Source organism: Salvia miltiorrhiza, chromosome 3 (assembly GCF_028751815.1).
Source record: "Salvia miltiorrhiza cultivar Shanhuang (shh) chromosome 3, IMPLAD_Smil_shh, whole genome shotgun sequence".
Classification (NCBI taxonomy): domain Eukaryota; kingdom Viridiplantae; phylum Streptophyta; class Magnoliopsida; order Lamiales; family Lamiaceae; genus Salvia; species Salvia miltiorrhiza.
In genome coordinates this window covers 57,834,236-57,955,759 of record NC_080389.1, presented here as the reverse complement: position 1 = coordinate 57,955,759, position 121,524 = coordinate 57,834,236, and the positions used below count along the sequence as shown (strand labels likewise).

The 121,524-nt window shown below is 33.7% G+C and overlaps 14 protein-coding genes and 1 long non-coding RNA gene across 28 annotated transcripts; 9 read left to right on the top strand and 6 right to left on the bottom strand.

The window, feature by feature from the left end:
- Positions 1–1,883: 1,883 nt before the first annotated feature.
- Positions 1,884–3,402, top strand: LOC131014745 (probable 6-phosphogluconolactonase 4, chloroplastic). Its single transcript, XM_057942827.1, has 3 exons — positions 1,884–2,170; positions 2,299–2,434; positions 2,763–3,402. Exons 1-3 carry the CDS (start codon positions 1,914–1,916, stop codon positions 3,225–3,227), a joined length of 858 nt encoding a protein of 285 aa, XP_057798810.1. The 5' UTR covers positions 1,884–1,913; the 3' UTR covers positions 3,228–3,402.
- Positions 3,403–20,165: 16,763 nt separating this feature from the next.
- Positions 20,166–27,692, top strand: LOC131014742 (rab GTPase-activating protein 22-like). 3 transcript variants are annotated; one of them, XM_057942821.1, is made up of 6 exons: positions 20,166–20,685; positions 22,865–23,000; positions 23,147–23,196; positions 23,661–23,714; positions 24,029–25,271; positions 27,115–27,692. In XM_057942821.1, the coding sequence occupies exons 1-5, from the start codon at positions 20,426–20,428 to the stop codon at positions 25,269–25,271; spliced, it is 1,743 nt and encodes a 580-aa protein (XP_057798804.1). In that variant the 5' UTR covers positions 20,166–20,425; the 3' UTR covers positions 27,115–27,692. The 3 variants fall into 3 exon arrangements, with proteins under 3 accessions (XP_057798804.1, XP_057798803.1, XP_057798805.1); XM_057942822.1 differs by having other exon boundaries at positions 20,180–20,995; XM_057942820.1 differs by lacking the exon at positions 27,115–27,692 and having other exon boundaries at positions 24,029–25,529.
- On the bottom strand, positions 26,967–28,623 carry LOC131014743 (cytochrome b5-like). Of its 4 annotated transcripts, none has more exons than XM_057942826.1 (4): positions 28,430–28,623; positions 28,182–28,283; positions 27,413–27,479; positions 26,967–27,347 (listed from the first exon to the last, which is right to left on the bottom strand). In XM_057942826.1, exons 2-4 carry the CDS (start codon positions 28,266–28,268, stop codon positions 27,091–27,093), a joined length of 411 nt encoding a protein of 136 aa, XP_057798809.1. In that variant the 5' UTR covers positions 28,269–28,283; positions 28,430–28,623; the 3' UTR covers positions 26,967–27,090. The 4 variants fall into 4 exon arrangements, with proteins under 4 accessions (XP_057798809.1, XP_057798806.1, XP_057798808.1 ...); XM_057942823.1 differs by having other exon boundaries at positions 28,412–28,619; XM_057942825.1 differs by having other exon boundaries at positions 28,425–28,612.
- A 6,488-nt stretch (positions 28,624–35,111) lies between these two features.
- Positions 35,112–35,723, top strand: LOC131019058 (protein S40-6-like). Its single transcript, XM_057947738.1, has one exon. The coding sequence runs from the start codon at positions 35,112–35,114 to the stop codon at positions 35,721–35,723; it is 612 nt and encodes a 203-aa protein (XP_057803721.1).
- A 3,357-nt stretch (positions 35,724–39,080) lies between these two features.
- On the bottom strand, positions 39,081–42,756 carry LOC131014741 (metal-nicotianamine transporter YSL3-like). Of its 2 annotated transcripts, none has more exons than XM_057942818.1 (8): positions 42,444–42,756; positions 41,673–42,070; positions 41,134–41,306; positions 40,947–41,044; positions 40,713–40,847; positions 40,444–40,633; positions 40,248–40,362; positions 39,081–40,162 (listed from the first exon to the last, which is right to left on the bottom strand). In XM_057942818.1, exons 2-8 carry the CDS (start codon positions 42,028–42,030, stop codon positions 39,228–39,230), a joined length of 2,004 nt encoding a protein of 667 aa, XP_057798801.1. In that variant the 5' UTR covers positions 42,031–42,070; positions 42,444–42,756; the 3' UTR covers positions 39,081–39,227. The 2 variants fall into 2 exon arrangements, with proteins under 2 accessions (XP_057798801.1, XP_057798802.1); XM_057942819.1 differs by having other exon boundaries at positions 41,673–42,059; positions 42,444–42,710.
- A 6,071-nt stretch (positions 42,757–48,827) lies between these two features.
- On the bottom strand, positions 48,828–52,427 carry LOC131014698 (2-hydroxyacyl-CoA lyase). The gene is made up of 2 exons (XM_057942752.1): positions 50,844–52,427; positions 48,828–49,426 (listed from the first exon to the last, which is right to left on the bottom strand). Exons 1-2 carry the CDS (start codon positions 52,254–52,256, stop codon positions 49,112–49,114), a joined length of 1,728 nt encoding a protein of 575 aa, XP_057798735.1. The 5' UTR covers positions 52,257–52,427; the 3' UTR covers positions 48,828–49,111.
- Positions 52,428–53,016: 589 nt separating this feature from the next.
- On the top strand, positions 53,017–55,226 carry LOC131019057 (LIM domain-containing protein PLIM2c-like). The gene is made up of 2 exons (XM_057947737.1): positions 53,017–53,060; positions 54,594–55,226. The coding sequence occupies exons 1-2, from the start codon at positions 53,017–53,019 to the stop codon at positions 54,946–54,948; spliced, it is 399 nt and encodes a 132-aa protein (XP_057803720.1). The 3' UTR covers positions 54,949–55,226.
- A 1,852-nt stretch (positions 55,227–57,078) lies between these two features.
- On the top strand, positions 57,079–60,806 carry LOC131014706 (uncharacterized). 4 transcript variants are annotated; one of them, XM_057942764.1, is made up of 7 exons: positions 57,087–57,430; positions 58,044–58,344; positions 59,099–59,257; positions 59,461–59,756; positions 60,118–60,258; positions 60,382–60,429; positions 60,525–60,806. In XM_057942764.1, the coding sequence occupies exons 1-6, from the start codon at positions 57,230–57,232 to the stop codon at positions 60,385–60,387; spliced, it is 1,104 nt and encodes a 367-aa protein (XP_057798747.1). In that variant the 5' UTR covers positions 57,087–57,229; the 3' UTR covers positions 60,388–60,429; positions 60,525–60,806. The 4 variants fall into 4 exon arrangements, 3 of the variants coding, with proteins under 3 accessions (XP_057798746.1, XP_057798747.1, XP_057798745.1); XM_057942763.1 differs by lacking the exon at positions 60,382–60,429 and having other exon boundaries at positions 57,079–57,430; XR_009098304.1 differs by having other exon boundaries at positions 60,118–60,429.
- A 1,417-nt stretch (positions 60,807–62,223) lies between these two features.
- LOC131014719 (vacuolar protein sorting-associated protein 26A-like) lies at positions 62,224–66,707 on the top strand. 3 transcript variants are annotated; one of them, XM_057942788.1, is made up of 12 exons: positions 62,224–62,580; positions 62,756–62,828; positions 62,946–63,020; positions 63,373–63,447; positions 63,563–63,635; positions 63,890–63,934; positions 64,115–64,226; positions 64,611–64,677; positions 65,116–65,160; positions 65,377–65,432; positions 65,676–65,851; positions 66,174–66,707. In XM_057942788.1, exons 2-12 carry the CDS (start codon positions 62,826–62,828, stop codon positions 66,350–66,352), a joined length of 906 nt encoding a protein of 301 aa, XP_057798771.1. In that variant the 5' UTR covers positions 62,224–62,580; positions 62,756–62,825; the 3' UTR covers positions 66,353–66,707. The 3 variants fall into 3 exon arrangements, with proteins under 3 accessions (XP_057798771.1, XP_057798772.1, XP_057798773.1); XM_057942789.1 differs by having other exon boundaries at positions 62,372–62,580; positions 62,731–62,828; XM_057942790.1 differs by having other exon boundaries at positions 62,430–62,580; positions 62,657–62,828.
- A 1,495-nt stretch (positions 66,708–68,202) lies between these two features.
- Positions 68,203–71,992, top strand: LOC131014714 (uncharacterized). Of its 2 annotated transcripts, none has more exons than XM_057942781.1 (7): positions 68,203–68,625; positions 68,717–68,863; positions 69,410–69,508; positions 70,193–70,384; positions 70,504–70,623; positions 70,782–70,853; positions 71,356–71,992. In XM_057942781.1, the coding sequence occupies exons 1-7, from the start codon at positions 68,395–68,397 to the stop codon at positions 71,581–71,583; spliced, it is 1,089 nt and encodes a 362-aa protein (XP_057798764.1). In that variant the 5' UTR covers positions 68,203–68,394; the 3' UTR covers positions 71,584–71,992. The 2 variants fall into 2 exon arrangements, with proteins under 2 accessions (XP_057798764.1, XP_057798763.1); XM_057942780.1 differs by having other exon boundaries at positions 68,267–68,625; positions 70,190–70,384.
- A 359-nt stretch (positions 71,993–72,351) lies between these two features.
- On the bottom strand, positions 72,352–74,744 carry LOC131014722 (rhodanese-like domain-containing protein 14, chloroplastic). Of its 2 annotated transcripts, XM_057942796.1 has the most exons (6): positions 74,198–74,744; positions 74,054–74,100; positions 73,514–73,606; positions 73,251–73,389; positions 73,016–73,118; positions 72,352–72,604 (listed from the first exon to the last, which is right to left on the bottom strand). In XM_057942796.1, the coding sequence occupies exons 1-6, from the start codon at positions 74,391–74,393 to the stop codon at positions 72,490–72,492; spliced, it is 693 nt and encodes a 230-aa protein (XP_057798779.1). In that variant the 5' UTR covers positions 74,394–74,744; the 3' UTR covers positions 72,352–72,489. The 2 variants fall into 2 exon arrangements, with proteins under 2 accessions (XP_057798779.1, XP_057798778.1); XM_057942795.1 differs by having other exon boundaries at positions 73,016–73,389; positions 74,198–74,646.
- Positions 74,745–78,258: 3,514 nt separating this feature from the next.
- Positions 78,259–82,408, top strand: LOC131014703 (uncharacterized). The gene is made up of 8 exons (XM_057942758.1): positions 78,259–78,587; positions 79,752–79,896; positions 79,976–80,144; positions 80,423–80,693; positions 80,944–81,209; positions 81,291–81,509; positions 81,744–81,846; positions 81,954–82,408. Exons 1-8 carry the CDS (start codon positions 78,437–78,439, stop codon positions 82,016–82,018), a joined length of 1,389 nt encoding a protein of 462 aa, XP_057798741.1. The 5' UTR covers positions 78,259–78,436; the 3' UTR covers positions 82,019–82,408.
- Positions 82,409–83,132: 724 nt separating this feature from the next.
- Positions 83,133–84,585, bottom strand: LOC131014731 (uncharacterized). The gene is made up of 3 exons (XM_057942813.1): positions 84,167–84,585; positions 83,636–83,813; positions 83,133–83,517 (listed from the first exon to the last, which is right to left on the bottom strand). Exons 1-3 carry the CDS (start codon positions 84,243–84,245, stop codon positions 83,328–83,330), a joined length of 447 nt encoding a protein of 148 aa, XP_057798796.1. The 5' UTR covers positions 84,246–84,585; the 3' UTR covers positions 83,133–83,327.
- A 405-nt stretch (positions 84,586–84,990) lies between these two features.
- Positions 84,991–97,357, bottom strand: LOC131014682 (MAG2-interacting protein 2). Its single transcript, XM_057942733.1, has 12 exons — positions 97,060–97,357; positions 96,898–96,946; positions 96,360–96,536; positions 95,617–95,818; positions 95,292–95,512; positions 93,751–94,687; positions 92,298–93,265; positions 91,113–91,195; positions 89,865–90,224; positions 88,269–89,466; positions 87,832–88,097; positions 84,991–87,753 (listed from the first exon to the last, which is right to left on the bottom strand). Exons 1-12 carry the CDS (start codon positions 97,144–97,146, stop codon positions 85,138–85,140), a joined length of 7,164 nt encoding a protein of 2,387 aa, XP_057798716.1. The 5' UTR covers positions 97,147–97,357; the 3' UTR covers positions 84,991–85,137.
- Positions 97,358–116,244: 18,887 nt separating this feature from the next.
- LOC131014738 (uncharacterized) lies at positions 116,245–116,818 on the top strand. Its single transcript, XR_009098309.1, has 2 exons — positions 116,245–116,462; positions 116,606–116,818. It is a non-coding gene; the product is annotated as an uncharacterized LOC131014738 (long non-coding RNA).
- The last annotated feature ends 4,706 nt before the right edge of the window (positions 116,819–121,524 follow it).

Below are 121,524 nucleotides of genomic sequence, written 5' to 3'. Positions count from 1 at the left end.
CATGGATTTCAATTCTCGTGGTTCTTGGCCGGATTTCGTCGTGTGTATTTTTTGGATAAAATCCATGAAAGTCATTTCGGATTTTAAGTCAATGGAATAACGAATACACCTAGATTTGTATGGATTTTAAAAAGTCTGAAACGAATACACCCACATTTATATGGACTTTTAAAAGTCTTGAACGAATACACCCAAATTTCTGCAGACTTTTAAAAGTCTTGAACGAATACACCCAGACTTTTAAAATCCATAGAAATCCATTAAATTCCACAACGAATACACCCCTAAGACACTACAATCTACGACAATAAATATTTTCTCTAATATACATTAGGCAATGCTCATTACCTATTAGCTTTTCTATAGTAGTGATGAGATGAGATCGGCTACATCAATTTAAACGGGGGCGTTATTTTATTTTCAAACAAATTTAAATTCAATAAAGAAGGGCATCTAATCATATCTTAATATGCGTGAAAGTATTTGAGAATGGGTGTATGTTATCGGCTTTAGGTCTATCAAAATACAATTCAACCAAATGGTAAAGAAACACGTGAATTCAGTCGTGAAAAGATAAGTCGGCTTTAACATATATTTTGCCATTAAAGGACATTTTTTGTTTTCAATAGATAATAGTTGATTTTAGTCAAAAAAATAAATAATATTTTCATTGATTGTATCTTGAAAAAGAAAAAATTTAAAGGTTTGCCACAAGAGAATCTCACGCTCGGCCACTCAAGATCTCTCCGCCAAATCATTGAAGATTTGAATTAAATCATTTATTATTATCTTTAAAATTTAATCACAATTCTAAAGAAATGATTCTACAAAAAGAAAATGTTCACACACAATTAATCTTGAAAAACAGCTGACTTCATTTTAAATAATAAAAGAATAAATTTAATCTACCAAATCTTAATAAATAGTAAATTACTTTATCCTGAAAAACTCGGGGAATTATTTTTAGTTTACATGGTCAATCTCAATGTTTTTTGTTGCGATGCACAAAAAATAAAATAAATGTGTAAAAAATTGGAATCAATTATATTTGATAGTGACACGTGAAGGTTATTTTAGTACTTTAAAGCATGAAGTGCCTAAGTTTATAAATGAACGCACTTTTCATATTAAACTTAAAGAAAATGACATTTAAAATTTTCACTCAATTAATAAATTATTGGCATGGATCACCTTTCTATCAAAGAATAAAAGATCAGTACAAAAGAGATTTAGTTTGCTTACTCATTTGGCAACAACATTGCTTGCTCGCATCGAAAGCAAACTCTCTAATGTAAAAAGTGTGATTTATAAATGGAAATCAAAGATTTAATTTTCTTCACTAAGTGCGAACAAGGGTGTTAATTTCATCGGAGTTTGGACAATTTTACAAAAATATTATATATATGCTTTAGAAAGTTATAATAGAGTACCAAATGTTCCGAGTAATTCTCAAATCTAATATTTTACGAAAAACTTGACAATAATTGTTTATTCATTTAGGTGTATGAATTATGTGTGGTAATTAGCAAATGAATTTGTAATTTGGAGAAGAAAATTCCACATGAGTCAAGACAACGATTTGAAATTTTCAACCACGTGAAAATTAGTAAGTTAAGTAAACAATTACATGTCGATTTTTTCATTGTATGCTAAGAGAAAATAATGGAAATTGGTTTTTTAATTTGTGACTTCTTAAAGCATACGATATTTTTTCTAAAATGACTTACACATCAAGATATTAAATTATACTTTGCCAAAAATGACTTAGCGAAAGATTCCCATAAAAATTACAATCATTAACAAAATATCAAATTTTAAAATTGTTACACAATCCATAAAAATATAGTATTTGGGCCTATAAATAATGGGCCAATGGCAATTAACATCCAAAATCCGTGAATTTTTGCAAGGCCATGGATTTGAAATGGTATGTAATGATATTGGCCTCCACAATCTTTTCAATCGTTGTGGCTAAACTCATCACTCCAATCGCCAAAATGGCTTTCGCCACTCCGCAAAAAGGCAAAACCAAAGTGCTCAAATTCGACTCCGAGGAAGACGTCGCCGCCGCTCTCGCCAAATACACCGCCGATCTGTCCGACAACTTCGTCAAAGAAAAGGGGTCCTTCTCCGTCGTTCTCTCCGGCGGCTCTCTCATCGACACGCTCAGGTAAGATTTCTTCGTCGCGCGCGCGCCAACTGTTTGAGAAAATGACGCTGTGAGGATTTTTGGATGACATCATTATTATGTGTTGCAAATTAGTTTGATTGATTTTTTTATGTTGTTGTATGGTGTAGAAAGCTGGTGGAATCTCCGTATAAGGAATCTGTGGATTGGTCGAAATGGCTGATATTTTGGGTTGATGAGAGAGTGGTTCCTCTTGATCATCAAGACAGCAATTATCTACTTGCTTCGCGGGGTTTTCTGTCAAAGGTAGAATCAGTTTTTCAAGATTGATTTTGTATTTTTTTATGTGAGATTGTAGATTTATATACTGGTTTCAAACTTCTTAAAAATCAAGAATTTCAGCTCCCCTGTTCGAGCAGAATTAGTATATTTAATGGTAGTCAGGTGTTCAAGAAAAGGCAATTAAAACAAACTGAATTTCCAAATTTTGGTGATTTTGATCTTTGATCATCCCACATCACTAGTTTTGGCTGTTACTTGTTAATATTTTTGTTACGACATAAGCACAAAACAAAGAAAAAACACATGAATTGTTGAATACTTTGAAGCTCCATAACTGAAGAAACAATTGCAGGTACCAATTCCTCCTAGCAACATCTACGCCATCAACGACAAGCTGTCCCCGGAGGGTGCAGCAGACGACTATGAGGAGCGCCTGAAACGCCTCGTCTCAAGCAAGGTCCTGCCCGTTTCAAGCATCACAGGCTTCCCCAAGTTCGACCTAATGCTGCTCGGGATGGGGCCGGATGGGCACGTGGCGTCTCTGTTCCCTTCACGGCAGCAGCGCTATGAGAAGAAGCGTTGGGTGACCTTCATCACGGACTCCCCGAAACCACCTCCACCGCGGATCACCTTCACATTCCCAGTGATCAACTCGGCTTCAGAAATCGCAATGGTGATCACTGGGGCCGAGCTGGCTGATACCACCAAGGCAGCATTGGGCGGCGAGCAGAGCTCGCCTCCGCTGCCTTGCACTGAGGTGTCAGCTGAAGGAGAGCTCACGTGGTTCCTTGACAAAGATGCTGCTTCGAAACTGTGAGTCTGTGTGTGCACTTTGATGAATAAAACATGAGCATGTATAGAGAAAGTGTGTTGTTGTGTTAATGCTAGACTTCTTACTGATTTCAAATACTAGATGTTTGTGTTTTCTCTACTTCCACTTATTGCTTGTGAATCTACATATATGACAAATTATCACATATATTTGTATTTTCTCTCCGCTTTGCAATGACCTTTATTATTTATTTTTATTTTTTGAGGGGTCACTTTGCAATTAATTTTTACTTACCTCAAAAACAAAAAGATGTGCAAACCGGTTGATCTAGACCCACTCCTTTGCTAATAATAATAATAATAAGAGAAAGAAAAAATAATGTATTAGTGGTTCAACTAACACAAGTTATTATGCTGCATCCTATCTATATGTACTAAATTCTAAATGCTTCATTACTTTTACGTACTAATCAAACTTTGTGAAATAGTTGATTAGATCCACCAACAATGCTGCATTATTACAAAAAAACAAAAAACAAAAATACTGCATGATTTAGGTGCAAAGCCACCATATATGCATCATGTATCTACAGTTTCTTGCCAGTATTAATATTCAATGTTTCGATAATGAGATATAAATAAAGTAAAATTAGCTCAAACGGAGTATAAATTATCAAGGATTCATTTTAGGAAATCCAAAATTTCAATTTATCTTATCAAATAAGGGATTAATCTTATTGTTTTTATCTATTAATATTAATCCTCAAAAGTAAAGGCATCTAGGTTAATGTTATTAATAAATCCAAAATCTTAAAGTTTTGTATTATTCCGATCTTGCATTCTCAATTTTAAAGTATTTGATTATTCTCTTTTTTCTGCATATTGACCGTACAATCACATGTATTTGATTTGATTAAAATATACACTATTAGTTCATTAGTATATGTGAATGGAAACAATTTTAGTGAAAAAATCCACTTCAAAAAGAGTTTATGCTACAAACATAACTGTTTTTAATTTACTGTATTAACAATGTAACAATGCATTAACTGATGAACTGTTACATAAAGCAAAAAACTAATTCGTATCTTAAATGATAATCAGCATAACATAGTTTCATAACTTTTGAAAATTGAAATCAAGAAATTAAAATTGCGTCACACCTCCACACATCAAAATACAACCAAATAGCAATAAATTATATGACTCTACGAGCTTGGATTCGGACATGAGTTTCGTCTCACGAATTTTAATTTTGTCAATAGTATTATTTTTCTTTTAACCATTAGCTGCACTTAAATAGGAATTGAAGCATACTAAACTTTTGTGACTGAACTTCACTGTTTCTCTTTGTCTTATTGATATTCTTTGTTCGCTCCCTCTTCCATTTTGTTTATGACGTGGAGTAAGTCATGCATCAGCGCTGAAGAATAATTATTTATTTCAATTAAAATAAATATCGATTATCACCAACTAAGGCAAAAAATGGTCAAAAAGATATTTTGACTTGTTGCGATCAGAATTGACAACATTGCGAGAATTGATTGTTTAATGACAGAGTTATTATAAAAAAGAACGATGGTCTCAGTACTAACTGGACATCAGAAGCAGCGCTGATAAATAATTATTTGGACAAAATATCGGACCTCATAAACAAGGTTATTGGGACATTGCCCTCAGCCCTGGACCTCGCACCGTTGTAATAATACACAGGAACGCATGGATATATAATGCTTGCCAGCTTTGACGGAAGTACAGACAAAATTGTTAGTTAAATAAACGAATTCAGTTAGATTGATAGTTATAACAGAAAATCGATACATTGTATTTGAATATAGGTTTTCTTTTATATATATAAAAAAAAAATAGTAGAACTTAATCAGCCAAAAAACATACATAGATGTAACCGAAAAGTACCGGAATACGGGCTATCATTTCTCCTTTTAACTTATAGATATCTAAGAAATCTTTGGTTATGGACTCACCAATTTATATTATTTTTTTTATATTATTATTATTTTTTGAGTTGATCATTACTATTATTATTATTATTTGTTTCATTCAATTCTCCCGTTCAAAATACTAACCACCGCCCCAATATTCTTCTGAATTTGTAAGCATGTCATCTGCCACGTGTTGTTCACATGGAGTATGAATAATTAATTTTCTTCAATGTCGTTAGCCCTTTCAAATAAATGTTTAATTTATAACCTAACCACCCACCATCAGGTACATCACAAATTCAGTCCTTGTATATATACATATATAACGACTGTGCCTAATAATATATTTATTCCGACAATATATGAATAAAGAAAGATTAACCAATATCAACGCTATACCATGCACGTGTATAATTTATTTGGTATCTCTGTTTGCTTTATTCAAACTATTAATATGAACACTTCATATTTCTTCTTAGTTTTGTTTAATTACTTGATTACGATCAGGTATCTTAGCAACTATATACTTCACACGATAACTAAAACGCATTATAAATAGAACATATGTAAACACACAGATTTAAAATAAAACTAATATGACAAGGATGGACAAAATAAAAATTTATTTTAACCATTTTAAATTATTAGATTATGAAGATTTGCAATAGATTCAATATTTTGTTGAATAAATTCATGGTCCTGAGTTTGAATACTATAGAATCGAAAATTTTTAGTTCGTTTTTTTTTTTTTTTTCAAATTCATCACTTTCCACAACGAATTTATATTTTTACACATAAAATTTATCATATTTTCATAATTCATAGTTTATATATATAAGTATTTTTCAAAAAACATATCTGTTAAAACACGCTAGTTATAAATTGTATTGACTGGTTAGTAAAGAGAGGCGCAGTTATTACAAAGTTGGCCTATTGAATAAGATTTTGAATATTCATCTTATAAGCACCTAGTTAGGTAATCACAAATAAAGTCGAACTACATATATACATACTATTGCGTAGTTTTGTTCGGATTTTAATCAGGCCCTCAACATTACTATATATGAACGGCTATGATCTACTCATTTTATCAGGACGTACATATGTTTCGAAATTAAGTCGAATCGATCAAGTCAATGGTACATATACATGGATGGAGCTAGGGTTTTAAAAATATAGACGATTGAGATTATATATATATTTTTTATTTAGGAACAAATTTGAACTGACAAAATTATAATTTTATTTATAAAAAATCAAAACAAAATACAATTTATATATAATAATTAAAAAAAGTTATTCGAACGATCACCGAGTCGAGCTTTGTATGTAGCTCTATCCATGTACATATAGCTTAATTTTCTTTCGCACAAAAGTGAATTTCAATAACTTAATTCTCTTTATATATACTATAATGGAACGCTCCATTATTAATTCTTTAATTATTTAATTTCCTTTCTAGAAAGAAGTGTACCTAAAATTGTGCATATATAGCTCCCTCCCACTTCTTGTGTAGATGCATCTTCCGCTTCTACTTTATCAACTTTCCATCCCACAACTTGTTCTAAATTTTATAGTTTTAGTTGGACACTTCAAAATTCATGCATTTTTATTAAAGTTCTCGATTGTCTCATTTGGGTAATACTTTATTTGTTTTTATCTTAGGCTGCAGCGGGTACCTAAATTTAGTATTCAATTCCACATTTCACTAATATTTGAAGCAATTGGTGACTCCTATATTAGGACATTTTTTTGTGCCCAAGATATTCTGTGTCCCTTTATCAATAAAATATAATTAAAAATATCCATTGTTTATGTCCACCTTCAGCAATAGTCTTGAAATATGTTGTTTTGGTTGTCATTGTTGTTTATAATCCAAATGTGTATTTTTAAGGGTAACTCGTGACGCAGTCAGATTGAGTGCATAAAAATTTGTATCATGATCGTTTGTTGAGGGGTTAAGGTTTGACGGTATTCATATCTAGATTTATATCTATGTTTTAAGATAATTTTATTAGTATATATTTTAGTTTGATTCAGATCAAAATGATAATACTACATAGGGGTTGTTCAGTGTGGAAAATTATATAGGATTAATCTTATGATATCCTATTTGATTGGATAGAAACGATTCGATACTTAATCTCGAAATAATGTCATGTAGGATTAGTCATGACTTATAAATGAATGAATCTTGATCTTGGCCTGCCCTTATAATTACATTAATCTTGAATAATTCTGGATCAATTTAATATCTGAGTAATTTCGGAATAATTCGATTTCGAGCAACCGATTCTAATACAGAACTTCCTTGTTTTGAATACATTCTCAGTAATAACCTACTAGCAACATATTCACGATTTCACAAAAAAAAAAAACATTATTTACAATTTTAATTAATTTTTCAAATCTAAATTGCATAATTAGCTGCAATTCTACTACGATAATATTTATATTAATTTTGTTTGAAGAAAATCATTTTTTTATCATGTAAAATTGTAATATAATCAATTATAATTTCTCATTTTTTTCACATAATGACCTGAACTCTAAATTAGTCAGGGAGAAATATTTTACCAATTGAATTACACTTCGTTATCGTGGCAGCTAATTTTGATACACACATTACAATTATTGGATTTTATTTATAAGAGATAAAAAAGAAATATGTCACCGACATATGCATTTGATTTATGTTGCAAAGTTGGATCGAGTTTTAAAGGGTGCAACTGTGCAAGTACGATGCAATCAAATACCAAACCTTCCGAAATAGTACTATGTTATAAAATAAAATAAAATAAAAGATGATGTGGAATTTGAAAGTTACAATGTACAAATGAATTATTCTTTCATCTTCTAGTCAATTTCTAAATGTTTTCTGATTTATCTTTTCGCGATCGAGTGTGGAAATTTATCATTATATTAAGATACAATTATATTAATTACACTGTTATTTTGAGATAAATATTTCAAAGCATGAGCGCGCGATAGAGCATTAGTATATGGAGACGTATAATTGTAGAACTTTTTTGTGTCATTAGTATATATATTAATACAATCTTTTATTGAATCAAACTCTAATGATTGTGTTTGCCGGTATCTAATTAAATTTATTATGAAAAAAAATATCAATCAGTATGTATTTTAATGTTTATCAAACAGGAATTATGCAAAATCACAATTATATACTATGTTAGTGACAGCATAAACATCCCCACATTTCTGGCCTTTTAAGCTGGTGATCCACCACATAATTAAGTAAATTGTCATCATTCATGTTGTTTGGCCACATTGCATAAATTCATAATTCCAAAAACAGGGGTCCGTTTTTATTAGTTATAATTAGTTCAAGCAAACTTTTGTTCAACCAATTAAATGCAGACAAATATAGCAACATATCTCTCTCTCTCAGTATTATTATCAACTCTTTTTTCTCTAAGAAGATTTTTACTTTGAATGATTAGTATTGATAGATAAAAATAGTAAGGATTAATTTCTTGTTTACATTGTTGGATTGAAACTTTGGGATATCTCAAGGCCCTTGATTTTTTTTATCATTTAAACTTATTTTACTTTATTCTTATCCCATCAAAATGGTGGAATTGGAATAGTTCTACTTTTGAGGATAAAAATACTCAATTCTCCATTTTATCAATCATGCAAAGTAAACGACCCCTAAAAGTTTCATTATATTACTCGGACAATAGGAGTATAATTTTGATATTTTCTCAGGGTGTTTACTTTAAAAAATTAGCTTTGATAGATAAACATAATAAGATTAATTTTTTTATTTATTTTAATGGATTGAAATTTTGAAATATCCCAAGGTTTTTTATTATTCTATCATTTAAGTTAGTTTCGCTTAATTCATATTCCACTGAAAATGTGGAATTGAAAAAACAATACTCTTAAAATAAAAATACTCAATTATATTTTATCAATCATGCAAAATAAATGTTGCATTAGATTGATAAATTAGGGCTTTGTTGACTACCGCGAGTTGGTTTGAGTTTGTAAAATAATACTGTGGTCTCCTGTATATATTCATATTCATCTGCGCTATGCAAACGATCAACATTGCCCAGATCCGTTGACTTGATTCAACACATTTTTTTCGCCTGATTTTTTTTTTCGCTCAATTTTTTTCCAACATAAATGATATTTTTATTAACAATAAATGACACTTTACAGATGAATTTTTTTTAAAGCAAATGATACATTGACGCTTTTAATAATTAAAAAATTATATTACTTTTAATGTATGCAAATAATACTTTGTAAATGATAATTTTTATAAAATCAAATGATATTTTGTATAAAATTAAATAATAAGTATATTACAAATTATACTTTAATGCATACAAGTGATATTTTTGAACGAGTCAAGAAGGATCAAGGCATAAAAAAGAGAAAGAGATCAGACGAATCGAACCATACTGAATCGGTCTAAACCAAATCATCCACACCCTATATGGGGATGTACGTGAGAATTTGTGAAATAATAACTCATACAAGTTGGTTTGTGTAAATTCCATATTGGTGTATGTTAGAGGCCATCCATTATATTATCGTCTAAAATTTGAAGTCCTATTTTAGTCAAATCAAATTTACCCCACGTTACCCCTCAAACCCCTCTCAAAATAAAAATTACGCCACGTTCTATCATTTCAAATAAATGGAGACCATTTGCAATAAATGTATGTACTACATATACATTCAATCGTGCAGGTTATATATTGTTATTAATCAAGTCTTAAAAAGGATATGAAAAGTCGTATTAGGTTGTTTCACTTATCAATATTTATAAGAGAAGTTAGTATTCAGATCTTAATGCATATGCGATGTATTCAAGTTTCCCAGTATCTAAATTTGGGTGAAAACTATTCAAGAATCTTGAGTTGTCAAACAATTTCACACAATACTCATGAATTTGTGGACCATTTACCTCACATTCATTTCATTAATTACAAATCGACCCCTAGTTTAATTGTTATACCTAATCAGTTTCCCTCTTAGTTTGTTTAGATCTAATTTCGCACATATACAGTAATTTGTTATCAGGAAAATATCTCCAACTAAAAATTTGTATAATGACTTTATATTAGTAATTCACAATACATTTTAAATAAATCAATATATAAATCCTAGCTAATTTTGTCTGAGTAAAATATTCAATTTAAGATATTATCAAAATATGCCAAATGTAACTCTCGTGCCTGTATTTTAATTAATATATTCTTACGATGCTAATTATGCTAATGAATTTTCAATTTATCACATAGGTTGAATAAATATAAATCCTCCTAATCATAATTTAATAGTCTATAGAGGTTTCTTGAAATTTTCTACAAGTCTACCATGCAACAGCATTTTGCAATTTATTGGAATTCGTGGAGAGTTGGAGGACTGATCAGCAAAAAAACACAAAAAAGTTGGGAGAGTAGTAGAAAAGCCAAGAACAATCATCAAATCTCAGAATTTGATGAGAGTGGTCAACTAAATTAGGCGCATTCGAAAAAGGAAAGGTGAAACAAAAAAGAAATAGTAGTAATACGAATAAAGAGAGTTTAGATAAGAAGACTTTTGATTTTGGAGGCGGTGGTCCCTTTCTTCAAATAAATAAAGAATAAATAGATAAGAACAATATTATTAGCATTTCTTCGATATCTAGAAATGGACTTATTAATAAACTAAAATAAATAATAATATAAAATGAATAGTAAATAATTATTGTACCATTAAAATTAAAGTTAGCTTAATGGTGAGGCGAGGTTGTTTTCCAAAGAAAAATAGTGAAATAAGAGATGACCTTAATTTTATCTCGAGCTCTCAGATTATTTTTTATGTAAAATTTAATAAATCACGCACGATGGGTGCAATTCATCAATGATACACGAGGGCAAGTGATAAACACAGAAAGGCGCACTATCCTAGCACGCCTGGACACAAAGAAAGATTGTGAATTCAATCGTCTAAACTATAACAAAAAATACTAGCTAGGAGAAAGATTATAAATTCAAAATTAGAATCTAACATTAATAATCTCGATCAAGTCATCGTTGCCACAAGATGAGCTCTTGAAAATCACCCTATTTCTTTGAATCCACAAATTTCACACTTTTTGATTAATAGTATATAATTTGAAATACAAACGCATAAATAATCTCAAATTATTTAACTATGCAACTTATAAAGTCTACCAAACATGCACTTATAACCGGTTACCGCATCAATGTTTTATCATATACGATTCTAAATGTATTTGTCATACATCAACATAGACAGTACTTAACTTACATGTCTATTAGAAATAGTAGCTGCATTCTTTTATAAGTCAGCTGAGATTATAGTTAGCTTAAGTGTTAGTTTTAGATTAGTTAGTCTTGATGATGTGGTTAGTTACAGACGGTTTATGTAACTTAATCTTCATGTAAACTGCTCTATAAATAGAGCTTCAATATTGAAATGAAATAATCTTTTCCCTCACAATTCTTGTTGGAAATATGGTTTTATGCCAAATCTGAAAATTATTATTTAATTAAATATTTATTATTTAATTAAAATAATAATTGGATGTTAATCTACATCTCGAGTAGATCAACGTGATATACTTGAAGTCTCAAAACCGATTTCCGGTGAGTGAGATATTGTATGTCAAAGTTTGGATGTTGAAGAGGGAAAATCAGTTTCAACTTCTGCGTTCAACGATTGCGGCCACCTACCGCAGCCGCCGGAATTGACTGTTTCAACTTCTGCGTTCAACGATTGCGGCCACCTACCGCAGCCGCCGGAGTTGACTGCCGATCCGTTCACACTCGGTTTAACACCTATAAATATGGGTGTGTGGTGAGCTTTAGAATTCACTCTGAAAACTCACAACTCACAACTCACAAAATAGTCTGCATTCTGCATTCCACCTCTAGCTCAGTTTTCGATCCTTATTCAGTTCGCCGGAGCTCGCCGGATTGTGGTGCTACATCCGACGAGACGAAGTCGTTTTACCTTTGGGGAAGATACGCCTAAACCGAAGAGCACTACCGGGGCGATAATCTTCTTGCGGGAAGAGATTCATCTCGACTCGACTTAGTTTATACGTATAATTTATTTATACAGTATATTTCTGTTGTATACATTTATTTGAGTTGTAATTTCTCAAATTATTTTCTTTGTAATATTTTCAATTATTTTGAGTTGTATTATCTCAAAATATTCATTTTGTAATATCTCGATCGTGTACCCGGTTCTAACAATCGCAAGAAGATTATTTCTCTGCCGTTGATACACGTTCGAGAAATGGCTCACACCGACGTCAATATGGACGGCGCCACCACCTCTGCAACCATCGGTTCAACCACGTCGTCAATGTTTTCCTCGTTTGCATCAATGGGCGCTTCAACGTCAACCATGGCCCCATTGCAAACATCCAGAAATATTGGTCTTGCCGAGAAACCATCAATGTTCTCGGGCAAGAATTTTAAATATTGGCAAGAAAAGATGCTATTCTACCTCACAACCGTGGGGTTTGCCGGATTCTTGATGGAGGATAAACCTCCAACCCCGAGTGAAGGGGAGACGAGCCAAGAAATTCGTGCCGGATATTTGAACTGGTGCCGCGGCGACTACTTGTGCCGTAACACCGTTCTCATGTCTCTGGATGAACGGCTCTACCGTGTTTTCAAGGTTCATGAAACCGCGAAACAATTGTGGGAGGCCCTTGATTTAAAATATCAAGTGGACAAGGCAAATACTACCAAGTATATTGTCGCCAAATGGTTGGAATACAAAATGGTCGACTCTCGGCCATTGATGGACCAAGTGGAAGAATTCCAAAATCTTTCACATGAGGTTCAAGCCGAAGGGATGCCCTTGGCGGATGCATTGCTCGTTGCAATCATCATAGAGAAATTACCTCCTAGTTGGAGGAAATTTCAAAACCTTTTGAAGCATGAGCGCTCGGAGATGTCCGTGCCGATATTGTTATCCAAGCTTCAAATGGAGGATCACGTGAGAAGTCGTGATCAAAAGGGAAAAGCTCCGATGGAGGCAAAGGCCAATCTCGCCGAGAAAGGCGGTCCCTCCAATAAACGTGGTCGCCCTAACCCTAATAATAAGGGTAAAGGGAAGCAAGGCGGACATCAACCATCAAAGTTTGATGGTGTATGTTATAATTGTGACAAAAAAGGTCACATGGCTAAGGATTGCCGCAAGCCAAAGCGGAAGAAAGCAAATGGCAACGTGAACAACGTCGAGAAGGACTTCGACGATTGGAACCACGATGACTTTGCTGCCATGATCTCCGAGGTGAATCATGTAGACAATCCTAACGCTTGGTTCGTGGATACCGGCGCTACCGTCCATATATGTATAAATCGTGAGTTGTTCCACAACTACAAGGAAGTGGAAAACAAAACGATAATGGAGGCTAGCGAGCGGACATCCCAAGTCCTTGGCATGGGAGATGTGATTCTTCAACTCACGTCGGGCGTGGAGATCACATTAAAAGACGTATTACACGTTCCAACTGTCCGAAAGAATTTAATTTCGGGCTTTAGGCTTACGAATAAGGATTTTGAATTGTTTTTCAAATCTGATTATGTTGTAATACGCAAGTGGGGAAAGTTCCTAGGGAAAGGCTATGCCTCCGAAGGACTTTTCAAACTTGGAGTAAGAGCTTGTAAGCCTGCCAAGGCTAAGATCAAAAAAGATGCATCAACTTCTTCTGCTTACTTGATTGAGTGTTCTGATTTATGGCATTGTAGACTTGGACATGTTAATCTAAATGCTATAAAGAGATTAGTAAAAATGAATTTACTAAAAGTTGATGAATACAACTCACAAGAAAAATGTGAAGTTTGTGTTGAAGCCAAGATGGCTAAGTTACCGTTTAAATCGGTAAAAAGGAGCACTCAACCTTTGGAACTTATTCACACCGATGTTTGTGATTTAAAGTTCGTGCAAACTAGAGGTGGCAAGAAGTACTTTATCACCTTTATAGACGATTGCACAAAGTATTGTTACCTTTACTTATTGAAAAGTAAAGATGAGGCTATTGAAGCTTTTAGAAACTTCAAAAATGAAGCCGAGAATCAACTTGGATGTCGAATTAAGATGGTTCGAAGTGATAGAGGTGGAGAGTATGTAGCTCCGTTTGCTGAATTATGCAACGAAAGTGGTATAATACATCAAACGACAGCTCCTTATTCACCACAATCTAACGGCGTTGCTGAACGCAAGAATCGAACTCTTAAGGAGATGATGAATGCCTTGTTGATTAGTTCGGGATTACCCCAGAACATGTGGGGGGAAGCTGTCTTAACGGCCAACTATATCTTGAACAAGATTCCACTCAAAGGGAAAGAAGTAACTCCCTATGAGCTATGGAAAGGAAGGAAACCTTCGTATAAATACCTCAAAGTGTGGGGGTGTTTAGCCAAGGTAGAAGTGCCTTTACCAAAGCAAGTTACAATAGGACCTAAAACGGTGGATTGTATCTTCATTGGTCATGCACTTAATAGCAGTGCCTATCGTTTTATAGTGCACAGATCGGAGATACCTGATATACATGTTGGGACAACGATAGAATCAAGGAATGCTATATTCTTTGAAAATATCTATCCTAACAAGGATAAAGGTACATCGAACTCTAATGATGGAGTTGATGGTGATGCTACAGGTTCTAAACCTATGGAAGTAGCTAGTAATTCTACTCAAGTAGATGATGCCACGGGTTCTAATCATGTACCACCTAATAGGAAAAGACCAAGGTCTAAACCTATGGATGTAGAACCGAGACGTGGGGAACGAGTTAGAAAAGCTAATGTCTATGGACCGGATTATGTTGTCTTGATGCTAGATGGCGAACCGGTGACGATTAAAGAAGCTATGTCTGGCTCAGATGCAGCTCTCTGGAAAGAAGCCATCGATATTGAGATTGATTCCATTATGCAGAATCATACTTGGGTGTTAGTGGATCTACCACCTGGAAGTAAAGCTTTAGGATGCAAATGGATCCTAAAGAAGAAGTACAAATCTGATGGTACTATAGATAAGTACAAAGCCCGACTTGTCGTTCAAGGTTTCAGGCAGAAAGAAGGATACGATTTCTTCGATACCTATTCACCTGTGACCAGACTAACATCTATTCGGATGCTTCTCGCTATTGCTGCCTTGCACAATCTTGAGATTCACCAAATGGATGTGAAAACTGCGTTCTTGTATGGCGAGTTGGAAGATGAAATATATATGAAGCAACCTGTAGGGTTTGTAGTACCTGGGCAAGAGCACAAAGTATGCAAACTTCAAAGGTCTTTATATGGGTTGAAGCAAGCACCGCTTCAATGGCATTTAAAATTTGACAGTGTAATGTTGTCAAATGGATTCAGAATCAATGAGTGCGATAAATGTGTCTACATTAAGAATTCTAATAACGGATATGTTATTGTTTGTCTTTATGTAGATGACATGCTCATCATGGGAAATAATTCCCGAGTGATTCAAGAAACCAAAGGCATGCTAAGTAAAAATTTTAGCATGAAAGATATGGGCTTAGCTGATGTTATCCTTGGAATTAAAATTCTAAGAAGACCTGATGGTATTACTATAACACAATCTCACTACGTTGAGAAAGTGTTAAAGAAATTCAACGCTTTTGACAAGCCAATAGCTAAGACACCATGGGAACCTAATGTGCATTTGAGTGTACACAAGGGAGAACCTGTTGACGCGATAGAATATGCGAAGATTATTGGGAGCTTGTTGTATCTAACAAATTGCACTCGTCCCGATATAGCATGCTCGGTCAACAAGTTGGGCAGCTTTACAGCTAACCCTAGTAATGAACATTGGAAAGCTCTTGAAAGGGTTTTGAGATATTTGAAATATACTCAAAACTATGCGATTCATTATACTAGGGAACCCTCTGTACTTGAAGGGTACTGTGATGCAAATTGGATATCTGATGCCAAAGACTCGTTTTCAACGAGCGGTTATGTATTCACTGTGGGGGGTGGTGCTGTGTCTTGGAAATCCAAGAAGCAAACATGTATTGCTAGATCGACCATGGAATCAGAATTCATAGCTTTGGATAAAGCTGGTGAAGAAGCCGAGTGGCTTAAAAATTTCCTCGAGGATATTCCATGTTGGTCAAAACCTGTGTCGTCCGTGATAATTCATTGTGATAGTCAAGCTGCTATCGGACGAGCACAAAACCATTTGTATAACGGTAAGTCGAGACATATTCGTCGACGTCATAATACCGTGAGACATTTGATCACTAGTGGAGTTATCTCAATTGATTATATAAGATCAATTGATAACATAGCGGATCCTTTGACAAAAAGTATCCATCGAGATCAAATGTATAAACTGTTAGGGGGAATGGGTTTGAAGTCCACAAATTAAGGATAATCATAGTGGCAACCCAACCATGATGACTGGAGGATCCCAAGAACTTGGTTCAATGGGACAACTAAGTTATGAAAATCCGTGTGTTGAACACTCGAATTGCCTATTCCTTGTAGAACAGTGAGTGTTCGGAAACCTGCACGTGGTGAGGTTAAGTCTTTGACTTTTAATGACTCTAGAACTCCTCGAAGAGGACAAGTATAGCAGGATACTTGAGTTAAGAGTCACCTATGTAAGTGTGAAGTGGGGCCGCTTCGATTGAAACACTTATGAATCCAAAGAGGTGTTCCAAGGCCTGTAATGGACACAAACGTGAGAACGAATAAGGATTGAAGCAATATTGTGTCAATATTGTTGACTAAGTATACACCAAGGAGGACTAGTTCAAGGAACACAATCCACTAGGCCGCCGGTATACTCGATAATATTGACTATGGCAGGTTCAAAGCCACAAGCTACCTTTCCAAAAGCAATGTTGTTTCTTAAGAAGACTGAGCTAAATGTCTGCATACATACGCATACTGATTTCTCACTCATGTGGGGGATTGTTGGAAATATGGTTTTATGCCAAATCTGAAAATTATTATTTAATTAAATATTTATTATTTAATTAAAATAATAATTGGATGTTAATCTACATCTCGAGTAGATCAACGTGATATACTTGAAGTCTCAAAACCGATTTCCGGTGAGTGAGATATTGTATGTCAAAGTTTGGATGTTGAAGAGGGAAAATCAGTTTCAACTTCTGCGTTCAACGATTGCGGCCACCTACCGCAGCCGCCGGAATTGACTGTTTCAACTTCTGCGTTCAACGATTGCGGCCACCTACCGCAGCCGCCGGAGTTGACTGCCGATCCGTTCACACTCGGTTTAACACCTATAAATATGGGTGTGTGGTGAGCTTTAGAATTCACTCTGAAAACTCACAACTCACAACTCACAAAATAGTCTGCATTCTGCATTCCACCTCTAGCTCAGTTTTCGATCCTTATTCAGTTCGCCGGAGCTCGCCGGATTGTGGTGCTACATCCGACGAGACGAAGTCGTTTTACCTTTGGGGAAGATACGCCTAAACCGAAGAGCACTACCGGGGCGATAATCTTCTTGCGGGAAGAGATTCATCTCGACTCGACTTAGTTTATACGTATAATTTATTTATACAGTATATTTCTGTTGTATACATTTATTTGAGTTGTAATTTCTCAAATTATTTTCTTTGTAATATTTTCAATTATTTTGAGTTGTATTATCTCAAAATATTCATTTTGTAATATCTCGATCGTGTACCCGGTTCTAACAATTCTTACTCCAGTTTATATCTTCAAAAATGTCGATTTATTAGTAAAAGAGGAATGCTTTTTTTTCTCTCTCTCTCTGATAGGTAGTAAAGGGGAATGTTCATTGTTCAATTTGGTTGGTCTTGATAAATTACCATTAATTTATTCTATGATGTTAAATTGTTTTTAAATTTTTCAACATACGACCAAATAAAAAATTGTACATTGTATCCAAGCCAAACTATTACTCCCTCTGTTAAATTTAGTAGGGTTATTTAGTTATTTTGAATTGTTCTATTACAAATGATCAATTTCAAAAAAGAAAAGTCTCTATCTCACAAAAATTATGGATTTCATCACTTTTATCATTTTAATTTATATTTTAATCACTTTTTTTTAATAAATGTACCCAAAAATAAGTGGTCATGTTTAGTGGGACGACAAATATATAATTCTATTTGGATAGGCTGTTTTGATGTAAATTCGATAGATAAATCAATGACCAAATAAGATTTGTGAAAATAGCCAAATTCAATAAAAAATTATTGTTGGTAAACTTAACACAATATATGTAACGACTTTATTAAAAATGGAACCACCAATATAATTAAAGTACTAGTAGCTAGTTATGAACCTTGAAGCCACAAACATCCACTACATCCGTAATTAAAAAAGAGTGCAAGTATATTTCTGACTCTTGTGAACAAGAGAAATAAAAATAAAGATATCATTTAGTATAAGTTGCAAATAGGAGCATTATACAAAATATTATTTTTCTCAAAATTTTAAGTAGATATTGTAAAAAGCGTTTCAAATCTCAATAACTTGAAAGCTTTTAAAAAGGATTAGGAGTGCTCTCCTAAAAATCATCATCAATACATCCTCTAATTATTTAGCACTTGCGTCAATACCAAGTCATTAAATGAGTGTGGTAGAACATTTGCAAATTTATCCAAATGATTTTGTCTCATAAAGTAATATACAAATTAGTCAACACTAACTTAATGTTTTCATATTTCAATAACTCCCATAAATTGGCAATTCTTTTAATTTAAGCATATTGTTTTTAATGCTAGATGAATTTGATGGGAAAATGGGAATTGCGTTCTTGAAGCTATCTAAACTAACTTGGTTATGCGGCATGCAATAACGAAATGAAATATAAAAGATAAAATATTAATATAATATAATGATAATAGTTTGAATATCCAAACTCGTGAAACTTGTGCATGCTGACTTGTGGTGCGAATAAGGAATAACTTGTGGACCATGCCAATCTTGCCGTATTTTTTAAACAAAAAATATTATTTTTATTTTGAATTACAAAAGAATGAGAAATGTCCTTCACGGTATTTATGGATTTTTATTCAACTATTTTGAATGTATCAATAACCTACTTTACCATTTAATTTTCTCAATCTCACATTTTCGATACACCTATTAATACTAAAAGTGTGTTTACTTTTGATGAAAAATGAGAGAAAAAATATATTTTCACTCATTTTTCACCATTTTTACTTGTTTGCTATAATGAAAAATTTTCCTCAGATAAGGTGAAATATATTATCGGACAACTCATTTTGTCTTTCAATGTTGGATAATGTTATCATATGATAAGAGTGTGAGAATATTTTCTAATATTTTTTTTTATCTTTTTATCTCTATTAAAAGATAAGATTTTTTCATCTTTTCTTATTCATCATTTTTTAATAAAAAATATACAACCAAAGTAGACGCGCCCTAATAATTTACCCGAATATTTGAAAATTAAACTACACATATCATTACATTTTTTAAAAGTGTGAATGTTTGTAAATATTTAATCATACTTTGACTAAAACTTGCGTGCAGGCTTCTGCAAAGCATGTTTTATTCACTAATTATTTATTAAGTAAAGTTTAATAGTAATTCATAATTACGATTTAACAATCTTATTTGGAAATATATTAATCAACGCTTCGGTTTGATGATAGTTTTTGTGGCGCATGGTGCGGGTGTGTACGAGAGTGTCTTTCTTATATTTATAAATAGAATAAAAAGATAGTCACCTAAGGAAAATAATTTATCTGTAATTAAATAATTTTGATATTTCCTTATTTATAAAACTCAACACAACAATAATCTATGCTTTTTCCTTATTTTCACGTTAAATCTTTTAATTAATTAAGAAACGAAATAAAATCAAATTCGAAAAGTTGTTTAACTGAATGGTTAAAAAAGTGAATATTATTGGTCAAAAATCAAGTTAAATAAAATGACAGTCACAGTCACACAAAGTTCGTCACAGCGCGACGGCGTCGTTTCATGCTTCGAAAACCAAGCTTAATAATATCCAAAACCCTATATTACTTTCGTCGCAACTGATAAGGGAGAAAAGCATTGTTTATAGAGGAGAGATTCAGTTTACTCCAAAACTCTAGAGAGAGAAAATAATACATAGATCGCAGAGATAGAGAGAGAAAAGACGAGAGGAAGAAAAAAAAGAAAAATTAAAGAAAAAGAGAGGAGAAAAACAATAAATAGGCCAAACAAAAAAGTGGAAAAAGGAAAGCAAAGTGAAAGAAGGGGAGAGAGGAGAGGGGAAGCATTAAAGCAGTTGCTGTGTATTCAGTTGGTTGATGGTGGAAAATCAACGAGGCGTGTTGCTTCTTCCCAAGGGCAGATTCGTCATTCCGGGCATCCACCCCATGCTTGCCGGCGGCGCCGCGGCGGTCGAAGCCATCGGGAGCAGAATCGGCGAGCTGAGCAGGGTCGTGTTTGTTGGAGGTGGCAGCGGTGGAGGATTCTGGAGGGATGCGGCGGCGAACGGCGGCGTGACCCTCGCCTTCACGGCGTTTGCTGGCCTCGCGTTAGCCGCCGCAGTGTTCTACACTACTAGGTAAAGAGCTAGCAAAGAAATCTGTGACGGAAATTTTCTGAATCCGGTGTTGTAACCCTAGGGAGAGTTAATTTAATTAGTTAGGGAAAAAAAATTTGGGGAGAATTTAGGAGTGATAACTGATAAAGTGTTCATAGATGAGAGCTCTAAGACGAAGTCAGACTTCGTCAAAATCTTCGCCACCGTCATCGTCTTCAAATACGTCGTCGTCTCCACCGTCTTCGTCGTGGATTCATTTGAGATCGGTTCTGTACATAGTAGCTTCCTCCAACTCCTCACCAGCCTCTTGTTCTTCTTCCTCATCTGATCGGTGAGTCTCTTCTTTCTCTCTATAAGTTAATCTCTCTGAAATTGTTTCCTACTTAGTTGTTTTTTCTAATCTTTAACTTCAGATCTTGATTTTATAGTTCCCAAAAATGAGCTTTCTTCAATCTCATATGACTTCCCCTACCATTTGAGTCCAATCTGCCGCTTCTTTGCAGCTCGGCGCATAACTGTCCATTTCGTCGTGTTGCTTGTAGCTGCCCTAGGTGTACGCTTCAGTTAGTTTAGTTAGGGATCGATGTCTACAGAGTAATATTGATTTGACTTAGTAATATGAAATAATATCTTTTATTTTTCAGTCAAAATAGGCTTTATATTTTGAAAGATCGCCTGGTGTTGAATATTTAGTACCCGATTAATGAAAAGACTCATTCTTGCCCTTATATTGGATTTTGTGTATTAAAGTGTAATCTATTCAAGGTTACCAACGCTGTGGACTTCTGGAATCAGCAAATTTGAGATCCTTTAAGAATGAGTAACTATGTTTACATTTGTAGTCTAGTCCAGCTAGGGAAAGGATATAGATGGGATAAGAAATACAATCTCGCTCGAAGTGGAAATTGTTGATTGACCTGCTTTTGCTGAGACTAATCAATTTTCTCTGAACCTTCCTTGAACAAGACGGATAATCATATATATGTTTTCTGTCAAGTCATGCTTTATAGACCTGGAAAGTTTGGTGGGAGATTTAGTATGCAGCCAAATCATTGTGCGATACCCTACCTCAACCTCATGCTTTAGGTCAGAAGTTGAATCCTGTTTATGTTTCAAGATTTAAACGTCCAGTAGCTGCCCTAACATATTCATAGATTGTCCGACATCACAGTTAACATGATAGGATCTTCAATGGGAGCGTATGTGCTCTCATTGTGGCTATAGACTATAGAGTTGTTTAACATTATGCATTTTAGATGAAATTTTGTTTCCTGCAGAGAACTCCGTTTTACTTATGTAGTTATGTTAATCTGTTTATTGATTTATAGTTTTTTGAACTTTTGCATTAGCAGTCAGTGACAAGTTATACAATCTCAATCAATAAGTTGGCGAGTCAAACTTCCTGATACCTAACACTTGCTGTCTTGTTCATTTGTGTTATGACCTTAGCAGCAGTGAATATTCTGCTACCTCAACTTTTAGTTCGACACTGCTGATCTCGTTCAGTAGCTATATTTTCTATAAATTCCTTTCTTTGATGACAACATAATACATCTTCTTTTGGATATTCCACAGAATTAGGACACGCACACTTCAAAATAGTATAACTATGCAAATATAAGAACTTATTGATATTTAATTAGACTCTTCCATGCCTTAATGTGAACTTATTGACCATTGTATTAGTTGTGTTAGAAGTATTTCAGTTTATAAATCTAGGATGCAAGATGAATGAAGCTTTCTCGTGACTTTACCAGCTATTCAGAACCTAGCAATAGCCTCTTATATACTTTCAAGTTGCTACTTGAAAAAAAACCGCTCTCTACTCTGCAGTTACTTGTATTACTGCACAACTAGGATCTGCTTTGAATATAAACCTCTAAACAGTCTTGTGGAATTTGAATGAGTTTTTTGTTTTGGTTCCTTGAGTTATCATGTTTGTTCAAATATCAGCTGGTTGTCATTGAAACTATTAAGTTAAGGAACTTGATATTGATGCATGTTCCCGTTTTGCTTTTCATCTCAAAAACTTTCTCCATTGTAATATGCAATCAGTGATAATTAGTAAGTTTTGAACTTATGCTACCAAACATGATTGTGCCTAATAATCTTGTGACATGAGAATGTGGTACTCTTTCGATTTTGTTAACATAGCCTCCCGTTTATCAAATGAATAATTAGCGCTATTGCTCATTTTCAGTGGTCGCCTAAAATCCCCATGGTCCCGGAGAAAAAGGAAACATATACTCTCACCTCAGCAGTGGAGAAGTTTGTTCACTCCAGATGGAAAGCTCCGTGACAATGGAGTTAAATTCCTGAAGAAAGTTCGAAGTGGAGTGAGTTGTGCTTTCATATAGCTTCAAGTTCCCATTTTTCTTCTTTTACTCAGAAGACTCCTTTTTCAGTTGTTGCTCGCCTTTTATAAATTAATTGTTGTACTTGGGAACTGCTTGAATTTGTTTTGATACCTTGCTTTATGCAGGGTGTTGATCCTAGTATTAGGGGAGAGGTTTGGCCATTTCTTCTTGGAGTGTAAGTTGACTCACCTCTGGAATATGATATCCGAATTTCAAGTTTTCTCGTTTTCTGACTTGTGTATGAGTATCCCATCAATGGTTAAATTTCTTCTTTTTCTGAGACATTGCTAGGAAATTCTTATGATGTAAATAAATGAAGATTAAGGATAGGTCAGGTTACAGCCAGTGTTTCACGAAACCCATTTGCTTCTTGATGTTTGTGTTTGCTTGTAATAAACCCAATGTTGATTATTCACGTCTCTGAATATAGTTTTCATCATCCTCCTTTGCCAACAAAAGTTTCCCTCATCCAGTCCTTAACTTTAATATTTAAAGATGTCCTGACCTCACTTCCTTTTGTTGAGGGTTGGTGCTGTCTCTGTCATCAACCTGCCATTGTTTTCGCTTTCAAGCTTATTTCTGTACTTCAAGAATATGCATATCGCTTAGTCGTATAATGATCTTGAATTCTTTTTGCAGCTATGACCTGAGAAGTACCAAAGAAGAAAGAGATACTACTAAAGCCCAGAACAGGTACAGTCACAAACATGAGTTCACATTTCTTAACCCTTAAAATCATCACTATTACCTTGGCATAAACTCGCACATGCTAGTGAAATCAGACAAGAACGATAAGAAGTGCCTTGTTAACTTAGCATGCTCTTTTTATTTTATTTTATTTTTCTTATGTCTCAAATCTCATTTTGTATTAATGTAGTGGACTATTTTCTCTCTTCTTCTTTAAATCTCCTCCCCTGCATTTATTTGTTTGATTGAATATTAATTTACTTAAGTTTGGCTTCACATTTATTTCGAAATAACATAACCGTATGTGTTAATATATGCAGAAAGGAATATGAGAAACTGCGGAGGCAATGTCGCCGACTCCTTAAACATATCAGTGAACCTTGTAAGTTAAGTGAAAATGGTGAAACAAGTAATGCAGGTAGCGGAAGTATCACTGAAGGCATGGATTCTCCTGGCTCTGAAGAGGTGGTGAGTGCCAGAGAATCCCTTTCGAGTGAGGAAACATTCGATAATAATTTCGATGATTGCCGTACCACCAGCTCCATTATGGATGAATATGAGGGTTCAAAGAGAATTACAGATTCCAACGTCGCCTTTGACTCAGAATCCTCAGACTCTGAATCCTCAGATGATCCTGAACTGAGTCAAACTTTCGACTTTACAGAAAGCACACAGGACCAGGACCCTGAAAATGACCTGTCCTCAAAGGAGGATTCGTCTCCTTCAAGCACGGATGTTCAGTCTCAACCCTTCAGTAGGGAGGATTTTGCCACCTGGCAGCGAATTATCCGTCTAGATGCTATTCGGGCCAATGAGGATTGGATCTCATACTCCCCAACGCAGGCTACGGTGACAGATGCAAAAGCCCAACGTGCTGCTGAGGCAGTGAGGCTGAAGGATTATGAACACCTAATTCCTAGCAGGATCTACCACGCTGCTCGTTTGGTAGCCATTCTTGAAGCCTATGCACTTTACGACCCTGAAATTGGGTATTGCCAGGGGATGAGTGATCTACTTTCTCCCATAATAGCTGTGATGACAGAGGACCACGAAGCTTTCTGGTGCTTCGTGGGTTTCATGAAGAAGGCTCGTCACAATTTCCGGCTTGATGAAGTGGGAATCAGAAGGCAGCTGAACATCGTCTCAAAAATCATCAAGTACAAGGACTCACACCTCTACAGGCATCTAGAGGAACTCCAGGCGGAGGATTGCTTCTTTGTATACAGGATGGTGGTCGTACTCTTTAGAAGGGAACTAACTTTCGAGCAAACTCTATGCCTCTGGGAAGTCGTGTGGGCCGATCAGGCTGCAATTAGGGCTGGTATAGGGAAGTCTGCTTGGAGCAGGATTAGGCAGCGGGCCCCTCCAACCGACGATCTTTTGCTTTATGCTATTGCAGCTTCTGTCCTGCAAAGGAGGAAACAAATCGTAGAAAAGTACAACAGCATGGACGAGATTCTAAGGGAGTGCAACTCGATGGCCGGGCATCTCGACGTGTGGAAGCTTCTGGATGATGCGCACCACTTGGTTGTCAACCTCCATGACAAGATCGAGACTTCTTGAGTATGTCATTTATTCCCTCTAATCATTGTTAAGTCTATCGTGGAAGAATTTCTCCGTTAGTCGTTTATTGGGAGGCAGCAAAATTGGGGCTTGAGTTTTGGGGAAGTAGCAGAAGCTCCGATGCAACGGGGCTGCTACAAATTTTCCTTGTAGAGGTCTTTGGTTACATCACATCTGTATCTCTACACTTGAAAATTTTCTGCTGGGGACTCCATGCTGCCTATTTCAAGTATTAAATTTCTAACATTGTGAACTTAACTCTGCTTGCTTGTTTGGCCTCTCCTACTACTTTCCACCTCTAATTCAATAATAAGAGGATGTTTAGTACTCCCTCCGTCCCGGCTTTTGGTATCCAGTTGAGAACGGCACGGGTTTTAATAAAGTGATTGGTGTGTTGTGAGTGGAATAAGGGTCCCACATTTTATGTGAGAGTTAAAATAATTAAAGTGGAGTAAGGGCCCCACCTACTTTTATTAAAAATAGAAATGGATACTAAAATGTGGGACGGCCAAAAAAGGAAAGTTGGATACTAAAAGGTAGGACGGAGGGAGTATAACTTATAAGTTCCTTTAAAGTGTTTGACAAAATAAACTCCTAAAGAGCCTTATAAGATGTAAAAATAAGCTCTAAAAACTTATAAGTTCTCCAAAAATAAGTTCTTCTATCCCAATTTATTTTCTCATGGAGTATCTTATAAGCAATTCTTATTTTACGAAAGTACTTTAACTATAATTTTGTATTTTCATTATATATTATTCTAATTTTATTTTTCTTTGATTTTTTCTCGCTAATTAAAATTTCTCTCTTTAAGCTCAATTATCCAAATGCTTTGATAACTTATAAGCTCTTTAAAATAAGTTTAGCCGAACACCCTCTGAGTCACACCTAATGTTGGAATGATTTTGATTGTGATTTATGTTTAAATCGTACTTATAAGCTCTTTGACGATGAAGCACAGTCTGTTGGTAAGACGCTTCCCCTCTAACCAATAGGTCAGGGGTTCGAGTCACCCTGGGAGCTAGAGTGTGAGTGGGTTTTTTCCTTTCTTTGGTTGTAACAATTTTTTTTAAAAAAAAAAATACTTATAAGCTCTTTAAAATAAGTTTAGCCGAACATCCTCTGAGTCACACCTAATGTTGGAATGATTTTGATTGTGATTTATGTTTGAATCATACTTATAAGCTCTTAATAATAACTTATAAGAGAGCTCTTAATAATAACTTATAAGAGTCTATAAGCTCTACAAAAATGTTCGCCAAATAACTTAATAAGATCTATAATAAGTTAAAACAATTTATAAGCTAAAAAATTATAAAAGTCTACCAACACTATTTATTGTTTTATGATCTTATAAACAAAGAATAATTATAAAATAATTTCACTACTATATCTTTCTCTATCAATTCTTTCTGTATCTTTATGATTATGATTCTTTTTCCTCTCTTAACTCGCAATTCTCTTTTTAACTTTTAAAATCAATCATCTAATTATTTTAACAATTTATAAGTTCTTAAGAGGTTACATAATCTAAGCTCCCGAAATATCTTACAAAATATTTGGACTTACAGGATGTTTAGAATACAAAAGTTGATCCGAAGCTCTAGCTAATTTGGCAATGGAGTGTAATGATCTTGAAGTGAATAAACGTTTAGGACAGCAAAGGATAGGAACTTCCCAAAAGGATTAAAGTGGTACAGAAACTTATTACTTATTTATTTATGTTTTTGAGAGGGGGAAACTTATTACTTATAAATCAACACATCCGATTCAACATAGCTCAAAAATATTCAACTGACAGAGAAGTTGCAAACTAAGGAGCCTATATGACTTTGGTGTACTGCAGGACAGCAAAGGCCGACCCCAAAATGAAGAGAGGCACCAGGACCTGCAAGTTCTTCATCATAAAATCCGAGGCCTTCGTGGCGTTGGAAGTGGAACCATCACGTGGCGGAGGGTTGTAGATGCGCTTCAAGGGAACTGTTGCCGGATCTATCTCCCCGATGTAATACTTGTCCCTCATTTCGCGAGCAGAGTCGCTGTGCCCGGTATCCTCGAAGTCACCGGTTGCATCCTTTCCTGTGATGTGCCAACAATTTCAAAAACCTATATTTGTCTTTGATGATGACGACTGGACATATTACCTGTTGTTGCTAGTAAAACATCATCACCTCCAGGATGATCGTCCATGAATGGAGTCACATCATAAACCTGCGAGTCAGATCAGCATTGCCTAATCCTGTGTTTATGGAAGTATATGCTATCTTTTGCAAATTTACAAGAATCTTAAAATGTACATGCAACCAAACACTAAACGTTTGATCAGATTTCAGGAGACTGTAACATAGTTGCACCAACTTAAGATTGTAAAATTGGAATTCTTGTATACAATGGCAGTCTGGCAAAGAAGCCTCATTTACTTTATTTGCATATGCTAACTCCCCAATCTCTCTCTCTCACACACACACACACACACGAGTTTGACGTTTTTATGATGAAAGCTTCATAGTAGCAACAGCACATATTTCCAAATCATCCATAAGAAAATTGAGCATCTGTATCGTACAAGCGATAAATTTTTCACTCCTTTACCAACATGACTTGCACTGATTATAAAAAATCACCAAAACAACAGAAATACAGAGCTTAAAAACTTCGCATATCAGCTCGAGTAAAGTAAAATGAGGTTGATCAATTTTTCCACTGGGATACGTAGTTAAACTCAATAGCATGTTAACCGTATAAGTCAAAACTCAAAATATTCAGGAAACAGATTATCATAAAATTATTAAAATGAAATTCATAGCAAGAAGGAACTGCAGCACGGAGTAACATCAATTCTAATTCCTTTGCAACAGAAAAAAGGAATCAAATACTTTATTTTATCTTTCTGAAAAAACAAAGATATCGAACCTTTCCACTGATAACGATCCAACAATCCTTTGCCTTATTATGCTTCTCAACTTCCTCAAACAAGTAAACTTTCGGATCTGACGCCATTATTCCGTCACACAACTGCACAAAATTCTCACAATCAAAATCAAAATCAAAATTCTCCACGATCAACACACAGCAGAGAAGGAAAACCAACGATCCAAAGCAATTATGCAGAGAAAGAGTGGAATCTCAGAAAGAAATCGAACGAGAAGAGTTTACTATACTAGAGAGAGAACAGTTGACTCTCTCTCTCTCTCTTTAGTTGAAGCGAATATGGAGTATTGAAATCATCGATGGTTATATAGTTGTTGTGCAGACAATTGGTCCTAAAACTTGTTCAAAATTCACATTTGCCGGCGTTGGGCCCACCCCTCCCCAGAGGCTGGACTGTAGACAGTTCTATATTTATTTCAACTTCCAAATTGGCTTTCTGCGTGGTAGTTTAAATATAAGAATAAATATTTTTTTTAATTTAATTAGTTATTAAATATGATTTTAAAATTATTGTATTAATATTGGTCGAAAATCAATAATTTATTATCCCATAATTTTGGTCAAAAATCAATCATGTGCCAGTTCTATCGGATTGATTCATTTTATTTGAAATTCGGATGATATACTTGTTAAGAACGTTTATTTATTTTACATGGTTGAGTATTTTTTATCTTCAAGATTATGATTTCTTCAATTTCACTATTTTTAATGAAATTAGTATGTTCTCCCGTGCTATACATAAATTACGATATATTTTTAAAATTTTAAATTATGTAAAAAGTTTCAAAATGTCATTATTTATGAATTAAATTAATTGGTATAATAAAATTGTGTTAATTTAAATATTTTTATTTGATTTAAGATAGTTGTATAATAACAATAGAATATTATTAACTTTTTTTGATAAAGAATATTATTAACTTAATGAGTATAATACTAAATTTAATGAATAATTAAACTTATAGATTATAAAGTAAATAATTTAAGTAAATTTCTTTTTAAGCAAATAATAGTAAATTATCAATAAAAAAATTAATAACAATTATTTAATATAATAATTTTGGGCTCTTCATATATAGTCAAAATTGTGTGGGTGTGAGTGTGACTTGTGAGCGTGCGTTTTTTATGGTGAAAGCAGGGAAGTTATATTATTATTATTATTATTATTTTGACTAAGGAAGTTATATTACTATTAATGGACCAAACTAATGCCGGTCCTCGTTTGATTAGTTTGACTAATTGAATTGAATGGTCAAAGTTAGGAATTACTATTGTCATTTACTTAACAATATACATATGCATATAGAGTTTGGCATAAATAAAAACCAATATTAATATGAAATTAATAATCAATCCTAAACCAATATTTTTTATATATAGATATGGTTCAAACGATTTTAGGTGTATGCGTATAAGATGGGAATAATTTTTACTCGTAGTTTTTATATTATGAATATCTGATTTATCACATGAATAAATTCTTGGTTCAGACTTCAGAGTTTGAAATTTAAAGGTGCTGTTTTTTTTTTTTAGTTTATAATTTTTACAATGAATCCATAATGTTTCATGTAAATCATTGAGACCCTCGCTCTTTTAAACCATTAGTATTATATATATAGAGAGGAGATCAAATGAGAATGGACAAATGTGGTGAGAATGGAGAAGAATTACATAAGTCAGTATATATGTTGCATAAAATGCTTGTAATTTGCATAAGTTGCTTGTAATGATTGCATAACGAAATCCAGTTAATTAGATAAAATTTTCGTTTCCTCCAAGATTCCAACTCAGATAAAATTTTTATACAGTATTATACTGCAGCTTATGTAACACTATATACTGACTTATGCAATGATTCTCATTTCTCACGAAAGATGATATTCTCAATATAACTCATCTATATATAGGGTTGGTTATAGTGAAAACCGCAATTTAAAATGAGAACTGCGAATGCTGGCATGTAAAGTTACTGCTTTTGTTGTGTTATTAACTGCACTTGAACAAAATGAGAAAAAAAAAACATTTTCACCAGGATTCGAACTCAGGTGTTGCATTCATCCATCAAGATGATGCATCCATCGTAGATCTTCATGATCGAAGGGTTGAGATTTGATTTTTAACATGATTTTTTAATAGTAGTACAAAAACATGTAATTTATACATAAGATGCATAATCGAGTATTTTTATTCTTAATCATATTATTAGGATATTGTCAATACCACTTTTTCAATAAGATATAAATCAAACAAAATTAACTTAAATAATAAAAATTATCAAAAACTTCAAAATATTTCAAAATTTCAATCTATCTTTATAATAAATAATGAACTAATTCTCAAAAGTATCGCCTCCTATATATCTACTTTACTTTTTGGAATTTCTTTTCTTGCATAAAGAATTCGTTAGGTTTGACAAATTTATTCGGCAGATGCATTGACATGTGAAAATTACTACGTTGCCATTTGCCAAGAAAATAGACATCGTTAATTTTATGCGAAAATAAATTTTATACCTAACGGATCTGCAAATAATATAAGGGAAAATAGAAATGTTAGTGCTTTAAAACTTGGTAATAAATAAAACTCAATACTGCATGTATTCCACCACATTTATGTAATGTATTGGTGGGAAAAGAATAATATTGAAAAGATTATAGTAGCCTGTGATGATTGTAAGCATGCAATGAGGCTTTCAGTATAAAATAACAGAAACATAGACGGCATTTAAGAGGGCTTTATTTATAATTTTCATTTATATATGCATCGTATTCGTATGTTATATATTTAATTATAATTAGTTTTTTTTTTTTTTGAAGGAAATTATAATTAGTTGGTGTCCGAGTTGCGAGACGAAACCATCCTATTTAATGTCAACCTCCAGAAATGGTCTTATACAAAATTAAAAGGGACAGTTTGATTTATTGAAAACCTTCAAACCCCATTGATGAATGATGATTCTGGGTTGATTATATTTTCAAATCCATCCCTAGATTAAATTTTTGACGTTAGATTGATGACATGGTATATGCCAGAGGACAATACGTAAAAAAAAGTTAGAAATTTTTTGACGCTAGATTGGTGACATGGTATACTAGAAAATAATACGTAAATTTTATTTCAGAAAAGCTAACAATTACGTGTCTCTAGTATTTTTCAGACAAGCCATATTATCAATTTGGCACCAAAATTTAGTTCCAAGATAGATTTGAAAATATTTTCAAAAATTAGATATAAAATTAATATTTTGTAAAGGTCGATATAGAATCATAGATATGAAAAAAAAAAAAAAACTATGAAACTCGGTGTTTCCATTATGGGCTTAATATCGGGTGGAACGGTTAAACGGAGCAATATTTTAGTTGGGCCGAGTGTTCTTATTAGCTTTCGATTGTGGGCTTAGTTTTGTAATAATGGGCCGACCCAATAAACGGTGCAAAACCTCTTAAATTTTACAGCCTCTTTCTCCCATTCTCGATCTTCTCCAGAAAAAGTAGTACAACAAATTTTTGCTCACTCGGTTTCATCTTAATTGACTTAATTCCTTTCGATCTAATTATTTTAAAAAGTAAAACTACAGTGTAAAATTACATGTTCTAATTAAGTACTTAAAAATAATGAGACATTATAAGAAACGGAGAGAGTAATTTTTAGGGTTAATTACATATAATATCACGAACTTTGCTCGAAATTCATTTTCCTTACTATCTTTAAAAATTTCATTTTTTATCAAATACTTTGACATTTGTTCAATTTTCCCACGATTTTTTTTACCCTCAAATTGAAATCGATGTGGTGTTGATGTGGCTCGCCGGCACACGCCATTCCAATAAATTAAACGACGCGTTTCAGTTTAAACATTAAAACCCTCGTTTTAGCAACCAGCGACACCAATGGGCGAAGCACCAACGCCAACAATCGATGCCAGCAATCGGCGCACTGGTATGGAAGACTGGAAACACGAAGCAATCGGCACCACTGGTTTGGAAGACCTCGACACGAAGACTTCCACACTGGTCTGGAGAGAAACCCTTCGACATAGGTGGTGGAAAGGAAAGCAATTGTTTTTTTCTAGCGCCAAAAGCAATATTTGATTTCCTTTTGCCCAATAAAAATGAGAAATTAAAAGAAATTAGGACTTTTTTTATGATTTAATATTATATGTGTAATTTAAAATTTATATATAGTCCACGTCTGTGTTACGTGTAAAATTAAATCCACGTCACTGCTATGTGATTTTTTCGATCATCGAAAAAAAAAGTCGTGGAGAAATTGAACAATATCAAAGTATTTGATAAAAAAAATGAAAATTTTAAAGATCATGAATAAAATGAATTTCGGACAAAGTTCGTGATATTATATGCAATTAACTCTAATTTTTACACAAAATGAAAACAACTCAAGAAGAAATACATGTCAAAACAAATGGGACGGATACCTCATCTCACCAATAATTCAAGAAACAAATCTCTCCCACTTTTCTCTTCTCGATTTTTCAGCTGTGAGTTTGTGAAGCTCAAATTCCCAATTTTGAAAATAACTCCAAATATGTGAGCAGTACTTTTCATGGTGGAACCCTTTTGTTTGCTGGACCTGTTTTTGATTAGGAATAATACAAGAGAGAGAGAAATAAACATACAAACTTATTTCTTTATTTTGCATATTTCTTCTCATCTCACATGCCCAAGCCCAACATTTTTGCTGGGGGGAAACCAAATATGCCATCTCACACCAAAAACCTTCATTTTCTTCTTTGAATTTAACTTTGAGAAATAAAATAACTTTTAGTTCAACTTATCTCCTGGGAATCTGGGGCTATTCAGCTTATTTTGTTCATGTTTTTCGAAATGTGGGGTTAATACTTATGAGGATAAAATAGTATATTTATTAGTAATATTTTAATAAAATAGGTATTAAAAGTAAAATGAAGACTGAATAAAATCACACCAGTTCTATTTATGTCCATCTCCGTCTTTATTTCTCAAAGCCGCCAATATAATAGACTTTTTACTTATATAACTCGCGATGCTTTAAACCTAACAAATAATTAAACCAAATGCGATTGTTTTAAATTTGTCAAAATTTATCATATTTTTGTCGATTGAATAAGTTATTGATAAATTATTGGTGAAAATTATGTTATATGACGAACCAATGCTGATTTGGTTTGCCCCCCTCCACCTCGAGCAAGCTCATGCTAAGTTCTAATCGTGCATAATACCATATATTATCACAACATTCTAACTTCTTTTTCGTTAGTGTAAGAATTTTTAAATTTTACTATTTGCACAATATTTCAATATTTTTGCAATAATGTCACAATGTCTGAATTCCAGCACCATAAAATTAATATGTCACATCGAATTTGATATAGTCCGTAATTACGTATCGTACTTATATATGTTTTTTTTTTTTTTTTTTTTTTGATCGGGCAAAGTCATGTTAGATGTTAGTAATTAGTTCCCCCATTCACTCCAAGAACCACCTTATCTCTCCATTCACCAAATCCACCTTATATCTCCAATCTCCAATTCGCTCCCAAGAGGGATCGAACCCGGGTCACTTCACTTAAGTGACGTATAAAGTAAAATATAAAATATTTTTTCCAAATCAATTTTGTTGTAGTATACGTGCATGCGCTCCATATGCTTGTTCTACAAATCCAAAATCTACCGGTATTATTTATCAAGTTGGTACTAATACATGATAACGATTTATTTTTATTTTTATTTTTATTTTTAAAAAAGGATATGAAAAGACAGGAGGGAAGGTTGAGGTGGTCGAAAACAAATACCTCACATCCCTTTCATATTCCCCAATTTCAATCACAGCCTCATATACTAGCATTATTGTAAGATTAAAATATTATGGACACACAACAACTATCTTATTATTATATTATTTGGCAGCAATAAAATATACGTACAAATATTCACTAGATTAATTATATAACGTCACAACAATAAGTGCAGATATCACTTTATAATAAAATCTACTTTTTTTGAGACGGATAATAAAAAAAAATAGGTATGCATGTGTTGGCCGAATGATTAATATCTAAAATTAAAAGTCTTAAATTCAAATTTATTGTGATGTAGTGATTTTTATTTCTTTTATTTAATAGTATTAATTTATTAAAAAAAACTACTTCCACTGCCCATATTGACGTTGCTTTGCCTATTTCTTTTATACACGATATTAAAAGAGTAGAATTATGAGTAAAGATGTAGGAATTTATATTTAATCCGAATGTTGGCCGAATGATTAATATCTTAAATTAAAAGTCTTAAATTCAAATTTATTGTGATGTAGTGATTTTTATTTTTTTTATTTAATAGTATTAATTTATTAAAAAAAAAATACTTCCACTGCCCATATTGACGTTGCTTAGCCTATTTCTTTTATGAGTAAAGATGTACTCCCTCCGTCCCAAACGAAATGTCCTATTTTCCTTTTTGGGTTGTCCCAAACGAAATGTCTTGTTTCTTTTTTTGGCAATACACTCTCTCTCTATACTTAATATTTAATAATTTTCACCAATCCACTTTATACACATTTTTTAATCTTCGTGCCGAAAAGAAATAGACAATTTCGTTTGGGACAGAGGGAGTAGGAATTTATATTTAATCGAACAATCCGACAGTTTTATTCAATTATTATTAGGTCAGAATTTGAATCATTATGGAAAAATGAACATTCACTATTCATTCTCTTAAAAAAACTTGTAAACATAATTATTTATAAGAAAAAACATGCAAGATTCCGCAAGCTGGGCATACCATTCGATTATATTTTTTTTACTATGATTTTGGTAATAATATTAGTCGTTACTTAAAAATCATGGACCAAAATGAAAATGAAATAACAGAAAGAGAGGAGAGGAGAGGGAGAGAGAGAAATATTGTAGAGGCAGTAATGGAGGAGTTGTTGGAAGACAGACGGTCAACCGCCATGTCCACCAGCAACCCCTCTTCTTCCCACACTCTCCGCTTCCTCGGCTTCACCAAACAACCCGAATCCGCTCCCACACTGATCCACGACCCGCTCGAGCTCCACGAGAGCGACGTCGTCTGGTCCTTCGCCGTCTCCACCGCCCCGCCGCCGCGCCACCACCACCAGCACCTATTCAATCCCGCGAACTCCGGCCTCTCCGCCGCCCTCTCCGACGACCACCGCCACCTCATCCGCCGCAAATCCACCGTCAGCCACGCGATGCTCGCTCCGGCGGCCAGGCAGGAAGAGGTTCCTCCGCCGAGGTTCCACCAATCGGCGCCGATGAACGTCCCGCGGTGGCCGAAGGAGCTCCACCGGAGATGCGGAAACGGCAATTTGGACGGCCTCGACGAGGAGGAGGACGACGGCGCCGCTGAAGAGGAGGAGGAGGAGGAGATAGTGCCGCCGCACGTGATCGTCGCGAGGTCGCACGTGACGTTCTCGGTGTTCGAAGGCGCCGGGAGGACGCTGAAGGGCCGCGATCTGCGCCGCGTCCGCAACGCCGTGTTTCAGAAAACAGGTTTTATCGATTGATTTCAGGAAAATTTAAGAAAAAAGCTAAATAAATATAATTAGCTACGATTTTGACGATGAATTTGTGTTGTAAACTCTTTTATTTTTTTCTCTATACATAATTTATTTTGTATTGTTTTAGTATGTTTTGAATATGTACGTCTCTGGAAAATAATAGCAGTCACTTTTTAGCTAATACAATTGTTGAGAGATTATTATTATATTGGATTTTTGTTTATCTTGTTGTTGTACTGATTTATGGTTTAAATATTGATTACTTGAGAGTTTTCCTGTGTATAATTCTGGTGAATAGTTTAGAGTTATAGAGATTGTAATTTTGTAGGATTGCAGGAATGTTTTAGAGCCATTAAACATTAGTTTGATGTTTAACAAGTTAGCCTTCAAATTGATGATTCATATATATTAGGGAATTCTTGAAAGTTGCTCTAGCAGTAACGTTTGGTGCTTTGTAATTCATGGAAAATTCTTGTATCATGAAAATTGATGAACTAAGAGATTGAAGGTTTGAGCCTTTTGAATGTGTTCTATCCATGAATATTTGCATCTGTGATGCGAAACACCCAAGCTGTATTCTTGAAAAATAATGCCTAGTTTAGTTAGTTACTGATGAATGCATACATAGTTAGAGCTATGGCTGTGCTGATGTTTTATGGCGTATTTGTCGTGGCAAGAAGAGCATAAATCGTGATGGTAAAGTTCACAAGCTCACTTTGAGATTAGTAGATTTATATTTATAGCTTTTGATTTCTCACAACGAGGTAGAATAAGAAATTGGCTGTGGTTTCTGTTTGAATAGGATCACTAACCAATTTCTCATTGAAGATCAAGCTGTGATCATTATGGTATGGTGTTGAGCCTCTCTAACATATCTCCATATATCAAAGATGGCCGATGAAAGTATTTAACATGACTTAGTGTTGGATGAAGATTGAAGGCATGATTTTCTGTTTGTTTCAGTAACATCCTTGATTGGATAAAGAAATGCACATTACAGTCTCATCTCATTATATAGCATATACTGTTTATGTTTATCGTAGTCGTGCTATGCATTTCCTAGCAAGAGCAGAAGTCCGCGCCTGCTTTGGTGCAAGTCCAGACATATGAGGTGCAGATCATCAACTCTGCCTTAACGGTATCTCAAAATTCTGTCTCTTCTGGATTTATGGATAACTGAAATTGGATTGTGAAGTTTACTTGTCCGTTGCTGCTTATATCTTGGTAGTGTGTTTTTCTATCAAGAATCAGATTCTATCTTGTATATCCTTGCTTCAATTTTAGAAAAAACTGAATGAAAAACAGACTATGAATATCCTTGCTTCAGATTTAATATGTACTTATATTTCATGATCTTATTTAATGCAAGGAAAAGATGTTTCTCATTTGCTTGGGGCTATCTCACACTTTGGCCTTTCATTGTCTTCTTGTCATCATCTACGCGTATAGGAATATTATGCTGAAAACGACATTTATGGATATGCATGAATCTGAGTGGTATACTGGATGGAACTGAACTATCGATCTTTTTGAAGCATGGTGGTGAGTTGGTACCACAACGTGTCGTCGGTGGGGGTTCGAGTCTTCTAGATGCTATATTCAGTGTATCGTCCATCATCCATCGACACATTTAGTATGTGTCGGTGGATGATGTATTTTAATTACACTAGGTATATTTCGATATACTAGTGTCCCACAATTTTATGTACCGCTATTTTTCACTCTTATATCTATTATTTTAATAATATTTTTTTTATAAAAACAAAACTTTTAATAATACTATGAATTATATTTAATTTTTATTTCAAAAAATTATAAACAAAAAATTTTAATTTATCAACCTATTATTGGTTAATATAAGTGAAATTAAATGAAAGAATAATTATATACTGTAATTAGATGGGATAAATTCTAATTAATAATCACAAAATTAAACTAAAGCATACACAGTTGAAACTAAAGAAAACATATAGTATAAGAAAATAAATAAAATTAAAAAAAGGACACAAAGTGAAACATTAAATGTGATACATTGCATCTCAATTTGTATATTCCACCTAGTGAAACTGTTATAAATAAAACCCATGCCATACTCATAATATTTTATTTCAAATTGCATTATATTTTCTTATGCATGCTATATTTTAAGGGATGAGATCCAGTGTCTCACAATTCTATGTGTGCCACTGTGTCCCATGCTTATATATATTATTTTAAAAATATTTTTTATAAAAATAAAATTTATTATAATATTATGAATTATAATTAATTTTTATTTCAAAAAAGTAATTTTTTTAAAAAGTATATACCATGACTTTGAATTTATCAACCTATTATTAGCTAATAAAAATGAAATTAAATAATAAAAAATAATTATATACCCTTAATTGATGGAATAAATCCTAATTAATAATCACAAAATTAAACTAAAGCATACAAAATTAAAATTGAAGAAAAAATATATAAGAAACTAAACAAAATTAAAAGTGGGACACACAGTGAGACATGAAGTGTGGTACACTGAATCTCATTCCATATTTTAAGACATCCTTATTCATATGTGTTATCTTCTGATATTGTTTGAGTTTTGATAATATTGAAAATAAAAGATTCTCTCTGTCTGAGAATTGTTGCTTCACTGCTTGCACATGGTTGTGGGTGCTCTCCCTCCACCCTCGATAGTGCGCTTTATTTCTAATATAAATCTTCCACTTTGCATCATGGAATATGTTATATACTAATGTGCTATATATGCTTAAATCAAATAAATGGAGCTCTTGTTTCTGATATCAACTTTTTTGAAAATCGGGGAGATCCATTATGAATTTATGATTACAGATTCAATACACAAACACGTGCTAAATTAAAATTCTCGTTTGACAAAGTTGACTAAGAACACTGATTATGTGAAATTCTAGTTGACAAAGTTAACTACGAGTACGAGCAAGTAAATCAACGAATAGTTAGCCTCCACGTGGCGAGGCAATACGCAATTCTGCTACACCTTTTCTCTAGACTTTAGCAACACCATATCTTTTTTGTTTGTGCGCGTTATTTTCCTCTAAAATGATTTGCACTATTCTCCCTCAAAATAAATAAATGAATTTCTTTCACTATTAATCAAGACCACAAAAAAAACTTTTATTGAGGGTCAACAAATCTCCCGATTACAAATACCATCATCCACTTAAATTGACTTATGCAATAATTTTTTTGTCTCCTATGTAGAATTTTAATTAGAAATCATTAAACCTTTATTATTTTATTTTTAAAATTTTCAATTGAAATTATTAACCATAATTATAATTATAATTTAATTAAGAAGGAGGCACCTAATTAAGCGCGGCTAGTCTAATCGAGATCTGATAAAACTGCAACGTTATTTTATATAATATGAAACTATGTCAAAATTAAAGCTTGTATCATCATCGCCAAAACTCTGGTAATTCCATATCTGATAACACTCTGCATTTTTGAACTAGAAACTATCATCTAAGAAGCCTAAATGAGTCATGATGTTTTCCCAGGTAAGAAATTCATGCAAATTGGAGGATTGATCTTTGCCAATGCTAGAATGCAAGAAGGCAAAATCCACAGCCCATCACCACATATCAACCCAGATGCAACTGCAGGAACCATCAAACCAGCTTCCTTCCTATTTATTCTACTCCAAACATACACACCCAAGCTCCCAATGCACATGTCGATGGCGAACGACGCCCCGACCAGGAACGGCACCGCCATGGCCATCGGGAGAGGGACGAGCCTCCCCACCCTCTCCGGTGCCATGTCCCTCAACAGGTTCGCCAAGATGGCGAACCCGAAGAACCCGTAGCAGAGCTGCAAGCAATGGAGAGGCAGAGAGGAGAAGCCCTCCACACCAAGAATGGCCATGTTCCTATATATGAGTGCATAGGGTGCCTTGTAGCTGCCATCAGGGTTCCCGAGGTCGAACGCCTTGTAGAAGAGAAAGAACGTGAGAGGCGCCACCACGCACCCGATGGCCGTCCCGATCGCCTGGCTGAGGAGCATCGAACGTGGGGAGGTTAGGGTTAGGTGCCCGGTCTTCATGTCGTGCATTAGGTCCGACGATATGGAGACCATCGACTTCACGAGACCGCACCCGATCAGCCCGGCCACGACGCCGTTCTCTTTCCCGCCCAGAGCCGCCAGGATGAAGAGGGCGACTTTGCCATAGTTGTACGACATGTTCATGTCCGTTAGGCCGGCCCCGTAGGCGTTGCAGAAGCTCAATGACGGCGCGAAGATGTACACGACGACGACGTAGTACCACTTGAGCTGAGGGAACATCATTGGGATGATTATGATTGAGATGATGGAGAATAACAAGTAGCCAGCACAAGATACCCACAGAGGAATGCTCTCCCTCTTGAACACCTCGTTCCTTCGAATATCGGCCACGGATTGATCCTTGTCGTCCGATTCTGTCGTCACAAACACACAAGTGATCATGGATTCTTGAATATCAAGATTAAAATGCTTCCAAATAGAGAGAATTTGATTGATCACCTGATATCTGATTCTTCTTGTTGAACGTGGTTCGCATGCTTCGGAATGTAAAGAGCAATGTCTTGAGAAAGTTGTATAGGCCATCACCAAGAATGAGAGAGATTGAAATGAAAACCTGCATATGAATGTGAAACATATAGTTTAAGTTGGAAAATAATTGAAAATTGACAAGATATACAATTTTTTAGATACATACTTTGTAACCATTGAGACTCTTCATGCTGCTTTCTTTGATATCTTTGGGGAACCATTCCCCCTTCCGTTGCTCTATCAGCGGCCACATGATTCCCCACGAGAGCACGGCTCCGAGAAGCAGAGACACGTTCACTAGGTGTGAGCAGATCATTCCTGCTCCCACATAGGTCATGCTAAAGTCGAAGAAAAATCTGTGGAATTTTGATGTTTCACATCAGTTGCTATGCAAAAGTCATGAAACTGAAAAGCTATATATAGTTTGCAGCGTACGTTTGCTTCCAAGCTTTCAATCCGAATGTGGGGAAATTAGAAAATCCGCATTGATCTCCACCGGAATAGAACCATTGGAAGAAACTCCATAGGAAGCTGAACGAGAAGAACTTCATGAATCCACGAACCTGTTTCCTGAAATCGGGATAGTGTGAAATCCGAGGCCATCAATCTAAACACATACGGCTAAAAACTATCTCGATCTATCATAGCAAAGAAGGAAAGAATGCCTACTTGGCCATCTTATCTCCTTTGGAAGTGTGGAATCCATTGATGAGAACAGCAGTTGCAGTTCCACTCGGGTAAGGTAATTTGTAGTCAATGATCATGATCTGTCACAACATGAAAACGACAATATTCAGACCGAAGCCAAGGTATCCTTATTTCTTCGTACGAAAAGGGCTTGAAACTGTCAGCATACCTTTCTAAGAGGAACCAATGCCAACAACCCAACAAAGCTAACAACAAACAGAAATCCAGTCATCCAATCAAACCCCGGTTCTTTATGGCTCGTAGGCGAATTCCCCTCTGTATCGACCCCCGCCTGCTCATATGTCTTCTTATTCAATGCTAAAAGAAAGGATGCAAACCCACCTAATGCCACAATATTCAACCAAGAATAGCTAACCATATCAATCAAATGTTCAAGAAATAAGCAAAATATATGAATCAAAACCAAATCAATTTAATACAACCAAGAAAAGCTAACCAAAACCATCAAAACCAAATCAAATGCACAAAGAAGAAGCATAACATATGAATCAAAACCAAATTAAATGTTCAAAGAAGAAGCAAAATATATGATACAAAACCAAATGAAATATTCAAAGAAGAAGCATAACATATGAATTAAAACCAACTCAATGTTGAAGAAAAAAGCAAAGCATATGAACCAAAACAAAGGCAAATGTTGAAGAAGATAGAGGCTATATACACAAAGCATGCTTCCAAGATGCTGACCTCCATAAGAGAGACCATAGCAAGCGACTGCACACGTCTGGATCACCGTGTTCTCCTGTCTAGTAAACGGGGTAGTCATAACATTGGACTTTTCGAGCAGTTTAGTCCATGTTCGAATGAACACAAATGCAAGCAGGGCAGCTGATACATTGAGGTTTGGCACTAGCCCAGTTGAGAGATTGAGCTTCATCAACACAACACTGTAAATCATTCCAATAAATAAACCAGCAATCATTCCTCGAATAGTTATCTGTTTTTCCCATGGAGGAATCCTCTTCATATCATCTGGTAGCTCACTATTTTCCCCCAAATTCTGACTCTCAATTTCTGTGTTTTCCCCTCTTTCATGACTCTCCATTTTCCTTTCAGTTCAAACAAGTTTTCTCCCTGATTCAATTCTACCAAAATCACAATGACAATTGCACAATCAAAAACTGAAAGATCATTTGCGAGAAAATGACAAGTAATCTCCTATCATAATCACAAAAAAGAAATTCATATCAATAAATGAAAAAGGGAAAAAAAGCTACATGCAAAAAAAGGACAAGTTTTTTTTGTCTAACATAATCACAAATGGCAATTAACATTAAATGAAAGATATATATATAAAAAAGATGGTTTTGCAAGAAAAAGACTGGTTTTTTTTCTTCTATCGTAATCAAAAAGGCAATTCAACACAATCAAGAACTGAAAGAAATCAATATAAATAATAATAATAATTAAAAAAAAAATGATCATTTGCAGGCAAAAATTTGTACAAAATTTTCTTACCAGTATAGGTGATTTCTTCCACTGAACAAGATGAAGATGGGATTTACTGCAAAACCCACAAAAACATGAATTCCACACACAACCTCCCACGTGATTTTTCTTCCCACCAACTTTAGGAATTTGAAATTTCAATGAGATTATGCAAAACCCAAAATTCGAGGTTTTTACCCCAATGCAGTAAGATCTGTGATCGGCAAAAAACAACCTGAATTTAAAGCTATCAATAAAACAGTTGAAATAGCGTACTAGTACAACCGGAGTAGTACAAATTCAGGCATTAGTATTCATTAAACGTTTTTGTGTGTACTACAAAATAACAGAAATTAAGCAAATCCCACTTTTGATTTTTGAACAAATGGTAGGCAGGAAATTTGCCATATCATCACCATTTACTACCTTTTTAATGTCACTTTCTCATTTTAAAATACAAGCATTAAAATGTGCTCATTTTCTTCAGCTCTCCTTGAATTTTCTTTCTTTTATCTTAGAAAAAAAGAAAAGAAAATGAATTTTGCAGCAGAAATAGTTGTAGGTAGACTAGACTTAGGTATAAATGAAGAGAACTGTGTGCTTGATGCACTATTGTTGGTGTTAGTTCTCTCTCATGTTGTGTGGTTGCGAAATTTATGATCTCTATTTTAAGGATTATGTTGCAATACTAACATCTAAATGATGTTATTTCTAAGAGATTTTTGAGGATCATGTGTATAAAATGATGTCATGATTATTGTTCGAGAATACCGAAAATTGAGTTATGAGAAAATCTATTGCAAATAGTATTTTATTGTATTTTCCAAAATTAGCAAATGCACGTTATTTTGTGGTTTCCAATCCCTATATTGTTGGATGACATGCGAAATTGTTGTTAATCACCATGGCACGTGCAAAACACTTTTCTGTTCATTGTAGGCACGCGTTAAATGTATTCAATGTTGATGTGGCAATATTACGTGGAAATAAAAATCAACTTATCTGATCATTAGTTTCGAATATAAAATATTTTTTAATCAAAGAAATTAAGTATATAGGGTATGTTTAATTAGGTCACAATTAACGATTCTTATATACTATAATTTGTTTATTCAATTAGGAAACTATACAATTCACAAAAATAACTTTTCTTTGTGTGAAAGTTAAGTTAACTATGTTTTATAAATGTAACATTTGGTACTAACTAGTACGCACTCCCGTGCGATGCACAGATCACGATATGTTTTATTATTTTTAATTTTTTAAAATATATAAAAATGTCAAAATATCATCATTTATGAGTTAAATTAATTAATGATCAAAAATATTTTTTGTTAACTTAAATATTAGTATTTGATTTGAAATAGTGTATAACAATATTATCAATTCAATGAGTATAATATTAAATTTACTAACAATCGTATAATAATAGTAATTAAATTTACAAATTATAAAGAGAATAATTCAAATAAATCTCATTTTAAGAAAATTACAATGAATAAATAAATTTATATAATATTTTGCATTCAAGTTTTTTTATATATATGACTAATTTTTCATCTATCTATATTAAAATTGTTATAAATTTCACTTTATAAAATTAAAAGTTCTAAAATAAATCAATATAATCTTCTTCTCATTAATTGGATTTATTTTTTTAATATATGTAAATTCAAAATAATTATAATTAAACAATCATGTTTTTTTTGAAAAAAATGACATGCACTTATTTTTTCCATCAAAAAATAAAAATAATCTTAAAAAAGTGTATAATCTTCAACATTAAAGGTAGATGACAGGAGAACAAAATAATTTTAACATTATAAACGATGCTAACTTATTCGTTTTGAATTATTTGCTATGTATATTTGTTTCTACTACTATTAAGTATGCAGATTTGTTTGTATTTAGAATTATATCAAATCTACCCTAAAAAGGTTATATCAAATCTATAATCTATAAATTAATTTATCAAACATGCATATTTACAAATACTTTAGTCACATATTTTTAAAAAATATTTATGAATTGTCACTATTTTCTTAAAAATTTGTATATAACAAATATTAATAAATGTGTCAATATGTGTTGGCCAGTGGATGAGTGGCAAACACACTGAAGAAACATATGGGGCAACAATAATTGTTGTTGCACTTGACATTTTTCACAATTAAATTTTACGTGAAAAATATAAATTTTGTGTGTGGATAAAAGGATAAGTGGTGAACTAAAAAGGAACTAAAATGAAAGAACGTGGGATTGTAGCATATTTTTTGTAAATTCAAAAGAACGTGCATCTTCATTTTGTAGACGTTTTTTAAGATTTTTGCCGGGAAAGAACCGGTCATAAAACTGTGCTTTTATATATAATATAGATATAGATTTTTATGGGTGCTAGAAAATGTTTCACTGTATATAATAGATAGATTCACGGCTTGCCATCTCCCCCAACCTAAAAGGATTGCTTTAGGTATTTTGTGTTGTATATGCAAAAGAATTAATTTTATTAAAAATATGAAAGTTTGTAAGTAGAGATATAATTAATAAAACACAAAATTTCCTGTACATCCGAGCGTACGGTACACCCGGGTCGTACCGACCCGGATCCTGACCCGAATCTAATCCAACTGGACTGTTCTATCCGAATGTCAAGTGTTAGTGTCATTTCGATATAATGTTAGTGTTAATTCACACATAGTGTTAGTGTCATTTCAATATAGTGTGAATGTCATTTTCGAAATAGTGTCATTTGTAAAACAAAATAGTGTTAATGTTATTTTTGAAATAGTGTCATTTGTGAAACAAAATAGTGTTAGTGTCATTCTAAGATCATGTTAGTGTTAGTGTCATTTCGTATTAGTGTAAGTGTCATTTCAAGAAAAAATAGGTCAGGATAGTCCAACTAGATCAGGATCCAGGTCGGGTAGAGGAGATCACCTCTTAATAAAATTGTCTTTCCAAAGAAACAATCCAATATATTCAAATTTATAGTTGTAAATCAAAATGCTGCAAGTCTATAACTGAAAATTTCAAATCATCAAATCTGCATCACAAACTGAAGTATCTATTGGATTCATTAAATCCATAAAGAACAAAAATCACTCAAAATTGTGGAATATAGGTATAGCACTTATTAGAAAATATAAACCGAGAAAAATCAAAGAAAAGTATACTCGGTGGGGGAAAAGGAAGAAGCTGGTGCGTTTCGGTTTAGTTGAAAAAGGCAAGAATACTTTACTCGAGTCTAGACTCAGTCATGAGTGGGGGAAAGATATTTTTCACTTTATGATTTTTTTATTTTAAATAGTTACATGAATTAACTTATGATTATGCAAAGTTAAGATCATTCATATACATGTCGGTCTAGAAAGTTAAGATCATTCGGTCTCGAATCCGATCACTATCAAAATAAACATCAATAAAATCATAAATACATTATCGTCCTGTATATAATTTGAACTAACATTTGCACCATGTGCAATTGAGAGAAATATTTTTATCTTTTTATATTTATATAAAATTAATACCAACTTAATTATCATAATTTATAAACATAATAAAAAATTAATTTTAATGTACACATTTAAGCTGAATATTGAAAAAAAAGACTTCACAACAATAAATATTAATATTATGAAGAAATAAAAAATTAAAAAAGAAATAAAAAATTAAAAATAAATTTATTTAAAACAAGATGAGAGAGGAGAGAGAATTTTTTAAATTTTAATATTTAAATAAATATAACTTTTACATTTTAAATCAAATATTCTCTCTGTCTCATTAATAATAGTCAATTCCAAAAAAATATACTATATTATCTCTCACAAAAAGCTGTGGGCTGACTCCACCACTATCTATCACTTTTATTTTTAATTTTTTTTTCTTAATAACCGTGCCTAAAAGTAGGGAGTTATACTTCGTGGGACGGAGGATGTATTTACATAAAATATATCAAATTAAAACTCTAATCGTGATATTTAATTTGATATGCATATTAAATATTTTATAGTTAGTCGACTTTTACAATTTTAGAAAGAAATAATATTAAAATAAAAAAAGGAAAAAAATATAATTTAAAATTAAAACCTTTAATTTTATTATAACTATAAAATTATTATTTAATTTTAAAATTAATTCAAAATTAATTTTAAATTAAAATCTTGACTTTTTAGCTTAGTATAAATATGAGTATCGTAACAAATTTTAATAAGTTTTCCTCAAAAAAAACAAAAAAAACAAATTTTAATAAGTTGGGCCCTTTTTTTTCAATATGTGGCGTAATCTAAATCAACAAAAGGAAATCCATATCCAATTTATTATTGGGCTTGTTTCCACTTTGACCACTATCACTATTATCCCTTACGGTCGCTTAAGCCCATTAGTATATCGCCATAAACAATCCAAAATATATAAGGATTAAGGAGGCTTCGACTTAATTGTGTAAAAAAACAATTTGTTTAGCGAGGTTCGTTAATAATTTGGAGTATAAAAAAGGAGCAAAATGATATATATTTTGATGGGTAAATATCACTTTAAATCTAGAATTATTTTCGTCCTATCAATTATATTTTGAAGTTTTGAACTATTGAAAATAATTTGTTAAATTTTGAGCTATTAATTTTGTATCAATTGTACCTTCGATCATTTTTTTTTTCTCCAAGAATTTTACGTGGCTCGCTGAATGCCACACTTTAGTTAGAATTATTCTTGACCTACATTATATAAAATGACATGATTATATGTCTTATTAATTAAAAACTAAGGATAAAAAAATAGGTGAAGGATGCAATTGATACAAAATTGATAGTTCAAGGTTTAAAAAATCATTTCCAATAGTTTAGGAAATAATTGATAATGCGAAAATAGTTTGAGGTTTAAAATGATATTTACCCTATTTTGAAAGATAAAACCTAAAAAATACCCATATTTTATAAAACATATAAATATATTCATTTAGAACATTTTTACTCTTATGTCGAGCATTAGCGTAATTTGCACTGATGCTCGACTACCGATGCTCGACTTGTAAATGAAAAATGTTGAGCATTAGTGTATTTTCTAAGAATGCTCGATTGCTCAAATCGCAATAGTTGAACATGTCGAGCATTGGTGTATTTACTATTATTGCTCGACTCGCAGAAGTCGAGCATATAGAGCATTAATACATTTATCATAAGTACGCTAATGCTCGATATACTCGATTCGCAATGGTCGAGCATTAGTGTATTTATCACACATGCTCGACATGCATTAATCGAGCAAAGTTCACGATTTCAACAAATTTTATAAATTAAGTAAGGCTAATTTTGTCATTTCAAGCTCAAAATGGGCAGTTTTTATAATTTTCTTTTATAATAGGTAGTATTTTTTATTTTTTGTCTTTGAGAATGGATAAAAACAACCGATGAAAAAATTTAGTTAGAATTTGACCCTACATGACCCACTTGTTAACAAATTCTCCCCAAAAGAACTTGTTTAACTTAAATTCAAAATTATTCAACTATACTTACAGTCTTATAACCCTAAGAACATCTTTAAATCTTGATTAACCACTAATATCACGTTGCTAATTGCTACCAATGCCAACTCGCAAAATCTCGTAACTGTCAAGTCTGTCATTTTAGATCGTACCTAGATTGCACAGGTGCGGGGGGCGGGTGCGGGAGCGATATGATTCGGGTGCGGGGATACGGATTTTCAAAAATTGTAGGGTGCGATTCGTGAAGGATACGTCTATTATATTTATATATTTTATTACATATATCCAATCAAATATATATATATTTATATATAGGTATATATATTGAAATAATAGAGCTCTGCCAAATACACTATCTTGATAATAGTGCCTAGAACTTAATAGCTAGCCTTTTGTTGAGTTAGTCAAAAGTGCTCTGCCAAAAGAAAAAAAAGGCTCCGCAAGCTTTCGACTTCCAGTTTTGAGTCGGTTGCTTCGTGCTGCCAAAGAAAAGCCATATGCCCTCACTGCCTCTCTCTCTCTCTCTCTCTCATCTGTAATCCCTTCCCCAAACACTCTCTCTCTCTCATCCAACAGCTCGAGCAGCACCACCTTCGTCCAGGCCTCTGCGTTTCAGGGATGGCGGGGATGAAGGACATGAGGCCGGCACTCGCCGTCGTTTGAAGGCCGAACAACGGCAGGAGGTCGCCGCCCCTACCGCCGCCGCCCTCTGAAATCCGACGACCGCAGCTTCTACGAAGCCAACCACCGGAAACCACCGGATTCGCGAGATTGGCGCACCCGATTCGCGAATCCAATTTTTTTTTTTTTGATTTTTGGGGGGATTCGCCAGGTGCGAATCCCACGCGAATCGCGCCCGCACCCGCCCCCCGCGCGAATCGGATACTGCACGGGTATGATTTTGCGCGAATCCGTGCAATATAGGATCGTACATATAATAAAAGACATCAATATATAAATAAAAAACAAACAAAAATATATGCAAATGCATAATAGTTGGTCGGAACCACATAGTTGGCAAGTTATTTTCTAAGGGATTCATGCACAAGGATTAAAATATCATGCTACAAACCAAGTTGTTGAATGTTTCTCAAACAAGAGCAACTCCAATAACACATTCAAAACAACAACAATACATCTTTATATATACCGCCGAAGCAATATAACTGGAGCTGACAACTACAACAAGCTCAAGAACAATGAAATCAATTGAACCACCTCAGTTCTTGTGCTGCATTCTCCCACTCTCCGCACCGGCATACGGGTCAATCGTGACGTTTATAACCGCCGGCTTCCTTGCCTCGAAGGATTCAGCAAGTGCAGCTTTCAGCTCATCAGGAGTTCCAGCGAGATAACCCTTTCCCCTGAATGCTTCGAGGAGAATGTGATATGCTGCACCAGGGACAAAAGATGTCGGAGCAGGATCATCCTTGTAAGGTCCTGTTATCTCATCTGGGTTTCTCCGGTCACCGCCATAAACTCCACCGTTGTTGAAGACAATGACCACCACGGGCAATTGATATCGAACGAGTGTCTAGAAAAGCCAATAAAAGCATGTATTGCATTAGTACCAGAGAAACATATCATAAAAAACTGAACTTATCAAAGTTTCCAGTAGTTAAGTTGCTTTAGTTTTGGGGCGTGTTATCTACCAATGTCCAGAAACATAAACAGATATGTAAATTCAACAAATATATGCAAATGTGTCTGGAAATTTCTGTGTGGGAGCTAAAAGCACCCCTTTGTCAAATTTCATGGCTAGAAATCTTCATCAACTAATATGATCTGTCAAAGCACTTCACAGCATATATTTCCACTTAATAGTTCTTTACTGCTAATTCTCAAAAAAAAAAAAAAGTTCTTTACTGCTAGAGTGCAATTAATGAGATTATGAACACCTTATGATCGTAAGCTTAATGCAAATTGCTAGAACAGCAAAAATTTGCTCCTCCACGAACCTATATGCAGCTGCAGTGTGTTAAGTAATTTCAGGAACATTAAAGGGTAAAAAAAAGCATTTTGCTTCAAGATTTAAATTTGACAAAATTACTTGGAAACTTACTTTAGTGGTATCAAATGGCAGTTAAGCTCTCTACTTTTCTAATGGATTTTCATTATTTCAAATAAAAGGGGAGACAATGTAGCATGTTATGATCCTGAAAAACCAATTTTACGAATGAGGCTTAGGGAATAGGTCATACACATATAATCAACTAATATCCATTAACGCTCCAATTGGTAACTCGGAATCATAAACGTAGGAACAACACGGTTAAAACTCTAACCACCAGAAGAATGTGTCACAAAATTATTATGTCCAGTCTAAACTCAAGAATGATCGGCTTACAATTCAAGACGACAATGTTGGATTAAATTCTTAATTAATCCAATTAGTGGACAAATATATATATATATAATTAATGTAAATAAATACTATCATATTATGCATATATTAAATGTTATATTTATTATTTGTTGATGGACCAAATAATAAATATAGATAACTTGAGAAGTTATAAATATGGGGTCTGGTCCCCGGGAAACTGTACCGTTCTGTATTCTTTTTTCCCATCAAAAGAAATATGCTAAAGAAGATACTGTATTCCTGGAAGACCAAATCTTCATACAGAATTCATCATGGCTTCAGGTTAGTGATTATGGTTTAATTAATCTCAGTTTATCATCATAGATTTTGTGGTAATTACTTGAATTACTTCTAACAGACAAGAGCTAGAAACAAATCAACTCTACTATCCCCTTTCCATTCCTCTACCAAAAACACAGCATCACTAATTCTAACAAGTTAAGCATTCAGAAGAGTGAAATGCATATAGTAGCACCTCATTACTTCACTCAATATCAATGTTCTCTAGTTCTCAATTCTCAATATAAGAAACAATAAGATATTTGAAACACGATTCAACATTAAGAGCCATGAAAAAGAAATGTACCTCAACTTCCATAGCACTGAATCCAAATCCAGAGTCCCCTTCAACGGCCACCACTAAGCGATCAGGCGAAGCCACTGCAGCAGCAATGCAATACCCAAGACCAACACCCATCGTCCCCCACGTCCCAGCATCCAACCTAGTCCTCGGCTCTGTCTGCACGAGCACAGACCGCCCTACATCCATAGTATTAGCCCCTTCGGAAACCACCACAGGCGCAGGACTCCCCACCCCCAAAATCGCGTCTCTGATAATCTTCATCGGTGTCAAGAAATTGAACGGCACCACAACCTTCGATAACTGCACCTCCATCTTCGCCACATTTTCATTGGCCTTGTTCCTCACAGCCTCAACCCATGGATGAGTCTTCCCCAAACAGAAGGGATCGTCCTTGATTTCTTTATGAATCATTCCCACCGCTTCTTTGGCATCTCCCAATATCCCTAAAAATGGCTTCCTCAGCTCAATTTCCTCCTCACACACATCTACAATAATGAATTTCACGTCTTTCGACCACTTCGGCGGCTCCCCGAAGTGAAGCAGCCAGTTCAGCCGCGCGCCGACCACCAATGCGACGTCGCATTTCCCGATTGCTAGTGATCTGGCGGCCGTGGCCGCCAGCTCGTGCTTATCCGACAGCAGTCCCTTCCCCATCGGAGTCGGTAGAAAAGGAATTCCAGTGCTCTCTACCAGCTTAGTTAGCTCGTTTTCCGATTTAGCGTAAGCTGCTCCCTTTCCAAACACGATCAATGGCCTCTGCGCCGTCCTCAGCAGCTCCACCGCCTTTTTAATTTTGGAACTGTCGATTCTCGGCTTCTCAATTAGAGCTTTATTTCGAGATTTTAGGGCTTCGGTAATCAATCTCTCCGCCTCCGACTCGTCAACAGTCTGGTGAAGCACATCGGTAGGGAGGTCCAGATACGTCCCGCCGGGGCGGCCCGCAACGGCCCAATCGACGACGCTGAAGACGGATTTGGGGATTTCGGTTATGTCGGTGGCCTTGGCGGAGAATTTGGCAAAGGGTTTAACGGCGGCGATCTGATCGAGCTCCTGGAAATCGCCGCGGCCGGCGAGGCTCTGATCGGAGGAGCCGGAGATGAGAACCATCGGCCAGGCGTTGGCGGCAGCGTTGGAGAGTCCGGCGAGGCCGTGGACGCAGCCGGGGCCGGAGACGGTGAGGAGGATGCCGGGGCGGCCGGTGAGGTAGCCGTAGGCGGAGGCGGCGTAGCCCGCGGATTGCTCGTTGTGGAAGGCGATGAAGCGGACGCCGAGGGCTACGGCGCGGTTGGCGAGTGAGGTGACGGGGATTCCGACGACTCCGAACATCCTGTCGATGCCGGCGCGTGACAGGCACATGGAGACGAGGGCGTTTCCGTCGATCGTTGGTGGCGGCTTGTTGCTGTGGGCGTCCGCCATTGGAGAGTGGTGACTGATGAGTGAGAATTTGGGTAAAGTAGAGTAGTTTGATTTTGGGAAATTTATAGTTTTGGAGCTTGAAGGTGTAGAAGAAAACGCCTGCCCTGGATACTATACTTCAAAATGTGATGGAGGTAGGTACCAAAATGGAAATTACATTCCACTATCATAATAATATCATCGCGTAATTGTCTACATATTTAATTTCAAAATAGATTCATTAATGGTTTTTTTTTTTTATTCATTAATGGTTGAGTTCAAATATTTTAAGTTTGAACAAACAATTCATTAGATTTTAAGCTATTTTTGATTTGGCCAATTGAGCTTATTTTTTTCAAGCTAAGAGTTATCGATTACTAGGGGTGGTAAAACGGTTTCGGTTATTCGGTTATAACTGTAACCGAACCGGAAAATCGGTTAATCGATTACCCGATAATAGGAATTTTCGGTTCGATTTGATTATTGGTTATCACTTCCGGTGTTAACCGGTTAATCGGTTTAACCGGTAACCGACCGATTAAAACTGAATTAACCGATTTATATAATTAAATAATATATAAATATATGTATTAGCTGAGTTTTGGACTGAAAAAGTGTGTTTCGGGCTGAAAACTTATGGCCCAAATGTATTTCAGCTCAGCCCAGCCGAGTCCTTTTGACAAAACATTTATTCACTTCCCAAATTGTAACTAAAAGAATAGTGCTCCGCCGACCGCTTTCCCAAATTGCTCATGCCTACGTTAAACAATTCTTTACGGAGATGGAGTTTTGGAGAGTTGAAGTTAAGGTTGGGAAATTCTTAAGGTTCAACATCAACCTAAGCCTCGAAAATTGATTCCCATCTCACAGGCGGCAATGGGTGAAGAATAGTGCTCTGCCAAATAAAAAGGAATAGTGTTCCACTTCGTGCTTCCAGTTCCAGTTGCTTCTTCTCCCTTCCCTTCTTCTCTCTCAGCCGTCTGCAACCACCATCTCCGACGAAATTGCTGCCGGCGTGTCGCCTCCGCCCCTCGCCTCTCACCCCTTCTCTGTCTCCTCGTCGTAGCACATGCAGCGGCGACCGGCGGCGCCTCCGCCATTTCTCAGTCCCGGCGTCGGCTCCTTCTCCTCCTACCCTGACTCGAAACACCAAAAACCCCAAAATTTCTCCAATATCAAAAAACCCCTCTCCTTAAATCAAATCCCTAATTTTCTCCTTATTCTACCCTCGCTGTGAACAGCCACCGACCCCTCTTCTATCTTTCCCCTCCCCTTCTCACTCGGCCGGACAACAGCTATCCATCAGCCACTGCCGCCGCCGTGATTCTCACCCCCAAATCACTCAACCGAGACAACAATCACCATGCTTAAGGCTAAGTTATGCTCAACCATGTAATTAACCGGTTAATTTGGTATCGGACCAGTTAATCGGTTAACCGAACTAAAAACCGGTTCGGTTTTCGATTAGTATTTTTGTTATTAATCAGTTCCAATTAACCGGCAAACCAGTTTGTTTATAACCGAACCAGACCGATTACCATCCCTATTGATTACTCCCTCCGTCACATAAGCATGACTCCTTACTTTTGACACAGTTATTAAAAAAAAGTGATTAAAAAAGAAAAGTAATAAAAAGTGGTGGAACCCACAACTTTTTACGAGATAAATGATTTTTTTTTTTTTAGAAATGACCATTATAAATAGAACAATCCAAAATGATAAGGGGACATAAATGAGTGTCATTTCAACATTAACTTACATAAGTAACTTCACAATAATTGAGAATTGGATAAATATTTGGCATAAATGGCTCATGTGGTAAAGTTTTATTAAGCTTTGGTGAAAATCAAAATACATTTTCATAAGTATCAAAACTAAATAACTAAGTTTGATAATCACGTGATAGGAAAAAATTGAAGTAAATTAGATTAATCCACTCAATTTTTAGACTAGTCTTATCGAAATCGAGATATTTTCAGTTCAATCCAATCAGGACTAAAAAGTTTCGAGCTCGACGATTGTATAAAAAATGGAGTATAATCCAAGTCCTTCCATATTAAAAAGATATAGGAGTACTATTATTCATTCAAAAAGCAAAATATTAGGAGGTAATATATAAATATGGCCACTTTCATATAGTAAAATTAAAATTTGGCCTATGAAATAAAAACATTAAAATTTGGCCAATTTTTGTGTAAAAGTACAAAATTACCCCTTACATTAAAATTTAAAAAAATGGCCACTTTTCTCACCCTCTCTCTTCTCTCTCTATTGTACACTCATTTTCTCTCTCTTCTATCTCTCTTCTCTCCCTCTCCGGCTCTCCCTCTCTCTCTCGTCCTCGCCACCGCTCCACAGTCGCCGGCCACCGCCTCCGCCGCGAACCACCACCACCGCGACGCACAGCGGCAGAGGATCTCTGGAGGCGGTGGAGGATTTCGAATGCGCCCATGGCGGCTGCGCGCTGACGCACTCTTCCTACGCTGCTCTCGACGGGATCCTCTACTGCAAGCACCACTTCCAGCAGCTTTTCATGGAGAAAGGCAACTACCAGCATGTTATCGAGGCTGCGAGGAAAAGCACCGTCGAGAACGACGCCAACGTCGCTGCCGCCGCCGCCGCCGCCGAGGAAGGGGAGGCGGCGGGTGAAGAGGATGGGGAGGCCAAGGCGGATCCGGATGAGCCGGAGTCTGAGGCCAAGGCGGAAGACTAGTCCTAGAGAGAGAAACAGAGAGAGAGATAGAGGTGATCTCTCTCTTCTATTAATTAATTTTTGGTTAAGTAATTATACAGCAAGATTTTGATTTTCCGAGTTGCTTGGCATTGGTTTTCGACATTTTGGTTTAGGTTTTCAAGCTATAATTATGTTGTTTGTTTTGTTGTAATTCGAATTAACACACATTTTGTGTGGGGATTTTTCCAAGTTTTTGCAGGAATATAAATTGTGTATGCCTTATTCATAAGGAATTATAGTACTCTTTGTATAACTTTTTTTTAAAATAATTAAGTGAGTGACAAGTATATATATATGTTGTTTGCTGCTGCTGAAGTAGAAATTTATTGTATTTTGATTGTTGATTTAGAGGAATTGATGTATTTTGATGGTAGATTGAGTTGTTGTATTTTGGTGTTGTACAACAATTTTTTTAATGTTCTTAAATTCACAACCAAATTTATGAATTCACAATTTAATGTTCTTGAATTCACGACCACAATTATGAATTCACAACTAGATTTAAGAATACATTTATGAATTCACAACTAGATTTAAGAATTCACAACCAGGTCGATGAATTCACAACTTAATGTTCTTGAATTCACAACTAGCTCGATGAATTCACAACTTAATATTCTTAAATTTACAACCAAATCTATAAATTCACAATCAAAATAAATTACAGTTTTAATTGTGAATTCAAACTTTAAAAACTCAAATTCACAACTACTTGAATTCACAACCAAAATAAATTCTAGTTGTGAATTAAATTCAGGTTGTGAATTCGACTGATTGTGAATTCTCAACCAACATAAATCTGGTTGTAAATTAAATTTTGGTTGTGAATTCGTTTGGTTGTGAATTCACAACCAAAAAATTCTAGTTGTGAATTAAATTTTGGTTGTGAATTCGACTGGTTGTGAATTAAATTTTGGCTGTGAATTCGACTAATTGTGAATTCACAAACAAAAAATTCTGGTTGTGAATTCGACAGGTTGTGAATTCTCAATTCACAACCAGTGTGAATTCACAACCAAAAAAATTTGGTTGTGAATTCACACTGGTTGTGAATTGCGGGATTTTTTAAAGGGGTGATGTAAAGTGAACATTTTTTTAATTTTTAATGTGGAAGGGTATTTTGGTAACAGTGGCCATTTTTTTATGTTTTTATCTTAGTGGACAATTTTTAAGTTTACTATTTCAAAGTGGCTATTTTCAAAATCCACTCAAATATTAGTAGTAGACAGTGAAGCAAAATTCAATTTTTTTTTTTCTTTTGAGAGAAAGCAAAATTCATTTTTGGTTCCCGAATGTGATTTGCAAGCTGACAGCTCCGAATTCTAAAAGACAAATGCAGATTTGCCACGTTTTCTCGAAGAAACATATACTCCCTCCGTCCGCCAAAATTATGTAAAATTGCTTGGGCACGAGATTTAATAAAATTGATGATGATTTTGATGTAGTGGAGAAAATGTCCCACCACTTTATGAGATGTGTGGTTGAGATTGAATTTTGAGTGAGTTTTTTTGTAAATAAAGAGTGTTAGTAAAGATAAAATAATAAAGAGGATGTTGGGACCATTGTCATAAAAGGAAAGTGACATAATCTTGGCGGACGCCAAATATAGTAATTTTTACATAATCTTGGCGGACGGAGGGAGTACTTAATTAGAAACAAAAGTTGCGCACTGCCATGCAACATGCATCTATACATATATTTATGGACTGTATTTGAACATATTTTCTAGCTTCACACTACCGATTTTATAAACTATTTGAAGAATTTGAAAGATGATTTTCCAATTTCGAAATTAATATTATAGATTTTTTGGTGACTTGTTTAATTTAATTATTTGATTTTTAGGATGAGTTTACAAAAAATACAAATTTTTTAGTATGATTTCTAGGATGAGCTTACAGAAAAATTTGATTAACCTCTTTTAATTGAGTGAACTAATTATAAATTTTCCAACACTAGATTCGACTTGTTTGTTTGCATTGAGAACCCGATTCATTTACCCGACTGACATAGACGTATTGTTGGGCTGGGCAAGCCCATTATTTGAAAATTGGCCCATTTTCAAACTAACGGATACAGAGTGACAGTGGCACAGTTAAATCCGAAATGCTCGAGTCGGGGGTAATTCAGTAATTTTGGCGACGATCAAAGACGAGATCTTCCCTCGCCTACAATTTTCCTCTTCAAATTCTCTTCTCCAAAAACAAGCCAAGAATTTTAGCTTTTACTCCGAAATTAGGCCGAGAATTGTTGAGCAGGAATGAAGGGCGGTTCGTCAGAGACGAGATTCGTGCAGGAATTGCTTCTTTACGCGGCGAGCGCAGCTCTGAGCTGTTTGGTGTTGTTCATGGGGCTTCGGAATTTGGACCCTAATCGCGACGCTTCGAAGAAAGCCCTAGAGCATAAGAAGGAAATTGCAAGGCGTCTTGGGCGACCTCTCATTGAAACCAATCAGTACGAGGTTACGGTTTCCCTCTCACTGTGTGTTTGTATGCGTGTTTGTTCGTTTCTTTTTGTGGTATATGCCGGTTGTATTCTGTAGATGTATTTGCTTCGTCGTAGCTGATAGCTAGCTATGTGTTTGTGTGGTTGATTTTTTAGGTCTAATTGGGACATGCTTCGTGTTTTTGGAAAGCTTTGTTTGATGACTATGTGAGTTCAAATCCAGAAGGTTGTTTTCTATATAGTTTGGAGCAATTACACTTTACAATTACAAGACTTCTTTTTTTAAAAAAAGAATCTTATATTTTCTCATTTTGATAATGACTATGTTTACAGAGAACGCAACAAGTATGGTATTTTTATGAATAGGGGAAATCATTCTTGAGAAACCAAATAGTACGAGCTTCATTCGAGAGTTCTGGAATTAGTTGGCAATAGAATTATAGTATTGCATGAATTCATTTTAGATTGCGGGTTTGAATGAAGTCAAAGAAATCTTTCGGTTGTAATGAGCTTTGAGCCTTTGAGACACTCTGTTATGTGTTTAAAGCTTTGGACCATTCAGCTTACTTACCAGCTAGAAGTGATATGTAATGCTTACTATCATCAGTTTCGATCCTTTTCTTTTCTAGGATGTTATAGCCTGTGATGTTGTGAACCCTGATCATATCGACGTCACCTTTGACTCTATTGGAGGATTGGATTCTATTAAGCAAGCATTATATGAATTAGTTATTCTTCCCTTAAGAAGACCCGATCTTTTTTCTCATGGGAAGCTTCTTTGTCCTCAAAAAGGTGTTTTGCTATATGGACCGCCTGGCACTGGGAAGACAATGCTCGCCAAAGCAATTGCAAAAGAATCGGGAGCTGTTTTTATTAATGTGAGAATATCAAACTTGATGAGCAAATGGTTTGGGGATGCACAAAAACTGGGTAATGTATATTGTACTTTCATAGCTCAAAAGTTATTTGTTCCTATTACATATTCTTAGTATTGTTAATTTTGAGATGGAATGTTTTCCTCTGCTTTTGGTGCTTCCTCTTTGCACTTCAAAGTTAGCATCCTTAAAAAAATTTAATGAGAGCTAATATAAACAGAATTTAAGGCCAGGGTGCTTTGGCCTGGTGCAAATTTAGAGGAATAGGAGTACTGCTATCCTCTTCTTGTGTCGACTTCTTTAATTTTCTGCACTTTTCAAGAACTCAATCCAATTGAAGTTATCAAAATATGCCAAAGTGGAAATAACAGTGTTTAGAGATAGGAATGTAGGTTTTATCACTCGAGTCAGGAATTGGAGGGTTGTATTTAGTATGAACTTCTTTGATCAGAGCGAATCAGTGATTGGCCTCCAAGATAATGGGTATTATCAATTATGGCTTTGAGAGATCATCGTTCACCTTCTCTGTTAAATTTGTTTATTCATGTCTGATACCAATTCTCGCAATTTCTCATTTCCTTCTGAAAGGAAAATGAATGGTAGTGGAGGTTTTGTGACATTCTTCATTTGCTGTATCTGTCGGATGTTTTTGCTCATATGTCCAACATTTGGCTGCAACTAACTTGGATGTCCTATGGTGTAATCTGCTGATAAGCTTTGGATGTAGAAACTTTGGATATGCATTAAATATTTTTTGAGCTTTATCCTTTTCCTTGTTTAAAAAATATTCTAACTATATTTCTCTGCAGTGACTGCTATATTCACCTTGGCATACAAAATTCAGCCAGCTATTATATTTATCGACGAAGTGGATAGTTTTTTGGGTCAACGCAAGAGTTCAGACCACGAAGCTTTGATTAACATGAAGACTGAATTTATGGCTTTGTGGGATGGATTCACCACAGACCGTACGTATTCTTTTAGAATCCCCGCAGGATAGATTTTTTTGTACCATGTTTATCTCTCTTGAGGTGGATTCTTCCTGCGCCATGATTTGTGTTTTTGTCTCCCTTAACTGATGGTTTGCAGTGAGGCGAATGTAGTCACATTTGGAGGCGTATTGTACTTAAGAAGGTCTAACATCTGAATTGGCTCGATTGTTTTCATGTAGAAAATGCTCAGGTGATGGTTCTTGCTGCGACCAATCGTCCATCCGAACTTGATGAAGCAATTCTTAGACGTTTACCACAGGCATTCGAAGTTGGGAGACCTAATCTTAAGGAGAGAGTTGCAATATTGAAGGTGATACTGAAGGATGAGAATGTTGAAGATGGTATCAATTATGACTACATAGCCGGTCTCTGTGATGGATGCACAGGTTCAGATCTTCTTGAGATCTGCAAAAAGGCCGCCTACTATCCAATTAGGGACCTACTCAATGATGAGAAAAATGGAAATTCTTCTAGGGTCAGTACTCCTTTCTTTATGTCAATATACGCCTTTGTTGTGTGCGTGTGTTGGCTTATTGGTAGAGTGGTGAATGCCTAAAGCCAAAGGTCTTGGGTTCACCGTTCCGCAGTCTTTAAATTTACTCATTTAATTGTTAATTTATCAAAAAAACATACGCCCTTGTTGTGGTTTGATTGCTGTCAGCCAAAGTACATTTGTTGCACGAACACTATTTGTGAATGTTGCTACAGCTTTAGGAAAAATAATGTTTTAGGTGAAGTTGATCGGTCATCACGAAGGCATCCCACTTTTTGGCATGATATAACTTGGAGAATTATCAATATTCAACTTTATTCATTTTTATGTGCAATAATTTCAGGATCCGAGGCCATTGTCCCAGTCAGATTTGGAGAGGGTTCTTGCTACCACAACAAGAACAACCATTGCAGCAAGCGAATACAGCAGATTAAGCCCACAATCATCAGGATGGCCGTGGCATAGAGAATCCGGTGACTATCAGGTCCAAAATGCCATTAATGAGCTATAAAATTTTGTACTTTCAGAAATCTTGAGCATTCTAGTCAGTTGAGCAAGATCGTTATGCTTATACAATTTAACCTTAAATTTGTTCTCTGTGTATCAGAGTTAATAAACACATCTGATATGATCTAATGAGGTTTTTACCCTACTGGTAGTCCCACTCAAGACTACTTGCTTTTAGTTGTCCTCTTTACTGATCTTTCCTCTTTTTCTGAGTTTTGTCTTCTTCGTCTCCGTCTTTCCCAGGACTAAACACCAGAGAAACTCATCTTTGCGCTATCGGGCAGGTTTTGCCACCTTAACCCATAACCGGCTAAAGTCAGCATAGATCTCACTGAAAATTCGCCAGTTTCCCATGGCATGTGGTGTGTTATCGTGCAATGAGGGAGTAGGGAACTGGCTTATCGCGGCCGAGCCGGTTGTTCACCGTTGCCGGAAACTGCTTTACCATTTTATTTGTACTCATTCAACCAATTTGTACTGATAATCTATTTATTTAGTGAAATAAAATGTTAATTCTGTGGGTAAGTTAATGCATCCTCTTTTATTGTTTCAGTATACTATATTCCAATTTCCAGGCTTCAGCTCCAACCACCTCTTTCAAATAAAAGGATGTTTGAGCTTGCCCCATTTTTTGGGGGTTGATTTAGCATATCTGGTTTCTTTCCTGATAGTGTTTGGTTTGTAGATAAAATTGCAATATCGGTTAATATGTACAATTTTAAGTAATTTATGTCAGTTAATTAACAATTTTAATAATCCATGAAATAAGTATTTTAAATGAGAGTGATTTCAATGAAAATTTGTTAGTTAATAATGAATCACTCTACTTTAAGTAACCCAGTTATTGATTTGTTGATTAGAACGGAAGCGTCTTGGGCACGGAGATTAAGAATAAAGGGTTGAGTGTGTAAAGTGGGTGGGGACATAAAGTGTTGAGTGTGTAAAATGGGTGAGGACCATTTGTTTAATGTGTATAGAGAAGGTAGGGACCACATGCTATTTTTGAAAAGTATCAATTAAAGTGGGACAAACAAAAAAGACAAGTATGCTAATTGAAGTGGGGCGGGGGGAGTAGATGATTCGATTACTGATTTGTTGATTAGAATGGAAGCGTCTTATCAATTAGATGATTCCTCGATTTACTAATAAAATTGAAAGCGTTGTATTACTATACTTAGAGGGTGTTTGGCTGAGCTTATAAGCTCCTCAAAACAGCTTATAAGTTCCTTCAAAGTGTTTGATAAAATAAGCTTCTAAACAGCTTATAAGCTCTAAAAAAAAAATAAGTTCATCTACCCTAACTTATTTTTTTATAATCTTATATGCAACAATCATTTTACAAATATTTTTCAACTATAATTTATTATTTTCATCATATATCATATAAATTCATTTCTCTTCGATTTTCTCTCTCTAACTTATAAGCTCAATTATCCAAACACTTTGACAACTTATAAGCTCTTAAAAATTATACTCTTATAAGCTTTTTAAATATCTTATAAGCTCCAAGAGCTTATAAGTTCTTTAAAATAAGCTTAGCCAAACACCCTCTTAATAGGTCTTGGAATTTGGGGCAACTTAAAAGTGATTATTCTATGAATATGAGGAGGGTAAAAATATTTTCACATCCAAAATTTTATAATTTTTTAACCTATATTGTAAAAAAATATTCTTTTTCATGGAAGTTTTTTATTTGAATATTAATTAATTGAGGTGCCTTCATATGCAATATTTTAATAAAATGAATGATTTTAAAATATATTTTCTAGAGTATTTAAGCAGTTTAAAGAAACGACCAATTTTTCCAAGAGATAAATGAAAAGAAACGAAGTTAAAAATTATTGAATGAATTAAAACTTGCTTGCCTTTCTCTGTTTGGTTGAGTGATGTGTCAAATGGTTTATTAATACTAATAATTTTGATAAATAAATAGCAATAATGAGAATTATAGTGGGTTGTACATGGATATATTTATTAAAGTTAAAAATAGAGATGAATTTCGTAGATGGACGGAAATGAAAATATGAAGATGTTTTTGATGGATGGAAGGAGCATTATATAGATGTTTGGATTTTGTATTTGACAACAAGGATTATTTCATATTTCTATTACCTTAGTTCCCTCCATCCAAACACAGTCTAACATAGAGACTTGCTCAGTTGCTTAGTTGGCGTTTGGAGTCTTCTCACAGTAGAAAAATATTTTCCCTCTCTCTCTCTCTCTCTCTCTCTCCCTCCTCTCGCATTTCTCGTAGACATCTCAGAGTCCTACTCTCTGATTGTTGGCATAATCCTCTTTAGTAAGTTAACCATCTTCCATTTCATGCTTAGATCATTTTCTCGATTTGGAACTAAAAAGAAATATGATCATTTTAGGGTTTCGAGTGGGTGACACCTGTTTGCGGACATAATATATTGATGAAGTATCTTTTTTGTTTATTTATGGTTAGATCTGCCCTAATTTTCTGCGTGCAGTTGTTGTAGCTTGAACTGCGAGTAGATTGCTGATCAGGGATTTGGATTAAGCAAGTGTTGAATTTTAGCAATGGTAAAGTCGCTGTGTCTGCTTTAGCTGTGCTTATTATTTACTACTTTTTTTCCCCTACTGTTATTTGTCCTCTGGGTTAATGGTTTTCAGTATGGAATGTGAATTTCTATTTTTCAGAATTTTATAGTTGGAGCTTTCAAACCAGCATGCCACATTTCAGTTGCATTCTCAGATGGAAAAAACCGAAAGCAGGTATCTTTGTTTATTGTTCCTAATTTGAATTTCAAGAATTCCTCTGCAGTTGAAGTGTTCATGTAATTTGCTCGGAGTGCCTTGAGTTACATATTCTAATTGAGGATTAAAACTTGAATCTTGGGACTTTATACACGTACTTATTATGTGGTAGAACTTTATATATGCACTTATTTTGTTCTGCATCAAACACTAATGTTCTATGGTTATGTTGTTGATCCAGCAGTTCATGTAAATGTTGAGTTTTTCTTTCTTTTTCTTAAAAAGGAGGATCAATAAATATTGAGTTTTCATTGTTAATTTGATATATCAGTTAATTATTATCTTAGCATTCATCTTATTTTCACTGTAGGTTCCATATAAGAAGGAGAATGGTCAAGCGATAACAGTCCCACTCTTCCAAAGTCAAGATAACATAACAGGCACGGTACGATATCTTCACATAGCTGATATCATCTTTACCAATTTTACTCCCGAGATTACTGTTGCTTCTGAGTTGGTTATTTACCTTGAGGGTCAGTATTCATTTGTCTTCTTTTCAGATTACTGTTGAACCAGTTTCAGGGAAGAAGGTGGAACACAATGGGATCAAAGTTGAGCTTCTTGGTCAGATAGGTATTTTTCTTCTTGGTATCCTGGATGTTATTCTGGGCTTGTAGATTGAGTTCTCCTTTATTGTGTGTTCTAGTTATGTGTTTTCTTTGTTGTCTGATGTCCGCACTAAATCTGAAATCAAGACTGTCAAATTTCTTTTCTAGGTACCCAAAATGTACAAATATCATGAAGGATTACTAAAAGATTGAAACATAATACACTAGTTGACTTATTATCCAACGAGCTTCTTCTCAGTACCTTTTTTTCGTTTGCAGAAATGTATTTCGACAAAGGCAACTTTTATGACTTTACATCTTTGGGTAAGTTTCATTGGGTTCTATATTTTATGGAAGCTACAAAACAGCTAAATGTGTTCTACACGTTCAGCCTTTCTGGTCATTGTAACATATACTGAAGAAAATTGCGACATTCACTATTTATCTCAGTTTAAAACATCATCCTTTTTTGGTAACTCTAACAGTCTCACTGTGTTTATATAGTTCGTGAGCTGGATGTTCCCGGAGAAATATATGAGAGGAAAACGTTTCAATTTGAATTTTCAACCGTGGAAATGCCATATGAGACATACAATGGGGTAAATGTGCGGCTAAGGTGAGTTGCAAATCTCTTTAATGCTTCAATGCACTGCACTTATTTGTTTGCAGACTTTGATATGGGCTATGCATTCTATTTTGCTACATTTTGGCAAAGCAGGAAATGACATTGGTCAGACTGGCCATTAGTATTTCTAGGGATTTGATTTGTTGATGTTGTGCTTGTGAACTGTCAGTTTAGATAGTTGTTTGAAGCTGTGAAAACTCCCATCTTCTTTTTGCATTTAATGGTCTATATATTTTTAGGTGTGCTGAAGTCTGAGAGATTGCATCCTATTAATTGCATTTTTGCCTGGTTTGGCATCAGTTTTACTCCTGTTCTTTCCAGTGTCATTTGTCAATTTTGTGGGCCAACTTCATCAAATTTTTGTGCTTGTTTCAGGTATGTCCTAAAAATAACAATAAGCCGGGGTTATGGTGGAAGCATTACACACTTTCAAGACTTTGTGGTAACATACCAACTTCTTATTTGCACTACTCCTAATTTGTTTTCCAAATTCAGACAGCATATATTATTAAGATATGAGATGAGTTGGTAGTATGACACTGTTGCAGTAATTGCCACGATTTAATTAGCCTAGTTTGTAAATTTGTTACTTAATAGAAAATTAATGCACTTTTAGAAGTGAGCTTTAATTGGTTATTGCTATGTAGTTGTGAGAAAGTTTTATGTCTCTGCTTCATTTGTATGATCTCTTATTCCTTTTTATGCTAACTGGATGGATCTTTCTAATGCCCTTTTTTTGGTGAAATAAATGCTATCACTCATTCCAGAGTGTACTAGCTTGGCCACTTTCTTGAAGGCTTTTTCTTCTTACTTTCTTTAAATCATAAGTCTTTGTTGCTATACATGTTGTACTCAAATACTGTCCATTTTCTGATGTCAGGTCTGGAATTATACCCCCCCTCCATCAATCAACAATAGCATCAAGGTATTCTCATATGTTCTGAGTTGTACATAAGTCTGAAGTTTATTGTTGTGCGACTTTGTACATGGAAACACCAAGAAGGGTGTTTGTAATGCAGTTTCCATATAATATCAGATATGTGATACAGATATTGAGTGTAAATTGCTTATTCTCCCACTCATTCTTCACAAGAGTATGCCTATAATCTTTTTCTTTCCTTTTTTCTATTTGAACTTGTAGATGGAAGTTGGAATTGAGGACTGCCTTCATATCGAGTTTGAGTACAATAAGAGCAAGTATGCAATGCTAACTCTCAACTCTGTTTTACCAGTCCATTTGAGACAGAACTGAATTTCAATTCTTGGTGCTGCTTAGGTCATGTAGGTGAAGTATTATATGATTATGTGATTGGGGATCATTAAAAAGACCTCGATTGAGTGGTTCTGTTACTTGGATCTAGTAATTTTTTTCTCAAATTTTGAAGCTCGTTAGAGGTTGATTGTGATGCCAATATTGATCTGGAATGCTGATTTATCCAGGTATCATCTGAAAGATGTTATTATAGGCAAAATATACTTTCTTCTCGTAAGAATCAAAATAAAAAATATGGATCTGGAGATTAGGCGACGGGAATCAACAGGTTCAGGGTCCAACACCCATGTTGAGACCGAGACTCTTGCAAAGTTTGAACTGATGGATGGTGCTCCAGTCAGAGGTATGCTGATTGCTATCCTTTATCTGTTGCTTGCGTGAACTGGCGACTAAAACTTGATGCAAGTGTCTTCTTTATTTGGTTGTATTAAATTTTCCTCCACAATTTTGTTATTTCCTTATTAACTCTTCTTTTGGACCGTGTTCTTCTTGCTTGTCAGTTTTTATTTAATTGATTAGTCTATCGTTCTTGTTATTTATTTATCTCTCCATTATTATTAATATGATGCAAATCTGCTTATTTATTTATATATTTATCTTAATGAATTGATAATAGTTGTTTTACTAGATCCATGATATATACTCAATAATCACTTGGATGACAGGTGAATCAATTCCAATTAGATTGTTCCTCAGTCCGTATGAGCTGACTCCCACTTGTCGAAACATCAACAATAAATTTAGTGTAAAGTACTACTTAAACCTTGTACTTGTTGATGAAGAGGACCGTCGATATTTCAAGCAACAAGAGATCACAATATACCGGATTGGAGAAACATCATGATTTAAGTTACTCAAGTATTGAAGGTTGGATGCTTCCAACCCCAGGGTCTCATGATTTGAGACGTTTATCGAAAAGTAAGAACTGTGTCTTATTAGTTATTGCTGTACAACCCATCTATTATACAAAATGCATACTGTACAGAGGAAAAGTATGTACGTTGTTGGCTGTCCAGATTGATATTTTTGGCAGGTTTGTGGATACAATTAGTTAAAAACATTTGACTGTAAGGCGAGGCCATATCGACTTTCTAAAAACAGGCTCTTGTACTCTACTTTCCCAGGATTGATTCTTGTGTATTTTCCATGTTAAGTTACTGTGCGCTTTGAGCTCTAAATAATACTAAAAGTTTCCTTCATATTTGTGTTTCTAAAAGGGGTAATTGCTGCATAGTCTGATGTTATTTATGTTTAATTTTTGTATGCGTGTTTTAGGGGGCGTTTGAGTTGAATGATAATGCATGAATTGATAAAATAATTAAATGTTCAATTTTCATAATTCGATCTGTGAATGGAGGACTTGGCTCGCTTTCTTATCACTCAATTGGTGAATTATTTATTATCCTAAAGATAAATTATTTAATCATCCTTTCATCCTCCTTTGTTCTATCAATCTATTATTATTTCATTTACCAAATCAAATGCCCCTTAATTGTACAGTCTGAGTTGAGCTAGACAGAATTCGATAGAGCTTCTCTTTGGCTTAATGTATGGTCTCATTCCTAAAAAAATATTATGGTTTCATTCGAATTTTAAAATTAAAATCTGTCTTCTTGATTAAATTAAAAAAAATTGAGATCACAATGGCTCTAAGCACTATCGCTAGATTAATATATCTAGCTTACTATTACAACAAAACAAACACAGATTTAATATTTTATGTGAAGAAAAAAGCTCAAAACTAATACTCCCTCCGTCCCCGAAATGGCTTCCTCTTTGGGGACGGCACGGGTTTTAATAAAAAGTTGTAAAGTGTATTGATAGTGGAGAAAAAGTGATATAATTATTATTGGAAGTTGTGAAAAGTGTTATAATTAGTATTGGAAGTGGTGAAAAGTGAAAAGAAAGAATAAATAAAGTATTGTTAGTGGTGGGGTAGGTTTCCAAAAATGGAAAGAAAGAAAGAGGAAGTTATTTGGGGGACGTCCCAAAATGGAAAAAGAGGAAGTTATTTTAGGGACGGAGGGAGTATAGTATAATGTTTTATCACGTACTATCATCGAACAAATGAAGAATCAATGAAATGTTATTTAATTGATATTTACCTTTTAATTGGATAAATATCATGAAAACCCCTTAAACTTTCGAAATGTTGTCTAAACCCTCAAACTATTAGGTGTTTATCAAATATATCCTGCATCTATTTTTCGGTTACCAGAAATGTGATGTGACTCGCCGGATGTCACAAATGTAATTTATATTCTATTTTTTTAAATGACATGGAAAAAACGACTTCGTTTCGTACCATATTCTATCGTGTTTATCCCTAATTCTAGGTTATTAGCGTGAATTTCAAACACGATAGGAGTGAATTTTAAATTTCAGAGTGAATTTTTTTTTAATGGTATGGTACGAAACGACGTCATTTTTGTCATTGCATTTAAAAAAAATAGAATATAAATTATATTGTGGTATCCGGCGAGCCACATCACATTTTTGGTGACCGAAAAATAAATGCGGGATATATTTGATAAAAACCTGATAATTTGAGGGTTTAAAGAACATTTTGAAAGTTTTTTGATATTTTTAATAAAGCGGGTATACTTCAGAAATTTTCATGATATTTACCCTTTAATTAATATAGGAGACTATAGTAATGAGGATTCCCTTGGAAACAAAAGCTTTATATGCCAATTGGAAAACAAATATATACTGATAAAAATAAAATACTAGTAGTAGTCAATAATACTAGAATCGAGTTTAAATAATTTCATAATTATGTAGACTTATACGTATTGTCGCACGAAAAATGCAAACATTTCACATTTGAAAACACTCAGAAAGCGCGCCACGGTCTGAGCTCACAGCAGCAACCAGAAGCCTACGATGAAATTTGTGTCCATTTCATCCGGCGTCGCGTTACAACGACGCGCCGCCACGGCAGTTTCAAACTATATCCTCAGCTGCGGGTGGCGCAGCCTATCCTCGTCCGCCGCCCCAAAGAGAGTCGGCACCCATGACGGCAAATTCCACTGCGATGAAGCGCTTGGCTGCTTCATGATCCGTCGCACCACTAAATTCTACAACGCCGACATCGTGCGCTCTCGCGATCCCATGGTATGAGAAAATCCGTGCTCTTCGTTTGCTTCTGATTGCGGCCGCGTATAATTTGGTGGAAACTGTGTTGTTTTTCTTGAAACATTTGTAGGTTTTGGATAAGCTCGACGCCGTGCTGGATGTTGGAGGCGTTTACGATCCGAGCAGAGACAGATACGATCACCATCAGAAAGGTTTTGAGGAGGTTTTTGGTTTCGGGTATTTGACTAAGCTCAGCAGTGCTGGCCTTGTCTATAAGGTGTTGTCTCTAATGCCTAACAGAAATGTTTGGATTTTTTCACTCCTTATAGTTCAATTATGATAATCGACCGCGTCTTTAGTTTTTGAAATGGTTCCTACCCTTTGGCTGAGATGAAATTCTCGATAGAATTAAGTTAGTGGGGTTTTGTTTGTCTCAATGCATATGGTCCAAATATTTTACGTTTGAAATTTACAAGTATTCGTGTGAAACTATTGTTGATGTAGTTGACTAATTTTAGGAAATCGTTGATATGCATTGATTGGAATACTAATGGTAGTATATATGAGAAGCAATGCCTTTGTGTTTCCATTTGATTAACTCTTGAATTAGTGGTGTTTTTATTCAACCCCTAAATGCAGATATAGAAGCTGATTTTTTATTACTAGTTTGTATTTGTAGTTCTTTAGTTTTCTTCACTTTATTTTCGTATCTATTGCTTGTTTGGTCTGTAAAGTTGTCCTTTCATTTAGTATTTTATTCTAAAGCATAATAATAGGCATGCATATTCTATTTATGATAGTTTTGATTCCTTCCTCATCCCAGCATTACGGCAAAGAAATAATTGCGAAGGAGGTTCAGTTGGACTCAGATCATCCTGATGTGCATCGCTTATTTTTTACAGTGTACAAGAACTTTATAGAGGTACAAGATTTGCATTCTTGCACATTTACCTTTGCTTGTAGGTCTTGATTTATCGCCATTATATTATATGTCTCATCCATTGGAGTGAGCAGATTAAACTAATGAACACATAAGCTTCGTTTTAATTACTATTTTATACACCCTAATATCATGAAATCTTCTATTTAGTGTACTGTACCCATTTAGCCTTCTATATTGCTCAAGACTGTGGCTGTTGAAAGAGGTTCTTAGGCGATGCTTTCCGATATGCTTATTGGATGGTGTGTGCTATAATTTATATGAGTGTGGGTGGTAACTGGAATCATGGTTTTCTGTTATCTTGTACTTTTTTTACGAGTTATGCTTGGCCATTGGTGTGGTGGCACTAAACATTCTTGAATGCATTAAGCACCCATGCATAAGCGGGTGATGAGATCTCCTGCGAGAAATTCTAGTAACTCAAAGATAAAACCCCTTGAATTAACCTAGTTCATAAAAGAACGTTCATAATAATCCTAAAACATACGCTGACAAGGTTTATAAACCTTACAAAACTAATAGAGTCCTACTTGAATAAGTAAACAATAATAATAGGAAATATACTAAAACTAAATAACTCTAAGAATATGCGGCCTTCTTCTGCACCGCTACTTCTGCTTTTCTCTTTGTCCTAACATTAACCTTGGCAACTGTTCCCGACAGCAGGCTGTTGATGCTGTAGACAATGGAATCAGTCAATACAACACCACTCAGCTTCCAAGGTTTGTAAATAATACAAGCTTGTCGTCAAGAGTGGAAAGACTTAATCTTGACTGGATAAATCAGAACCAATCCCCTGCAGAAGAGGATGCATCTTTTCAACAAGCAATGGAAGTAGCTGGCAAAGAGTTTCTAGAGGTTCTCTTTTGGAAATTCTATATTTTATGGAGCCTAGTAATTTTAATTTTTTTAATAATGACAGTTGAGACGTTTGGCAAGATATACTTACAACTGAACATTCTATACATCTTTCCCAGTGCATCAATTTTCATGCTAAATCATGGTTGCCAGCTCGATCGGTTGTCATGAATAGTCTCTTGGCGAGGAAAAGTATAGATTCAAGTGGTGAAATTATTGTGCTAACCAATTCAGTACCTGTAAGTTGCAACGCACTTAAACTTAAAAGTCTGCGATCCTGTCCCACATTTTTCCTGCAAGGCCCTACCTTTAAGTCTCTTCCTGAATTTCTTTTAGTCGGTAAGTTGTTCGATAATGGAGAATATAATCATTACTGATGAACCTAATGTTTTGTCAGTGGAAGCTTCACATTTTTGAACTTGAGAAGGAACTGAAGATCACTCCTAGCATCAAATATGTTATCTATGCGGTACTCCTTAAATCTCTCTGTCTTTCTTTCTGGATGTGAATAAACATGTGAAAGCAGTGGTCTGCAGAGAACTCTATTCTTCTACCAAGTTCTGATTGAATCGTTTAGACTTTTTAACAACATATGAGGAAGTAGAGTCGTCACAAGTTTGATAACTTTTAACTGTAATCTACCTCAGTATGCAATTTCTCTCTCTTCCCCAAATCCTATAGATAAATGTTCCCATGGTCTAAGCAGATACATAGTAAAGCAACTATTCGATGGAGTGATTTAGCTGAAATGGAAGTTTGAGATAGCTAAAGCTATCTTCAGCCATTTGGTGTTGTGAGTGTTCAATTGGGAAGCAACAATCAGCCAACACTGCTCCCCCCCCCCCCCCCTCTCTCGCCAGATATGGATAACTTTTCTTTTTGAACTAGCAGAATAAGAAAACTGAGGTCTCATAATACTTTTGCTGTTCAAGTAGTTTACAAACTGATGATTCTCCCTGTGCTATTTTCAGGATGACAGGAGTGAAAAGTGGCGCCTGCAAGCTGTTGCAGTTGGACCTGATAAATTTGATAGTCGCAAACCTCTCCCACCTTCTTGGAGGGGCTTGAATGATGATGACCTTTCCCAAGTTTCAGGAATTAGTGGCTGCACCTTTGTGCATATAAGTGGATTTATTGGTGGAAATAAATCTTATGATGGTGCTCTTGCAATGGCAAGAACATCTTTGATGCTAGCATGATAGAGAATACAACTCAACTTAGGAACTTGTTTTGGAAGAATTGTCACATTGGTTTAATTGGGATGTAGTGCGAAAGTTATTTCCCCTCCCAACTGCACTCGGGCACTTTATATGTAGGCTGTAAGAAAAATTTCTCCCAATTTTCTGCTGATTTTCTTCCATTAGCTAATATAGTGTATATCACTATCAAGCTCTTTCAAAATATATTTTGCTATGTTGGGGTTTAGAAATGGGACATGAAGAGGATTAATAATAGATGGTTCTTCGTGAGAGGCAAGTCTGAATAATTTTAATCTTAAGTTCAACGTGTTCTCAGGTTTGCTTCTTGTAAAGTGACCTTATTATCGACCAAGCATCGAGTCTATCCAAATACAAGTGTGAGCTTGACATATGACTCACTTCTATTTTATTCTTCTTATGTTATGTGATTTTATTCTGACTTAAGCTATCACGGTCAACTTCATATTCATGTGAGACCATTGTTTTTCCTTAAAACTTTTGAAGGAAAAGAAGTAAGAAATACTGATAAATGGAGCCACTCAAATGAGATATTACTTGCTGCATGCTCAAACAGGTCACTGTATCTACTGCACTAAGCAGATTCGATCAAATTTCTACCACAGAGAGGTTTTAAATGTGATATAGCCTTCGTTTCATGTTCATGAATTCCTTGGGGTAACTTCTAGTTTCCTTTTTTTAATGCAACATTTGTATTATTTATAATAGTGCTAGGTGCTGATGCATGCTTTCACGTGAGCATCAGGAGGCTTTTAGAAAATAAAAAAGTTGAGGACTTGCAGGCAATTGATTTCTGAAACCATTTACATTGCAGTTCTGTTAAGGAGACAGTGTACTGTTCATTAAATCTACCTTGATGTTATCCAAAAGCATCTCTACAACTGAACTTCACTCTTCAGATTCTGATGGCAGGCCTTCTTTAAACCACTGGTAGATTCCTCCATCCAAGTGATAAACATTCTTATAGCCATTGAGCACCAACAAGTAAGCAGCTATAAATGACCTGCAGTGAGTATTATGAAGGAAAGGATATCAGCTTATTTCTGTTATTTACCTTGGATGATCGCATGTATGGTGTTCAATTTATGTTGGGTGTTTGTGGTTATATAGCGAATTTCAGACTCCTGATTTCTGCAATAGGTTATATGTATTGCTATTTGGGGGTTATCATGAGACAAAAAAACCTTAGCTATGCATTTACTTTCATGTGTCTTTCTTCTGATAAAATCCAAGACTATCTCAAGTTCAAAAATACCAAAGGTATGAATGTGATCATATTCTATTTTACGTGTTTAACTATGTTGAAAATTTTACTTCCTTTGGATTGCCTAGTCTAATCTTCTTCTTCTTCTTCTTCTTTTCTCAGTAAATTATTAAATGCAGGATAGGGAAGTGAATAAACAAGTGTGAGAACCTCGACTGCTGTCCTTCTGGAAGATTTTGTGTTGGCCTTGTTGTTCCTCCAGCTGAACAAGCTACTATAATCTTAGCATCCTTATCTAGTTTTGACTCTACACCTGATTGTGCAAGTTGTCGACTTAGTAAATGATTTTGTGGTTGGCAAGAAAAAGAACAAGAACAAGAACCAAGACAGAGAGAGAGATTTAGTGGAACCAGGGTAGAGGAATACAACATCCTACATATCTTACTTTGTATAAACTCAGGGTTCTCTTCTGTTCCTTGGAAGATGCCAAAGAACGCAAATGCAGCCCTCCTAGCAATGTCCCACGCTGTCCATTCCTTTATAAGCCTGTATATTTGCACATTAATAGCACCTGCTGGATGAGCCTAAACAAGAAACAATTAGAGAGTGAGGCCAGAAAGTTCAAAGTGAAAATGACCATAAGAAGACAAAGATCTGCTTAACTTTAGACCTCTGAAATAAGTACATGTTTGGCCTACTGTAATTTACCTCCTTGAACTCTGCCTCTGGACGTACATCAAGAATGACGAAGTTATTTTCTTTTTGAAGTCGCAATGCTTCCTTTACATCAACACTTCTTACCTGCAGAAGTTCTAGTTATCACTGTCCACTTCACACTAGGCGGCCTACATTGGTTTCACTTATAAATTTATACTTCCCTGATCATATGACAAACATGCTCTCTTCTAATTGAATCTAATTTTGAATTCATGATTACTTTTAAGGTCTACTGTGAAAGAGTTTCCACTATGGTTTAGTATTTTGACATACATGAGGCCTTGCATGTTCTTGAAATTTCCATCTATTCTCAATGCAGATTGAGCTTCAATTGACAATCGATATGCAACTGGTTCAGATCTCAGTTCTGGAAACAGGATCACCATCGCATGGTAAAGCTCTATTGATGTTTACATGAATTTGAGGCCTTAAATTTTATCCTAATTTTGTGATGTAGCACATTCATGTTTATTCAATAATATCATGCATTTTTTGCTTGCACTCTAGCATGCCCAAATAGAACTCTTTTACCTTTTTCTCCAGCAGAACTTGCCGTTTTGTCTTCCAGTCTTCTTCAGCTGATTCCTCCAAAGAAAGAATTGAAACATTCAGATATATCATTCTTTCATGCATTTTCGATGATTGATCTACATAAATATTACTAACTACACTTACCTGGCGACTTTGCCGGCTTGGTTGCTGCATTTTGAATTCTCAAGGGTCCATAGGTGCTTGAGTTTCTCCCTCTGTTGGATAAGTTAGTAGATTCAATGCTTGAGTTCAAACTATAGGCTAGAAGAGAAGGGTGAAACTTGTGATATAGAGACGAAAATGATGGGTGTGGGCTGATGGAAGTAAATGCAGCAACCATTTTCCTAGCCCAAAACTGGATATTGGTGCTGTAATTTGCAGAAGATTTTTATTTGCTTTCCTAAGGTTTAGATGATATCTGTCTCTTTGGTTGATATTAAAGTCGCTTGATTCATTGATTTGATCTGGATTTTCTATGTTTAAATGCTTGAAACATTTGAAATAGAGGAAATTGGTGGGCCAATTAATGGGAAACGCTAGATATTATAGCGTGCTCACAATCTACATTTGTGGTGGTAGTGCGAAGATTTCCTTCTACTTGGGATTTTCTAAATCTCTTATCATTTGTTGTTTTCCTGCTTTAGGATAATAAGTCGCCATTCTCTCTCTCTCTCTCTCTCCTATACGTGTGAGACTAATTAGGTATGATTGAGTTCGAGTTAGATCTATAGGATAAAGTGTCACAGCTTTATTTATTTATTTATGTTAAACCCATGTTGAGAAACCCCACCTTTGAATAATCAGAAATTTATTCAATATTTTGGCTTTACTTTTCAGTGCTAATGATTCTTAATTTAGTTGAGTATTTGTAGTCTACGAAACTTGAGAAGCACTAGTTGATTTGCTGTGTGCACTTACACAGATTCAAAGCAATGCTGCTTGTGTCACATTGCTTCAAATTGGAGAATACCAACCATTAAATTCTTTCCTCATGAGTTATGGATAATGTGGATAAATAGTTTATATGTCATACATGTCAAGTACTATCATATAATAATGCATATGTTATTCATGTTTACACGACTGCGTCTTTCTATATGAATCAATAAATTATGAATGCATATTTAATGTACGTTTTACAAGTTTATCATATGTAATAGTATATAATAAAATTTTCTAGTGGTTATATATGTCAAACTTTTAAACTTAAGTATTTGATTATTAAATGATTTTATATGGAGTAATATTTTTCTTTTTTATTTGATTTTAGTTTATATTTTATATTTAGGGTAAATAAGTATTTTTGTATTTAATGCAGTGCGCTAATTTCATGACAAATGCTGACTATTTATGGAGCCTTTGACTGAAAGACGTGTTTCGGGGTATTTAATTTGTGACATATGATATGATATGATATGAACAAGCAGGTCACATGTAACAATCCGCGGGTTTGAAGTTGAACCATTTGACTTCGTGTTTTATCTTCTAAGTTGGCATTGGAGTTGGGTAAGATTTTTTAATAAATAAAAATACTTCCCTAATGACTACTCATTATTTTTAAGCTGAATGAACTTTGTCATGCATAGTGATACATGCCCATGATTCTTCCATATCGCACATGCTTAAGAGAGTTTTAAATTCGATTTTCTTTTTAATGAATAAACCACCGTTTGTACGTGTTTTTTTTTTTTTTTTTGATAAATATGAATGTTAATGTGTTTGCGAAGAATATAAAAGCAACAATATAGATATCTTTTCTATGGTGTATAGATATCTTCTTAGGGTGTGTTTTCTTTGGTTGTAAATTTATCATGGATAAACAAAATTTCACTCTTTAAATCCTTCATTTCTTTTTCCATATTTCCTACTTGACCCTTACTCATTCCCCATTTACACTACAAAGGAGGGATAATATTATCCCTTCAAAAATGGTGTGATAATATTATCCCTCATTTGTAGTGTGCATGAGGAATGAGTAATGTTTAAGTAGAAAATGTGGGAAAAGAATTTAAAGGGTGAAATTTTGTTTATCCTTCATTTTTCCGTGATAAATTTACAACTAAAGATAACACACCCTTAGAGTCTTTTTTTATTTCAACAAATAAGAATAGGTTGGGGTTTTTTATGAGTAATATATTTTTAGAAATCTCCTTATTGTACAATATTTCATAAACTAACTATATATTACTATAATTTATTCTTGTAGTACAACTTAGTTGGATGTGTAGACCATAATAATGGTCTCTACATACTCATTAGCTCGCTGTTTACTCCATTTACAAAGTTTTAGAGATGGCGAGATCATGGATGTCCTTGAATAGAGTGTTCTTCATTTATTTATTTTTCAGAAAAATTGGTATATTTGTTAGGCTTTGATTTTTTTTTCCTACAAAAATAAAAACTCTTAAAAAATACTAATACCAACTTTACCATAATCAGTATAAATCATAGGGAAAGTTTTTATAGTCCGAAACGTTATAAAATGTTGTCGGTCTTATGGTAGGAAAATACAACTCAAGGATGGAATTATTAGTTCTTAGATCTCTAATTTTTGTCATGATACAGAAATCCATGCCATTTTTCATGGGACATCATTTATTGCCACTATAATCAATTGACTATACACAAATAATGACATTTGCTCATGCTAGATGCCAAAATTTACATGCAAATAGGAGCAGGAATGAGGAAGGCAAGCCATGATTTCTTATTGGAGGCTAATTTATAGAAAACTAATGATTATAAATAAAATTGAAATATGTGTACTTAATAACAACAAACAAGGTTATAATGTTTCCCCAAAAAGAACAAAGAAAAATACAAGAATATTTTTTTTGATAAACATAAAAAATCTTCATAGTTCAAATGAAAAAAAAAAAAGGGTTGAAATAATGTTTGGAATTAAGTAAACCTCGTAATATTACAAAATCTGCAGGTTTCAATTTCAAACACTTTGCTAGTTTGTTTTTGTTTTTTGTTTCCACATCCCTATTTTCCATTCTTTAGATGCCGGCCTAAGCACTTCGAATCCATTTGTTTTATTATATTTTCACTATGCTATTTTTTAAAATTCCACCAACATTTCTTTCAACTTTATATGGTCATTGCATCTAAAATCAGTACTTATATATTTCTGTTTATTTACTAGTAACTATAAATTCAAGGCGAGTCCAACCATAAAAAATATACACATATTTCATTTTTCAAACCTACGATCCAAAATTAAATGTCACCACCAATCCCCAAATATTTTTTGTGATTATCAATGCCATTTATTTACAAGTTGGTAAATTGCACCGGAACTGAAAATGGAAACTGTATGAAAATAAATCCAAACTAAAGTTTTTAAAATGAATCATTATGGATGACTTATGATTCAGAATCGGATCGGAACCAAAAAAATCTTAAATGTTTTATGAGAAAATAAAGAAAGAAAAACTTGGATCATAGTTTAATAAATAGTTGAAAAGAATTAACAAAAGAAGGACTAATATCAGAAACATTAAAACGAGTGTACATTTTTCCATGCATTTCTCTTAGCATTCATCATTTCTTAATTTTTATTTCCCTTTTCCTTCAGATAACCCATAACCTTAAAATAAAAATAAAAAGTAGGAGCATGAGCATGGAGGTAATCTCATCTTAATCTTAATACTTTAATATATCTACCTTTAAATTTAAATCACTTTTTTTTTTCCAAAAAGAAATTATTTTGAAGTTTGTATTTCAAGCATGGTAGGTTAATGCATCAATACACATCAAAAGTTATGTAAATCGACAAATTCGAAAGATGCACATGGAAGATCATAAATTGAGCCAAAGTTGAAGAAATTATTGAATGCAAGTTTCCGTAAATCGCAGAAAAATTATATACATATTTGTAAAGTGTAAGCGATATTTCGCAGGTTTGTTGATTATTTTCTCACCTAATTTATTCTGCTAAAAATCGTATTAATTCCAATCCTGTGAAAAGGATAAGACCCCAAAACCCCGCCAAATGACGGGCCCCACAACTCGAATCCAACGGTCGGAAACCTCAGATCTCGAATCGACGGCCCAGGCTTCTCCGTCTCCAAAGATCCGTTTGCGGGCCAGCTCCAAGGTCCAACTACCGACACTAATCGACGGTCTGGATTCCTCCACGTGGCGACACAGAAGGAGATGATGAGATTAAAGTATATAAATCGCGATCCACCCTCAGCACTGGCTAAGCAGCGTAGCTACTTTTGCACACAGAAGCACACTATAGTGTGTGTGAATGTGCATATACTTATATACGGAATACATCCTAACCTCACTGAGGAAATTTCGAAAACTTTCTCGCTCTTGTTTCATTTTTCGTTTCTTTTTCTCTCAAGGGGGAAAGAGTGGAGGTGAGAGAGAATGGAGATTTTCTACTACATGGTGTTCGGTGGGCTGGCCGCGGTGGTGGCGGCGCTGGAGCTGAGCAAAAGTAACAAGGATCGGGTTAACACGTCTTCAGCTTTCAATTCGTTCAAGAACAATTACCTGCTCGTCTACTCGCTCATGATGGGTAAGTGGATTCTGTTTTCTGATCTCGGATCTTAGGCCTTTTCGCCATCGCATTGCGTCGCAATTTGATTTTGATCTACTTCGATTTGAGTGAGAGGAGAATGTTTGCGAAAATGTTATAGGTGTTGTTCGCCTTTTGGTGTGAAGTCTGCACGAATTTGATTGCGACGAGGATTCGTTGGTTTCTATGTTTATATCTGGTTTTGTTGTGTTGTACATTTTCAGCGTCCGTGTGTGATCTGATTGCTGGATCTTGTGCCTGAATGTATGCCATTGATTCTGGATCTGATTTATGTGATTGTGATATGATTCATTTTTTAGGGAGATTTGAGTGTTGTATGTGGTGGATCTGGGCTTTACTTGAATTTGAGTCTGTTTGATATGGTAAGATATGCTGCTGGAGAATGTTTATTGAACTTAAAGTCGTGGATTCTACTTGTCTGAGGTAGTAGTTATAGCAGCTCTATTTAGTTGGGTTTTGTACTATGATGAAAGTAAATGGGACTCGAGTTTGTTAGTCATTATCAGGTGAGCGAGCTTGTGTGATCTGATTTAGGTTGAATTACATAATATGTTTGCTGCTTCATCTATTCTTCTGAATATGAAACAATAATGTATAAAACTTCTGCTATTTATGGATTTGGAACTCAATCATTTTCTGTTGTTTCAGCCATCATAAGGCTCTTAAGGGTATATATGAATCTTATTTGATGCAAAATTGTATATTTGGCACACTAGTAGTTTTGCCTGCATTCAGTTATCATCTAATTCGCCTAGATCTTCTATTATACTTTTTATTTTTCATCTAACTTGTTTTTGGGGGCTTTATAGTAGTTTTGCCAGCATTCAGTTATCATCTAATTAGCCTTGATCTTCTGTTATAGTTTTCATTTTTTCAATCTAACTTGTTTTCGGGGGCTTTATCTTTTCACTTATATTCTTCCAGCCTTCCAGTGCTCTACTTGTACCCTACACAGTGCTTGGATTATTGATTTAAACTAATGCATATACACCATACCTTAATAATGTTTGCTCATTACCATATAATCCTCTTTCAATTATGCTTGTTTTTAAGCAGATGTTAATTTTACTTTTAGTTCTCGGAGCATTTGTGAACATTGATATGTCTGCTTTTACTGATGGCTTACTTTACATGTGGAAATAGCTGGTGACTGGTTGCAGGGTCCATACGTTTACTACCTCTACAGTACATATGGTTTCGGGAAGGGTGAAATTGGACAGCTCTTTATTGCTGGATTTGGCTCTTCCATGTTGTTTGGAACCATTGTTGGATCTCTAGCAGATAAACAGTGAGACAGACTTCTGAAATGATGTTAATTTAATTTATTGTGATATATTCTCTCTATGACACATGTAATGAAATTGTAGGGGGCGAAAGAGAGCTTGTGTGACTTACTGCATCACATATATACTGAGCTGCATTACCAAACATTCTCCTCAGTACAAAATTTTGATGGTTGGACGCATTTTGGGTGGTATTGCCACATCTCTCTTGTTTTCTGCATTTGAGTCATGGCTTGTGGCAGAACACTTCAAGGTATTGTGTTCTTTAACATAATCCTACTCAATTTTCTATTATGCAAAGTGTGCTTGTGCCAGCTCTCAGGTATCTTGATGTGATGACATCATGAAAAAAACTCCTTATAGTGTAATAGGTTGAAAGATGCTTTCTTCTATACTCCTGTTTCTTGCTCTTATGAACTTGTATTTTTATTGCATGCTTTTATCAAAGTTTGCTTGTAATGGTCTTTTTAATACAAATTTACTTAATTACAAATTTATAATGTAATGATTGCATTCAATACTTCTTTTCAGAGGGGCTTTGAACAGCAATGGCTCTCAGTAACTTTCTCCAAGGCAATATTCCTTGGCAATGGTCTTGTTGCTATTGTAGCAGGCTTGTTTGGAAATCTGCTGGTTGATTCTTTTAATTTGGGGCCTGTATCACCTTTCGATGCTGCTGCCATATTTCTAGCAATCGGAATGGCTGTAATATTATCATCCTGGAGTGAGAACTATGGTGATCCTTCAGAGAGCAAGGACTTGCTCACTCAATTTAAGGGTGCAGCCGTAGCAATTGCTTCAGGTACAGTTTTCTTGATTGAAATATATATTCACTGACTGTAGGATACTTGCATTTCATTTTCCTTGAAGTTGTACTAAAAGGTTTTCAGTTGCAGTAAAAGAGATATGCCAATCTAGACACCTCTATAAATTGGATTGAAATGAAGTTTTGTTATTTTTTACCTGTGGCACTTTCAAATTTCATTCTCCTTTACTATTTCTTTGTAATTATGCTCTTCTCATATAATTGACTCAATATTTTTCATGGTCAGATGAAAAGATAGCATTGCTTGGTGCAATACAATCTCTGTTTGAAGGTTCGATGTATACATTTGTATTCCTCTGGACACCTGCCCTTAGCCCAAATGATGAAGAAATTCCCCATGGTTTTATCTTTGCTACTTTCATGTTGGCTTCGATGTTGGGAAGCTCGGTTGCATCTCGCTTGTTGGCCCGCAACACAGTTAAAGTGGAGAGCTATATGCAGATTGTATTCATCATCTCTTCTGCCTCCCTATTGCTTCCCATATTGACAAATGTATGTCCCAAGTGTTTGCTCTTGTACTAGATATATCTTGACTGATGGGACAGTATCTAACTTCTACTTGCTCTGTGATAGTTCTTAGTACCATCAGATCCGAAGAAGAAAGGTGGTAGCATTTCATTTGCAGGCTGTCTCCAACTTCTTGGCTTTTGCACTTTTGAAAGTTGTGTTGGGCTTTTCTGGCCGTCCATTATGAAGATGAGATCTCAATACATACCTGAGGAGGCTAGAAGCACCATCATGAACTTCTTCCGTATCCCACTGAACATCTTTGTTTGTATTGTTCTATACAATGTACGTCTTCGGGTTCTTCCCCTTATATTTCTATTCATGTTTGGTGACGGCTATATCAGTTCAAAACCCCTGTTATAGCCCAAATCACAACTCATAATATATAGGAATACTGCATGTTTATAATGATTAGCAATTAGCAATTTTGCACCATGATAGAGCCCAGGCGAACATAATCTCCAGTTTAAGGATTACTTTTTCATCTCTGCTGGACTCAATTGTTCCGTTTGATCGCAGGTCAATGCGTTCCCCATCACAGTTATGTTCGGTATGTGCTCCATCTTCCTCTTTGTGGCCTCCATCTTGCAGCGACGACTTGCAGCAATCGGGGAGAAGCCAAGTAAGTAAATGTTGATTGCACCTAATTACTTACTAGAGTTATGATGTGAGATTTATGTGGAAATTACGTCTGCTATCGTCTCATTTTCTCTGTTCCGATATCTTCAGAGACTGAAGATTGGGCTATGATGAAGGAGAGAATCAGTGAGACGGAGCCATTAAACGATGCTTGATTGATTTAGTTAAATCTGGGATAATCATCTATTTTCTGCCATAAATTGCAGAGAGCAAGTAGTTTGTAGTGGAGCATATTATTAAAATTTATTGCACTATCAGAAAAGCTGCATAAAAAGATGGTTGTGGGAAGGGAAAGAAGAGGAGAGCCTCGTGAACAAAAAAATGCTGCACGACTCCTTTTTCCTCTTATGGAAATGTGCAAATTTACAACATACTACAATTTTTAGACTTGTCTCACGCTGTAAGGGTAGTCGAGAATATCTCCCATAATTTCCAGTTCTATTATTATTATTTTTTTAAATCTAAGTTTCTACATTGCCCCAGTTTTGTATCACCTCTTTCTTTTTATCCTGTTTGCTTTTACTCTAATACAATAGTTTTTGTCATGCAAAGTGTATTTGCTTTTGCCAATTTTGTCATGATTTTGCGCAACTCCCAACTGCTCTTATTGAAAGGGAATTCGTTATATTGAAAGGAATTGATGAATTTAACGCTATTTTTCACTAGATTTGTAATTATAGCATGACCTTTAAAACCTTGAAATTGCACAACTTTCAACCTTTTGCCATTATAGTACTAGTAATTTTGATTATTTTTTTCAATGAATAAAATTCACGAAAGTTTCATGAGTTATCGGTGTTTATTGTTACACGACGTCATTTGTCTCAACAAGAATTAGGAATGTTATTGTTGCAAAGAATTGATTCGACAATCAATCCAAATTAGAAAGAGAAGAAACGCAGAAGATAACGAGAACTTGGTTCTAATCTAAACCTAAATAATTTATTCTCGATAACTTTATTTAGTTAAAAGAAATACAATCACTTGCGAAAATTTTCAACAGGTTTTCACTAATTAACTGAATTATCATTAACAAACATAAAAAAAAATACTTTCTCAAATCATTTCAAGGTAGGTGCAAATTCTCAATATTGGATCTTAGTTGTTCTTAAGAGTGATGAATATTCATTCAAGTCTTGGGATAGTGTAAACGCATTTTAAGGTAAAACATAGTGATGAATCCCTCTTACAACACGGTACACTATATCCGAATCATATAAATAACAAAAAGAAATAAATTAATATAAACATCACTCAGCAATGCAAGTATTGGAGATTAACATAAATCAGATTAGTTTCTCTTTCTTGAGCAGAATCTCTGGCAAACAAACGGTAGCATAAGGAATTTACATCAACTTATTTAAGTGAGGTGGCACCACTAATGAATATTACATACAAAGAGTTGTGGTTTGTGAATATACATCTTCACAAGGAATTATTGTTAATCTCAAGAAAATGGAACAGCTACATTAAACGACTGCGTTTTGCATGTATAGTAGCAACTTCCAAGTCTCCAACGAAGAAGAGAATTTTGTCTAAGATACCTACCTCTTCATCTGCAGCATCTTGTCTTGAACTTGATCCCAGATGGCGTTCAATTTTACCTTGATGAACTAAGTAATAATCATCTCCTTCCCTTATTATCTTCAACCCCCTGCAAATTAATTCTCACAATAAGGAATCATATTCTTCAAAGATATCTACCAAATGGGGACAGCAAAGTAACTCATGGCCTAAGAGAAACAGATAATTAATCATCTCTTGGCACTTACAATCCAACACGATCACACCGATCTTGAACAATGTAGACGTGTTTCCACGAGTCGGGAGCAGCAGCAGCAGGATCAGGATCAGGGGCGTAAAATGTGGCTCCTTCAATCCCCCATCTCTCTTTAAACAGATTACACCATAGCTCTTCATCTGATCCTATGTCTCTCCATTTCCTGCACACTTTCATCACAATCCAACCCCATCATTTAATACAATCATACATCTAAAATCTCTCAACTTTGCAACCAATAGTGTTAATAGCAGCTAACTGGTGCAACCAAAGGAAATTCAGAAATCAAATTTGTTAGATCTTCTTTTCATTCCATCTTAGTGCTCACCATCTTCACATACAGAAAACATATATATTGAAATTGAGAATAATTTTCCTCGGACAAAATTATATGTAAGTACTGTAATCTCAGCAAACCCAATTCAGATCCTCCCAAAAAAACCATCTTCCAAACCCCAAAAATTACCACAATAGTTAAAAAATCACGAATTTCAGCAATCAAGAAGGGAACTTTTCTACTGACCCATAAGAGCAGCTGCGAGATTTTGATGATCCAACCAACCAAAAATCTTCAGATAAAGATCCGTTGGCAATCTCTCCATTTTTTGATCACACCAGCTTTTGAGAATACTGAAATTGCAGAAGAAGAAAAGAATCGGGAATTCTCCGCACAGCTATGAAGGAGTTGAGTTTTTCTCTTTCTATTCTGTGAGTATCATTAATTGCATGGTGATATGAAGATGGGCCATCTGTAATTTCATGCGCCGCTCATTCACTATTTTGTCAATGCCTTCCCGGTGAAATTTGCTAAGGACCGTAAGTCTCAAAAACAAAAAGATGACTTTTTCTTTATTAATTAAATTAAAATTGAGTGATACAGTCGTATTTTTTTTTGTTGGCTGTATGATCTCTGTTTCGATATTGTGGAATTGGAGCTGGTTTAAAAACAATATATGGTTGATCGTCCCGAATATTATTATGTGCTTTTTTCTTTTGTATGTTAAATCTATCAGAATGGTATAGTTAACTTAAGATACTCTTATTAGGTTGAAGTAAATGAGATATGAGAACGAAATGTTTAAATAAGATTCTTCATTATTCATTAACAAAAGAAAATTAATTTTCTATATTTTAACACCACTATATATATTGTTGATGGAAATGATAAAAAGTAACAGATTCAAGTTTATAAACTAATAGTTAATAATTACCTTCAAGGAAAAGCCTAGTTTTGTTTGCTAAAAAATAGGCATCGCAAATAAATTGGTCAACACAAACAAATAGGCCATTGTTAAACCATAAATTATTGTCTGGCTCCAAAAGATATTTTCATCTACAAAAAACACAAAGAAAAAACTCATCGTCCATATTATAAACTCATCTTGTGAAATGCCAGCGATCTACAAAATAACGCAGAATACAATTCTTTTCAGCTGTGGGATTGTGAGCAAGCAGTAAACTACAAAATATGTGTACATGAGTTCTGTGCACCAGTTATCTAACATCTGTTGGCAGCGAAGAAACTGCAGATTGGATTAATTTTCCTAACCCGCCTTTGAAATTGCTAACTGTATTCGGAAGAGGTTGGAAGAAGCTCGTATTCTCCGACGACTCATTTTCCTGCAGTTGTTGATACTGCCTCTCCAAATATGTCCTCAGACTGGCCTCTGCAACGTTGATCAAACTAAGCGAAGCATTCGTGTGCATCAATCTCGTAACCAGAAAGCTGGCCAAAACATGCTGATCTGCCTTGACGAGCTCTGCCACAAAACACGGAAAGATTAGTCTCACAAAGAGGAATCGTTTGTTCCTCTCGTCTCCTGTGGCGCCTACGTGACTGGCAGCTGATGCCTCCTGGAACTGACGACACATGTTACCAACCATGAAGCATAGGTAAGAGAATGTGGTGCCATAAGAAGCCTTTGTTATGATATTGGACAAAATTCCAGATGATAAAACGAGAATGAAGAAGAAATGGTCCTGGGAATTGTCGTCTGATACGCCCCCTTCCTTCAGCTTGTTCTCAATGGCATCCAAGCACTGGAGCTGTACTGCCTCGTACGGGAGTAACAACACCATCTTCAGAGCTAGAAAGCAATCCACCTCGAGTACAGTCTGAGCCAGACTACGAGTATCATCTTCATCCAGCAATACTCCACAATTTTTGGCAACACTCCGATCAAGCAATTTTAATATGTCCGTCTGGCTGGAGAGAGTTACCATTTTCTTTAGTACCGTCATCCAACAAATATGCAGGGGATGGATCGAAAGGGTAATGTTTTCTTTAGTTTCCTTCTCGGCTGATTCGTCTTGGAAACTCTCCCAACCTTCATCCCAGTCATCATTGGCCCAGCTATTGGCAGCATCAGATGCATCCAGAGAAGCGCCTTCGTCTGTTCCGGTTGTAAAGAGTCCCTCCCACTCAGCCAGCATAGCCAACAAAGCATTAACATGAGATGCAGTGGTTGCCAACTCTGATACTCTTAGAAAGCAGGAAACAGCAGAATCAACTGAATGAATATCGTCTGGGGTGATTTCGAGGCCAGGACAAATGGATGAAACTAACTGTGACGATTTCAAGGCCACAATGGAACTTGTAAATCTACTGGACGTGTCTTTTGCATTGGGGTCATCAGAAATGTTCTCACAATTTGGAGTCCTGTCATGCAAATGACCACACCCTTCCCAAGGCAGAAGAAACGCAGACCCCTCCGAAGAAAAAGCCTCCAAATCTCTCTTCCTACCGGAGATAAATTGCAAAAGCTCTAAGGAATAAACCCGGATATGGCTTGGCAGCTGCAAATCGTCACAGAACATAGACATTCTGTCCCAAACTGCAAGCCTTACTTTTTTCAGATCCTCCAAGTCCCCTTCCATTTTACTCAGGGAAGAAAGTAAATAATGCAAACTCTGACGTTCAGCGGAACCTCCAGCTATTTCTTGTAAAACAGTCTCAAGTATACTTAGATAGAGTTTTGAAAGATCCTGGATGTCGACAGAGGATTCTGCACTGATTGTTATCAACAACATTCCAGGTGGGAACCGTTCTGCTATTGCAGAGAAGACATGAGCTATAGCTTCAAACCCACAGCCAGAAAAAATCATTGCTCGACAAAAATTGAATACTTCTATACCAACACTATTTTCGAGACCATAGGCCACATAATTAACAACTGTGCACCAACCCTGACTGGGTAACACAATACCCTTAACAAGCAAATCCAAGAAAACATTCAGACATATTATAGAACATTCGGAATGGAACCTTTCTCCAGAAGAATCCAGCGACACTAGATCTTCCACATCATTCATCAACCTGAGCCACAAGTTTATAAGTTTCACAACGCACTCTTTACCAATAGTGTCACAAGGAAAGTTCCTCAAGTTTTCATTGATGGGTAAGATGATTGTGAAAAAATGTCGCAGTACGTCTAAAATATCTTGGTATTCCATCAATCTGATATACTTTTTGCATATGTCGAACAACTGCTCCATCTCATCTATAAAAGAGTTAATATCTTCAGAGCTTTGAAAACGCATCTCTTCTCCGGCTCTACACTCTAAAGTGATCAGAGAGCTCATAACATAATGAGTATATACAGATTTCCATGACAAGAGACCCCAAGGAACAGTATCACCATACATATGAGCCAGGTTTTGAACCATCTCTGCTAATGCCTCCACATTATTTTCATTAATTTGAGCACAAACTTCATCGTTAAAGCAATCAAAGTTCAGACTCTGTAATAGAGCAATATTTTTAAAATCAAGGCTCTCAATAAAGGAGATCCTGCTGCATTCTTGCCCAACAATTTCGCAAAACGTAGCTAGCTCAAGGGCACTTCTTTGCACTGGATGTTGGTCAATTTCAGGAGGCAACTCTTTTGATCCTTCAAGCTGCTTATAGCAATCAGAGAGTAGATTGTAGACAAATGCCAGTGTCTGCTTGTCATGGCCATCAATTACAGGATAAACATATGAAGAAATGGACATTATGACTTCTGCAGCATAAGCAAGTATTTCTTCCTTATATTCTGAAACTTCCTCTATTATATCATCAACACTCCAGACCTCAGAAATAAGTATAGTTCTTAGGTAATACAGGAGCACCTAAAAGCAACACAGCATATCGAAATGATTAATCTTAACGAACTAATCACGGCTAAAAAAAATTATAAATAGATGTACCTTGCTCCTGTCCACACCATAGGTATGAGCGAGAATGAGAACATCCTTCAAAATTTGCTTCTTCTCTGTTCTAACAGATTCAATAAGAGAAAACATAACACTTTGTATATACTCCATGTCTCCAGAAAAGAAGCGGGAGTTTTCCACTCCAGGAATTAATTTCTCCAATATTCTCGATTCATCAGCTACATTTTTCTGCTGCTCTAATTTGACTTTCCACTCATTCCAAAATGTTGACTGTGCTTCGTGTACTTTAGTGCACTCGTCTGGATTTTATATATCATGAGTTTAGCGATTTTTCAAATAGTTGCATGCACAGAAACTTGAAAAGATTAAAGAAAGGAGGGGGGGGGGACTTCTGTAAATATGCTGGAACCAGTAGATTCTGTAAAAAAGAAATGGCAAAGTTGAAACAATTTACTGCTAAAGAAATTTACCTGAACTGAGTGTTTTGTGTTTTTTTTGAAGAGTATTCATCAGGGCTTCTCTCCTTTGAGCAGGATTCTTGCATTCAACACCATAACTATGCAACAAACTATAAATCATTCCCGCGTTCATCAGACTAGAGAATTCATTGTAGTTTTCTCTAATGTTCAGTTGTTCTTCAATTATTTCAGCTCCATGAAAGGCATCTATAAGATTTAACAGAACAGAGCAACCTATAACATCCTCCCCATCTGAAACGGGTGGTTCCATAATTGATTTAGCCAGAGAAGCAATCAGGTCGTCCTTTGGGATGAAACCGCTCCTTGTCAACCATGATAATACAGTCATCACTGCTCTTGTCCTTATACTCACATGCTGGAATCTGGAAACCGAATCTGCAGTAAGACTTTTCCCATGTTCTTCATCTTCACATAATTTGAGCAACCAGGGGAGCTGTGAGGCAGCAAAAGAATACACTTTCAGATTCTCTTTAAGAAGGTGTTCCCAGTCATATCCATTTTCAGATGACAAATTTTCGACAACCAGAGAGAGTAAACTTTTCAATTTTGCAAATTGTGGCTCCTGGTTCTCAACACTGACATATGTCCTCCCGAAAAATTCACCTGGGCTACTGGAACTTTGCTCCGATAATTCGGAAGGCGCTCTTCCAGTCAACATAGTCAGACTTTCACACTGGTCCTGCAAGTCGAGATCTTTCCATTCCTGAAGAAGCTCACCAATTGATTCCTCGTCACAGTGACTCAAAGCAAATCCCAAAAGCAGTTTTTTGGATTTTGAGTCCATGCTCTCAAGGGCTTGACTCCTTGCAATAGCAGCACACAAATCCCAAATAGAACCGTGCCCCTTTTTGGCCAAAACAAGACACAGATCAGAAGCCAGCTGTATGTCTCCAGTAAATGCTGCTTCTCTCGCAATAGCTTCTTGGACTCTTGATATTTCTTCTTGCGAGCTCAATCCAAGAAGTTTAGCAATCTCAATAAGTTCATCAACATTTAGATAAGCTCCACTTTGACTTGTAACTGCCAACTTAATTATTTCCATAGGATCTTTTATTTGCTTAAATGCCATTGGCAGAAGGTTAACTCCAAGATTTGGAAGTCTAACTGTAACAGCATCAATGATGTCAGCCTCAACCCTGACACTTCTGCTGCTAGGAAAGATATTCAAACACTCCTTAGCCTTCCAGATCTGGACACAAGTTCCACAAAATTTTACTAATTTTCTATGACAAGTGCCAAACCAAGACAAATTTCAACTCTCACAGATTAAAACAGCAATCATATAGCTGAGAGGATAGATTAGTAAATCTATAGGTGGAATACAGTTTTCTATACCAAATCATTGTATGGCAGAGCAGACAAAAGAGTCTCATATCAATGAAGCATGGATAAGGAGGATATGCATAGAGCTCCCTAGCATCAGTGTTTTTACATTTTACATTTTTCCTTTTGCTAATGAATAACTTGATAGACAACAGTCCCCAACACAATCTAACATCATTTAATTGAAAGATGCCCATACAAACATACAATAGACCCATTATTCAAGTAACAAGATAAATATTCGGAGGTAAGAATAAGAATAACCTCAGGTGAAGTAAGAGTTGGAGCCGAGAAGAAATACTCTCTTGCAGCTTGAATAACAAGATTCTCAGCCTTGTCTGTTGCCAGAGCAACAGAACTGGTTCCTTTCAAATAATTCCTCGCTAGGAAAAATCTTCCAGCTTTAAGCAATCCCCTGCAGAACTCAATCAACACAAACTCCAAATCTAGAAAAGGAAAAGCCTTTTCCTGAAGAGATTGCAAATCACGCCACATGTTTGCCCAGTCATGATCTGTACGGCTTGGTTGCCAGCGAATGAATTTTGAAAGTAAAAGACGAAAAATTTGTTTTACACCCTTCTCATCCAAATGTGAATTGACGAAGAAATTAATGGGCTTCGGGACCTAAACAAAGATGAAATAGATGTCACTGGTACAATGAATCAAGGGATGCATTTCTGAAAGAGCACCAAACTGAGTATCACCCCTAAAACTGCAGTGCACATGATGCATGTGCAAAGACTAGATATATTGACATACATCCTCGATCAGCATGATGATAGCATAGACAGCTGCAACATCAAGTTAAGTTTACTCTATTTGAAAATATAAACTGCTTAAGTAATTAGACATTACCTTCAATTCACTTAAAACTATTTTAAATACCATCTCAAATTAGTACCTACAAGGTCCTTAAGAAGAAAAATAGCATTTTCAGGCACGGAAAAGAACTATGCATTGCCTTTTTTACTCTCATTGAGTGCAGACAAAAAACTGGAAATGCATGCGAAAAACAGAGGCATTTGCATTTTACAGAATTGCAAAACATATAGTATAAATAAAAAAACTCTACATGACTAAACGGGTGTTTGGCTAAGCTTATAAGTTCCTCCATCTTATAAAAGTCTTTTTAGCTTATAAGTTACTGACAAATTCTTAATTACAATGATTAAAATATAAGGGATTTCTGAAATAAAGATCAAGAAAAATTGGGCTCCCCTTTCTCTTTCTTAAAGAGGAGTTTATAAGCTCCTGGCAAGTTTTGGGAACAAAGATCTTTTAAACTCTAAACATCTCATAAGTTGTTTCAGATCTTTTAAACTCTAAACATCAGGAGATTGCTAAAATATGAATATCTAAATCTGCAGGAGATCTAATAATAGCATAAAACAACTGAAACTTCCCTAGGTACATCCAAGGTATCCATGCATGAAACAGAGGGAGAATGCAAAATTATATTGATAACAGGTTGCGTATAGAGAAAAATTAAGCAAACAGGGATGTTAAGGAAACCTGATAATACGCCAATAGTCTTCCTGCTTCAATATGGCCCTCTGCAAGTTTTAGCCTTTTCCTTATATCCACAGCTTCAACATCTGACGTATTTACAGAACTCTGTTATATTCAGCACTACTAACTCACACCTGAAACTTAATCCTAAGGGAAACATCTATATGTGTTCCAATATTATATCTCAAAACAAGCTTTGCACATAATTTCAAACATAATTTGCTGCCAACCTCCTATTTTCCATATCCCTTTCTTGGTGTAATCACATGAATGACATATATAATACTCCCTCTGTCCCAGCTGACTTGGCCTATTTCTTTGCGGCCAAGTCAAAAAGGAAACATGCAAAGTCAAAACCCAAAAAAGGAACACAGGCCAAGTCAAATGGGACGGAGGGAGTATATGATTAGACCATGAGAAAGACTTTTCATACAATCTGCTTTTTCCTTTCTACAAGAAAAGGGAAACTAAAACATTTTCATTAATAATTTGAAAAATAGAAGCAGCCCAAACTACATGTTACTAGAGCACCAAGGATTTTTTGCACTGGGAATACAAAATCAGAAGGTTCAAAAAATATTATGACTCTGGACCATATACTACATTGTGAGCAGTCCTTCATAAGCACATACCTCTAGCAAACTGAATCACAAATTAAGAAACAGCAAGTATACACACTAAAACTATATTCCTTGCTCTCCAGTAGATTCGCTAAAAAGATACAGGAATAGATTCAATTGAAGGCTTTAAACATATGGCACACACTACTACCCAGTGAAAAATTGAGCAGAAAAACAAAAGTATGTTCTATGAGACTCAGCATTCAAGGAATCATTAGAAAAACTTTGCAACACAATTACTACCAGTCGAATGGGCAAAGAATACATGAACATAGTGATATGAGAGAGAGTGCTACTAGCCTACTACAAGAAGAAGGTTACCTATTCACTTTTCCATTTCCAAGTAAGCAAACTTGGTAAGAAAACTTAGAAGGAAAAACCATACTCGAGAAATGCAGGTGTTTGTACTAGTATATTTATACTTTGATCGGGATATAGTTAGGTAGAGCTCATGTATATTTGCATCAATTACGATAGCTCATTTCAATAATGAGATGTACTGGCTCAAAATTTATCAAGCATGGTGTAATTCACATGCTACTTGCACGTAATATCTAAAGAAATGTACCTCGCATCTGTGGCAGTTTAGACAAAATAGTGGACATGGTACTCCACCTATCTACATCACTGCACAAGTATATACATTTGAGGGCACAATCAACAAGCTCCATTTCATCTTTAAATATACGAGTGTCAGCCATGTCTCTGCACCCTTCTTCAATCACTATTAAGCACAATTCTAGTTTATTTTGTGCAGCAACTTCTTTGAGCCATCTTACAAGAAATGAGTCGGCAGTCTTAGCTTGTGTAAGATGACCAACAGTAGCATCAACCCCAGACAATACACTAACCTTCCTTTGCATAAATGGAACACCCTTCTTGTGTAATCTAGGAATCACATTGTCGTCTTTACCGTCCATCATAATCAACTTGAACTTTTCATAATCTGATAATTGCTCCCAGCTAGCAAGACTCATAGAAAAGTTGGTGTCGTCTTCATTTTCATCAGAATATATAAGCTGGAATAAATAATGAATATCCTCAAGGAAATCTTTCAATTCGGAGATTCCCTTGCGAATTGCCAAATCAACCAAACACATGCTGTTTTCTAGTTGACCGCTTAAGGTATCAATATCTCTAGCTCTTTTCTTGTACCAAGAAGAAAGTTCAGATATTGATGGCCACTGAAATGACATGTATTTCATTGCAATGGGTTCAGTAATATATTGGATAGAACTCTCATGATTCACATGGAATTTTTTGATAAACATCACCATCTTTTCACATTCCACCCAATCTTCATCTCTGACAACAACATTTGCAGGGGCAGAAGTTGCAGGAAGCAGATGTCCATATGATTGAACTGGTATTGTTTCAGGTATAGCAGCTAAAATTTCCAATATGGAGGGAATCAAAGAATATGAGTGGCGCTTAATAAGAAGATTTAAGGCTCCAATCTTCCCACCTTCTGCGATTACTATTGCAGCTTTACTGATCTCCAATTCACGGAATCTGCTATACTCCTGCATAGAGAACCTGCAAAGCTAAGTTATTAAGCTGTAAGTCAGTGACAACATGAAGAATGATGTTACCATTACAATAAATGAAAGAAGCTCATTCAGCAACATTCATGAGGTAACCATTTCAATTTCAAATCTGATCCTCCCATTCCATGAGTTGTGTAGTCTAAAGGAAGCAAACAGGCTCTTGTTACAAGTATGTGCCAATAACCATGTACATCAATCTAGCGGATAAGTATATGCATGTCATGTCTCAGCATCTGATTTGTTCCAATAAAACATAAATACAAGATCATACATATGGTTTCCAACAGGAGAGGTTGATTTTGCAAATAGTTGTTATCACGCTCTTCGGGAATATGTTTCAAGAGAAGCAAATTTTAGGAGACAAAGTTATTGACCTAGAAAGAGAAAAAAATATCTTGCTCCACAAAATATGAAAGCTACACAAATAGCAAGATGTCATCTCATGAAAGATAAAGGGTGACCTTGAACTACCACCTGCCCATGTTTATCCCAATAAATGTCTCTAGTCTGTCTCTGAACTGCAATAACTTGAGTCTTGTGAGACGAAAATTCCAAATCTGCTCATTCTCATCGTCCTCCAATTCGGAGAATCTGTAAGAGTCTGTTAAGCGAAGCCCGAAAGAAAGCAAAGTCCTCATTGCGTCTTCTGTTGGTCCTACTCTATCTACGGACTCAGAGAGTATGAAACCTTTATCCTTGATAGTGGTCAGTATAGTATTTATCTCTTTCACTCCTTGGGCAGAAGATAACCATTGAGACTTTAGCACTTCATCTTTATCAAGTCCATGACAATCAGCAAATTCAAGTGCAGCCTGAAACTTTTGAACTCTTATAAGATGATCATAAAGTTCAAGAACAGATCTTTTTGTCCACGACACTAAACTCCACTCCAACTTGGAAAAGTCAAATTTATCAGGCCTCTCTGCTGTGAGACGATCAATTACACCCTTCTGTTCAGATGGTCTATTGCTATCCTCAGATGAGCTATTCTCTAAAACAAATATGAGCCCAGGGTGCTTTTGAGCTCTTTCTAAAAGGGGCATTGAGTATGAAATATCATTCGCTGATACATTTACATGATTAAGAACGTCAACCATGGTAATGATTCCATTTCTTTTTGCTACAGTGAGTACATCATCAGACCACCAAGTAAAATCCACAATATCTTGTAAGAACTCTGTTCCAGTGCTTGAAAACGAACATGTTTCTTCATCAAATTTAAAAGTGAACAAGCATCCTTTAACATCTAGGGAAGAAACAAAGTTTCCACTAGGTGAAAACAGTACTTTTGGAGACGTAAGTTGGCCATGATATCCTTTTGTTACACAGTATGAACCTACAGACTCACTATGAACTAATGGCTCCATTTGCAAACTTTGTTTTCTTCGCCAAATAGAAACAGTATAGGATCCTGAAACAGAAGAGTTGTGAAATTTGATTATTAGACAATAAATAAAGTACAATTTCTTCTGAAATTAATAGCAACTAGTAAGGAGGGAAAATTGGTAACATTTGCAAAGTACAGAACAACTGTAGCTTCCAAACATAAGAAACCACATCTGTTCATATTGTATATATTTTACACAGGATGGTGCTTTTGCCATTATAAATTCGAGGAGCTCAAATAAGACCACTTGAGTTTCAAAAGAGAATGTATTCGGGACCGATATATCTGCATGAACACAAAGAACCAATTGAAACTTTATGTGAAATTTTAGATTCATGCAATGTACCACAAAGTTGTAAGACGTAGCGTATAATCTACAAATAAACACTAGGATAAGTCACACAACCCTAGGAAACAATGTAAACATAATGACACTTATTGGCATCTCAAATGTCTATAGTTGTGCTAATAAAGCAGCTCATGCTTTGGCGTAACATGATATGACCATCGATAAACCACCTATGTGGACTTATGATTTTCCTAGCTGGTTGATGGATATTGTGTCACGGGATACTAATTGAACCCCTAAAAAAAAGTCATTAAGATGGAGAAAGAATGTTAGAAATACCAGTGCTCCCTGTAAGTGTAGATTTGCTATCACTAGCACTACTGACTATGGCAAATAAAGAAAGTTCAGGATGATAATCCCAGCAACAAATTTCTGAAGGAAATTGTCTAAGCATTGATGGATTGTTCAGGGATTTCGCTGAAGAAATGGAGGCACTAGGATCCTTAGATATCTCAATATCATGAAAAGAACCATCTGCTGCAAAGACAGTGAAGCTACACCTGCCAAAATATTCGTGCTCAAAAGTTAGTAAAATAGTGAAGTCTTGATCCTTCAACTGTGAAAGACAAATTTGTAAGGAGAATAAACATTTAGTCAAACTTACAAGTAAGATTTTTTTTCAGAAGCATCATCTTGCAAAATCAAGCCAACAATGGGTGACGATAAATTCAGATGCCTCTTTGTAATTCTTGTCATTTCTTCTCCGTATGGCTTGACAACATATATGGTACCAGTATCATCAACAACTCCAAGTAATTCGTGAGTCTCAGACCAGGTCCCACATGTGAATACACCGGCAGACTCACCTACATCAGTGAAAACCAGCTAGGACTATCAATATCAACTGCAAAAATTGTCCAAGCATCAAAGTTTAACATATTATCCTAGGATATTTCCTAGATCTTCAAAGATTCTCCTTGTGCCAATTCAAACTCTGTCAAAGAAAAGCCAAATTATTGGAGAATTTCTAACTCCTCATAAAGTCCACTATTGATAGTTATTTGGGAAATCTGGCTACTTTTCATGATCTCAAGAGCAAAGGGAGTAATAAGCTTCAAGAATAACATGTTCCAGCAGAAGCAATATATTACATAATTTTCGATAGGTCTACTAATCAGATAGCAACATAAGTGTAAACAGGAAGCTTAACAGAAAAATCTTAATCAATAAAGAATTTTCGAGGCCATTTGGAATTCCTAAACAAATATATTTCTGAAATAGCTTCAACTTTCTAATTTCATATAATGATTCGCATCACAATGATCCTTCAACAAAAATGCATCTGCATACAGCAATGGTTTCTTGAACAAGATTCTCGCAGTAAAAAAACATTAAGTAAAATCTTACATGTAAAATTTCCCACAGGCTCCTGGTAGTCATTTTCCTTCCGCAAAATTGCTATCTGATTTCCATAAGCTACAGCAACATAATCACCTCTTGCAGATACAAACAAGGACACTAATCTTCTTAATCTTCTAGGTTGTCTGTACACACTCCATTTCTCTTTGAGTTGAGTAATCCCTCCTTCATAGGTAAAATAGAACAGGAAATTGCATCAGCAACTAAGTAACCGCAAAAATAAAATAAAAAGGAGAAAACGAAAAAAGCAAGAAGGGGAGGAAAACAATCCAAATGCTTAAACAAACTTCAGAAAGAGGAAAATGAACTTTACTATTGAATTTCAATTACTTCACAGTGAAATTGATATTTCCTAATTATATCCATTCAATCAACACTATAATACATCGATGCCAAATAACTTCACTCTACTAGGCACACTACTTCTCAACTCAAACAAAGTCACAACAAAACTCAGCAAATTACCAAACCTCTAACAAAAACCAAATGCCAAATCGCCAAATTCACAGTAACCAAGTACACGTACCTCGAAATGGAACATAAGAAAGTAAGCCACCCCCGCCGCCATCTTTCAGCTTAACAAACGAAAAATTCAACCAATCAACTATACAGAAACTGAATCGAAACCAAATAATTCAGCACTAACAACCAATCAAAAACCGAAACACAAAAGGAAGGTGAACAAAACCTGTTGCTGCGGAGGATAATTGGAAAAGTAAGGTCTGGAAGCGTGACGACGCGTCTCGAACAGTGCCTTCTGTACGGTCTCCCCCATCTATACGCACAAATAATTGAATACGTACATGAAACTGATAGCAAGAACTGCAATTTCTGCGAGTTTTCCGCCGAGATCTAAACCGCAGAATTGCAGAGGGCCGGAGGGGAGAAGGAGACTGATCCTTTGATTACTGCCTTCGCCGGACGCCGTGTCAGGGAACCCAATTTAAATCGCGTTTCAGTGATAAAAGCGTTTTATGGTATTAGTCATTCCCAACAATCAAATTTCTTTTTTGGAGTTGATCCCCATAGATTAAAATTAAATGCAAATATTCATAACCCTTTGAGGTTATTATGCTTTAAATCTATTTTTTTCGATGGTGATTTAAATCTTGTTATAATCCACGAGAGGTTATGGCATAGAAAACTTTCTATTAAAAAATTATGCACAATATAATAATTGCAGCAGTCTTAACAAAATATCGTCATTTCTTAAACTAGCACAACCATCCGTGCGATGCACGGCGAAATCGAAATTAAATGATATGTTTAAATAAATAAATATAAACATTAAACATAAAAAAATATAATAAATGCAAAATATGGTTAAAAATAATATACTAATTACTCAATAAAATTCTGAATTTAAAAACATAATTTTCAGTTATGTATAAAGTGTAATGATAATTAAAATTATTAAATTATTTTAAATTATCTGATAATGAAAATCAATATTACACATTATTATTATTATTATAGAGTATTTCTCATAATAATAATAAATAAATATTTTAATACACAAACATAAATAAAAACTTGTAAAATTTTAACAAAAAGAAAGAAAATAAAATATTTTAAAATTTAATAACCTATTCATTTTAAATTCATTTTTTATCATTTTTATGTCATATTAAATATGTTCTGACGAACTTAAACTTAAGATGCACATTGAATATTTTTTTTATAAATTAAATTTGACAATGTTTAGAATAGAATTAAAATTATAAAAAGAAAAGATAAAAAAAATAATAAAAACATTGACGGGAGAAGAGAGAGAAAAAATGAAGGGAGAAAACTCCTCTTTTATATATTATAAAATAAAAACTCGAAAGAAAAGAGTAATAAAAATAATTGCAGTCTGGCATTAATAAAATGTACATAATTTTCATGATTTCACAAAATATTTTATGCAAAAAAAATGACAAACTAACGTCCTTTTTAAAATAAGAGAGAGAAAGAGATTTATTTTTAAAATGTTAGTTTGAATATTTTTTTATTTTAAATTTATATTTTATATATTATAAATCAAATTAAAGCTATTGTCATGATATTTAATTTGATACGCATATTCAATTTTTTTAATTAATCAAACTGTATAAATTTTAGAAAAAATAAAAATTTTAAAAGTAAAAAAATTTAAAGAAAATGATACAAAAATTGAAAACACGCAAAGAAAAAATAAATAAATAAAATAAATAGAGAGAGAATGGTGGCTAGTTAATTAAATAGAGAGAGAATAATGGACTAAATAGATAGAATAATGGGAGAGAGAAAATTTGACGATAAAAAGTTATCAATATATAGATATATGGAATTTTGATCTATTAGGATTAATAGAGCAAGTAAAAAAAAAAAAAGCTTTAATACTAGTAAATGAAAATAGAGATAACCTCAAATCCAATATTCTAAAGTGGGCCAACCGGCAAAGTCAGCCCAATAGGGAGCAAGATTTAGACATTGCTCTTGAGTAATGCATAAGGGCCCACAATGAGCACGCAAAGTGAATAGTATTCTACTACTCTGTATTCTATAGAGTTTTTTTTTTTTTTTTTACTTAGGGAATTGGGGAGGGGGAGCAGTGAGGTTTAAATCGGAACCTCATTGTTCACATATAGGAGGTCGCACCGCTTGGTGTCTTCTTGGGGACTTCTGTATTCCATAGATACGAGTGATATTAAGGTACTTGACATCTAATATCATAATATTTGTCTATTTGGTATTCTTATTTTCAGTTTTGTTTTTTTAATTTAAACTTTTATGTATTAGTTAATTTTGTAATTATTACTTAGGGTTTATTTCATTCCATTAAGGTATATATTATTTTTATCATTTAATTTTATTTTATTAGTTAATTATTCATTATTAAGGTTGATAAATTCAAAGTTATGGTATATATTTTATTTTATTTTCAAATTTTAAAATAAAATTTAAGTATAATTCAAAATATTATAATAAATTTTATTTTTATAAAATATATTATTAGAAAATAGATACAATTGAGGGATATAGTGGCATGCGAAAAATTATGGTATCACTAAATCTCATACAACTTATTATAGAACATTATAAATATTTACCCCTCGTATTATAAGAATAATACTATATAATTTAGTTGTGTAAGTTAACAACATATATCATCATTTTCATATATTACTATAGTATAATATAATAACAATAAATAATACTCCACCGTAAAATTAATTTACTTGGAATGCTTACACGTATGACTTCGTCCAAAACATAATATCCTTCGTATAAATAATTGGATTGTGAAATCCCATCATATTAATCGGGATAGATATAAATCATGTTGTAGCTACAAGCTACAATTAATTATTATATTATACTAATTAACATATAGTACATGATGATTTCTTCTATGATCGTATTTATTTTCTATTTATTTTTTGACGGTTCCTCTATGATCGTAGTAGAAATAAATCAATTCTCTCCCGTATATACGCCTAAACCTAAACAATTTGTGGAACACTACTAGTATAAAGCAAGCTGTGCTAAAATGTAAAACTCATCAATACAATATTTTGTGTAGAATATATTTCACATATTTAAAATGGACGAAATTGCCTTCATAAATAGACTTCGAATAAGACTGCTCTTCGATATCCATTCTCAATATTGAATCTTTGTATAAGACCGCCATCACTGCACCTCATGAATGGCGTAAGAATATTTGTAACGATAAGTTAATTGAGTAATAAAAAGTACATATTTATGTGTGTGTTTGGTTAACAAATATAATCAATCAATGTCTTAGGTCAAAGGTCTCAAGTTTGAGTCTGTATCGTTACACGCCTTCGACATTCTATTCTTTTCAAGAGGTATTTATGACTTGAGATCCAATGTATCGCACTTGGTGTCTCATTTTCAATTTATATCGAAGACATTCAATTTATACTTTTTGCATATTTTTGTCTTCAATTTTAATTTTGTATGCTTTAATTTAATTTTGTCATTATTAACTAGGATTCATTTCATTCAACTATGGTATGTAATTATATTTTATTAATTAATTTTATTTTTAATTCATTATTAGGATTGATAAATACAAAGTTAGGGTTTAATTTTTTTAAATTTTTATTTTAGTAAATAAAAATTAAGTATAATTAATAATATTATAATAAATTTTATTTTTATAAAAAATATTATCAAAATAATAAATTTAATGGTAGACATGATGACAAACATAAAATTGTACGACATTATCAATTTGGGTATTTATACAATTATACGTGATTCGTTCTACATTATCAATCTATTATATAATAGGATTAAGCCTTAACCTATGTGGCATATCTAAAATCTCACCATTTCAAAATTTACCATATATAATCTTCATCATTTATTAATTAATTAACTATTACATTCTATATAAAGATTCATTAATCATAATAAATATAATTAATAATAAATGTATATATATATATATAATAATATTAACATTACATCTAATCTAAATTAATAAATTTTATTATTTATTTTTTCTAGATAAAAATTAGATTTACATGTTTGATAAGAAAAAAATTATAATCTATATACGATAAATTATTTTAATTGAATGTTAGTGATTAGATGTATATTTGTTATTAATTTTATATTTCTTAAAGCGTACATATTATATGTATATGTTGCAATATATTATATTATATGAATATATATATATATATATATATAATATTTATATTCTTAATTTTCAATAAAATTAATTTTAAATTAAGTTTGAATTGAGACATGCACGTATATGTAAATTATAAACGGGTCCGGTCATTGATTTACATGTTTGCATAATAAGGCACAAATTCTATAAACTGATTACTTTAAAACAAAATCTTATTTTATTGTCTATCAAAAATTAATTTATTTTTTATTTTTGATAAAATAAATCCATACATTTTATTTATATAGGGAAGAAAAATATTTTTTCATTTCTGCAACTTTATTTGTTTCTGTTCGTCCATTACAACAACAACAACAAACAACAACAACAACAACAACAACAACAACAACAATAATAATAATAATAATAATAAAATAATAATATAATAAAATAGATAAATTATGAAATTAGTAATGCATAAATGAAGAATTTAGATAAAGAACAATAGAGGATATGATGTTAAATATATTAGAAATCTTTAATCATGTATCAAATTTATAATAATCTCAATCGAGTGAAGAATTCATATAAATTACATCATTTCACATTGAGTATTTTTATAAGATTTCACCAAAATAAAACTTATACAAGAATAAGCTCTTGCTCTCCAAATTAAAAATTTACATTTAATTGGCGGAATGATTGAGACTAATACAATTTCAATTGTTTTATCAATTTAATTTGACAAAATTTATTTAATTAAATACATGGTCTAATTAATTTAATTTGAAAAAATAAATTGGTTTGATTAAGTAAATTATTTCTTCAATTTAATTTGATTATAAAATAATATATTTTGTATAAAATTTGGATTCAACATAGATTTTTTATGAAAATTTATTAATTAAATTACTAAATAAATTAATACAATTTGAATATCGTGTCAACTTTCTTAAGCTACACACGAGATGATTTTCAAAACTTAGTTATGATCTTTCAAACTTCAAACAAGATAATGTTCACGAGTCAATTTTATTCTTTCAATTTTCAGACGGAATGATGCTCAAAACTCAAGATTTGAAGATAATTAATGTTCACGAGTCCATTTTATTCTTTCAAATTTCAAACGAAATGATGCTCGAAACTCAATTATGATATTTCAAGCTCCACATGAAATAATGCACAAAAAATTGTCAAGATTTTTCAAGCTGCATACAAGATGATGTTTAGAAGTTAGTTATGATCTTACAAGCTAAAGATGATAATGATCTTTAAAGCTACACACAAGATAATTCTTGTAACTTAATTGTGGTTATTCAAAGTTCAAATGAGATGATACTCACAAGTTAAATTTATTTTTTTTAACTCCAAACAAGATGATTATTGGAACCCAATTATAATATTTAGAACTAATAATACATAAAACTTTGTCAATATTTTTTCAAGTTCCATTCAAAATGATGTTTACAAGTTAGTTATGATGTTAGAAGCTCCAAATCATACAATCTCACATGTCAACTTTGATTTTTAAAGCTCCATATAGTGATGTTAAAAAAACTTGACGCATAAAAGTTCATTTTTTGTATTTTAAGGTCTAGACGAGATGATACTCAAAAGTCTGATGTTCAAACGTTAGTTGTCGTCTTCCGAAATTTAGATTATGATATGATCCTACAAGGTTCAGATGAGATGATGCTCAGATGAAATAAAATTTTCAATATCGATACATTTTTCAAAATATTATTAAATAAAAATCTATATAAAAAAATATTTATTATTCTAACAAAAGGTTAACATTTAATTGAGGAATATGATTCAAATTAATATAATTTCAACTATATTATCTTAAATTAAATAAATTTAAAAATAATTTATATAATAAGTTAAAATAATTTCCCGTCGAATTTCGACGGGTTGCGCACTAGTTTATCATATAATATTATAGCCGGCGAGTAGGAGACTATCTCAAAGGACAACATTTTATATCTTATAGATTTGTCGGGTAAAGGACGAAAAATTCTCGTCTTTTTTTATGAAATTAATGCTGAAAATATTAGTTTAGATCTGTCAGATTGCAACAATACCTTTTATAAGTTGGACATTTTTTCCTTCAAATAAGTAAATGTTTGAACATTGTTGTTAGAGATGAAGGTGGAGGGAGAATTTTCAAATCCTTAATGAGAGTTGACTCAATTACACAGAAACCATTTGAGACTTTGTTATAAAAAAGAAAAAAGAAAGGATGAATGAAACTCTATGACAAAATAAAATACTCTTTTTAACGATCACAAAAATATTGTGTGAGATGTTTTGACCGTGATACAAGGTCATGATTTGTATTTAAATCAACCGATTGTGACATTCTACGACGAATATCGAAATTTACAATATGTTTAAGCGAGAATATTTTTATACGAAAGTATAAAACATAAAAGTTTTTTACATCCATCCATAAGAGTATAAGTTTTTCATACTAAAATCAATAAAAGGACTAAAACACCCCTAAATAAAATAGTAGTATAAATTACGGCATGATGGCAAGACACGGTCGTGTAGCCACTGTATGCAACCATCGTGTGCATGTAGAAATACCACTAATTGTGCACACGAAGGCTCAAGACACGATCGTGTAGCCACCGTGTACAAATTGTGCACACAATTTGTACACGGTGGCTACACGATCGTGTCTTGTGCACACGATGGTTGTACACGGTGGCTACACAATCGTGTGCAAGCCGTAAATAATACTTTTTTATTTCTTTTAACTTATTAATATATAGTAAATGTAATGTAGCAATTTAACACATTTTCGTATAAAAACTTATATTCTTATGAATGGGTGTAAAAAAATCTATTTTTTAATATGAGGTATTTAAAAAGATTTTCCCCTATGTTTAAATAAATAAATATAAATATTAAATAATTCATATTAATTACTCAATAAAAGCCTGAATTTGAAAACGTAAATTTCTTGTATAAAGTGTAATGATAATTATAATTATTAAATAAATTTAGATTATTTGATAATGAAAAGTAAGATTACATATTATTATAATAGAGTATTACACGTCATAACAAATATATAAAAAAATAAATATTTTCATACATAAACATAAATAAAAAGTCGTAAAATTTTATTGAAGATAGAGAAAATAAAATATTTTAAATTTTAAAATTTTCATAACTTCTTCATTTTAAATTTATTTTTAATGATTTTATACCATATTAAAGATCTTGTCCCAAAATTAAATTTGAGATGCATATTGAATACTTTACATTAATCAAGTTTGATGATATTTAAAAAATAACTTTTAAAAAAAGAGAGAATAGAGATTAAAAAAAAGTTAAAAAATTGGGAGAATAAGAGAAAGAAAAAACTCTTCTTTTATATATTATATAGATTTCAATTATATATTTATAATTTTGTTAATATTTATAAGTATGAGTATTTTATTGAATATAAATTTAAATCTAAATCTTAGCTTATCCTAGGAGAAAATTGGTCACACTCAACTCTCTAGTTAATAAAATGTTTATCTTGTCACAAGATAAAAAGGATTTAACTTCAAAAAAAAAAGATAAAGAGGATTAAAGCAAGATCCAAACTTGATATGTATACTCCCCCGTCCCCCCCATAAACATGTGTAGATAATTTTGGCACAAAATTTAATGAAAAGTTGTTTAGAGTATTTAGTGGAAAAATAATCTCACATAAATAATATTGTTAAGTAGATGTGGATAAATAATGATATGGTTTAAATTAGTGGAATCTGCCAGCTTGATCACCCTTCAATGTTTTGATCATAACTTCTTCCATTTAACTCCAAATAATTAATGGCCAATTGAATTGAAAAGCCAGTTCAGATACATTTCTATCAAGATATTATGGAGCTTCAAATTCTAAGTAACCAAAAAGTTATGGACGTTCCAAACAAAACAAAAAAATGAAGAGTCTTTTCTTTAATGTTGGTTATTTCTAAAGACTTCTTTATTTATTTCTTGCATAAGTTTTCTTTGTATTAGAGCCTATAAATAGCCTATCTTATGGTGAGAAATGTAGACTTGAGTTTTTGATAATTTGATTATATATTGATTAAAAAAAAAGATAATTTGATTATATAGAGTTTGAGAATAGAGTTCTCAATTTATTGTTTTATTCAGCTTAAAAGTCGAATTAAGCATATTATCTTATTTAATCCATTCTCTTGTTTTCATCCTCATCAAATAGTGTAATTTATAAAGTAAAATTGTGAAAATTATGTATAGATTAATGTTCAAAAATAGAGTGTGCATAAATTTAGAAAACGTATCAAAAAATAGGAAAAATATACATAAATACGAGGGACGAAAAAAGTATGATATATTCAAACTCCCTCATTGGAATAAATGCATGATAGTTCGATCATGCGTTAAAATTGCTCAAATAAAAGCCTATGTATAGGTATATTATAAAATAATTAATATAGGGGTTTTTTAGGGGGTAAAATAAATAAATAATATAGGGTTGCTTTCACCATTAGCGACAAAAGGATGCGATTCATATGAACTATAATAATCCCATCTACAGTGAACTGGCGGCTGATCTTTAAACACTGTGTCTGCTTTGTTTACCTAAGTTATGAATTGCTTCCGAATTTAATTTTAATTACTAAGACAGAATATTGCAACTGGTGTACTAGGTCGGTTTTAAATTAAACGAAATGCAATCGAATTAATTAGTGGTAGCTTATATTTTTAACTAATAGGTTTCACCTAGAGCACTAATAATTAATTAATTTGTTTGGTGGCGATCAAAAAATTATTGAAGAAATCAAAGGAGTCAAACACCTTAACGAGTTGAATTCAGATCTAATATTTGTTTGTTACAAAATACACAACTTTTTAAAAATTGAAAAATCGGAAATTATTTGTACAGATTTTTAGGTGATTTTGTATAGTATCTAGAGAGGTGAGATACTTAATATAAATCATAATTATGGTCAATATTAATTATACAGTTCTAATACATTATACCAAACAATCACTAACAAAATATTATAGTGGTGACCAGGGGCGTAGCCGGGGGGCTGAAGCCCCCTCCCAAATTTTAATTTTTTTTAGTATATATATATATAGAGATATATGTTTATATTATAAAAGAAATTTGTTTTACAAAAGTTGATTAGCTTGTTATATTCTTCCATTTATAATTAATTTAAGGATAATTGTGTTATTTAAAACTATATAATTTATAAAAATATTATACATTATTATCACTATTATGCTTGTCTTTTAATAGAAAATGCCTAAAATGGATGGAATGTCCAAAAAAAATTTGTTTGCTTTTATTACTATGCTTGTCTTTTATTATTATTGATTCTAGCTTGCAATTTATTGAAAATATATAATTTATGAAAATATTGTTCGTTATTATTGTTATTATGCTTGTCTATTAATAAAAAAATGCCTAAAATGTACAAAATGACAAAAAAAAAAGTTTGTAATGTATTGAAATTAATTTGTAATATATTAAAACTATATAGTATATGAAAATGTTGTTCTTTATAATTACTATTATGCTCGTCTTTTAATAAAAAATGCTTTAAAAATACAGAATGTCCCAAAAAAATTTGTAATGTATTGAAACTAATTTGTTATATATATAAATTATATAATCTATGAAAATGTTGTTCTTTATTATTACTATTATGCTTGTCTTTTAATAAAATAATGTCTTAAATATACAAAATGTCCAAAAAAAAATTCTCGGGGGCTACCGCCCCCGAACCCCCGTGTAAGTTCAGCCCCCTCCCAAATTAATTCCTGGCTCCGCCACTAGTGGTGACATAAATTTTGAATTATTATGATATTTATAAATGTCACTCAATAATATTGTGGTGTCTCGAGGTATGTTGTTATTATGTGCGTCACAAAAATAAAAGCATATCACAAACTTTAGTGATATTTGAGGATGTAGCTAATTACATGTACAAATATAATTATTTTTGTGTCATGTGAAGCTGCAATTATTTTGATAATAGTAATATAGTTATGATGGAAAAAATATTTTTTTTAATTAATAATATAATAAAATTTGTGTGTTTGTGTGCATGTGTGAGAGAAAGAGAGAGTGTGAGAGAGTAAATATATATTATGATACCTATGCATGCGTGATAAAAATATATTTTGTTTTTTTTTTGTCAATAAAAGAGTGATATATTAACAGAAAAAAGGTGGTACCAGAGGTATACAATTACAGCAAATCCAGTTTGAAGTCCTTAGAACACCATAAAGGGAAAGGAATACTTGTATCCACAATGTGAAAAATGGAATTCCAACTCCACATTCTACCTTTAATTTCCTGTGAAACTTTTTGAATCTCCCAGACCTTTCCTTGGAACCTGCTCTCATTCCTATATTTCCAAAGAATCCAGATCGTACCAATCCACAATGCTTTCAAAAATTTCCGACATCCACAATATATTTTGTGATAGCTTTAGATGTAATAAATTTAGTTATATGGATATATATCACAAAAATTATTATTCCCTCCGTTCCAATTTTTAGTACTCAGTTGAGAGTGACACGAGTTTTAATAAAGTGATTGGGTGTGCTGAGAGTGGAATAAAAGTCTCATCTTTTATGTTAGTGTTAAACTAATTAAAATGGAGTAAGTGCCCCACCTACTTTTACTAAAAATATAAATGGATACCAAAATGTGGGACGACCAAAAAAAGAAAGTTGGATACTAAAAGTTGGGACGGAGGGAGTACATTTTTAAATGTAACAAACCTTACTTATATTTTTATTTGTGACAAAAATATATAGCAACATATGTGCGCGTAACTAATTAATGTCACACTTAAAAAGTTTAACAAATTTTATAGGATTAATTGCATGAAAATACATGAACTTTAGTCACTTTTTCATTCTGCACATGACTTTTGAAACCTACATTTTTTAATTAAAATTTGGATTTGTTCCAATTTTTCCATAAAATTGAAGTATGGCAACCGAAAAGCTGACGTGTCTTTAAACATGCCACATGTATGTAACACGTCATTAATTAAAGCGACGTGGTACGGAAACGACGTCGTTTTAATACTCTTTTTCTCTCTCTCTCTTTCTTTTCTCCCTTCGCCAGACTCTCTCTTTATTTCTCTCCATCGCCGTGCACGGTCGCGGACCGCCGCTGCACATGCAGTGCCGATCACCGGCGTCACCACCTCTCCAGACTGGCACCATCCTCTCCCCCTCTCTATTATGACCATCTACCCAACAAAACCCCCAAATTGAAAACCCTAGCTCCTTCAATCTCACAGCCCTTCCAAAATTCAAATTTGATTGGGGTGATTGTGCTTGACGGCATTGATGTTCCTCGAAGGGTGTCGTCGGATAGCCTGTTGGCGCCGGAATGGTACAGGCTGGAGAATCAGAGGGGCAAGAAGGAGGCCGGAGAGTTAATGTTTGCTATTTGGATGGGGACGCAGGCCGATGAGGCGTTTCCGGAAGCTTGGCATTTGGATGCCTCCACTGTTAATGGCGATGGCGTCACTGGAATTAGATCGAAGGTTTACTTATCTCCTCGTCTTTGGTATCTTAGGGTTAATGTGATTGAGGCTCGAGAATTGCAGATTGCTGGAAAAAAATCGGCAGTAGCCGGAGATTCTTGTGAGTGCTTCACATGGGAATATGGCTTTGAGGACTAAGATTTCTCAGAGCAAGAGTGTGAATCCGTTGTGGAATGAGGATCTGATGTTCACTGTCTCGGAGCCCTTTGAGGATCAGTTGCTTTTCGAAGAAGATGATGGGCAGAGGGGCCGATTCCCTCACCTCCGCAGCCCACCATCTTTCCTCTTGCTCTGTTTTGCCTATTGTGACGATGATGGGTGTGACGGAAACCTTGTCGGAAATAAGAAGGAATAGGCGACTGCTCTGAGTTTTGGGAGTGAGAGGAGTATCGTCGATTCTGATTCCAAGCTCCGGCGCTGATGTTGTGGTGGTTGCCGGTTGGGAGTGAGTTTTGATTTTTTTTTTTTTCTTTGAAAAACGACGTCGTTTTGCTTGCAAGCTTCCGACTGTTTAAATGGCACACTTCCGGCTGCCACATAGGCGCCATCTCAGCATCAAAATGGTCGGGGCTCAATTTTATGGAAAATTTGGAACAAATGCAAAGTTCATGATTAAAAATGTAAGTTTCAAAATTCATGTGCAGAATAAAAAAATGACTAAAGTTCACTTATTTTCATGCAATTAACCCAATTTTAATTATAATACATCTTTTGATGTCACAAAAATTATACCACTGCTATTAGACAATTTTGTAGTTAATGAATTATATATATATATATATATATATATATATATAGGGTGCGGTTATAGTGAGAACCACACTTATCGTGAGAACATAAGAACCATTAAAATCAATGCATCTACTATATAAATTAATGCATTTGCTATTAAATTTAATGCATCCGAAAATAATAAAAATTTTGCTCCCTTCAGGATTCGAACCCAGGATCTGCATTCATCCACCAAGATGATGCACGACCGTAGATCTTGATAATCGAATGGCTTAAAATGGTTCTCTGTTCTAATTTTATTTAGTGGTTCTTATTTGAACCTTTCCCTATATATATATATATATATATATATATATATATATATATATATATATATATATATATATTAATTTACGACATTCTACATAATGGTATAATATATAATAAAATACTACTCCCTCCGTCCACCAATCAACTACCCATTTGCCTCTAAAATTTTGTCCACCAATTAACTACCTACTCTGCTTTTTGGACATATATACCCTCCCTTACTTTTTAAATTACTACACTTTACCAATTGAACCCACCACACTCTACCATTACTTGTCTACTTAATCCAATTTTGATGTTAATTAAATGGAGTAGGATATTTTAAATTTCCAGTTTATTTATGCCCTGAAAATTTTATTTCCAATTTATTTATTTTCGTAATTTTCAGTATATTTATTTATTTATTTTTGAATTTTCAGTTTATTTATTTTCTAAAAAATTTATTTTCCAGTTTTCAGTTGATTTATTTATTTATTTTCTGAAAATTTTAATTGCAGTTTATTTATTTTTCAATTTTCAGTTTATTTATTTTCTAAATTTTTAGTTTATTTATTTTCGAATTTTCAGTTTATTTATTTATTTCCAGTTTATTTATTTTTCCGTTATCAATTTATTTATTTATTTATTTTCTGAAAATTTTAATTCCAGTTTATTTATTCATTTATTTATTTCCAGTTTATTTATTTTCTGAATTTTCAGTTTATTTATTTTAAAATATTCATTTTATTTATTTATTTTTCAGTTTTCAGTTTATTTATTTATTTATCTTCTAAAAAATTTAATTCCAGTCTATTTATTCATTTATTTATTTCTAGTTTATTTATTTTTTATTTATTTTCAAATTTTCAGTTTATTTATTTATTTATTTCCAGTTTATTTATTTTCGAAGTTTTAGTTTATTTATTTATTTAATTCCATTTTATTTGTTTTCTGAATTTTCAGTTTATTTATTTATTTATTTTCGAATTTTCAGTTTATTTATTTATTTCCAATTTATTTATTTTCTGAATTTTCAGTTTATTTATTTATTTTCGAACTTTAAGTTTATTTATTTTCTAAAAAAAATAATTTTTCAGATTTTAATTAATTTATTTATTTATTTTCGAATTTTAAGTTTATTTATTTATTTAATTCCAGTTTATTTATTTTTTATTTATTTTCAAATTTTTAGTTTATTTATTTATTTATTTCCAATTTATTTATTTTCAAATTTTAAGTTTATTTGTTTATTTTCTGAATTTTCAGTTTATTTATTTATTTTCAAATTTTCTGTTTATTTATTTATTTAATTCCTTTTTATTTATTTTCTGAATTTTCAGTTTATTTATGTACAGAATTTTCAGTTTATTTATCTATTTTCGAACTTTTAGTTTATTTATTTTCTAAAAATAATAATTTTTCAGATTTTAATTTATTTATTTATTTTCGATTTTTCAGTTTATTTATTTATTTTTGAACTTTGAGCTTATTTATTTTCTAAAAAAAATAATTTTTCAGATTTTAATTTAATTATTTATTTATTTTCGAGTTTTCAGTTTATTTATTTATTTAATTCCAGTTTATTTATTTTCTAAAAAAGTAATTTTTCAGATTTTAATTTATTTATTTATTTCCGAATTTTCAGTTTATTTATTTATTTAATTCCAGTTTATTTATTTTCTGAATTTTCAGTTTATTTATTTATTTTCGAATTTTTAGTTTATTTATTTATTTATTTATTTATTTATTTCCTGTTTATTTATTTTCTGAATTTTCAGTTTATTTATATATTTTTGAACTTTAAGTTTATTTATTTTCTAGAAAATTATTTTCCAGTTTTTAATTTATTTATTTTCAAAATTTTCAGTTTATTAATTTCCAGTTTATTTATTTTCTGAATTTTCAGTTTATTTATTTATTTATTTTCGAATTTTCAGTTTATTTATTTTCTAGTTTTCAGTTTATTTAATTAAAGAGTAAAAAAAGAAAGAAAGAAATAGTTTATAAAAAAAGGAACACTTTAATAAGTCAAGGCATTAAAATAATGTTCTAATGAAAGATTAGTAAAAGTAATCAAAATATATTAACACTACCCTTTTAGTCATTTACACCACTTTTACACCACCTTTTTCAGCTTTCTTAGTTTCCGTGCCGACCATCAAATGGGTAGTTGATTGGTGGACGGAGGGAGTATATTTTATAAAATATATCACATCTTCTCTCGTATATATACAGCATACTAAACAAGTCTGATTGGTCATATAATGAGAACATCAAAATGAGCGAGCACTCCTTTATAAATGATGATTGTCATTAGAAAAATATACCAATTAAAAGATTAAGTAAATGATAAAGATTGAAACACCCAAAAGACTCTCTTTTGTGAGAGGTCTTAAGTTCAATTTCGTCTGCGTGCAATGATATATTTTTATTTTTAGGTGATGTTGTATTTCCGCCTGTATGCGTGCGGTGTAGCTTTCTCACAGTTGTGTGGTGTTGATGTCTCGTCTGCGTGCGGGTTGCATAATTGATTATATATCAGATACTTTTTATAATTCTAATTAATTCAAAAAAAAAAAAAGATTTCAAGTAAAGAAATTAACATAAAATTCGTAAATGTACATATAAATTATTTTCGCAAACCAACCATGACCTAAGTCCTATAATTTCACGATATATAATTGAAGGTTATATGATTGCCAATAATACTGTATTTGTCAATCATTATTCCAAAATAATCTTGAACCTTTCTCTCGAGGGAAAGAGATTCGGATTATCTCTCATTTTTAAAAGTGGTTCCTATAGATTTGCCCTATATAAGTTTTTTAGTTACATTATTGTTTGACCAACATATTACTTTATGGATTGGATCAGAGATAGATTTTGATTAAACACAAGTCCATGATTAGTGGCAACCACTGAATTAATTATGTCCAAATCAGCTTGCAAATCTATGTTTTCATCCACTCGTTTCTCATACCTTTTCTTAAAAGTTCTTAAAATAGGTTTGGTTAGTGGGAGAACAATTTCCTTTCTCGATCAAAATGCAGTTTTCTATTTGATCTCTGTCTAATTATTTTTTTTTATAATTTTCTCATTATAATTTAGAAAAACACATGTTTAAACAGTCTTTTATGTCCATATGTAGATAATTAAAATAGGGTAATTGGTGTATAAATAGGTGAACGTTACTCATTTTTTGGTATTAGCATGAAGTTTAAATCCTAGTTATAAATACATAAATTTTATTCACTTTTGGTATTTAAATGAACTTTAAAACATAGTTATAAATACATGAACTTTAAACTTATTCAATTTTTGACTCGTTTTTCACGTAAAATTAACTTGGAATGCCTGAATCTTGATGTGGACAATTTCTCGCTATAAATTAATCTTCACCGCTCAATTTTTGGCCCTTTTTTATATTCTGAATTTGGCTTTCTGAATGACGAAATTGGCTTTCTGAATTTGTGAAATTTGTAGACAATTTTTTATCGTTCACTTTCATATTTTAGTTTTGAATTATTTTCCTCTAACCAAAAACTATGTCCTCGTATCTTAGCGCTAAATTGTCCATATCAAGATTCAAGCATTTCAAGTCAGCTTTAATTTGGGAAAATGAAAAACGAGTCAAAAATTGAATAAGTTTAAAGTTCATGTATTTATAACTATATTTTAAAGTTCATGTTAAATACCAAACGTGAGTAAAGTTCATGTATTTATAATTAGGATTTAAAGTTCATGTTAAATATCAAAAAGTGAGTAAAAATCACATATTTATATATCAATTACCGAGTCAGAGGGTTATTTAGGACAATAACTTAGGTCGATTTGAAAATTTAACAAAAAATTTTCGGGCTTGTAAAAATAGGACACTAATTAATAAGCGTTGCACCCACATGACATTTCTTGGCCCATTATTGATTTTTTTTTCGGGCTTACCCGCACATGACATCCTATCAGGAGCCCTAAAAATGACGTGTTTGCCACATAATCAACCCCTCACGTGCTTGGTCCGTACGGTAAGCTCGAAAATTTGATAATGGGCCGAGAAATATTTTGCGGATGCAACACTTATTAATTAGTGTCCTATTTTTACAAGCTCGAAATTTTTTGTCCTAATTTTCAAATTTGACTAAGTTATTGTCCTAAAAAAACCCTCTGACTCATATATTTACCCAAGGCGCCTGATCGAGTCTGGGCGAGCATGAGCGATGATTCAGACCCAAAAATATAATACTCCCTCTTTCCCACGAATCTTGACACGTTTGATTTCGGCACGGGAATTAAGGAGTTGTAGATTAGTGCTTTAAATGTGTTGTTAATAAAGTATAAAAGTGATAAAGTAAGAGAGATAATGTAATAAAAGTGATAAAGTAAGATAAAGAAGTTAATAATTATTACATTATTTGGAAATGCGTCAAGATTCGTGGGACGGCCCAAAAAGGAATACGTGTCAAGATTCGTGGGACGGAGAGAGTATTATATTTAGTAAGTATTAAACATAGACTCAAATTTAAAGTTCGGTCCAAAATTCTCATACACAAGCTATCGCTAGGGGTTCAAATTAATATTCCATCCGTCCACAAAAAATGGGGCACCTCTTTTCCTTATATTTTATGTTTACAAATATTCTTTATTTACAAAAAAATCACATTTAATTCAATTTCAACCACTCATTTCATATAATTGTGGGACTCTTTATCCACTAAACACCAATTTTATTAAAACTCGTGCTCAAGAAATGTGCCCCATTTTTTGGTGGACGGAGAAAGTAGATTTTTTTTGTTTTCATATTTATGTTATATTGTATTTTTATGATGTTAATCGGAATTTAGATAGAGTCCATTTATAACCTTTTGTTGTCTGGATCGGCCATGCCATGCATTCAGCTATATATACAACGATATGTATTGCAACGTACACAAACACAAAAACTATGTGCAACTCCTTAATTGAAATTTATTAAGAGAAAAAAGAAAAACCTAACCACCAATCGATAGTACAGAGATGTTAATTAAGGGTTGAGCCTTATTAAAACCTTTTCGGAGAAAACTCAGAGGGAAAACCCCATAAAAAGAAAAAGAGTATCTGTCTGTAGTTTGCTTGATATTGGCATTTCTTTGCAAGATTCAAAACGAAGTAGCTTTTCAAATCAAATTAAAAAAATGAATCTCTAGGTTCCATCCAAGCATTACATACATAAATTAGTTATGTGTTCACTTCATCAAAACGTTAACTCAAACCAATTCATTTCAGAAAATGGTGAGAACCGTCTTGATATTCGTTTTATCAAACAACATTAGATAAAGAAACTTGCATCAAAGATAAAGGAAAATGGATACAGAACACTCGGGAGTGGGAGTGGAGATGGAGGAGAGAATTATTCGAGTTTAAAGGATTTGTTTTCATGTTTACTCTCTCTCAAGGTTTAAACCAATTCAAAATATGAAGAACAGACGGAAGTGGTCGGCAAAAGGCTTTGGAATTTACTCATCAAAATCGGCTTACAAGAAGATAGAGCAAAAAAAACCAAGAAATTTTGGCGCATGAAAAGTTTGAGGAATATGTGGTGTAAACTAGCTCCAAGTAGAGAAACATCTTTCGGTTGAAAATTTTTGCAAAATAGAATACCGACTCGTCAAAACTAGGGATGTAAATGAGTTGAGCCAAGCCGAATACTAGCAGGTTCGAGCTTGGCTTGTTTAAATATTCGGGTGTTCGAGCTCGGCTCGAGCTTGATTCGAGTTTTTATCTTGTTGATCGAGCTCGAGTTTGACTCGTTTAAGGCTCGTGCACTAACTCGATTGAAGGCTCGTGCACTAACTCGATTGAAGGCTCGACTAAAGGTTTGTGAATAGGCTCGCAAACATGTTCACGAACAATCGAATCCGAACATGTTCACGAGCTCAACGAGTCGGGGTACTGTCAGGCTCGAGCTCGGCTCGATAAAAATCTCGAGCTTGAAACCAGGCTCGAGCTCGACTCGTTTACTATCGAATCGAGCTCCGAACGAGCTTTTTTCGAGCCGAATCTCAAATAGCTAGCTTGCGAGTAACTCTGTTCATTTACTGCCCTAGTCAAAATCTGTCAAAAAGAAGAGTGCTACGCGACCTTAACGAGGATAGGTGCCCATTTTGCTTGATACATTGTGAATCTGTTGAGCATATTTTTTTTCTCGTGTTAGTTAGCATGTAATGTCTGGAATAGCTGCTATACAGTTGGTTCAAAATAAATTATGATAGGCACGATAATCCATTAATATTATACCACTTTCAACAACATTCGGGAATTCAAACCCTAAAATTTGCAAATCAATCATAGTGTAAAATAGCTCAACCTGATAACGGCGAAAATAAAATTATGTTTTTATATTTTTTTATAATTTTTATAAAATTAAGAAAAATATCCTTATACGTACTCTTTTTTGAAAATTTTAAAAGGGTCGAGTGACCAGCCCTAGCTCCGCCCCACCCTATCAGGCATATAGGTCCGTACCATTTTCACGTGGAATTTCCAATTATTGTTCCACTTGCATAAATAAATAAATAGGATACATGGTTTAGTGGATTTAGATCTTGCAATCGTTATGATAATATAGTTTAATTTGTCCATGCATATGGATAAATTAATAAAAATAAATGATACCCCATTTCGTAGGGGTCCTTGTTTGCGGGAAGCAACCCGAGATTTAAGCTTAAAATAATGGAAGCTTAAGCCTATATAATGAGGGGGTCTCACCATTTTCATAAATCAAATTAATTTGAAGTGAGTGTGAGAAGTAGACATGGTGTGGTATTGTTTCGGTTCACCACCAAAAAGCAGGCGATGAGCCGAACCAATATCACTCTTGTATACTTTTCATCATCGCCATTCGCCAACAACATTTCATTTTCGTCTCAGCCTCAGGTAATTAACTTAATTAATGTATCTTTCTTTTTTTTCTCAATATATATCTAATATATAATTAATGCAGATTCATATATATATATAATTTCTGGGAAGATTCTTTATAGGTTTCCATCTCTCACTCATTATTCACCTTCTTGCAGGTCTCTCAGATCCAAATCTTGAAAATTTGTGCAGTTAAGGATAGATTAAAGATTAATATTTTCCAACACAAATGTTACTTGTTTCAATTCTAATCGTGAATGAAGCAGTTGCATTGCACCGTTAATTTTGTCTTTTTCCGGAGAAGAATTTGTGAAGCATCTCATGCAAAAAAATTCCAAAGGAACACGCACGTTTTTTATTAGTACCAAAAAGAGTTGCTTTCTGTGGGCCTATTAATTAATATACTAGTTTTCAATAAAAATTATCAACTTGTGTAAGGGGAAAAATTAATTAATATAACTAACGTACGTAAATCCTAAATATTAGTGTAGCTAATTAAAGTTTTACTACATGCATATGGATCGAATTGGAGAATCGGACACTAAGAATCTTTTTATACTAGTATATAATAGTAATGGAGATTGGAGCTAGCATGTACAATTTATAAATAAATAAAGGAGTGTGTATATTAATCCAATGAGGATTTGCTTCATCTTTCACGTTACTTGCTTTCTATTTTGCTTACGCTTAAAATTGACGAAAGCATATAGTATAATTTATTCCAGAAAGGGCGAATTTGTTTCGTTCTTGGGGTTGAAATGGTCTCAAATCGTATAGCATCATCTGGAAATTTTATAATATTCTTATGTTTCAATTCATATTCAGGGCTAGTTTTGATAAATAAGGCAAAATAATAAAAAATGAGCCATCTATCTATTAGTATTATAAAGACATAAAGTGATACGTATATATACTCATTTAAAAGAACTAATTAATTATGAAAAATCACCATTATATTTAATATATCGGACCGGATTTGAGATCCCTTGTTTATAAATTTTATGACTTTTCTTAAAACTAATAAACATATGAACATGTATATTAATTTAGACCCCAAATGTTTTGGGTCTACCCCATATATGATGATATATATCTAGCATACATTAGTGTTCAATGTAATAAAAGAAAGTATATATGATCAAAATGTCATACCATAATTTGACATTTACCTTGGTAGCAAAACTTTTGTTTCTTTTAAGATAGAACAATATTATTTTAGTTTTGGATGTTTGAAACTTCAAACGTTTACCTCAAAAAAGGAAAAAGAAAAAGAAAAGAAATACACAAAACAAACAAACTTGAAGTTGTTTTGCATGATTGTCTGTGAAGAAGATTCTGTCACTCAAATTTATTGGATGCTTGCTTCACTCCTTCTGAACTATATACAGAGATTAATTTGTTGGAAAGTTTGATTGAACTTATAAAACAAATTACAAAAATGATAGAGACGTGTATATCAGGTGTAGACGTTGTAAATAATTGGAACTAATAGATATATTAATGTTTCTGATCACTCTATTTTAAAAAAACGGTATATATATTGGGGTACGAGTACCTTGGTTGCAATCTTTTGAAAAAATCATATATAGTATCTTATCTTTATAACTAGTCATTCTATGAAGCATCTTTCAATCAAACATGAGGCCAAATTTAAACGCACACACACACACACACATATATTGATTTTCCCCAGATACACTATGCATAAACCTTTTCTGCAAAAGGTTAGGGATCAGATCTATTAAAGAAAATAAAATTATGACATTCTTCCAAAACCCAAAAATGGGGGGTTTGGTTTCGATGGAGAGAGATGCCGATGTCGATGTTCCCATATCATACATATATATGCATATACATGAATCATGATATTAGTATTAAGTGTTTGTTGATTAATAATTTTCTATAAGGGCAGTCGAGTGTGAGACTACTAGAAACACGTCTAAATTTTCTTATGTTTATAAATGTTGGGTGTATATTGAATTGTATATCAATACTTTCCTTTCGAAAGTCGAGGAAAAAGAGTAACGTTACGAGTTCCGAGCATATAACTCATACATATAATACCTTTAATGAACTTCACAATTCAATATAAAAATAAAGCTTCTCTGGCAATTAAACATTAACTATTGTTTTACCCGTGCGATGCACGGAATTACATATGTTGTTAAAATTTGGTTTTGCTTAACTAATTTTTTAAAAGAAATATGAATATATTTTTGTTGAAAGTTATTAAAATTAAAATAAAGATATAAAATAATAAAAAAATATCATAACTTATTTTAAAATTCATCCATTTACGTAAAAGTTCATAGGATGTCTATACCTGATTAAGTAAGACATCGAACAATATAAACATTTTATTGTAACATTCTGAAAGACACTTTTGTATAATCTTTAAAATAAATGATTTAAAAATATTTTATTATACAATTGTTATACCAACTATGTTACTGCTAAACTATAGTTAAGACTAACATTTTAAATTACTTAAAAATAAAGGTGAAAATAATAATACATGAAAAGACAATTGCAAACTTGTCATCTTATTATTATAAATTTTGGAACACTTCTTTATAATTTATATACAACATTTGTAGAATTAATAATCTACTTTGTCTTCATTACATATCAAGATTTTCATACTCCTTCGACTTGTAACTCTAGAAATAGCTACATAAAACTGACTATGACTAAAAACAGGCCTATTAAAAAATAAACCCACATGAGAGAGTGATTGACCTTGACTTTTATTTATAGTCATTGCATAAGAAACAATAATAGGGAACTGCAGCCGTTGAAACTTGAGCGGTAGTCTTGGATCAACTGGTATCAGTGTCATCCTTAGTATCAATACTTGATGTCCTGCATTATGGTCTGTGAGAACTTTCCCTTCCAAAATAAAATAGCCTCATATTTAATTCATTGCAGATCTGGCATTATTTGGTTGCAAATTTTTTACTAAAGACCACATGGTCGGCATGTTTGTGATTAGAGAAATGATGAATATCAAAAGAAGAAGTGAGTATAAGTAAAAATTTCACACCAAAAGTTAGTTTATATAGGCCACGGGGATACACCTTTTATGGGAGATACACATTTAATATATTATATTGAATGAGATACTTTGATAATGGAGTTGATTTTGGTTTGACGATAATAAAAAGTTGTTACATTTTTTGGATATATATATATGGAATGTTGCCAAATTACACATTTCACACTATCACCTCTCTCTCTTAGATCTGACGTCATGCATGCCTGAGATAGGGCTTCTTCTTCGTCTCCTTTGTTTAGCTGTAAAGATGATACAAAAATCTCATTAATCATGCATACCAATCAATACCTTACTCTACTTAATATGTATTTCATAATTTCGTTGATAGTTGATTGGTATATTGGTATTTTGATTTGTTAGACAAAACATAGAAACATAATCAATGTGGGTCATGATTTATGGAGATATGATTGGATGATCTATTGTGTCGTGTTTAGCATTAGTAAGATGATTATTATTATTATTATTATTATTATTATTATTATTATTATTATTATTATTATTATTATTATTATTATTATTATTATTATTATTATTATTATTATTTGTCATACTTTGCAAAAATCACAACAAAAAATTAATAGCCGCCTTATATAGCCCTTCTTTTGTTTATCTCCAAAAGATTTAATTGAAAATAATTAGAAATCAATCTATGAGATAGCGTGTAAATCAAAAATAATTTATATGAGATATTGCTACGAGTTCGTAAATAATTTTTTATTCTCTTGAATTCAAAAACAATCTATAGTCTAAAATTGCGTGTAAATCAAAAAGAATATTCACTTTTGCAAATGATTACAAGATCCCATGCAATTTATATGTATTTATATTTTGAATTTTATTTATTGGATGAATATTTCTCACAAAAGATTTAATTGAAATTAGTGATCTACAAATTTTTACATATAAATTTCATATATAGATGATGGGAATAAATGTCGTTCAATTAAATGTAGATTTAATTACATTTAATTAAGAATATATATATATCATCCTATAAATTAGTCAACTTTCCAAATATAGGTCAACTTTCCAAAAATAAATTGAGTAAAAGGACGGGAATTTTTTTTGGCTAGATGGACCAGCTTTTATATATGTATAGATTTATAAAAAAATTAATGAAAATAAATTGTAACAGATTAAAATTTAGTTTATTTTATTTCAAATTTCAAAAGTTGTGACCAAAATAAAAATTTTATTTTTATTTTTTAGTGAATTAATATTTCATTGTAAGGGAAAGCTTTATTTTCATATTTGATTACGAAATTTTAAGTTTAGGGAAATTTTAAGTTGTGGAAAAATCAAAAAAATAAGACTTTGTATATTTTATTTCAAATTTCAAAGATCGTATGCAAAATTAGAATTCATCCGAACTTTGCGCATTTTACGGCAATTTCCCCAAAAAAATCCAATTTATACTTTGTATGCTTCATATAGTTTGATAGTAATTGTCAACAAGAGAGAGAGAGAGAGAGAGAGAGAGAGAGAGAGTAGTAATTATGTCGTGATACGAACTGCCGATGTTGGATGAATCATGACAAACCACCATGCTTTCAATTTGCAACCCGCGACGGCCCATACCACTGCCAACGACTCGTGCTGGGTCATAACGCTCCGGGTGAACCAGAGCATGGGGCTAGCTTTGATAAGTTTAAGTAGAACTCATCCTCAAAAGTCATACTACCAAAGAGCTCATTCTCAAAACCAGACTATCAAGGAGAGGGTGTCCAAAATGTTATAAATCACGTCGATCAATTCATACTTAACAGATGTAAAATCGTGACAATTGACAAACGTATTTTCAATCTTGAGAATTGATTTTGAGAACGCTTATCTAATTGACAAAAGGTTGAATTAAATGTAGTTAACGACTAACGTGTGCTTGCGTAACTATACAAAACCAGGAATTCTATCTAAAACATACTCTCTTTCTAACTAGAAAAACTCATTTATTTTATGAACTTGTAATTCGATTCGCGTTTAAGAAATAACAATACTTCAACTTTTTTCAGAGATATACAA

Excerpts from the sequence above, each read along its gene's own strand:
- LOC131014742 (XM_057942821.1), top strand. The coding sequence starts at position 20,426 with ATGGTGGAAAATCAACGAGGCGTGTTGCTTCTTCCCAAGGGCAGATTC. Across the intron at positions 23,197-23,660 it reads TGGCCATTTCTTCTTGGAGT|CTATGACCTGAGAAGTACCA; the intron begins GTAAGTTGACTC and ends TTCTTTTTGCAG. Across the intron at positions 23,715-24,028 it reads ACTACTAAAGCCCAGAACAG|AAAGGAATATGAGAAACTGC; the intron begins GTACAGTCACAA and ends TAATATATGCAG.
- LOC131014731 (XM_057942813.1), bottom strand. The coding sequence starts at position 84,245 with ATGGAGAGATTGCCAACGGATCTTTATCTGAAGATTTTTGGTTGGTTG. Across the intron at positions 83,814-84,166 it reads TCTCGCAGCTGCTCTTATGG|TGTGCAGGAAATGGAGAGAC; the intron begins GTCAGTAGAAAA and ends TTGTGATGAAAG. Across the intron at positions 83,518-83,635 it reads CGGTGTGATCGTGTTGGATT|GGGGTTGAAGATAATAAGGG; the intron begins GTAAGTGCCAAG and ends ATTAATTTGCAG.
- LOC131014743 (XM_057942826.1), bottom strand. The coding sequence starts at position 28,268 with ATGGCGTCAGATCCGAAAGTTTACTTGTTTGAGGAAGTTGAGAAGCAT. Across the intron at positions 27,480-28,181 it reads GGATCGTTATCAGTGGAAAG|GTTTATGATGTGACTCCATT; the intron begins GTTCGATATCTT and ends TCTGACTCGCAG. Across the intron at positions 27,348-27,412 it reads TGTTTTACTAGCAACAACAG|GAAAGGATGCAACCGGTGAC; the intron begins GTAATATGTCCA and ends GGCACATCACAG.
- LOC131019057 (XM_057947737.1), top strand. The coding sequence starts at position 53,017 with ATGGAGTTTTGGAGAGTTGAAGTTAAGGTTGGGAAATTCTTAAG. Across the intron at positions 53,061-54,593 it reads AAGGTTGGGAAATTCTTAAG|TCGCCGGCCACCGCCTCCGC; the intron begins GTTCAACATCAA and ends ACCGCTCCACAG.
- LOC131014745 (XM_057942827.1), top strand. The coding sequence starts at position 1,914 with ATGGATTTGAAATGGTATGTAATGATATTGGCCTCCACAATCTTTTCA. Across the intron at positions 2,171-2,298 it reads TCTCTCATCGACACGCTCAG|AAAGCTGGTGGAATCTCCGT; the intron begins GTAAGATTTCTT and ends TGTATGGTGTAG. Across the intron at positions 2,435-2,762 it reads CGCGGGGTTTTCTGTCAAAG|GTACCAATTCCTCCTAGCAA; the intron begins GTAGAATCAGTT and ends AAACAATTGCAG.
- LOC131014719 (XM_057942788.1), top strand. Across the intron at positions 63,448-63,562 it reads AAGATAACATAACAGGCACG|ATTACTGTTGAACCAGTTTC; the intron begins GTACGATATCTT and ends TCTTCTTTTCAG. Across the intron at positions 65,852-66,173 it reads GGATGGTGCTCCAGTCAGAG|GTGAATCAATTCCAATTAGA; the intron begins GTATGCTGATTG and ends CTTGGATGACAG.
- LOC131014682 (XM_057942733.1), bottom strand. The coding sequence starts at position 97,146 with ATGGGGGAGACCGTACAGAAGGCACTGTTCGAGACGCGTCGTCACGCT. Across the intron at positions 93,266-93,750 it reads ATTGGGATAAACATGGGCAG|GTTCTCTATGCAGGAGTATA; the intron begins GTGGTAGTTCAA and ends TTAGCTTTGCAG. Across the intron at positions 90,225-91,112 it reads GACTATTGGCGTATTATCAG|GTCCCGAAGCCCATTAATTT; the intron begins GTTTCCTTAACA and ends ATCTTTGTTTAG.
- LOC131014722 (XM_057942795.1), bottom strand. The coding sequence starts at position 74,393 with ATGGTTGCTGCATTTACTTCCATCAGCCCACACCCATCATTTTCGTCT. Across the intron at positions 74,101-74,197 it reads CAAGCCGGCAAAGTCGCCAG|CTGAAGAAGACTGGAAGACA; the intron begins GTAAGTGTAGTT and ends TGGAGGAATCAG. Across the intron at positions 72,605-73,015 it reads CCAGAAGGACAGCAGTCGAG|GTCATTTATAGCTGCTTACT; the intron begins GTTCTCACACTT and ends TACTCACTGCAG.
- LOC131014714 (XM_057942780.1), top strand. The coding sequence starts at position 68,395 with ATGAAATTTGTGTCCATTTCATCCGGCGTCGCGTTACAACGACGCGCC. Across the intron at positions 68,864-69,409 it reads GTGCTGGCCTTGTCTATAAG|CATTACGGCAAAGAAATAAT; the intron begins GTGTTGTCTCTA and ends TCCTCATCCCAG. Across the intron at positions 70,385-70,503 it reads CTGGCAAAGAGTTTCTAGAG|TGCATCAATTTTCATGCTAA; the intron begins GTTCTCTTTTGG and ends CATCTTTCCCAG.
- LOC131014706 (XM_057942762.1), top strand. The coding sequence starts at position 57,230 with ATGAAGGGCGGTTCGTCAGAGACGAGATTCGTGCAGGAATTGCTTCTT. Across the intron at positions 58,345-59,098 it reads TGGGGATGCACAAAAACTGG|TGACTGCTATATTCACCTTG; the intron begins GTAATGTATATT and ends ATTTCTCTGCAG. Across the intron at positions 59,258-59,460 it reads GGATGGATTCACCACAGACC|AAAATGCTCAGGTGATGGTT; the intron begins GTACGTATTCTT and ends GTTTTCATGTAG.
- LOC131019058 (XM_057947738.1), top strand. The coding sequence starts at position 35,112 with ATGGAGGAGTTGTTGGAAGACAGACGGTCAACCGCCATGTCCACCAGC.
- LOC131014703 (XM_057942758.1), top strand. The coding sequence starts at position 78,437 with ATGGAGATTTTCTACTACATGGTGTTCGGTGGGCTGGCCGCGGTGGTG. Across the intron at positions 81,210-81,290 it reads TGCTTCCCATATTGACAAAT|TTCTTAGTACCATCAGATCC; the intron begins GTATGTCCCAAG and ends GCTCTGTGATAG. Across the intron at positions 81,510-81,743 it reads TTTGTATTGTTCTATACAAT|GTCAATGCGTTCCCCATCAC; the intron begins GTACGTCTTCGG and ends GTTTGATCGCAG.
- LOC131014698 (XM_057942752.1), bottom strand. The coding sequence starts at position 52,256 with ATGGCGGACGCCCACAGCAACAAGCCGCCACCAACGATCGACGGAAAC. Across the intron at positions 49,427-50,843 it reads TCAGTGCTATGGAAGTTGAG|ACACTCGTTCGATATCAATT; the intron begins GTACATTTCTTT and ends TGGCTTTTCTAG.
- LOC131014741 (XM_057942818.1), bottom strand. The coding sequence starts at position 42,030 with ATGGAGAGTCATGAAAGAGGGGAAAACACAGAAATTGAGAGTCAGAAT. Across the intron at positions 41,307-41,672 it reads CTATGGTCTCTCTTATGGAG|GTGGGTTTGCATCCTTTCTT; the intron begins GTCAGCATCTTG and ends TTGTGGCATTAG. Across the intron at positions 40,848-40,946 it reads AAAGGAGATAAGATGGCCAA|GAAACAGGTTCGTGGATTCA; the intron begins GTAGGCATTCTT and ends TCCCGATTTCAG.